The sequence below is a fragment of the Scardinius erythrophthalmus genome, assembly GCF_964197995.2.
Source record: "Scardinius erythrophthalmus genome assembly, chromosome: 1".
Lineage (NCBI taxonomy): Eukaryota > Metazoa > Chordata > Actinopteri > Cypriniformes > Leuciscidae > Scardinius > Scardinius erythrophthalmus.
In genome coordinates, this window is record NC_138221.1 from 30,548,919 (window position 1) to 30,693,097 (window position 144,179).

Genomic DNA, 144,179 nt, shown 5'->3' on the forward strand with positions numbered 1-144,179 from the left:
ATCGAGATCGGGGGGAACGCATACAGCGGAACGCTGGGCCATGTCTGGGCCAGCGCGTCCTCGTGTTTCGAGAAAAACCTCTGGCACTGAGCGTTCTCGCTCGCGGCGAAGAGGTCGATCTCCGCTTTGCCAAAGCGATGCCAAAGCGCTTGGACCGTCTGGCGGTGCAGAGACCATTCCCCTGGGGGAACGTTGTCCCTGGACAGTCTGTCCGGGCCGTCGTTGAGGCGACCGGGTACATGAGCTGCCCTTAGGGAGCGCAGCGGGCCCTGAGCCCAGGATAGGAGGCGCTCTGTGAGAGCGCGCAGGGCTCTGGATCTGATTCCGCCCTGGCGGTTCACGTAAGACACTACTGACATGTTGTCCGAGCGGACTAGCACATGGTGTCCCCGTAGGAGTGGTAGAAAATGCTTCAGCGCTTTCTCGACCGCCAGCATCTCTAGACAGTTTATGTGAAGGCTTTTCTCCGTATTCGACCACCGGCCGCAAATCGGACTGCCCTCGTGAGTCGCTCCCCAACCCATGTTGGACGCATCTGTCGAGACCACTTTGCGGTGTGCGATGACCCCCATCGACACTCCCCGCTGAAACCATTCGGCCGCCAGCCAGGGCTGCAGGGCTGAGACGCAGCGCTGAGTCACTCTGACTGGTGCACGGCCCGAAATCCATGCAGGGGAGACGGGGGCTCGCTGATAGCGGCAGCCGGCTGAATGACGCTGTGAGAGAGCGTTTTGAGCAACGGCTCGCGGCGCGGAAGCGGGGCGGGCTCGTGAGTGTGTACATGAGAGCGTGCGTGCTGTATAGCGGGCACAGGACTCTTTATTAACGCACAGCCGGCGGTGGAGTGCTTTCGTCCCCGAATGTGTGAGGCAGAGCGGGCACTGTGTAGGTGTGAGCACTGGGTTGTGGGCACGTGACCTACAGCTAACACTCGAGCGGCCGTAGCGCGCTTTATGTGAGTGCACTCTGTGGGGTACACAGGGGGGATTGTGCTTGTGTGTAGTGATGAGCACTGGGGTGTGGGCATGTTTACTACACTCATAGCACTGACGGCGTGAGCCGGATGACCAGATTTTACACTCTTTATTCGATTTATCTGGGTCGCCGTAAAAACGGCGTTTGTGTGCAGGCGAGAGAGTTGAGAAACTGGCTCGTTGGCTGCGGTGGACACTACTGCAGTAGCCTTTGTCAAGGGGACTGGCAGAGGGATACAGGTTAGCTTCGACGGCGGTCCGGCCGCGGCGGGACTCAACCGTCTTTTCCTCCTTGCGAGTGCTAGGAGGATTTCGCAGGCTCGGTTTTCAGCGAAACTCTAGGCCGGGGACCCCGCGGGGGTGGCGGCCTGTGTTGGCTGGTGGAGCGGGACCTGGGTCGGCCGCGCTGACGCTGCTGCGATGCTGGAGGTCGGGAGGGGCGCCGCGTGGGGCTGCGTGCAGGAGGCTGAGTTTTAGAGCGGCCTGCAGCGGAGCTCGAGCGGCGGGGCAGGAAGAGGTTCATGGCCTGTGACGCCTTCTGAACTTCCGAGAAGCTGTCCACGAGGCCACTTACCGCGGGGCCGAAGAGGCCGGCGGGTGAGAGCGGGGCGTTGAGAAAAACGGACCGCTCTTGCTCTCCCATGTCGGCTAGCGTTAGCCAGAGGTGGCGCTCAATGACAGTCAGCGAAGCCATAGATCGTCCGATCGCTTGGGCTGCTGTTTTCGTCGTGCGAAGAGAGAGATCCGTCGCACTGCGCAGGTCGGTCAAAGCAGATTTATCAAGTTTTCCCTCGTCGAGCTGGCTGAGGAGGTCGGCTTGAAAAACTTGTAAAACCGCCATTGTGTGCAGGGCTGAGGCGGCTTGCCCAGCGGCGGAGAAAGCGCGGCTGGCAAACGCCGAAGTAGTCCTGCAGGCCTTGGACGGGAGGGCAGTCTTTGAGCGCCATCTCGCGGATGGGGGGCAAAGATGCGCTGCAACCGCTGGTTCGACCGGTGGGATCCGGTCATACCCTTTCTCCTTGGCTCCGTCTACGCGAGAGAGAGTAGATGAGGCCGGAGAACGGAGTCTGGCCGAAACTGGAGCGTCCCAGGATTTGGTAAGCTCCTCGTGAAGCTCCGGCAGAAAAGGCGCTGGCCTGGACACTGGAGCTCGTCGACTGGCGGGCAAGAAGCACCCGTCGAGTCTGTTGGGCGGAGTCACCGCTGGCGGGGACCATTCGAGGCCCAGGTGTTCGACTGCTGCCGTGAGGAGGCGGAGAAGCTCGGCGTCCACACTGGCGTGAGTCCTGCTGGACGCTCTGGTGGAGGAGGCGGAGCGGACAGAACCGGACCATTCCTCGCTGTCCGACGCCATTAGTGAGCACGTGTCCAGTAGCGCGTCATCATCCGCTTCATCCCCTGAGGCGACGGCATCGAGGGCGTGAGCCGTCGGCTGCGCGTCGGGAAGCGGGGGCGGAGAAGGAGAGAGCGAGGCTCGCGGGAGAGGCTCCGGCGAGGCCTTGGCTCGAGTCTCGGGCTCCGGTGGTCGCTGCGAGCGGCGTTTCTTCTTACGCGGCCCGAGGACAGTTGGAGCAGGTTCCGCGAAGAGGGCGAGTCGAGCCCGCAGGGTCGACATCGGCAGCTCTTCACAGAAAGCGCAGCCGCCCGTGGAAAGCGCGACGGCTGCGTGGTCCCGGCCCAGGCAGAGAGCGCAGAGAAGATGGCGGTCTCCGTCGCTGAGCGCGGAGCGGCATGAGCCGCACGTGGTGCGAGGCATTTGCAACAACGCCTCTGCTCTTTTAGAAAGTGCTGCGGAAGCAAGAACACACACAAAAGAGCTTGCAAAGGATATTCGCCGGATAGCTGAGCTGGCACGGCAGGCTGAAGGCGGCGAAGATCGTCCGGCTTCCTCAGGCTGACCTAAGCTGGCTCGTTAGCTGGGCCTTGAAGGACAACGGCGACGGCTTCCTCTCCGAGATCAGCGATGCGAGTGCTTCGCTGAAAAGACAGAAATCAGAGAATATAGCCTACGAGCCTTCCTTATATATGCTCTGACGCCGCCCATTCTGGCGGGCTGTGACGCGCTAGGGCGCGCGCGCCCTCATTGGGCGTGACGTCACGCCAGGCTCACTGGTAGGCTTAAGCAGTTGCCGCGCGGCAGCCAATGAGCGCGCAGTATGCCGCTCTAGCTCAGCTGCCCGCAGCTGCACTGCGTTGACAAAAAATGAAATTAAGGATAATTTTTGGCTTCAGTATCTCGAGAAAAGAAGACTTTCCCGCAGCGTAAGCAAGCTTACGCAATACGAGAGAACCTCTCGTAAGAGAACTGTAGACATGCTGAGGAATCAAATGACTTCTATTATGAATTAAACAATTTTAAATATTAAGCCCTATATAATCACAACATTAAACACTGAATAAGATCAGAGATTCAGGCATTTACATGATGATATCATCATCATAAATAAAAAGCCATCACCTGATCTCATTTTCTCATGGCTTTTTTAGCTACAACACATGTGCTTTATAAACACACAGTTAGAGCAGACAGAGAAAATTTTATAATTAAGTGTTAAGGGTCAAGAGCAAAACTAAAGCAAACGCTAACCACCATCATGGTGACTTTAAAATCCAAAATATGATTTCATTAAACGGGAAATTAAATAAAGTAAATATGGTTAGTTTTAAGTGAAGCTGGTAATAAGTGTACGGCCATGCATTTCACCTTTTTGTTTGGCAAAATGACATCAGCAGAGGTCAAAATCTTGACATCAAATTGACATCGACACTCTGATGTAACCCCTCTCACCCGGGTCCTTCACACCCCGCTCCGTGCGGGTCTCGAACCCGGGTCTCCGGCATGAGAGTCAGACGCTCTAACAAGGAGGCTAAAGACTGCAGCCTCTAGCGTCTGTCGCTAGAGCGCCTTATGAGATCAGAGGAGTGAGGTTTACTCACACAGCAACTACTAGCTGGCCTCTGTTACACTCACCCCCCTAAACCTCACTCCCATCCGGGTCACGGCACCAATGTAACCCCTCTCACCCGGGTCCTTCACACCCCGCTCCGTGCGGGTCTCGAACCCGGGTCTCTGGCATGAGAGTCAGACGCTCTAACAAGGAGGCTAAAGACTGCAGCCTCTAGCGTCTGTCGCTAGAGCGCCTTATGAGATCAGAGGAGTGAGGTTTACTCGCACAGCAACTACTAGCTGGCCTCTGTTACACTGACGTCAATATGACTTTCATTTTTGACCTATTTCGTGACGTAATTTTGACATCAATGTTGATGTCATATTGATGTTAAATTGACGTCAAGGTGCCCGCTGGGAAGGAGATGGTAAATGCAAAGTTTTCAAAACCTTGCACTTTGAAACCCGTTTTCAAAATCTTGCGTTTTCAGACTCCCAAAACGTTGTTGTCGTGTAAATGCCCTAATGCAGGGTAAAATACCCTTTAATAACCCTAAAGAAGCTGCCGTTTGTGCCTGTGGATCCACATGTGATGCGCTTGATTGAACTGATTGCTGTTGAATTCAGTAAAAGATCAATATTTAATTATCACACCTATCTCTCTCAAGATACAGTATACCAGGAACAGATCCAAATTCAAACTTTTATTCAAAGATATGTATCCTTTTTCCAGAGGTGGAAAGTAACGAATTACATTTACTCGCGTTACTGTAATTGAGTAGTTTTTTTGTGTATTTCTACTTTTTTAAGTAGTTTTTAAAATCTGTAATTTTACTTTTACTTAAGTATGTTTTGTTTAAAGTATTGTAATTCGCTACATTTAAAAACATATCCGTTACTGAGTAAAAAAAAAAAAAAAACATTAAAAAAATGAACTAGCCTACTATGGGTAAAACAGCGCGCGCGCTCGTGCTCAGCATTGATTGATTGAAGGGCGGGAGAACAGACACGCAAAAAAACACAAAAAATATGGAGACGGACAACACAGATTCTTTACACACACACGTGAGGCGAACCCCTGGTAAGTATGGGGATACTTTGGATATAGAAAAACGAACGCGTGGTTGTCCTCGAGGCTCGAGCATAGCCTATTCATTTTGCAAAAATTGTGGACGCAAATTGGCTGCAAAAGAAGGAAACACATAGAACGTGTTCGGGAACACCATCCCTCCGTGCAGATTAAGATATGTCCCGTTTATAATTTAAGGTCGAAGGATTTCTGTGATGCAGAGGGAATCCCGGAGTTTCATTATCATGAAAATGGAATTTAGCCTACAGTAACGCAGATCACGTAAAACACATGAAAGTAAAGCTGTACAATAAATCAAATTGCGACATGGTCTGTAGTCTATATATTAAAGCACAAGAGACTGCTATATAAATGTATAATATGCGTGTCTGTGTGAATCAGTGCGAATGAGACGAACCGTTTCGTCTACTACATACTCAAGTACGCGACGCGCTAATAGTGTTTTCAGCATCTCACAAACAATATGAGAACATGAAAACATGAACATCTCCAGAGCTGCTCTGAGAGAATGACCTTTGAGAAAAACCTTGTCAAATAGCCTACACTCTGAAACAGGACTTCATTACAACCCATCAAAATAAAAGTTTGGTTTAACTACGAAGAAATGATGACATAACTGTTGTGGGCCTACAATAGAATGTACTTCTCATAATAATATTAACAACAACAATAATAATACAGATTATTTAAACATTATTTAAGGATTTTTGTCCATGGTTGAATTGAGTAAATCTGTTTTGCAGCACTTTGCCAAAAAATAAAAGGATAAAAAAATGTGTTAAACTTTGATTTGATTACCACCGTTTTGGATAATATATTTGTTTTAAATCATAAAAACAAAAAGGATTTTTCTGAATTAAATACATTTCATAGAAGTCTATTGTTCTTGAACATTTTAATAAATTATTAATGATAAAAAATAAGTTGTTAAATGAGTAGTTAAAATGAAAATGAAAATTACTCCATGATTTATCAGCCCTGAAACCATCCTAGGTGTAGGCTATATTACTTTCTTCTTTGTTCTTTCAGACGAATACAATCGGAGTTATATTAATAAACACTCTGATGCTTCTGAGCTTTATAATGGCAGTGGATTGCAACCATCAGTTTAAAGCTCAAAAAAGTACACCATACACAGTCTACTTACACTTTAAACGCAACTTATGCAACTCATGACGTCAGAAGTAGTGTCGTGCAAATGAACGGCCAGAACACATTAAAGTTTTCTGTTTTCTGTTAAAGCGGTGTCGTGTTAGCGGCCCCTAAGTTAATAACTAATGTGCTTTTCGCAACGAATGAATCAATCAAAAATGAATGAATCAAAAACTAACTTTAGCTGGACAATAACTTTATTCTAGAGCGGCTGTAAAGCCAAAACACTCTCTGTTACTGTAATCTCTTATTATCTTTGTAAAGCTGCTTTGAAACAATCTATATTGTTAAAGCGCTGTATAAATGAAGGAGACTTGACTTAATATAATTATGATTGTATTCGTCTGAAAGAAGAATGTCATATACATGGCTTGAGGGTGAGTAAATCATGGGCTGGTTTCATTTTAAAGTGAACTACTCCTTTAATCAAATTCATAATCATTTATTGAAATTAGTTGATTAGACATGTTTTATTGAAATTTTAATAAACAAAACAAATGTTTCCAAAAATACTGTTTTCATCCCATTTACTGTAACTGTCAACCGCCTAGCAACATCATAGCAACCACCCAGAACACCCTAGCAACCGCCTAGCAACACCATAGCAACCACCCAGAACACCCTAGCAACCGCCTAGCAACCACCCAAAACACCCTAGCAACCGCCTAACAACCACCCAGAATACCCTAGCAACCGCCTAGCAACAACATAGAAACCACCCAGAACACCCTAGCAACCGCCTAGCAACACCATAGCAACACCCTAGCAACTGCCCAAAACTCATAAACTCTGAGTGTGTGTGTCTGAGTGAGTGAGTGTGTGAGTGAGTTAGTGTGTGTGTGTGTGTGTGTGTGTGTGTGTGTGTGTGTGTGTTAGTGAGCGTGTCTGCGTGTGTCTGCGTGTGTGTGTGTGTGTGTGTGTGTGTGTGAGAGAAAGTGTGTGTATGTGTGAGTTAGTGAGCGTGTGTGTTTGTCCGTGTGTGTTAGTGAGCGTGTCTGTGTGCGCGCGTGTGTGTGTGTGTGAGTGTGTGTGTGCGTGTGTGTGAGACAGAGTTAGTGAGCATGTCTGTGTGTGAAATTTAAACTAACAAACTCATCTATCTATCTATCTACTTCAAACTAATTTAAACTTTAAACTACTTTAAACTTCAAACTACTTTAAACTTTAAACTACTTTAAACTTCAAACTACTTTAAACTAATTTAAACTTCAAACTACTTTAAACTACTTTAAACTTTAAACTAATTTAAACTTTAAACTACTTTATACTTCAAACTAATTTAAACTTTAAACTACTTTAAACTTCAAACTTCTTCAAACTTTCTGGTCCGGCTTTCTCAAGCCAACTTAAAGTTTGTCTCGACGAACTTTTTAATCTAGTTGTTTAATACCATTATATTAGTCGGTTATCATACTGTGAAAATCTCATACCTTTACAACCCTACTCGGGGGACTCCCCAACCCACCCCCGCTGTTAAAAAAGTAACTCAGTTACTTTTACTCGGAGTACATTTTAAATGAGCTACTTTTTACTTTTACTTGAGTAGATTTTTCGACCGGTACTTTTACTTGTACTTAAGTAAAAAAAAATTGTAGTAATAGTACTTTTACTTGAGTAGAATATTTTATTACTCTTTCCACCTCTGCCTTTTTCTCAGTACTGGCATGAGAAATGAACAATTTAATTAAACAATTTAATCAGATAATAGACTCTAGGAACATTTAATCAGACTAGTACATGATGATGATGATAAGTGCAAAAGAGTGAACATAATCATCTAAGCAGAGTTTCTCTTACATTTTTTTTGTTATGACAAACCTGTATCAGAGACACAAAAAAGGGGCGGAGTTGGGCCAGAAAAAAATTGCCATGTGGGTGTTGACCTTGTACTTTAACTCACCTGCAAATACTGTTGTCTCTTTTTGTCAGGTTCTGTGTCTGTTTCTTTTCATTGTTTTTCAGAAGCAGCGACGAGAGAAGATCAGAAAAGTCATTGTCATTCAGACGACAACGACTCAGCAGATGAAGAGGGTGCCTTTTTATTTTGCTGATAATGTGTGTGTTTGTGATGCATCTTGGTCATTTAAATGGTTTAGATCACCTGATTGTCACTTGTGGCCTGTGGTTTCATGCACTATAGAGATAAAATAATCATGAAGCATCTGGCTCATCTGATAATAATGCAACACTTTTGAAGACCTGTGTTTTCATGCACAAACTCAGTTTCTCTCTACTTAAGATGAGTCATAATCTTGCATATATTTCACAAGCTTATTATTATTATTATTTTATTCAGTGAACTTAATTAAATTGAGGAAAACATTTCCACCCATTTAATGTATATAAAATGAATAGAATAATTCCATTCAACCAAATTATATTTTGTTGAAAGAAATGCAATAGCTTTTTTTTTTTTTTTTTTTAGTAAGTTAGCAACTTAATTTTTGACTGAATGTAAAGGGATGAACACTTAAGAAGAGACTCGTCATTTCTCAGGTTTTAGCAGCTATTGCTCATTTCATAAATCGTCATGGTGTTAGTAAAGCCAAACACAACAAAACCACAAGCGTCACTCTTCTGCACAATGAAAACCACAAACATCACTAAGGTAAAAAATATTAACTTAACTTTAAATAATAATAAATAAAAAAATCTAAGTTAATTGAAACCAATTAAATTAAACTTTTTAGCATATTGATAATATTGAAATATAGAAAATATTGCTGGAAGCTGCATTTCACTTAGAAAGTCATTCAGTCAATAAGCTATTGCTGACAGTATGTTCAGTAATGTGATGCAAAAAGATGCAAGCATGAATGAAGAAATGAATTCAAGACACATATAAAATCACTTTGAGGCCACTGAACTGGGTCACTTAAAAATAACTTTATTTTATTTTGTTGAAATTATGTTAATTGTGTTTTCTGACAAAGTATAAATGAACTAAACCGAAAGCGAACAGTGTTTGAGCTGATGTGCTGATGATTCTTATTGTTATGGTTTATTAAATGCCACTGCACAGTTCAGGTCACTTCTTGTTCCAGAGCTTTTCAACGTGAACACAGTGCCATGAGGAAGCTTAGAATATTTTGTCAGATCAGCACCTTTACAAGTTTTGATTTCAAAACAAGATTTATTTCCAAAAAAACTTGTTCTGTTACGATTAAAAGAGGAAGAAGCAAATTAACCGAAATGGACCTCTTTGTTAAGAACATTCCTATTAAATTCAATATTTGTACCACGATAAGTTGAATAGCATCCTTTTTGTGTTTTCTTCAGAATCTATTTCTTTTCAGCAAATTTCCAAGCTATTGCAAATTCAGATTCTGAGTCAGACATTTCCTCCTCCAGATATTTTGTCTTCACCAGATTCGCCATGTTGTCTCTACAACCATCATATTTGTCATCAACAGAATCCAGTGCCATATCCAATGGATATATCTTTCCTTCAACAACAGCAGCAGCAGCTCTGTGATCCTGCAGAAACAGGAGTCATAATGATCACATCATCAGTATTCATGTCTGTAATATTCATACTAGAACACAAGCTTACCTGTCCTAGAGCAGCTAAAATGAGAAGAAGAGCTTCAATGATCAACAGCATCTTGATTCAGTCAAATCCCTCTGATGATCTAGTATATCTAGTGAAGAACAGATGATGAAAGACAAAAGCGTTTCACTAAATCCATTACTCCAATGGCAAAATGTCCCCTAAAATTACCTGAGAATATAGTAGTTTATTCTTCTTCTCTTTTTTTAGGAGCTCATAAGGAGAGGAGAGGATCAGAAAAGTCAGTCCCTCACAGCCAGACAACAACGACTCTTCAAACCAAGAGATGAGGAAGATGGCTTTTTTATATCACTGAAAATGTCTGTGCTTGAGTACTGGAACATATAGCAACTGTGCAACAGGTCATCTGAATAGTTTAACTCTCCATAATGCAACACCTGTGAAAGTCTGGTGTATTTGTGGTTTACAAAGGACAAACTCGTTCCTGTCCTGTCAGTGCCAGCAGAAAGATGGTTGACACCAGATTATGATCATGGAAATGTGCATCATCATTCATATTAAGCACAAAACTAAATAATGTTGTTGTTATTTTAAAGTAGGGCTGGGCGATTTAAATCGCGATATTGTTATGCCCATCTCGTCAGTAAAGCCGGTTCCTTGATTAGTAGTAAATCACCATCACCTGCTTTCAGATGAAGCGGCATTTAGGGCTGAGATAATTAAGTGATTAATTTAGTGATGATTGAGCATTATTGAAGACACCTGATGTTAACAAGCAGAATCACTGAAGAAGAAAATCACAAATTGTAAGTTACCATTAAGGTGATGGGTGTTTGCTTTAGTTGGGCTCTAGACCATTATATGTTTACTTTAATATTTACTGTTGTTTGTCTGCTGTTATTGATTGATAACAGTTAAATGAGCAAAGTAAATTATTATCATATAGTGTTGGTTATGTTTTGACATAATCATGCTGTGATCTGAAAATGAAACATATCAAGATATTTTGGTTTAACGTTTTAGCAGCAGTTTAGTGATTCTTCAGCCTATAATTATTAGTACTTTACTTATAATTCAAAATATTTAATTAACATTGTTCTGATCAAAAAGACGTTCAGACATATTCATTAGTGATGTTACGTTCGTGAACGAATCGTTCTTTTGGAACGAATCTTTTAGGTGAACGAATCGTTCTCGTTCACGTAATCCATTGACTCATATTTCTCGTTCACTGAAATTCCTCCCTCCACCGGCCGCCGCGCGGCGCTATTGCAGCGCATGCGCAGCTCAGTGAACCGGATAGCTTGTGTTTTCAACCTGTCAAGAATGACTAAACCTCAAGCCAATAGCGTTCGAGTATGAGATGTGACGGAGCATGTGATTTGTTGGATGTAGTGAACGAATACGCCCTTCACTGACTGTGACCGAGTTGCTTTTGTTTTGAGTCTGAACGAGAGAGAGATGTTCTCGTGAACGAACTGGTACATGTCGTTCGTGAACGAAAAGAACCAGTTGTTTGAACGATAATGGTGGCGAACCGATAGAGCTGGGTTTGTGTAGTCAGCATATTTGCATCAAAGAAGGAAATTAACACTTTACCAATCATGAAAACAGTTTAATAACGCAAGCATGGTTAAATATAACAAAGACAAATTAACATTGTCATTTTGTACTTGACGGTTCACTTGATTTAAATTTACACTTCTCTTTACCTGCTTTTCTTTTCTTTTGTTTGTGTGTTTTAGACTTAGTTTTGTGGTATTTTGCACTTTGAAAAATGTACTTTACTACTTGTGTTCATTTTGTATGATCAAAAATGAATTAATTACGTTTTATTCATGTCATATGCACTTCTCTAAAAACTAAAACAAACCAAAAAATATGACAGTATTGGTTAGGTCTTATTTGCGTAACGTCAGCAAATAACATTTCAGATAGGGCTGTGAAGGGGCATGTAATTGGTTGGATCTACTGAACGAATACGCCCGTCACTGACCGAGATCGTTCTGTTTCAAGTCTGAACGAGAGAGAGATCTCGTTCGTGAACGAATTGATCAAACTGGTACTTTCGTTCGTGAATAAGAGTACTGGGTAGATCGGTCATTTAGCATGTGATTCAATCTCATTCAAAGCGCAGTTATAGGTGTGCATATAATTGTTTATCATATTTAACATACATAACATAACTCAACGTTTAATATAATCCCAGATTTATGAATGTGTATGTCTGACCAAACAATTAAAATGTTAATTATGCAAGAAAACCTTGGTTTGGTCATCTGAACCTCTTATTTAGACTTATTTTATTAATTTATTAAATAAGGCACAAATTTTAACAAAGCCAAATCAGTTTTTTTAACAAGTAAATACGTTCGTTAAAACATATCATAAAATACACTCTTTTTTGCCACCTGCTGCAGTATTTATGAAGAAATTGTTACTGAACGAATCAGTGAACGAGTCTGAACGAATCATTTTGGTGAACGAACTGAAAATGAACGAGTCTCTGGAAAGAATCAAAATTTCCACCACTAATATTCATTTAAAACACAGACATCAATAATCAGCCTGTGAATCTCAACAATGGTGACAATAATAAAGCATGTTGCAGTGGCTGCCACCAATCACAACTCATTAATGGCTCCCATCATGCATTGCGGTATGAATAAATTATGATCTGAATTGTCTATGTAATTTACTTTTCCTCATTGACTATTCTGCTCCTCACCATTGTTGAGATGCATAGACTGAATCTTGATATCTGTGTGTGCCTAAAAGAATGAATTTTGTTTTAAAACAACTTTTAAGAAATCCTTTATATTATATCAAAAATTCTTTTTATTTATTCAGATTCACAGTTATGCTGTAATCAACAACATAAATCAAAGTCAGAAAGGAGGATTTTATTGAGTTTAGTGATCAAGTTCAATTGATGATTGTCATAATATAACCAACACCATCAGATCACTATTTATTCTTTGTGCAACTGGCAGTTTTAGCTCAGACACAACAGCCAAAACAAAATGTAAAGTATTTACAAAAGGGTCAGACCACAACTAAAGCAACTACCCATCACAATAATGGTAACTTACAATTTGCGATTTTCTCCTTCAGCGATTCTACTTGTTAACATCAGGTACGTGTCTTCAATAATGCTCAATCATCACTAAATCAATCACTTAGTTATCTCATTAACTTAAACACTCTTGAGTGTGGACTCATACACTCCCAGGAGTGTTAATTTAATACTGGAGGTTTTGCTGTGTACAAAGAGCCATAGTTAACTGACAAGCTGAGCCATATCGCATTAAATATCGCTGGCGATACATCCGCGATATTGATGCGATTTGGCTCAGCTTGTCAGTTAACTACGGCTCTTTGTAGTAAATGCCGCTCCATCTGAAAGCAGGTGATGGTGATTTACTACTAATCAAGGAACCGGATTTACTGATAAGATGCGCATAACAATATCGCGATTTAAATCGCCCAGCCCTATTTTAAAGATACATCTACTGATGTAGAAATTAAGATCTGAAGAGTAAGTACAGCTGCTTGCACACAGCAAAATCCCCAGAGTTAAATTAACTCTGTTCAGAGAACATTTGGTCCCTCTCTAAAGAGAGTTAAAATAACTCTAAACCGAGTTAAAGTTAATGAGATATTTAAGTGATTAATTAAGTGATGATTGGGCATTAATGATGAACACCTGCTGTTAACAAGTTCTCAGCAGAGGAGGATTAAACAACTCCATAAACAGCATTACCAGCTTCACTTATTACTAACCAGGGGTGCGTTTCCCGAAAGCATCGTTGGCCAACTATGGTCGCAAGTTCATCGCAATGTCCATTGAACTCTATTGGTAACGACGGAACTTGCGACCATAGTTGGCCAACGATGCTTTCGGGAAACGCACCCCAGACTGACTTTATTTCTGTCAGACGTCTACAGAAGGTCTTATTGAGAATTAACAGAGGTTTAGATGTTGATGACAGAGGTGGAAAGTCCAGGGGTCAGAAAGTAAAAGTCCTGCCATATATTTACTCCACCCATGAACTCACGCAGCAAAAACTCCCATGTTAAATGAACTCTCCTGGGAGTTTATTTGGCTCCACACTCAAGAGTGTTAAAGTTAATGAGATAATTTAGTGATTGATTGAGTGATGATTGAGCATTATTGAAGACACCTGATGTTAACAAGCAGAATCGCTAAAGGAAAAAATCTCTTTTTTCAAGTTGCCATTATGGTGATTAGCGTTGGCTTTAGTTGGGCACTTGACACTTACACTGTTAACTTTAGGTTTTATTTGGCTGATGTATCTGAATTATAACTCTCAGATGAACATCAAGAAAAGCTAATCAGGTGGTGTTGGTTATGTTTTGACATAATCATCATTTGACCTGACTCACAAAACTCATTTAGAGAGTTAGGTTTGCCTTGTTGATTACAGGAGTCTGTGATTCTACAGTATACTATTTTCAGCATTTTTTATATAATCAAAAAGATTTCTTAAAAGTTGTTCTGATCAAAAGACTTTTAAAGAAGTATTGTATTTGGACACACAGACATCAATAATCAGCCTGTGATTCTCAACAATGGTGACAATAATAAAGCATGTTGCAGTGCATTCTGGGTGCCACCAATCAAAACTCATTAATGGCTCCCATCATGCATTGCGGTATGAATAAATTATGATCTGAATTGTCTTAGTAATTTCCTTTCCCTAATTGAATATTCTTTTTGTCACCATTGTTGAGATTCATACACTCATTCTTGATGTCTGTGTGTGCCTTAATGAAAGATTTTTTTATTTTATTTATATCAGAACAACTTTTAAGAAATCATTTGGATTAAATTGAAAAATCTGGATCTTATTCCGTGGAATCACTGTGATGCTGTAATGATCAATATTCATTTAAGTCAGAGATTAGGCTCTAAATGAGTTCAGTGATTCAGATAAAACAATGATCATGTCAAATCATAACCAACACCACCTGTTCAGCTTTTCTCTTTGTTCATCTGAGAGTTATAACTCAAATACAACAGCCAAACAACATTTAATGTTAACAGTGTAAGTGTCAAGAGCCCAACTAAAGCCAACGCTAATCACCATAATGGCAACTTGAAAAAAGAGATTTTCTCCTTTGGTGATTCTGCTTGTTAACATCATGTGTCTTCAATAATGTTCAATCATCACTCAATCAATCACTAAATTATCTCATTAACTTTAACACTCTTGAGTGTGGAGCCAAATAAACTCCCAGGAGAGTTCATTTAACACGGGAGTTTTTGCTGTGTGAGTTCATGGGTGGAATAAATATATGGCAGGACTTTTACTTTCTGACCCCTGGACTTTCCACCTCTGCTAATTATCTCCTTAGGAATGTCTGAAACCAGTGCATACATACTGTAATAGACGTGCCAGGCGCAAAAGCTTGACAGGCATAGCAACAGTAACTAAGGAGGGCGGGGCTTAGCGAAGGGTCAATTGAACTAAACCCTAATCCTGGCTTAATCTAAGCGTTGTCTGTGAAAACTGGCCTGAATTATAGATCTTAAAGGGATAGTTCACACAAGAAAAGAAAATTCTGTCATTAATTACTCACCCTCATGTCAATCCAAACCTGATGAGACCTTCATTCATCTTCGGAACACAAATGAAGATCTTTTTGAGGAAACCTGAGAGCTTTCTGTCCTTCCATTGACAGCTATGCAACTGACACATTGAGGCATTAAAAAGTTCATAAAGAGATTGTAAATATAATCTATATGAATTGAGCGCTTTAGTCCAAATTTTCTGAAGAGACACGATCGCTTTATACAATAAACGTCTAGGTTACTAATGTAACCCCTGTTCCCTGAAGGAGGGAACGAGAATGAACCTCATTGGTTCTTGCTGAAGCTCAAACGTGCTTGGTAACAAGAGAATGAACCTCATTTGTTCTTGCAGAAGCTCAAACTGAACACACATCTGTTTACTGTATCCAGTGTAGACAGCGTCAGTGATTTTAATGAGTTTATTTGCTTTAGACGTGACGCTCACATCCAGTGTAGGCAAATGTCAGTCGTTAAGCATCTGAACTCCAGTGGGCGGGGCCTGTGATGAAATGATGTTGAACTATTTATCGAAGTCTTGGAGGCAGTTATATGCAAATGTATTTGCCCGTGTGACCTCACAGATCCCACAAAAGACAAACAAGACATTTTTGGAGCTTGATTAAATAAATGCTTTGTTTATAATGAGGAGGATGTTTTAAGCTATAAAACTTGCAGCATGTTTTAATGGTCTTTGACCTCTTATATGTCAAAAGATCAAGGCAAATTTAAATTATCATTTCATGAGCCCTTTAAATGTCTCCAAAACATGCTTAAATTGATAAAGTATGTAGAACACTTTCCATTAATACAAAATGTGTTGCTATTTAGCTTTAAGAGCACTTCAGACTACAGTGCCATCAACTATAGACAAAAAAAAATGAACTATTGATTTATAATGCAAAAGTCATTATTCATTCCTTACAGATAACACATTAAGAAACACACCTTTTTTGCATATTTAAACTGAATCACATACAGAGGTGGAAAGTCCAGGGGTCAGAAAGTAAAAGTCCTGCCATATATTTACTCCACCCATGAACTCACGCAGCAAAAACTCCCGTGTTAAATGAACTCTCCTGGGAGTTTATTTGGCTCCACACTCAAGATTGTTAAAGTTAATGAGATAATTTAGTGATTGATTGAGTGATGATTGAGCATTATTGAAGACACCTGATGTTAACAAGCAGAATCGCTAAAGGAAAAAATCTCTTTTTTCAAGTTGCCATTATGGTGATTAGCGTTGGCTTTAGTTGGGCTCTTGACACTTACACTGTTAACTTTAGATTTTATTTGGCTGATGTATCTGAGTTATAACTCTCAGATGAACATCAAGAAAAGCTAATCAGGTGGTGTTGGTTATGTTTTGACATAATCATCATTTGACCTGACTCACAATACTCATTTAGAGAGGTAGGTTTGCCTTGTTGATTACAGGAGTCTGTGATTCTACAGTATACTATTTGCAGCATTTTTTATATAATCAAAAAGATTTCTTAAAGTTGTTCTGATCAAAAGACTTTAAAAAAAAAGTATTGTATTTGGACACACAGACATCAATAATCAGCCTGTGATTCTCAACAATGGTGACAATAATAAAGCATGTTGCAGTGCATTCTGGGTGCCACCAATCAAAACTCATTAATGCCTCCCATCATGCATTGCGGTATGAATAAATTATGATCTGAATTGTCTTAGTAATTTCCTTTCCCTAATTGAATATTCTTTTTGTCACCATTGTTGAGATTCATACACTCATTCTTGATGTCTGTGTGTGCCTTAATGAAAGATTTTTTTATTTTATTTATATCAGAACAACTTTTAAGAAATCATTTGGATTAAATTGAAAAATCTGGATCTTATTCCGTGGAATCACTGTGATGCTGTAATGATCAATATACATTTAAGTCAGAGATTAGGCTCTAAATGAGTTCAGTGATTCAGATAAAACAATGATCATGTCAAATCATAACCAACACCACCTGTTCAGCTTTTCTCTTTGTTCATCTGAGAGTTATAACTCAAATACAACAGCCAAACAACATTTAATGTTAACAGTGTAAGTGTCAAGAGCCCAACTAAAGCCAACGCTAATCACCATAATGGCAACTTGAAAAAAGAGATTTTCTCCTTTGGTGATTCTGCTTGTTAACATCATGTGTCTTCAATAATGTTCAATCATCACTCAATCAATCACTAAATTATCTCATTAACTTTAACACTCTTGAGTGTGGAGCCAAATAAACTCCCAGGAGAGTTCATTTAACACGGGAGTTTTTGCTGTGTGAGTTCATGGGTGGAATAAATATATGGCAGGACTTTTACTTTCTGACCCCTGGACTTTCCACCTCTGATCACATACCATTTTTCACTTTAACTCTGACAAAGCTTCAACACCGTTCTCACAAAAAAACCCATTGTAAGTGTCATTGCCACAGTGAACAGAGAAACAAAACCACAAAAGTTTGGTTATCACGCCATCAAAACCTACTGGAAGTGTTGTGTCTTTTCTTCTCAGCATGCAATTATGACGACTGACAACTTGAATTAAAATAAAACTGTTTGCTGAAGTTTTGAGCAGTATTAAACAGGGATTCAATTGTTTCTGCAGCACACACATATTGAATCACATTCTTAGTTCTCTGCCCTGTTCCTCACAGCTCTAACTCTCTCCAAAGCATTATGGTAAGTGCATTTTTAAAGATGAACAACCTAATATAAAGGCAGTTTACCCGGGTTCTGTTATTATTCAGCACTATTATGAACATTCAAAACTATTATTATTCTAAATGATTCACAACAGGGGTGCATGTCATGTGTTTGTCTCTGTAATTGCTGCACAGCAAAATCCCCAGAGTTAAATTAACTCTGTTCAGAGAACATTTGGTCCCTCTCTACAGAGAGTTAAAATAACTCTGAATCAGAGTTAAAGTTAATGAGATACTTAAGTGATTAATTAAGTGATGATTGGGCATTAATGATTAACACCTGCTGTTAACAAGTTCTCAGCAGAGGAGGATTCAACAACTCCACAAACAGCATTACCAGCTTCACTTATTACTAACCAGACTGACTTTATTTCTGTCAGACGTTTACAGAAGTTCGTATTGAGAATTAACAGAGGTTTAGATGTTGACGATTTATTGAAAATGGTTGGTCACCATTATCGTGATGAGTGTTTCCTTTAGTTGGGCAGTTTGACTCTGGCTTATTTTTTGAGTGTTTGTGGTTTATGTAACAGCTTTTACCAAAACATGTAATTTGTTGCAAAGAATGCCAGATGCAAAGATGTTCAGGTGATCTAGTTTTCAACAACAAAAAGTAGAATGACGTAGTTATATCATCACTGTCCAAAAGTGGTCATTTGATGTTAATAGATTATATTCACTAACAATACTTTCTTGCCACGGATTGGACATTTTGAAATTTTTAAATACTTAATAGGGGATTTTTTTTTTCTAAGACACAGACATCAAGAATCAGCTTATGAATCTCAACAATAGTGACATGTTTCATGCCGCAATGCATCCTGGGAGCCATGAGTTTTATACTCTTGTGGCTCTCAGCATGCATTGCAGCATGAAGCATGTCACCATTGTTGAGATTCATAAGCTGATTCTTGATGTCTTTGTTTTAAAAAAAAAAAAAAAATCCCCTATTATGTATTTAAAAAATTCAAATTGTCCAATCTCTGGCAAGAGAGTATTGTTAGTGAATATATTCTATTAACATCAAATGACCACTTTTGGACAGTGATGATATAAGTGCATTTTTTTACTAACTGCTGTTAAAAACTATATCATCTGATCAGCTTTTTTTGGCTTTCTTTATAACAAATTACGTGTTTTAGTAAAAGCTGTTACAAAAACCACAATCTTGCAAGAAGAGTCAAACTGCCCAACTGAAGAAAACACTCATCACTATAATGGTGATCATACATTTTGAATAAATCATCAACCAGAGGTGGAAAGTCCAGGGGTCAGAAAGTAAAAGTCCTGCCATATATTTATTCCACCCATGAACTCACACAGCAAAAACTCCCGTGTTAAATGAACTCTCCTGGGAGTTTATTTGGCTCCACACTCAAGAGTGTTAAAGTTAATGAGATAATTTAGTGATTGATTGAGTGATGATTGAACATTATTGAAGACACATGATGTTAACAAGCAGAATCACCAAAGGAGAAAATCTCTTTTTTCAAGTTGCCATTATGGTGATTAGCGTTTGCTTTAGTTGGGCTCTTGACACTTAAACTGCTAACATTAAATGTTGTTTGGCTGTTGTATCTGAGTTATAACTCTCAGATGAACAAAGAGAAAAGCTGAACAGGTGGTGTTGGTTATGATTTGACATGATCATTGTTTTATCTGAATCACTGAACTCATTTAGAGCCTAATCTCTGACTTAAATGAATATTGATCATTACAGCATCACAGTGGTTCTACAGAATAAGATCCAGATTTTTCAATTTAATCCAAATGATTTCTTAAAAGTTGTTCTGATATAAATAAAATAAAAGAATCTTTCATTAAGGCACACACAGACATCAAGAATGAGTGTATGAATCTCAACAATGGTGACAAAAAGAATATTCAATTAGGGAAAGGAAATTACTAAGACAATTCAGATCATAATTTATTCATACCGCAATGCATGATGGGAGCCATGAATGAGTTTTGATTGGTGGCACCCAGAATGCACTGCAACATGCTTTATTATTGTCACCATTGTTGAGAATCACAGGCTGATTATTGATGTCTGTGTGTCCAAATACAATACTTCTTTAAAGTCTTTTGATCAGAACAACTTTTAAGAAAGCTTTTTGATTATATAAAAAATGCTGAAAATAGTATACTGTAGAATCACAGGCTTCTGTAATCAACAAGGCAAACCTAACTCTCTAAATGAGTTTTGTGAGTCAGGTCAAATGATGATTATGTCAAAACATAACCAACACCACCTGTTCAGCTTTTCTCTTTGTTCATCTGAGAGTTATAACTCAGATACAACAGCCAAACAACATTTAATGTTAACAGTTTAAGTGTCAAGAGCCCAACTAAAGCAAACGCTAATCACCATAATGGCAACTTGAAAAAAGAGATTTTCTCCTTTGGTGATTCTGCTTGTTAACATCATGTGTCTTCAATAATGTTCAATCATCACTCAATCAATCACTAAATTATCTCATTAACTTTAACAATCTTGAGTGTGGAGCCAAATAAACTCCCAGGAGAGTTCATTTAACACGGGAGTTTTTGCTGTGTGAGTTCATGGGTGGAGTAAATATATGGCAGGACTTTTACTTTCTGACCCCTGGACTTTCCACCTCTGATAATTAGTCATTTTTGGCGAACAGGTGAAAATATGAGAGAGCAAGACTGCAGTATGCATTCAAGGGCTATATCCACGAAATAATATGCAAACGATTAGAGAATAATTTCATCAAAATTGAAGCTAAAGTCTATAACGTTAGGTCCCAGCGCAAGCAGCAGCCGCCTCATACGCTGACCATTCAAATGGGAAACACAAATTTGAGGAACAGCTTTGTGCATGCACAGCAGGGTAAGTGAAATTTGAAAATATTCTAATATTTATAAATCAAACAGCTTATCCATAAGTATTGTGGAATAAACACAAGACATTAGCCTGACCACTTTGCAATGATAACATTCTCCTGCTTAGCTGCTATATTTGTAGTGCGCCAGGTTACTGCTCACACGTCGTGGGTCACATAAGTGACTAACTTACTGTTATGAACTGATTAAGTTTGCATACCAACCTTTTCCTTGGAGATCTCCGGCAAGCCCCCTCCCACATAGCAACATTGTGTCGGCCCAGATCCGGCCCACATCTGGCACACGTGGAAAGATGATCTGGCCCACATGCAGCGTGGAATTACGGCACTTGGGTGGCCCGCTCCTGTTTGCCAGATCTGGGCCACAAGCTGGCCATAGCAATGCCACATCTCAGCCAAGAGCAAAGAAATAAACCAGAACTGGACCTTATCTGAGCCACAAAGTCTGTATATATTAAATATGGAGTCATTTGAGCCTGTCAATAAGCCTGTTAACAAAAATAATCACTGAAAGAAAGAAGAGAACAGAAAAAGAGATGAGCAGAAACACAAGAACTGCAACTGACTTCAGACACATCCTCAGATAAAATCAACTGAAGAGAAAAGAAGACATTAAATCTGTGAAGATGTCAGCAGAGGAGGATTAAACAACTCCACAAACAGCATTACCAGCTTCACTTATTACTAACCAGACTTTATTTCTGTCAGACGTCTACACAAGTTTTTATTGAGAATTAACAGAGGTTTAACTCTAATGTGAAAATCTTAAGTATATCAAGCGGCGAGAATACTTTTTGTGCGCAAAAACAAACAAAAATAACGACTTTATTCCACTTTTCATTTCCTTCTCTCTGGGCCTCGTAGTGTTTTTGCGCTGCGTGTCTGTGTTGCACGTCATTACGCATCACACACATGACCGGCGTCGGCCAATAGTGAGCCTACGTGGTGACGTGTAACACAGACGCGCTGCGCAAAAAGACTACGCGAACCAACTAGAGGTATCTATGCAACATATAAAGATAAATATTAAAAAGCAAATGTTAGTGTTGCAATGGCACACGGAGCAGGGTTAATCACTGGCACACAAGCAAATGTGAGTGGTGTATGTATTTCATTCAGGTAAATTAACATGCACACAGATCTACATTTTGAACTTAAAAATTGCACTTTGTGACAAAAAGGTTTGCAGACCCCTGTGCTATATCACCATACCATCCTTTTTTTTCCTTCTGGGCCCTCAAGTTTTAATATTAAAGCTTGCAGCTCCTGCACTGTTTTGCAGGGCCTCTCAATGGTCTCCTGTGGTGGTGTTGTGATGGTTGCCGGACCAGGACGATTCTGTTGAATAGCCTGGACCAGACGCTCAATAGAATTTGAAATATCTGTCGACATTCTCTCTATTGCAAGGAGCATCCGCTGCTCAGATTGCTCGATGAGATGCTGGAAATCTGAAAAATTGAGATAGGTGAGATGATGGGGGGGGGGGGGGGTTGTTTAGATTGTAGATTGTTTCAAAGCAGCTTTACAGAGATAAACATATAATTTAAGGTAACAGAGATTGAGATTAGTAGACAGTAATAACAAAAATTCAGCCATAATCTTAATTTACTGAAGATTTAAAAAAAAAAAACATTTATCTTAACAGATGAATAGAAGACCAACATTAAACATACACAGCAAAAACTCCAGTGTTAAATTAACACTCCTGGGAGTGTATATGAGTCCACACTCAAAAGTGTAAAGTGTTAAAATATGAGTGTTAAATTAACACTCAAGAGTGTTAAAGTTAATGAGATAATTAAGTGATTAATTTAGTGATGATTGAGCATTATTGAAGACACCTGATGTTAACAAGCAGAATCACTGAAGGAGGAAATCACTAATTGTAAGTTACCATTAAGGTGATGGGTGTTTGCTTTAGTTGGGCTCTTGACACTTATATGTTTACTTTAAATTTTGCTTGTCTGCTGTTATTGATTTATAACAGTCAGATGAACAAAGAGACAATGTGATCTGATGGTGTTGGTTATGTTTTGACATAATCATGTTGTGATCTGTAAAACAAAACTTATTGAGATGGCTTAACTTGTTAGTTACAGCAGCTCTGTGATTCTACAGCACATGATTTTCAGTATTTTTCATATAATCAAAAAATATTTCATAACCATTGTTCTGATCAAAAGACTTTCAAATGCATTTATTTAGAAACACAGACATCAATAATCAGCCTGTGAATCTCAACAATGGTGACAATAATAAAGCATGTTGCAGTCGCTGCCACCAATCACAACTCATTAATGGCTCCCATCATGCATTGCGGTATGAATAAATTATGATCTGCATTGTCTGTGTAATTTACTTTTCCTAATTGAATATTCTGCTCGTCACCATTGTTGAGATGCATAGACTGAATCTTGACGTCTGTGTGTGCCTAAAAGAAAGATTTTTTTTTTTAAACAACTTTTAAGAAATCCTTTGTATTATATCTAAAATTCTGGATATTTATGCAGATTCACAGTTATGCTGTAATCAACAACATAAATCTAAGTCAGAAATAAGGATCTTAATGAGTTCAGTGATCAAGTTCAAATGATGATTGTCATAATATAACCAACACCAGCAGATCACTTTTTCTCTTTGTTCATCGGGCAGTTATAAGATACAACAGCCAAACAAAATCTAAAGTAAATGTATAAGTGTCAAGAGCCCGACTAAAGCAAACACCCATCACCATAACGGTGGCTTACAATTTGTGATTTTCTCCTTCAGTGATTCTGCTTGTTAACACCAGGTGTCTTCAATAATGATCAATCATTACTAAATTAATCACTTAATTAGCTCATTAACTTTAACACTCTTGAGTGTTAATTTAACACTCATATTTTAACACTTTACACTCTTGAGTGTGGACTCATATACACTCCCAGGAGTGTTAATTTAACACTGGAGTTTTTGCTGTGTACATACCATGGACAGTATTATTAGCTGAAAGATTTGGCAGGGATGGCTCATCTTCCTCAGGTGAGTGAGCTGTGATTGTGATGTCAGTAGGTGGTTTGTCTAAGAACAGACATTGAAAGCATGGGATAAACTCATAGTTCAGGGGAGTTGAGTACTTTGACAAGGAATTGTAACTTACACAAAATGCCATGACAAGAAATACCAACCTACAACTCGCACAATATAAGACACTCCAACCAAATTCAGAAATTTTTTAAAATAGGATTTTCATCAGAAATCTGTTTGTATTTCACACAAATAGCCTGTTTGTCAGCTGGCAATGCACTTATTTTGCCTGTTCACTAATTGACACTGGACACACCACCATCAAATCAACACAACACAAGAAATGACATCAAAATTTAAATCTGTTACTTACAACTCGGAGGCTTTGGGAGGCTTGGTGGCTTTTGAAAGGATGTGGACATTTTTCTCCTTTTTTTGGAAGGAATCTCACAGTCTCCTATTAATTCAGGATGAAACAGTTTATATATAGTTTAGTTTTATACAGTAGTTATCTCTGTAATCATGCATGGCATATGGCAGGATTTTTATACATAAACAGCGGAGTAATGCATGAAAAAGCAATCACGTGTGTTTACCTTCACTCTCTGTCCAGTATTTTGATGGTACTTTTTTCCACACCCGGAACTGTGGTCCCTTCATGTGTGGTCGCTCAACGGATACCCATTGGTCTCGCAGAGGGAGTCATGAATACCATCACTCAGGCTAGAGCGCCGTCGACTCGGCGGCTTTATGCTTCGAAGTGGTCGGTTTTCTCCGGCTGGTGTACAGCTCGGAGCCTTTCACCCCTCGAATGTGAGGTAACGGAGGTTATCTCCTTCCTACAAGAGCTATTGGATAAGGGCAGATCCCCTTCCACGCTCAAAGTGTATGTGGCGGCTATTTCAGCGTTCTCCGGTTCAACGCTGGGTCAGTCACTGGGAAGGAATGATTTAGTCATCCGCTTCCTCAGGGGAGCTAGGAGACTGAATCCACCCAGACCTCCTTCAGTCCCTATGTGGGACCTTTCTACACTGTAAAAACTAAAGAAGCCTCAAGTATCCTGTTGGATACTCAAGGAACTTCAAAATGTAATTTAGGTGCCTCAAAGCTCTTTTTCCTATAGAAGGGTAACTGGAGGAGCATTGACAATCTTTGAGGTTCTTGCTGGAACTTATGGGATCCTTCACAGCAAAAACTCCAGTGTTAAATTAACATTCCTGGGAGTGTATATGAGTCCACACTCAAGAGTGTAAAGTGTTAAAATATGAGTGTTAAATTAACACTCAAGAGTGTTAAAGTTAATGAGCTAATTAAGTGATTAATTTAGTAATGACTGATCATTATTGAAGACACCTTATGTTAACAAGCCGAATCACTGAAGGAGAAAATCACAAATTGTAAGCCACCGTTATGGTGATGGGTGTTTGCTTTAGTCGGGCTCTTGACCCTTATACATTTACTTTAGATTTTGTTTGGCTGTTGTATCTTATAACTGCCAGATGAACAAAGAGAAAAAGTGATCTGATGGTATTGTGACAATCATCATTTGAAATTGATCACTGAACTCGTTAAGATCCTTTTTTCTGACTTAGATTTATGTTGTTGATTACAGCATAACTGTGAATCTGCATAAATATCCAGAATTTTAGATATAATACAAAGGATTTCTTAAAAGTTGTTTTGAAAAAAGAAAAAAAAAGAAAAAAAGATCTTTCTTTTAGGCACACACAGACGTCAAGATTCACTCTATGCATCTCAACAATGGTGACGAGCAGAATATTCAATTAGGAAAAGTAAATTACATAGACAATTCAGATCATAATTTATTCATACCGCAATGCATGATGGGAGCCATTAATGAGTTGTGATTGGTGGCAGACACTGCAACATGCTTTATTATTGTCACCATTGTTGAGATTCACAGGCTGATTATTGATGTCTGTGTTTCTAAATAAATTCATTTGAAAGTCTTTTGATCAGAACAATGGTTATGAAATATTTTTGGATTATATGAAAAATACTGAAAATCATGTGCTGTAGAATCACAGAGCTGCTGTAATTAACAAGTTAAGCCATCTCACTAAGTTTGGTTTTACGGATCACAACATGATTATGTCTTAACATAACCAACACCATCAGATCACATTGTCTCTTTGTTCATCTGACTGTTATAAATCAATAACAGCAGACAAGCAAAATTTAAAGTAAAATTATAAGTGTCAAGAGCCCAACTAAAGCAAACACCCATCACCTTAATGGTAACTTACAATTAGTGATTTCCTCCTTCAGTTATTCTGCTTGTTAACATCAGGTGTCTTCAATAATGCTCAATCATCACTAAACTAATCACTTAATTATCTCATTAACTTTAACACTCTTGAGTGTTAATTTAACACTCATATTTTAACACTTTACACTTTTGAGTGTGGACTCATATACACTCCCACGAGTGTTAATTTAACACTGGAGTTTTTGCTGTGTTTAAGCACTTTGTATTTACTTCAGAGGTTCTGGAGTCACCTTTTCATTACTATGAGACCTCGAAGTGCTTTGGGGGAAAATAGAGGAACTTGAATGCGATAGAAGGGTTATTGGAAGATCTTTTAACATTTAAGTGGTTCCCACTGGAACCCAATGGAGGAACCCAATGGTTCAATGAGGCCTGAATTAGATTATTATTCTATTATTATTATTATTAGGCCTATCCTATTATTATTATTATAGGCTACTTAAGTTTGATTAAGTATACATACCCAGGTGAAAAAGACGTACTATTAAATGTATTAAAAATGTACTTGAGTGTGTTTTTAGTAGACCTACAATACAAATATACTTTAATGCATTTTTAATACATTTAACAGTAACCTAGTCTTTTTCACTTGGGTAGCTTACATATATTTAGTATATGGCTATTTTATTAAGTAATTTAAACCTTAAACAACAACACTAAATAATAATAATATTATATGAAGAAGAAGAAGCAGGAGGAGAGAAGTTTTATTCAGTCACGAAACTGCTGCTATTCCTCTGCTGTCGTCGCTTCAGTGATGCTCGCGCTGCTCGCGCGCAACAAAGATCAGCTGATCGACGTCATCGGTTTGAAAGTAACGGCTCCTCTCATCAAAGCTTCCGCCGTTTGTTCGGCTCTCCATTACAAGGTTTGTAAACTCGCCAAATAAATATAAATACAGAGTCTACTCACTATATATTTAAACACACATATATATATATAAACTAAATTTATTATACATTACTACGTTTTTACAGTGTTTACCACTCGTTTATTGCACAGTATCTGGTTTTAGCCGCGATGCTAACTACGTTGATCTAATGAACAAATGGAAATGATTGACTTATTGTCTTAGATTGATTTAGTCATTCAATTCAACATATGTTGTACAACTGTGTCTTCAAATTGCTGATATAGCCTAACTAATTTAGAAAATTCTCTGATTCTTGGCGTTTGTTATGAATAACAAAAACAGGTTATAGTTTGCTCTGTTTTTGTTTAGCCTAACGTTAACTTTACTTACTACAGGTGCCCTCATTCTCTCAAATACCATTTTAAAGCCATTTACTGGTCAATAAACATTATGTTGTGAATAATCAGCTTTGTTCTTTTGTTTCCCCAGAACAACCATTACATTTCTAAAATAATCTGAACATTTCAGTGGCAACATTGAATTAAGTCAAGTCAAGTCAAGTCAAGTTTATTTATATAGCTCTTTTCACAACACAGGTTGTATCAAAGCAGCTTCACAGTAATAAATTAGAACAATACATCAATGTTTGTTTCTAGTGGAACGTCTACGTTCGGTAATGCTGATCAATAGTATCGTTGATTGATTAATTAAATTAAATATCCCCAAATATCCCCAACTGAGCAAGCCAAAGGCAACAGTGGCAAGGAACCGAAAAACTCCATCAGGTGACCTAATGGAGAAAAAAAAACCTTGGGAGAACCCGGGCTCAGTCGGGGGCCAGTTCTCCTCTGGCGTTTATGAACTAGAGGTCGGATTTAACTGTAGAATTAAAAGTATTATATGAATGCCTGGCTGAAAAGATGCGTCTTTAATCTAGTTTTAAACTGGGAGAGCGAGTCTGAGCAACGAACAGTATCCGGAAGACTATTCCAGAGTTTTGGTGCTAAATGTGAAAATGCTTTCCCTCCTTTGGTGGACCTAGATATCCTAGGTATGACCAAAAGCCTCGAATTTAGTGACCTTAAAGAGCGCGATGGATTATAGGGCGATAGAAGATCCGTTAAATAGACTGGAGCTAAGCCGTTTAGGGCTTTATAAGTCAGTAGCAATACCTTGTAATTAATACGGGACTTTATAGGTAACCAATGTAGGGATGATAAAATCGGTGTTATATGATCATATTTTCTTGATCTAGTTAGAACTCTAGCGGCGGCATTTTGGACTAACTGTAGCTTGTTTATTGAGGATGCAGGACAACCGGCTAATAACGCATTACAGTAATCTAGTCTCGAGGTCATGAATGCATGAACTAACTTTTCTGCGTCAGAAACTGATAGCATATTACGTAGCTTAGCAATGTTTCTAAGGTGGAAAAAGGCTGTTCTTGTAACATATGAAATATGATTTTCAAAAGACAGGTTGCAGTCTAATATAACACCCAGGTCTTTTACTGTAGAGGATGAAGTAACAGGACATCCTACTATGTTAAAGTTGTATTGTGAGAGGTTTTGTGGGTGGTTTTTTGAACCGATAAGTAGTACCTCTGTCTTGTCTGGATTTAATAAAAGAAAATTATGCGTCATCCAATCTTTTATATCTTTAACACACTCTGTCAATTTGGATAATTTAGCGTTTTCATCTGGCCGTGATGAAATATAGATTTGAGTGTCATCAGCATAACAATGGAAACTAATTCCATGTTTCCTTATAATATTTCCAAGTGGTAGCATATATATTGAGAATAATAGAGGGCCTAACACAGATCCCTGCGGCACTCCATAGTTTACTGGAGTTATGATAGATTTTTCTCCATTTAAATAAACAAAATGGTAGCGGTCAGATAAATACGATCTAAACCAGCTTAATGCTTGTCCTTGAACACCAGTATAATTTTGTAGTCGATCTAAGAGTATTGTATGATCTATAGTATCGAACGCAGCACTAAGATCAAGTAAAACTAATATTGAGATACAGCCTTGGTCAGAAGCTAAAAGTAAATCATTTGTGATTTTAACGAGCGCAGTTTCAGTGCTATGATGCGGCCTGAATCCAGACTGAAACTTTGCATAGGTGTCATTTTCTTGTAAGAAAGAGCCCAGTTGAGCGGACACAACTTTTTCTAGTATTTTAGACATAAAAGGTAGATTTGAAATGGGTCTATAATTTACTAGATTATTCGGATCTAATTGTGGTTTCTTAATGAGAGGTTTTATAACTGCCAGTTTAAATGTTTTTGGAACATAACCTAAAGATAAAGACGAGTTAATAATATTGAGGAGAGGCTCTTCCACTACAGGTAACACTTCTTTCAATAGTTTAGTTGGTATGGGATCTAATAAACATGTTGTTGTTTTAGATGAAGTAAAAAGTTTATTTAACTCTTTTTGTTCTATAGTTGTGAAGCACTGTAATTGTTCTTGCGGCGTGATAATTGAGGCTGAATTATAAGGCGCGATTGAGGATTGAACGTTTACAATTGTGGTTCTGATGTTTTCTATTTTCTCAGTGAAGAACTTCATGAAATCATTACTACTAAACTGTAATGGAATACTTTGTTCAGGAGACATCTGTTTATTTGTTAGTCTCGCCACGGTGTTAAATAAGAACTTAGGATTGTTATGGTTGTTTTCTATTAGTTTGCGTAGATGCTCAGCCCTGGCCGCTTTTAGGGCCTTTTTATAACGTGACATACTGTCTTTCCATGCGATTCTAAAGACCTCTAAGTTGGTTTGTTTCCATTTACGCTCTAAATTACGGGTTTCTCTCTTTAGAACACGCGTAGTATTGTTGTACCATGGTGCTTTACTTTTCTCTCTGACCTTTTTTAATCTAATGGGCGCAACAATATCCAATGATCCAGAGAGAATGGTGCTCATAGTGCTAGTTAATTCCTCAAGTTCATCTGTTTGTTTGGGTTCACTGAGCAGCTGAGACAGATCCGATAAGCTGTTTGAAAAATTATCTATGGTGGATGGAAGGATTGTTCTGCCTAATCGATAACGCGGCGCAGCATGATATATTACAGGAGTACGTAATATGCAAGTTACCATGTAATGGTCAGTGACATCGTCACTTTGTGGAATGATATCTATATCGGTTGGATCGGTTCCATGTGATATAATTAAATCGAGTGTATGATTAAATCGATGAGTCGGTCCGGTAATGTTTTGCTTGACCCCAAAGGAGTTTAATAAATCTGTAAACGCAGCCCCTAACGCATCATTTTGATTATCTACATGGATATTAAAGTCTCCAACAATTAATGCTTTATCGAAGTTAACTAATAGGTCTGAGAGAAAATCTGCAAACTCTTTTAGGAAATCAGCGTAAGGCCCAGGCGGTCTATATACGGTAGCCAAGGCTAGAGATAATAGGGATGTTTTTCGAACATCTAAGAGCGTAACATTTAGTACAAGTACTTCAAATGAAATAAACTTATAACCCGTTTTCTGAGTAACATTGAGAAAATCTCTATAGATTGTTGCAACACCGCCGCCACGACCATTCAGACGGGGCTCGTGCTTATAGGAGTATCCTGCTGGAGTAGACTCATTTAAACCAAAATAATCATTTGGTTTAAGCCATGTTTCAGTAAGGCAAAGTACATCGAAGCTATTATCTGTGACTATTTCATTTACAATAACTGCCTTAGGTGTGAGTGATCTAATGTTTAGAAGACCTAGCTTTAAAAATTGTTTTTGATTACCAATAGCAACATTTTCTGGTTTAATAACAATTAGATTTTTTCTAGATCCTGCAGTAGATTTATGATTTGATCTCACTAAACGAGGAATAGACACAGTTTCTATGCAATGTTCTACACTATTTATATCAGTTAAATTGGTGCAGCAGAGACTATGATTTGGACTTTTGTTTACTAGTCAAAAGGTATTTAACATTTTGGAGATGTTATCTGACAGAAGATCCGATCCGAATCTGCTTGGGTGTAAGCCATCAGCACGGTAAAGCCTAGGACGCTCCCAAAACAGATTCCAATTATTTACAAAGAGAAGTTTCTGCTCATTGCACCATGACATTAACCATTCATTAAGCGCAAATAATCTACTAAACTTTTCATGACCTAGTCGATACGTGGGAAGCGGTCCTGACACAATAATCGTTATATCAGGCGATGTGCTGCGTACCGTATCGATCAGATTCCTGAAGTCTTTCTTCAAAACCTCCGTTTGGCGCAGTCTGATGTCGGCCCCTCCCGCGTGCAGGACAACGGTTCCGACGCGCTCGTTCAGAATCTCGGGAACGTGAGCAGCGATTTCAGAAACACGAGCACCAGGAAAGCAGTGACTATGCACCTTACTTTTATTTAACGTAACGTGTACGTGTCGAACGATGGAATCGCCGATGATCACAGCATCGCGTTCTGTTTCGCGAAGAGGGGAGAAGCGGTTTTGTGTGGATATCTCGAAAACCGGGAGGGTCGGAGAGAGTTTTCTTGGTCTAGACCTGACTCGCGACTTCCGCTGCGGAAAAATCCAGGCTTCGTGATGGCATGTTGGAGCCGGAGTGAACGAGACCATGGCTGATCGCGACCTCGACGTTCGGGACCGATGTTGAGGAACGCACGGAGTAGACGAGGTCGGAGTCAGCGGGTTAGTAACATTAATCTCTGATTTGTGTGCCTCGGCACGTGATGTTTCGAGAGCCAAACGCCGGTCTATCAGCTCGGCTTTTCTTACTAAAAGGTCGTGGATCTGTTTCTCAACAGCTTCCAGCTCAGACTGCACCGCGTGCAGCTCAAATGTGTCCTCACCTGCACCAAAAGGTAGACTACTTACATTTGATATATTCGCCATTTTAACAGATGGACAGTAAGTTAAGTTAGCAACGACGCTACCAGTGGTGCTATCAATATTAATACTAATTTATGGCTTAAGTCTTGGATATAATCCGTCTTTTCAGTGGTACGGGTGTAGAGTAGACGCACGATAGGCGAAAAAATGTTTGTTTGTAACTTAAATGATTGCGGAGAAGACGCGTTCAGCCGTGATCCACGGACGTAACCTATAAGAGTATCCAGCGTTGGATCACAAGGCTTGAGACGCGTCTGCTCAACAATCCGCGTTATAACTATGAGGTGAGGAAAAGTAGAAAATGTTCGTTGTAAGTGAGTTTAAAGAGAAATCAAGAATTATAAATCAATCGATGGAGCTCCAAAGACAACAACGCGCTCAGACGCGACGCATGCGCATTCGAAACAGGAAGTGAGATGGCGAAAACTCTCAGTAATCAATTACAGTAAGTTACCTGCACCACATGCTGTACTTTATTACTATGAACATTCTCTGTGTGGAATTGTATTGTTTGACTGTGTACTTGTGTTTTTTAATCAGTTACTCTCTGAAAATATTTTCTCATGATCTCAAATCTCATTCATGTTACTCAGAAAAATATTATCACAGGTTTGATTCACAAAAAATGCTATAGACATTTTAACTCTGAATTATAACTTCAAGTTTAGTCTTTTTCGACAAAAAAAAAAAAAAAAAGGAAAAAGCTATTAGGCTTCAGAAGACTTGCAACACAACCCATAACACATGAGTTGTGAACTCATTGATTATTTTTAGGATCTTTTCTGGGACATTTTTGGAGCTTAACAATTTTACATAAATTGTTGCATTGAATTGAACTAGACAAGTGTACATAAGAATGGTTTCATGAATGATTTACACAATTGTTTTCTGCTTGTGTTTCATGCAGTGTCAGCGATCGGTGACTGGGGTTGCATTATGCCTGAGATCTGCTTTTGGGTTCCACAGACAGAAAGTCAAACAGGTTTGGAACGTCACAAGGCTGAGGAAATTATTTAAATTTCACAACTATCACTTTAATAACATTACTAACAGTAAATTTTGTACTTTGCAGGGATCTCAGTAAGCTGAAATACAAGTGTGATCAAGAATAAAAATCCTCCTGTAGACCTGAAAATCATTGAAGTGCCTGGACCATCCACCAGAAAAGAGGCAAAACAAATGGAAAACGATGCTGTACCTTTTCACTTTTCTAACTCGTTAAGTACCTCACACCAACTTGGTCCCATAGTGACATTTTTGACCACAAACGAAATTGCTGATCGTGTGGATTCTTAGTGAAATGACTGGAATTCACCAGTGAACATTCACAGAACAACAGATCATTTTACTGCACCTTAACTCTGTTTCCAGGTCGAAGCCTCTACTTCCTCTATCTTGTTTCATGAGAATACTCAACAACCATTTATGAACACTGTTGATTCAAGTCACACATTTAAGATTTTCAAAAGCCATAGTGTACATTACAGTCTCCAGTCTAACGGCATCCCAGACTTAAACATTTTTGATTCAAAATAGCTGAATAACTAACCATCAGAGATTTCAGTATAGAGATAAAGGTTACAGCACAATGAGTGTATATTAGCACTGTTGTTTGTTTTTGGCATCTGATAGAGCTTTTGGACTTGGAAACAGTGATGTCAGACTTACCATCGGACTGAAACACAAATGTTTTAAAGTTAAGTATGATGGACATTTTTAATTAGTTCAAATGTAATTTTATTTACATTGATTTATTTCGTGGAACATATGTGTTTCCATGCATTTTGTTGAGATGTCTTTTCTTGTTTATCTATTGTATATACATGGTTGATTATTCATGTTGCTTATGTATTATACTATTTTTTTGTGTATTCATTGATATTAATCTGTAGTTAGCTTTTTTCCCCATGTGCATGGAAGTGTATGTATAAAAATGAATATCAAATATGTAATAAACAATTCTTATTTTGTATTTGGTTCAATTTGTTTATTATAATAGATGTCAAAGGTAACCATAGTAACAACATGAAATTAAATATTTAAAAAAAAATGAAATTTGGTTCCTGGAGGCACCCACAGTGGTTCCACACAGTGCTTCATATAAGAGTTCCTCAGGAAACCTGTGTGGTTCCTCAGAGAACCGGCCCTTTTTAAAGGGTGCCTAGAGGATCTACAGACGGTTCCGCCGGTGTGGCGAAGTGAAGAACCCCAAAAGGTTCCTCCAGGCACCTTTTATTTTTACAGTGTACGGTCCTGGCGGCCATGAAAGGTGCCCCTTTCGAGCCTATCCAGTCTATTAGCCTCAAACATTTGTCTTTCAAAACCGTGTTTTTGATGGCTCTCGCTTCAGTGAAGCGCATAGGCGATCTGCACATGCTCTCTGTGAGCCCGGCGTGCTTGGAGTTTGGTCCTAATGACTCTAAAGTCATACTCAAACCTAAGCACGGCTATGTGCCGAAATCCCTCAACACGCCTTTTCGGGCTCAGGTTATTTCCCTGGCTGCCCTGCCGGCATCGAGTGAGGAAGGGGACTCGAGTTTTCTTTGCCCTGTTAGGGCTTTAAGAGCTTATATGTCCCGCTCTGCTGTCTTCAGACAGGCAGAGCAGCTCTTTGTCTCGTTCAGCGGACGTTCCAAAGGAATGGCTGTTTCGAAACAAAGTCTATCCAGATAGATAGTTGACGCCATAGCGCTGGCTTATACTGCTAAGGGCATTCCATGCCCGTTGGGAGTTAGAGCGCACTCTACGAGAGGCGTTGCTTCTTCGTGGGCTTGGTCCAGCGGGATTTCCCTACAGGATATATGTACGGCGGCAGGCTGGGCCTCTCCGTCTACATTTAAAAGGTTTTATAACCTAGAGGTTCCCGCCTTACAGGCTAAGCTTTTGTCGGTGTAATCTGTTCAGCTGTCTAGTCAGACCGCTGAAACCCATGCGCAATGCGCTACCGACTATCTTGGGCAGAACTGTGTAAGACCCACATTTCCCACATTAGTTCAGGTTCCCTACCCTGTCTATGTGATGTTATACTCGCGTCTGTGGATATGTCTATTCTACGACGCTACAGTATAGGGAATTAAAGCTTCCACCCTTATTCCCTGACTCTGTGTGAGTCAATCTGGTGATTATGCACTGTATGCCTGAAATAGCTTCCGGTGATCAGTGTTTTTATCCCAGCACGCACAGCGTTTTGCAAGGGGTTCCCGTAGCGTTTTAGTTAAAACACAGTACGAGAGAACTCTCGTAAGAGAACGTACTCGGTTACTAACGTAACCTCGGTTCTCTCTAGAAGAGGGAACGAGTACTGCGTTCTCTGCCGTGCGTATGGTTCACTCTGGTTCGCTTCGGCGATCAAAATCAAGTGAATCAGCCTTCTCGAGCTCCTTTTATAGAGGTAAGCCACGCCCGTTTCGGCGGGAAGTGGCGAGGAGGGCGCGAAGCGCCCTCATTGGCCTGACGTCACCTCAGGCCTCGCTCGATAGGCTTAAGCAGTTGCCGCAGAGCAGCCAATGAGCGAGCAAGCCGTCTCGCCAGAGCTGACTGCTGCTGCCGCAATGCGTTTCACATATATGAAAATTAAAGAATAATTTTTTGCTTCAGTGTTTCGTGAAAAGAGACTTTTCCCGTAGCGTTTTAGTTAAAACGCAGTACGAGAGAACTCTCGTAAGAGAACACACTTGTGCACACAGTTTATGAATGATGGTGGTTATGTTGATTATGGTGATAAAATCATCATATAGCCTGTTCATTCACTAAGGAATTCATCCCAAAAGTGTTACATTATCACCACTGTGAAACCACAGCAATACATTACAATTACTTTTTTTTTAACACATCATGCATAAACCAAAAAAAAAAAAAAAAAAAACAGAGCTGTGCTTTCTTTCAGAAACACAGAGATATCACAATTTAGCACATGAATCTCAACAATGGTGGCAATATTTTTTTATTATTCATGCAGCAGTGCATGCTGGGAGTTTTATATTATCCTGGAACCCAGCATGCATTGCGACATGAAACTTTTGATTGTCACCATTGTTGAGATTCATGTGCTGATTGTTGATGTCTGTGTGTGTCAAACAGGAGTTCAAAATGTTTTTATACACTCTATGATTATGATATTCTTCAGTAGACCTGATTACAGAAATGTTGATATCATGTTGGAGATTCACAGATAAATATGCTAAATATGAATTACCCTTAAATTCAAAGAATAGATACAGGAAAGATCTGAAAATCAGACATGTCCAAGATGAATGTTAAATCATCACAAAAGCCGAAAACAACTAATCATCTTCCTCTTGACTTTTTCTTGCCATAACAAATATGCATTATAGACTCACTGTTACAGCAGTCAGAGAGAGATGAAAGGTAAAAAGTCAAGGGACAAGAGACCAACTAAAGCAAATACTGATCTCAATCATGGTGACAACAAACTTTATTATTAACTAAATCTCTGTTAATTCTCAACAAGAACTTTTGTACACGTACGAAATAAATAATCGTAAACTGGTTTGTAAACTGGTTTCACACTCAGCGTTGCTGGAAGTCAGTTGTAGTTTTTGTGTTTCTCTTTTTTCTGTTCTTGTTTCATTCAAGGGGACTATATTAGTGAACTAATGTAGGGAATAGTGAATGAGGGTATAGGGTGTGATTGGGAAAGCAGCCTCTGATTGTCGATTTTGAGCACTGTTAATTCACAGTATATTCCTGTAGGCTAGTTTTATTTTCTAAGGTATATTACTGTTTTAATGGAAAATGGTATGATATTGTCAGAATTTGGCCTTTTTTTTACAGCAAGGGCTAACAGTGCATGAAATCTAATAAGGCACCGGGAAATGATGGATTCCCTATAGAATGGTACAGCATGTTTAAAAAAAGAGTTGAATCCAACACTGCTAGCTTCATTTAATCAAACACTTAAAACTGGTGTACTCCCTCCATCATGGAAAGAAGCCATAATAACTGTTATACATAAAGAGGGTAAGGAAAAGGAATTCTGTGGACATTATAGACCTATATCAATACTGAACTGTGATTACAAGATACACTGAAAAAAGTGAAACAGTGCAATTCATTCAAAATATATATTTACATTGGTCCAATGGAAAATTGTGATTTTCAGTTTATACCTTCTGTTTTCACTTTGCCTCAAAGTAAGTTACACCCTCTATACAAAGGATTTCTTAAAATTTGTTTTGAAAAAAAACCCAAAAACTTTCTTTTAGGCACACACAGACGTCAAGATTCAGTCTATGCATCTCAACAAAGGTGACGAGCAGATTATTCAATTAGGAAAAGTAAATTACATAGTCAATTCAGATCATAATTTATTCATACCGCAATGCATGATGGGAGCCATTAATGAGTTGTGATTGGTGGCAGCCACTGCAACATGCTTTATTATTTATTATTGCAATTCACTCTCGTCAGCCGTCGAATCGTCTGAGAGGTTCACACCCCTCTCAAGACGATCTACGAGCTCCATCTGGGAACCCCATGATGCAAGTCGCTGCTCTGCCTCAGCACGAGGTCCAGATGTGGAAGCCCTCTTCCCTCGAGAAGAGGGCTAGACGAGAGCGGAGCGTTTTCATAAAAAAATGCTCGCAGTGTGCACATGAGGCTCCCTCGAGAACCTCCCATCCATGCTCTTCACCCAGGCAAAAAAAAAAACCCCGCACAGTTTGTGTGTGTCACCCAGCATCAAAAACCTTGGGCACAGGTTGGCACACTTCAGAAAACTGTTAGTCTTCGCCGTGCGTTTCATCATTTTCTTACCGTAATCCTCTTTAGCGTTACAGACAGAACAGTCCCTAAAGACGAAAAGTAGGGCTGGGCGATTTAAATCGCGATATTGTTATGCGCATCTCATCAGTAAAGCCGGTTCCTTGATTAGTAGTAAATCACCATCACCTGCTTTCAGATGGAGCGGCATTTACTACAAAAGAGCCGTTAACTGACAAGCTGAGCCAAATCACATGAATATCGCGGACGTATCGCCAGCGATATTTAATGCGATATGGCTCAGCTTGTCAGTTAACTACGGCTCTTTGTACACAGCAAAACCTCCAGTAAATTAGCGGTGTGAAATTAACACTCCTGGGAATGTATGAGTCCACACTCAAGAGTGTTTAAGTTAATGAGATAACTAAGTGATCAATTGAGTGATGATTGAGCATTATTAAAGACACCTGATGTTAACAAGCAGAATCACTGAAGGAGAAAATCGCAAATTGTAAGCCACCGTTATGGTGATGGGTGTTTGCTTTGGTTGGGCTCTTGACCCTTATTGTATATTATTAACTTTAGACTTTGTTTGTCTGCTGTTATTGATTTATAACAGTCAAATGAACAAAGAAAAAAATGTGATCTGATAGTGTTGGTTATGTTTTGACATAATCATGCTGTGATCTGAAAATTAAACTTATTGAGATAGTTTGGTTTAACTTGTTAGCAGGTCTGTGATTCTACAGCATATGATTATCAGCAATTTTCTTATAATCCAATATATTTAATAAACATTGTTCTGATCAAAACACTTTCAAATGTATTTATTTAGAAACACAGACATCAATAATCAGCCTGTGAATCTCAACAATGGTGACAATAATAAAGCATGTTGCAGTGGCTGCCACCAATCACAACTCATTAATGGCTCCCATCCTGCATTGCGGTATGAATAAATTATGATCTGAATTGTCTATGTAATTTACTTTTCTCAATTGTCACCATTGTTGAGATGCATAGACTGAATCTTTATGTCTGTGTGTGCCTAAAAGAAAGCTTAAAAAAAAAAAGGAAATCCTTTATATTATATCTAAAATTCTGGATATTTATGCAGAATCACAGTTATGCTGTAAGCAACAGCATAAATCAAAAACATAGTTCAAATGATGATTGTCATAACATAACCAACACCATCAGATCACTTTTTTCTTTGTTCATCTGGCAGTTATAACTCAGATACAGCAGCCAAACAAAAATTAAAGTTAATAATTTAAGGGTCAAGAGCCCAACTAAAGCAAACATCCATCACCATAACGGTGGCTTACAATTTGAGATTTTCTCTTTCTGTGATTCTGCTTGTTAACATCAGGTGTCTTCAATAATGCTCAGTCATCACTCAATTAATCACATAATTGTCTCATTAACTTTAACACTGCTTCAGTGTTACTTTAACACCATGTAGAGTGGGACCATATGTGCTCTGAGCAGTGTTAATTTAACACTGGGGAATTTACTGTGTATATATTAAAGCAACACCATGTAAGTTTTGCTCTCAGGGTCCCCCTACAGTTGGAAAACAGTATTGTCTTCTACTACTGTCGTTAAAACTGTCATGGTTACACCAGGGGATACACGTGCATTTGTTGACAAGCCAATACCCCCGAACTCTGCAGAAGGAGTTCTCACGTCTTGGGCAGACTGCCTGTGTTGCGTGTGAAATGTCTTCATCCCAGGTACAGTGGCATATTTCAACATGTCATATGAAGATAAATGGAGGACCAGATAGCTTCCGTAACATAGCCAGGCAGACAACAAATTCGAAAAACTAGAGATAGTATGCAAGCGATATACTTACTAGTCCAACAGCATGACGGCCAAGTCAGCATTGGTCGGGCACCCCTCCTCCTCCTTTAGCTCATGCCAGCGATAGAACGCTGGACCAACATTGATCCTTGTCTGGCCTTTGATTTTGTCCCTCTACCTTTTTCTCTTCCTAGTCTCCTCCACCAAAACCTTTGCCTTATTCGGTTTCATTGCTGCTTTGGCCATGACAACAACATACACACGCTATACCAGCCGGCAAACAAACGCTAGTAGGGCTCTCACGTCTGAATTTGAGGAAATGGGGGTGGTGGGGGAAGTGAGGTATGCCGTAACGCAGTCCAATTTTGTAGTTCTTTTTGTGCTCGGGTTACTACCCGAATCCCGAAGTTCTGTAGTGCCAGTAAAAGCGATACAGACCCTGTCAGACTATGGCAGACGTGTCATTCAACCTATTGTAAGTCGATGTACCATCATAAGGGTCTAGGAAATATATTATGAAGGTTGAAAAACTACATGGTATTGCTTTAATACATATAAAATATGTATAAATGAAGACAAAAATAGCATTAGATGCAATATTCACAAAGTTTTATCCTTTATTGTGTACATATATTGCACATTCAATTTCCCATATAAATGTGATTGTATGTTCTATCTATGTATCTATGTATCTATCTATGTATCTATCTATCTATCTATCTATCTATCTATCTATCTATCTATCTATCTATCTATCGCCAAAAAAAATCTATATGTTGCTCCACTGTGGTTTTTGATTTATTTTCAAGAAAAAAAAAACACTTTTCAAAGCATATATATCTATATCTATATATATAATATTAGCCTACATGTTTTGCCCTTTTGGAAATGACAACAGCTTGAGTTGACAGTATCTGGCCCCCAGGCGTGTCCACAACATCAAATCTGGCCCCCCTTTAAAAAAAAGTGAGAGTTGTGGTTTATAGAGAAGTGGACATTGTATTAAATGTCGAATGGATCATTTGATTTAGTCAATCACACTTTTATATACAGTATATTGTCATCAACCCATCTGTCTTGCTTAAAAACTTTTACATTAATATTTGATTTTAATGAACAATACAGTTCTGGGAGAAAAACAACGCTCTGGAACCAAATTCGGGAACATTTTAACTACAGCAACTTACTTGCTAATTGCTGAAAGCAAGTTACTGTACATTTCACAGTTTTCTGTTTACAGTGCAGCAACAAGTATTTCATGATCACAGCAGAGAGAGACGAGATGAAGAGTAACAAGAACACAGCTGAAGAGTTTGATCAAACTAAATACTGCAAATGTGGTTTCTCCACTGTATGGATCTTCATGTGTATCTTCAGGTGACTTTTAAAAGAGAAACTCTTTCCACACTGATCACACATGTGCGGTTTCTCTCCGGTGTGGATCCTCTCATGTGTTTTCAGATGTGCTGACTGACTGAATCTCTTGTCACAGTGTGAACACTTGAAAGGTTTTTCTCCCGTGTGGATCCTCTCATGTCTTTTCAGATGTTGCGACAGACTGAATCTTTTGTCACAGTGTGAACACTTGTAAGGTTTTTCTCCAGTGTGGATCCTCTCATGTCTTTTCAGATGTCCTGACTGATTGAATCTCTTGTCACAGTGTGAACACTTGTAAGGTTTTTCTCCAGTGTGAATTATCTGGTGCAGTTTTAAACAGTTCACTGAAATAAAAGTCTTCTCACACTCAAAGCACACGTACTCTCTTACACCAGAATGAATTTTCTGATGTCTTTGTAAAGATTTCAGCACTGAAAAACTCTTTCCACATACAGAACATGAATGTGGCTTCTCCTTTGTATGAACTGTCAAGTGTGTCTTCAGGTTTGATGCCAAAAGAAATGTTTTGCCACATTGATCACATGTGAACAGCTTCTCTCCGGTGTGGATCCTCATGTGAACCTTAAGACTTTGTTTGTATGGGAAACTCTTCCTACATTGATCACATGTAAATGACTTTTCTCCAGTGTGAACTCTCATGTGAATCTCAAGACTTTGTTTGTATGGGAAACTCTTCCCACATTGATCACATGTAAATGGCTTTTCTCCAGTGTGAACTCTCATGTGAATCTCCCGATTTTGTTTGCATGTGAAACTCTTTTTACATTGATTACATGAGAACGACTTCTCTCCAGTGTGAACTCTCATGTGAATCTCAAGATTTTGTTTGCATGTGAAACTCTTTCCACATTGATCACATGAGAACGCCTTCTCTCCAGTGTGAACTCTCATGTGACGCTCAAGATTTTGTTTGTTTGATAAACTCTTTCCACATTGATCACATGTGACCGGCTTCTCACCAGTGTGGATCTTCATGTGTTCTTTAAGGGATGATGATTGCATGAAACTCTTCCCACATTGATCACATGTGAACGGCTTCTCTCCAGTGTGAACTCTCATGTGAGTCTCATGATTATGTTTGTTTGTTAAACTCTTTCCACACTGAGTGCAGGTTGTAGATTTCTTGGCTCTTCTTTTCTTTAAAAATGTGCTTTTAGTCTTTGAGTGACTCAAAGGTTTTTCTCCAGGTTTGACATGATGTTTCTCCTCTTTTACTTCACTCAGTTCTCCACTCTCCTCCTTCACTTCACTCAGTTCTCCACTCTCCTCCTTCACGTCACTCAGTTCTCCACTCTCCTCCTTCACTTCACTCAGTTCTCCACTCTCCTCCTTTACTTCCATCAGGTCTGAAATGAAAGAAAAAAGTTTGATTCCATTTTCAGCAAATCAAAAAAATCAAAAAGAGAAATATGAAGTGAAAGGCCATGAGCCCTGATGTAATCACTTTCCAAATTTTGTATTTTTGCCTTTTTGTAAATTAATTATACGTCCCTGAAACTTTTCATGAATGAGGTACATTGATATTCCAGTTATTATTTTTAAACATTATAGACACACATCCTATCCCTCTGTAGTGAAAACTATTAAATAAATGTGATCAATAACAAGATAATATAACGTGATATTTGTTATATCTTTGTCTTTTATATAACACAATGATATGCGGAGACGATTGCCGTGTTAACTCATTTCTGTTTACTGGGAACTCAGTCTTCTTTTACATTCAACACAACATACAAGGGGGTGAACTAGAGCGCCCTCTAGTGCACAGACATATTAAATGCATATATCACATATTCCTGCCCACATAGTAACATTGTTACATACACTTAATAAGAACATGAACAGTGTATCTTTTTCTCTCTGTTTTTTTTTTACTTCTCTCTCTCTCTATATATATCTATATAGCATGCTTGACACAATTATACTCCTGTCTAATACAGTACTTATAGTAATGCCAAAAATACAGAACATCTGTGATTAAAAACTATAATCATTCAGTGAACTGTGTTGTGCTTATTCTTTTAAACTAACCTTAGTGCCATGACTGTCAAAATGTATACAAAAGAATCAACTTAAACCACCAAGGTAAACCTTAAGGGCTAAACCATATTGGGGGCTTAATGGCACGTTCCGGGAATCTCTTAGACTCTTTGTGTGGAGTGCGTAACACCTCCCCTGTTTCACTTGGGAATGAATCCACAGGTTGTGCTGACCCAGTCCGGATTGGATTGAGACTAGGCAGTGATGTTTCTTCTGACCTGGAATATTCACAAAGATCTGTCAGATTCCCCTCAGGAACCTCAATGACCCCTGGTCCAATCTCATCTCCATTGTTAGTTAGACATGCCAACATCTGATCAACGTGACGTCTCCAGTGAACTGAAAGTGTTTCGATACGCCAGTAGAAAGGTGTCCAGCCTTTGTTGAATTGGAGTTGGCCCCTTAGAACAACGTGGTGCCCGCTTAAATGTCTGAACCAAGTGTTCAGCCAAGCCGTTCGTACCTGGATGAAAAGGTGCAGAACGTGTGTGTGTCACTCCATTAGTCTTGAGAAATGTCTGGAACTCCTCCGAGGTGAACTGAGGCCCGTTAACACTAACCAGCACTTCTGGGAGTCCATAACGACTAAATAATCCCCTCAGCACCTGAATGGCCTTGGTAGACGTAGTTGACTCCATTACACACACCTCTGGCCACTTGGAGTGAGCATCCACCACTATCAAGTACATATGTCCTTCAAATGGACCTGCAAAGTCCACATGTATCCGTTGCCAAGGTGATTCTGGCCACTTCCAAGGGTGTAATGATGATGGACCAGGAGCTTTTTGCGTCTGCTGGCATGAGTGACAGGTTTTTGACAATTGTTCAATTTTAGCATCAATACCAGGCCACCAGACATAGCTACGAGCAACTGCCTTCATCCTTACGACACCCGGATGTCCAGTGTGCAACTCTGCCAGTACCCTGGATCTCAGCTTTGGAGGGATGACCACTCTCCAACCCCACATGAGGCAACCCTGTTGGGTAGTCAACTCATCTTTCCTGTTCACGTACGGGGTGAGCCACCATCTCTATTACTTGTGACATAGTGGAGTCAGACCTTGTTTCTTTACAAACATCTGAACACAGCACTGGCAAATAGTCAAGATGCTTTACTTGAAGCAACTCCACTGTGTCCCGCTTCACTTGAGGTGCGGTTGGCAGAGGTATATGTGATAACCCATCCACATTACAGTGGTGTGCACCGACTCTATACTGGAAATCATAATCATAAGCTGCCAACAGCAAAGCCCAGCGCTGCATACGAGCCACAGCCATGGATGGAATAGCTTTTGTTGGACTGAAAATTGTAGTCAGCGGATGGTGGTCCATAAGCAATGTAAACTTCCGCCCGCAAAGATATTGGTAGACTTTTCGTGCTCAATGTTCTTGAGGCAAAGGCTATTGGTTTTTCCAGCCCGTCTGGTAGGATGTGTGAGATGACAGCGCCCACAACGTATGGCGATGCATCACAGGCCAGTCTGATTGGTAACTGTGGATTATAATGTGTCAATACGCTCTGCGATAGCAAAAATTTTTTTACCTTGTTGAACGCATCCTCACACTCAAGAGACCACAGCCACTGCTTTCCTTTACACAGAAGAGCATTGAGGGGAGCTAATACTGATGCAAGATTAGGGATAAATCGACTGTAATAGTTTATAAGTCCATGAATCATCCATGATTGCAATGAACATTGGGAAGGCCTTGTAAGATCTGATCCATCGCCCTTTGAAAAATTGCAGGAGCTAAAGCAATACCAAATGGTAAACGACTGTAACAGAACAGCCCCTTTGACGTGGTGATAGTGAGACATTTGCGTGAGCTTTCTGCCAAGGGCATTTGTAAGTAAGCATTTGAGAGGTCCAGTTTGGTGAAACGTTGGCCCCCTGCCAATGATGAGAATAAGTCCTCTATTCGTGGAATTGGGTAACGTTCAACACAAAGGGCCGGATTCACTGTTACCTTAAAATCTCCACAAATCCTCACATCCCCATTCCTTTTAACAACTGGTACAATAGGGATAGCCCATTCGCTGCATGTCACAGGGGAGATGACCCCCAGCTCCAATAGGCAATTTATTTCTGCCTCCACTTTCGGCTTCAGTGCATAAGGGACAATGCGTGCTTGACAAAATCGTGGCTGAAACTGTGGTTTGAGTGACACTGTAGCCTCAATACCTTTTAGCAAGCTCAGTCCTTTCCTGAAGACATGTTTGTGCTTTGCTAGCACCGTTTAAATTGACCCTTTACCCACACTCTTAATTTCACGCCAGTTCGGCTTAATTTTCTTGAGCCACTCTCTCCCGAATAGTGGTAGGGCATCTCCTTCCACGCCATAGAGTGATAATTTTGTCTTCTGTTTGTTCATTGTCACTTTGACTACGATGACCCCTACTGGAGACACAGCCTCACCTATATAGGTTTTTTAGAATCACATCTGTCATGCCCAATGGTTTATGGGCTAGTCGTACGTTGTAAAGTTCTCTTGAAATCAAAGAAACTACAGCTCCAGTGTCTAATTCCATTTCCAAGATTTCTCCCTCTACATTTGGCTTTAGGCTTTTAGATGTGCGACAATTCCTTCTTTCTAGACATCACATGCAGTGCCAGTTCCGTATCAGTAGTGTCATCAGTAGTTCACATTCATCTGATGCACTCTCTTTTTCTGTTGGGCACTTTTCATTCTCACTGACTTTAACTTTTTATATTCAGTCATGTGTTTTGCTTTAATTCTACAAACTCTGGAAATGTGGCCTTTTTTTACCACAGTTGTGGCACTGTTGCTCTTTGAAATAACAATCTTTCTCATTGTGGTTCGTTCTTCCACAACGGTAGCACTTGCTGACCCCATGCTCTTGCAAGGACAGTGCATTCACTTTCAAAGAGCCACTTATCTGTTAAGATTCCCTCATGGCCGTTTCCATAGACACTGCATGCAGTCTCCACCGCCTTTTGAAATGTGAGAGCTGCTTCCGTCAGTAGCCGTTTCTGTATAGACTCCGTTTTCAGCCCGCACACAAAGCAATATCTTAATGCATCTTGCAAATGTGTCCCAAATTCGCAGTGTTCACTCATCTTTTTCAAAACTGCGACATACTGTGCTACTGTTTCTGTCTCCTGTTGACTGCAGTTATGAAACCTAAATCTTTCTGCAATCACGATCGGTTTCGGCGAGAAATGTTCTTTCAAAACACGCACAATGTCTTCATATGACTTCACACCCGGGTTTATCCGGAGCAATTAAACTTCGCAGCAGTCCGTATGAAGATGCACCCATTACAATCAGTAACACCGCGACTTGTCTCTCATCTGCAATGTCATTTGCAGCAACAAATTGTTCAAACCTATGTAAGGTAGCCCACTGTTCGGCTGACTCATCAAAGGCATCCATGTGACCGATAAACACAGCCATTTCGTCGGGTGTTCTTCTACGAGTCCACATCATCAGATCTGCAGTATTCAGTAGCCAGCTCTCCACATCGCACTAAACATGGGTTCAACAAAGATTATCCTCATCGCCAATATGTTATTTCTTTGTCTTTTATATAACACAATGATACGCTTAGACGATTGCCGTGTTAAGTAATTTCTGTTTACTAGGAACTCAGTCTTCTTTTACATTCAACACAACATACAAGGGGGTGAACTAGAGCGCCCTCTAGTGCACAGACATATTAAGTGCATATATCACAATATTATCATTAAAATATACAATACTGCCATATTTTGACACCAACTTGTACACTGATATTTAATTTGTTACTAGGGATGTTAACCAATGACCGTTTGACCGATGGTTGACCGTATCAACGTTAACCAATCAAAGTTGTCGGTAATCGGTTAAAAAAAAAATCTCTAAATTAGGCTATTATAGACAGTGGACTAAACACTACTAAAGTTAGTCATCTCATTCCAAGATCTTTTTGTGTGAAGTGAACAAATCCCTCACACTCAATTTTTCATAACTCGCCTATTTGTACTTAATAAACCAATAAAAACATTTGGCGCGGGGTCACAGCGTTTGGGTTCGCGCAATCACAAGGTTTGTGAAAAGTAAAGGCTATATACAGGCTAAAACACTCGAGGTTAGAGCCAGGGCAGACGACAGGATGAAGCGTGCAAAGAAAAGTAGTGTGTGAGACCATTTCACCAAAAAGAATGACACAGATGTAAGTTGCAACTTGTGTGATACAGTGCTTAAATACAGTAGTAGCACATCATCTATGATGTAAGGTGATGATGATCATCATCTTTCTTTATTATTGTTAGCACTGCCTCAAACTAAAGCGGCGTTAGCAGCTCTTCGGAGCTGTCATTTTCTTAAATGAAGCCGCGGCAATGTTTCAAATGAGCTTCTAACGCTAGACAAACGCCTTTATTTTCAACGCGATCACCTTGTACCCAAACCATTTCGAAACTAAGGAGCCATTTGTCCTCCGATTACATACAAGCTCCTCGGCGCCGCATTTGCGGGACTCATGTTTCACGCTGTAGGGGATTTTAAAAAAGTGACGTGAGTGGAAGGGCGTGTGTGTGAGCGGGAGGCAGAGCGGCAGAGAGATGCGACAGAGTTGCGAAATTGCAGGCGGGGCTTGAAATGGCTGTTATTTCAAATAGTGTAGCATATTTTAAACTAATCGGTTAACCGGTTTCAACCGGCTAATGAAGCTCGGTGGTCGGTCAAGAAAATTTTTAGTTTTCGCCATCCCAATTGTGGCACCCAGGAAGTGACATCATCTGAGCTCTTTCTACACATGATGGGAGGACAAGAAAATAATCTCAATCCATTGTCTCAGTTTTTACACAAACTGTACAGTGGTGACCGGATACCAAAGTTATTATAAGAAGAAGAATCAATACATATGAATCACTTCTATAATTTATGAGAAATACAAAATTAGTAACTATTAATCAGAGTTTGCTCAAGTTATGATTACAACTATGTCAGCTATTCTGGAAAGTTCATAATACTTGATACAGTTTGGTGTTAACTGTTTATTGCTAAAATAATTATAATAATAACTATATTGAAAAATGTCTAAAATATTGGCAACATTGTTGCAAAAAATTGTTGAACCATATATAAATATAAAAAAAGTGCTAAAATAATATTTATGACTTTTACTGACCATGTGTTGAAAACAAACAAGAACATTTTGTACCATTTCATAGTTCAACTGTTTGTCTAAATGTGAATAAGTGCTTGAATGTTTCTAACATCAATGTTCTTCAGCATCATGAATGAATGAAGAATAAAAACCAACCTCTTTGTTCTTCAGGATCTTCAGTGTGTTTCATTCTGCAGGGTTCTGGATCACTCATGTCCTCACTTTCCTCTTTAATAAACTCAGTCTTTACAGATTTCAACTCTTCCTGATGCATTGCTGCTCGTCTTCACTTGTAGCCGATGGCGATGGGAATATTCCAGCATTTATTGGTGAATCTACGTGGGAGAAGCTTCACTGATGATGTGATCGTTGTGGGAGGAGCTTCACTGATGATGAATTGCAGTGGGAGGAGCTTCATTGATGATGTGATTGTTGTGGGAGGAGCTTCACTGATGATGAATTGCAGTGGGAGGAGCTTCACTGATGATGTGACTGCTGTGGGAGGAGCTGATCTGCAAAAATCAAAAATATATCAGTTACTGAGTTTGTTTTTGTACTAAATATCACATCTAAGCATTTATGCCTGTTTGTCTATTGTGAAGTAACTGATGCTAATCCACAACTCCTTTTATTACTAACCTGCACATTATCCTGCTTCTTCATTACAATTAAGTGTGGGGGAAAAATTGATACTCAGATGCATCGCGATTCTCTCTCCAACTATTCTGGATCGATTCTGAACTTAGTTTTTAACCTCAGACTCACTCACACACACACACACACACACACACACACACACACACACACACACACACACACACACACACACACACACACACACACACAAACCATCCATAGAATAATCTTTCATGAAGGTTGGAAAGGTTGAAGTGAATTACAAGGACATCCACAGGCTTGATTGCACAGGATATGAGCTGTGAGAAACGTGCGCTTTGCTTGATGTTACGCTTGTAGTGATGCTTGTAATATGTGTCTTTGTTTCTCTTTATTATTTACTTGCTTTAATGCTTTCAAGCTATATTAGTTTAAAACATCAGCATAATAAATGAAGTGAAAACAGGAACTATTGACGTGAAATGGGTAGAACTATTTACTGCCCAAGTATGACAGTTATCAGTTTAAAAGTATACATGTGAATTTAATGTGGGACAATGGTCTTCACCATCACAGTATGCTAATGCATGCATAGAATTGTTATTATGAAGATTGAGGACTGATGTGTCTCTTACACCTCTAACACACATCTGTCATCTGTGCCATTTGCTTCATAGGACACACTTATTCTCACAACATAAGTACTGATCTACTAGTGTTTTGTCTCATCTGAATTGTGCTGAACTTATAAGATTTTAAGATATTAAAATATCCTAATGTACAACCAAGATACGGAAACATATGTTAAAGGAGAATTTAAACATTGAGCTCATTTTTTTGTACATTTTGAGTGCTGTCAATACAGAGAACAACGACAAAAATCGGTGTTGCCTACACCGAGTTATTCTATTTTTAAAATTTGCACCCTGTTGACTTCAATGGGGCAAGTACTAAACCTGCTTTTAGCCTCTTAACATCCTTGTGGTGTCATTACAAGTGCACAGAAAATGTGAGTGATTCCTTCTGAGTGAACACGAGTGAATCTGACTGCAGTAGATGTGAAAGATTTTTTAAAAATTATGTTTTTTAAACCAGCGCAAATACCTGTTTACATCCTGTTTTCGGCTGAAGTCATAATATTGATTGTGTTTATGGGGTGCTGTCTAACATGTTCATGCTTCATAAAAAAAAAAAAAAAAAAAAAAAAAAAACGCATTATTTTTCATATCATTTACCTTTATTCTACACCGCTGTGTCCCTTCCATGTTCCCCTCCGGTCCCCTCTCGTAAACCGGTCTGATGATTTCCTGGTTAAGCCTCTCCCTCAGAAATACACGATGGGCTCTGAATGGTCAGCTTGGCCCGGTGTGTGTGATTCGCTAACCGCCTAGTTCACGCTGTCCGGAAACGTCACGCCCGTTACCAGAACCATAACAGTTGCATGTGCTCCGGTGTATTGTAAACACAGGCGTCAATATTGCCCTATGGATTTCAACCAGCATCAGACTTATAACGTTAGAATATAAGTGGAGAGGAATCGAGCAGAACTTGTACACGAACGGCAGTTACAGGACGTTTCAGAACGGTATGTTTTTTTGTAGACGTCCCATTATTTTGATGTAAGTTAGCCTACGCTGTTATTTGTAAATGCTAATATGCTAAATGTTAAAACACGCTTTAACTCAATATTACAATCCTCGAAGGGATTATTTGATTGGCACTCAAACATTCTACAAAACAAATGTAGCCAAATATCTGTCGTCAGAGCTATGAGCACAACATTACGAGACTAACCACCATGGTTTAAACGCAATAAATAAAATGTTTACACAGAACCATGTTTAATGTAACGTTACCTGTCGCCATGATATAATTATATTATGCCGTGTTTTCAGACTTATCCCTTGATAAAACATGAACAAATACATACAGTGAACTAGAGTGTTTGTATTACTTTTGTATATACTAAAGTGTTTGTATTACAAATGACATACATTTGACAGTAATATTTGGGTCAAAAACACCATAAAGTGCCTTTGAGACTTCACAATTTCCCCCCAAAAATCTGAGATTTTCCATTTAACTTCATATGTGTTGTATTAAGGAGACATTAGGCTGTTAGAAATGCATATTGGTCAAGCTCCAGCACTTTTTATAAATTAACTGCAAGCTGACAATATACGAGCAAACCATAAAATATGTCCACCCTGTCATGGACAAATTCAGAATAAATAAATTTTCATTGCATAGTGATTATAAAATGTAGATCTGTGGAAAGATAATGTGTCCCTTTCCCAACAAAACATTTTAGTTAATATTAAAAGTATTTTGATAATAATAAAGTTACTGCTTAAATATGTATTGCCCAATAAAATATGCAATAGTTGCACATTCTATTCTAAATAAAATCTGACAACAAAGATATTTAGTCAAACTTTAAAACAATACTAACCTGCCCTCATTTGTTTATTAAGAAATCACACACAAGGTTTTTTTAACTTGTTAAAATAATTAGATTATTTTCATCATAAAAGTTGAAAATGACAGGGTGGACAACAAAGTGACAGGGTGGAACTTGGCATGACAGGGTGGACAAATGCTTTAATGAGTGAAATAGAACGGGGGAACATTAGAAAAACAACAGGAACTTCAAAAAACCCTTAACCAATATAGAAGAAGGAGGGGCCTGGCTCAGGCTGATTTTCAGGAGTTGCAAATGTCCACCCTGTCATGAACCATGTCCACCCTGTCATGGAACAGGGTGGACATTTTTTGGCTAAAGTTAGCATTTAATGAGCACATGGTGTACAGCAGTTAGCAAAGTGATTCACTGTTGAAGCTGACTGTGCACTGTTTAAAATGTATATTTAGAATTTCTGAAAAGTTTTTATATTAACTAATATTTCACAATGACAGGGTGGACATGTTAAGCTTGACAACACGCAACTACAAACACAATATGATGAAAATTAGGAAATATAAGTGTAGATACTTATTGTGCGTGTTGCAGATGTTTTAACATCCACTGAAGAAAGACCAAATGGGGGAGGGGATGTCACTGAGTACATCAGTTGGTTTCTTAAAGGGGCGTTTACCCCATAATGACAGGGTGGACAGCAATTTCAGGGACACATGCAAACTGCTTAATATTATTATGAACATAAAATATAAATAATCAAAATGACTTGTTTTATTAAATAGCTTGCTATAAGTACATTAAAAAAGTATTTTAATTTTATGTAATTTAACCACTTTTTACACTCACTGAATTTAGCTGAGCAGCGTGTGGGACATGCCAAAATCGCACACATCCAATCAAAGAAAATGGTATAAAATCAGAAAAACACATTTCAAGAGACGTATCATTGTTCTTGTATGTGTGTAAGTGTTTGGCCATTTATAATGCAACCACAGAATTTCATTATTTTGCATTATGTTCATGATGACTGAGCGATTCTGATGAGGACACCAAAGCCACTTTATAGTGATATTGACCCATATTATTTAGCCACAGCCACAAATCTAACATTAAACTGAAAATGGTATTTTAGTTTTGCAATATAACTGTATAAGAAACAGTGCAGCAAATAAATCTAGGAATATAAAACAATTATATAAAATAATCTCTTTAAAAAACTTAATGTCCAGAAACAATTTTGTTTGATAAAAGGCATGCATTTTAAATAAGTGCAACAGTAACTTGTAACAGTAACTAATTGAAACTTGCCGGCCCAGAAAGTTAGTAAAGACAAAGTTTAAAATAGTCCAAGTGACTACAGTGGCTCAACCATAAGTTTATCAAGCGGCGAGAATAGTTGTTGTGCGAAGAAAACAAAAAAAATGTATTCAACTATTGATTTTCTTCTGTTTAGGCCTCTGAGTGAGTTCACGTAGTGTAGTGTCAGAGCGTAGGCTCACTATTGGCCGACGCTGGTCATGTGTGTGATGCGTGTGACTAGGGCTGGGCGATTTAAATCATGAGATTGTTATGCACATCTCGTCAGTAAAGCCGGTTCCTTGATTTAGTAGTAAATCGCCATCACCTGCTTTCAGATGGAGCGGCATTTACTACACAGCAAAAACTCCAGTGTTAAATTAATTCTTCTGGGAGTGTATATGAGTCCACATTCAAGAGTGTTGAAGTTAATGAGATAATTAAGTGATTAATTTAGTGATGATTGAGCATTATTGAAGACACCTGATGATAACAAGCAGAATCACTGAAGGAGAAAATCTCAATTTGTAAGCCACTGTTATGGTGATCATTGTTTGCTTTAGTTGGGCTCTTGACCCTTATTTTATTAACTTTAGATTTTGTTTTGCTGCTGTATCTGAGTTATAACTGCCAGATGAACAAAGAAAAGTGGGATCTGATAGTGTTGGTTATGTTTTCATGTGATCTGAAAAATGAAACTTTTTGTGATAGTTTGGTTTAACTTGTTAGCAGGAGCTCTGTAATACAGCATATGATTATCAGTGTTTTTCTTATAATCAAAAATATTTCATAAACATTGTTCTGATCAAAAAAAACTTTAAAAATAATTTATTTAGAAACACAGACATCAATAATCATCCTGTGAATCTCAACAATGGTGACAGTAATAAAGCATGTTGCAGTGGCTGCCACCAATCACAACTCATTAATGGCTCCCATCATGCATTGCGGTATGAATAAATTATGATCTGAATTGTCTATGTAATTTACTTTTCCTAATTGAATATTCTGCTCGTCACCATTGTTGAGATGCATACACTGAATCTTGACGTCTGTGTGTGCCTACAAGAAATAATAAAAAAAAAACTCTTAAGAAATCCTTTAAATTATATCTAAAATTCTGATATTTATGCGGAATCACAGTTATGCTGTAGTCAACAACATAAATCAAAAACACAAAGTTCAAATGATGATTGTCATAATATAACCAACACCATAAGATCACTTTTTTCTTTGTTCATCTGGCAGTTATAACTCAGATACAGCAGCAAAACAAAATCTAAAGTAAATAATATAAGGGTCAAGAGCCCAACTAAAGCAAACACCCATCACCATAACGGTAACTTACAATTTGAGATTTTCTCCTTCAGCGATTCTACTTGTTATCATCAGGTGTCTTCAATAATGCTCAATCATCACTAAATTAATCACTTAATTATCTCATTAACTTAAACACTCTTAAATGTGGACTCATACACTCCCAGGAGTGTTAATTTAACACTGGAGTTTTTGCTGTGTACAAAGAGCCGTAGTTAACTGACAAGCTGAGCCATATCGCATTAATTATCGCTGGCGATACGTCCGCGATATGAATGCGATATGGCTCAGCTTGTCAGTTAACTACGGCTCTTTGTAGTAAATGCTGCTCCGTCTGAAAGCAGGTGATGGCGATTTACTACTAATCAAGGAACCGGGTTTACTGACGAGATGCGCATAACAATATCGTGAGATAAATCGCCCAGCCCTACTCCAAGCTAAACTCAAAAGTTGGCAGCCCTGACAGTATCATCTTTCAATAGAGCAGTTTAATAGTCTTTTGTCATACATCCTGACTCAAATGATGTGTTTTTTACAGCAAACACTCAGAATAAAGTGAGATGATCTGCTGATGATCCTGAATGGCTTGTTGAATGAGTGTTGATAGTCTGAGGCTCATCAATTAACAGATCTACTGAAAACACTCTTTATTTCATGACAGTAGTTCCTGTTTTCACCTCATTTTTGATTTTTGATCTGAAGTCGGACACTTTCTGGTTCCCGTAGTGACTGCTCATGTGGTGTTTGCATACATACTTAACCACAGCTGAAGTGAAATAAATGCAATATTTGCCAAATAATACACAGATGTTTCAGAGACATTTTCATTCAATACTTTATGTACTGCTTCATACAGCGTCTGTTTGAACAAGAATAAAGTTCAACATAAGCTACTATCAATGAAGTGGAGTCTACGTTTTTTAATCAGATTTAATTTGATAAACATGACACAATATAACATCGCAACTACATGAAAAGAGTGTTTACTGTTATAAAAAAAAAAAAAAAAAACACGAAACACACGTGATCGTTGTCATGCGGTGAAACTGGCCAATCGTGGAACAGCTGTGTCATCATCACAGCTCGTGCAGCCGCTCTTGAGAAGCTGCGCTGGCTGAGTTCTCCGGCTACTCTCGAATCACTCTTGCGGTACTTTGATGGTATACGTCACAGTCATGTGGCGTCGGCACTGTATCAAGTTGGACAAAATTTCTAACCGGCATGCACTGCTTCAAGTCAGCCGCCGATCGGTCTGCGCAGAGCTGCATGAAGTCGAACAAGCCTATAAACTTCGATGTGTCATATAATTTTAAAACAAACTCAGTAAACTTTGATTTTTGCAGATCAGCTCCTCCCACATCAGTCACATCATCAGTGAAGCTCCTCCCACATCAGTCACATCATCAGTGAAGCTCCTCTCACTGTAATTCTCCATTAAATGCTGGGATATTCCCATCGGCTACAAGTGAAGACGAGCAGCAATGTATCAGGAAGAGCTGATATCTGTAAAGACTGAGTTTATTAAAGAGGAAAGTGAGGACATGAGTGATCCAGAACCCTGCAGAATGAAACACACTGAAGATACTGAAGAACAAAGAGGTTGGTGTTTATTCTTCATTCATTCATGATGCTGAAGAACATTCATGTTAGAAACATTCAAGCACTTCTTCACATTTAGACAAACAGTTGAACTATGAAATGGTACAAAACGTTCTTGTTTGTTTACAACAATTAATTGTTATATTGATTGTCAACATCAGGTCCAACTAAATATTTAGCTGTTTTATTTTACATTTATAACTGGCTCACATTTTTTTTGCAACCATGGTACCAAACATTTTGACATTTCTCAATATAGTTTGCTGGGTATTGACACAATTTTCAATATGATTTCTATTCACAAGCCTGTGATTCGATATCGATTGTTTTTGATATACTGTATATATCAGATTAAGTACATGGCACATGTTCTTAAGGAAAAAATCTCTCAAATAATGCTGTAAACTACACATGGGAATCAGTTGGTAATACACTACTATAATAGTGAAGGCTAAAATTTACTGATTTGTATACAAACACTTAAATTACATTCAAGGATGTTTTTATAATAATAAAGTCATACTAACTTTACAATTACATAATATTTTTACACATTTAAAAATGGCTGTCAAAAACTTTACAGATTCATTCAAACATGCATTAAATATTGAACATTAAAAATTATAATGCATATGTAATGTGGTGCATATGTTTATCAACATGCTCCTCTCTAGAATTGATTTTTCTAGCTGACTAACGAGTTATGGTCACTGAATGTGTTTTTTTTGTATGATTTATTTATTATTTTTATGGTACATACAGGGTGTAAAGAAAATAAGTAAACAACCAAACAAATAAATAAACAGGTGTAAATAAGTAATAATAATAACAAAAAAGGTAAAGGACAAAAAGTGGAAAAAAAGGGTGTAGAAAAATAAATATAAATACATTCTAATCATAGACAGTATATAAACTGGACACAGCGACCCCATAGGTTTCAATGGAGACAAGTGAAGTCAGTTAGAAGCACTAACTGCCTGATGGTCGAGCGTACTGCGCAGACTCAAACTGAGCTTGACGACATAGATGTGACGTGAGCAACCCGTCTGTCTTCTAGTAGCTGTGCCGAGAGAAATCTGAATCATTCCCTTCAGAAACTTGCAGAGACGGAGAGTGTGAGTAGGAACTGTCCATGAGCTAGGAGCAGGAGCAACCCTTGCTAAGTATTCTGATTAATTACTTTGACATTTTGTCTCCACGTCCCCCCGATTGTTCGCGAGCTTCTCCTCTCCTCCATATGGTAATTCTCTACTGTGTGACAGAGAGTCGCATGGTTATGACGCAATTGTTAACCTATTTTTTACAAAAACTACATCTACGGGGCCATAGTGTAAGATACAAGGTAATGGAGCCTTTTATACATTGTCGTGTTTCTTTAGAAATAAATAATGTCTTTAAACGCCTCAGATGTAAAGTTATTCGCTGTCAAAGTGACGCCAAAATGAATGGGAGTCAATGGGATGCTAACAGCAGGTGGGGGTCCGCTAATCAATGGCGGCACCCGGGGAACCTTCAATACTTTATGAAAGCTTCCCCCCTGATTCTAATCAGCAGATAACAATGGAAAACTGAGAAATGCAAAGACAGACCAACAAAGTATTACTACTACTACTATGGCCGAGTGCAACGAACTGCTTCTCGTTTTGAGCGTCTCTCTTCCAGAAATGATTTGTAGGCCACCTGAGAGTCACTGCGGCCATTGTTAATTGCTGTGCGCCAGTTGGGTCTGTCATTTGCAAGTGCCTCCCAGTTGTCCAGGTTGATGGAGAAGGCCTGAAGACCCCTCTTACTGACGTCTTTAAAACGTAGATGGGGCGACCATGTTTGCGGGGGGCATTTGCCAGATCGCCATATAGCAAGATTTTTGGGAGGCGAGTGTCCTTCATTGGATAAATTTGCACAATCCAACGGAGGTGGCGTTTACAAAGGATGGTGTACAGGTCACTGGAACCAGTTCTCTCACAGAGTTTGGCACATGATCCTTCCAGCATACCCCTAGTATGGAACGAAGGCAGCGAAAATGGAAGGCATTGAGACGATGTTCGTGTCTCCTGTATGTTGTCCATGCCTCACTTGCATATAGAAAGGTGCTAAGTACACATGCATGGTATACAGACTTTGAGGAGCAATGAGAGGTTCTTGTTCTGCCAGACACGCTTGCTCAATTTTCCAAACATTGATGATGCCTTCCGCATGTCAAGCTTTGCATCAAGGTTATTGTTGTTTGATACTATGGAACCCAGTTAGGTGAATTTGTCTACCACAGATAGACATGTGTTGTTAATGTATGCTGTAGGGTTGAGGGTTGGACAAGTCTTTTTAAGACTAATCTGCAAACCAAACTCTAGACATGCAGCGGCAAAAGATGAGCAGAGTAGTTGTAGATCTGCCTCTGAGTGGGCACGTACCAGAACATAGCATACTTTACTCTTCGCCCGCAGTCTGGCTAGATTGAACAGTTTTCCTGAGCTGCGGGTATGTAGTAGAAGGATACCCGAGTCATCAGGGAAGGCATGGCATAGTAGGGCAGAGAAGAAAATTCAGAAGAGGGTAGGAGCAAGGACACATCCCTGCTTTACCCCACACCTTATCTGGAACTTGTCAGAGCGAGTGTCTTCAGACTGTACAGTTGCCTTCATGCCCCTCATGAAACTCAGTGATCACCTTCAGTAACTTTGGAGGGCAGCCAAGTCTTTGTAGGATGAGGAAAAGTCCAGATCGACTAACGTAGTCAAAGGTCTTGGTCAAGTCTACAAATGCCAAGAACAGAGGTTTATGCCGTTCAATACACTTTTCCTGTAGTTGACGGACACAAAACACCATCTCTGCGTCTGAAATTGCGTACTATGTGAGTAGGTACATTTAAATTAGAACGTACTTTGCGACCATTAAAAAAGTACGTTCTATATAGTATGAATACGGGTAGTATGAATGGAGTCCGGACGTACTACATGCGCCATGTTGGAATTGTCACGTGACATACGCTGTCATAACAGCGCGAAAATTTAAAGAGCCCATTCCAATGACTGCACCAACTGCGAGCAATGTTTTTAGTTCTGATTTCTGCTTTCATCTGCGTTTTTACGTTGTTCGAGCTCACAATCCAGAGGAGGGGTTGTTCAGCTACTCGCAGATCATGCCTTCGTCGAGAGCTTTTCCGGAATTTCTCAAATAATGCAAGTATCATAATTTATTTAGCTAATAAATTTTACCTCCAGAAAAAAAACAAGTAATAAAAACTCGGTGAGTGTTTTAGCGCAATTTTCTCACCTCATGGGATCACAACACTAAGAGATAGTAAATCTTTCCCTGGATTTTTTTTCTGTGTTCCCGAGATTAGACCTTCCTTAACATAATGCCAAAAACCCGAAGTCTGTAGGTGGTCTGGTTGAGGAGTAGATAGAAGTGCAAGATTGGTGCGCACAGACACACAGAACAGAAATCATGAGTTAACAAGCGCAATTTTGTCCGGTGGAAAATGGCACTAAAAACACACACACACACACAATGACAGATGTTGATTTTTGGCAAGGAAAAGGTCATTAATTTGCTTATGCTATTACCATCGATGAATAAACATGGATGAATCAATAGAGATACATATAACGTTATATGTGTGTGTGTGTGTGTGTGTGTGTGTGTAACTTATCTCTATTGATTTATTCATTGATGGTAATAGCACAAGCAGTGTGCCTGTATGCATGTGTATGTATACAGCTTGTGATATTACCATTAGGGATGGGCATTCAATTAAATTTTCTTAGACGATCGTCGGGAGAATTAACGATTGACTATCGATTAATCATTAATATTTTTATAATAAAATTAATTATTTAACTTCTATAATTCAAAAATGCAATGAATACAAAAATACAACGTGTTTTTCCTCAATGAGACCTTTATTACAAGATTAATTTGTGGCAGACAGTTGAACTACGTTCAGTTAGGCAAACCGAACATATATGCGGTGCTCTAAAGCAGCGGAACCTGCAGCTGCGAGCCGGCGTTCTTAAACAGAGACCTAATTTGTTCCAAAATAATAATAATAATAAAGAATCATGTTTAACAATAACTTAAACAAAAAAACATAATAATACTTGACAGATTTTGTCAAAATGTAACTCAAAAGTATCCACGCCAGAAGAAAGAGGGTGAGAGATAGGCTATTAGCCTTCCTAACAAGTAGGCTAACTTAACAAATTAACGTTAGGCTAGTGAAAAATAACTAACTTTAGTAACTCGCAATCGCATACAACTTATGCACCAGTCTACTGATTTTTATTGAGAAACAAGAGCATGTTGACATGATCTGGGGTCAGACGCGACCGCAACCTGGTGACCGTCAGTCTAGCCGCCGAAAAAACATGCTCTGAGGGGATTGACGTTGCCGGGATGCAGAGGTACCTCCGCGCTAACTTGGCCAGCGCGGGGAACCTTATTCCGTTCACTTTCCACCAGTCTGTAGGTGTGCAATTCAGGAGTGGGAGATTCTCCCTCAGAAAGTTCTGAAGTTCTGCTTCAATACCAGCCTCACATTGAGTGGTATAGTGATCCCCAAGGAGTTGTGCCATAGCAGATGACTGGGAGGTCGCGAATTCAGTGTTTGCGCTCACCTCGCCCGTGTCAGACAACGCAGCCTCGACTCCCCCAGCCTGTTGGATAGCCGCCCTATCGGTCCCCACCGCCTCTCCCAGTTCAACCAGTTTCACATCAGCAGCCAGTCTCTGTGTTGGTGTAAGAAAGCCCAGGTGTTTGTGACGAGGGTCCAGCATTGATGAGATCATGGAGGCGAATGACACAAACTCACTAGCCTCAATCTGTATAAATACATGATGGGGAATCAATAATCAGAAAACGTTGTATTTTTTTTGTTGTTTATTTTATTCATAAAATAAATATTAAAATTAATATTTTTATGGAGTAAGAGTAACAGTTTTATTCTTTGCGGGGCTTATTGCTTACATCTAAATAGGTAACGAACTAACGAATAAATGTGTAATAATAACGTTATATTTTTTGTTGTGAATAAAATAAATAGTAAAACAAATATTTTATGGAGTAACAGTTTTATTCTTCGAGGGGCTTATTGCTTAAATCTAAAAAGGTAACACGCAGATAACAGGAAAGTATCCATGTAATTATGTATATGTAATCGAAGATAAAAAGTTTAGCTTACATTCATTCGTTGGATGTGAGAGGAACGCACTTTTGTCTTGAATTCGATGAGTCTGGGCCCGTCTGCGCACACAGCAAAATCCCCAGAGTAAAATTAACTCTGTTCAGAGAACATTTGGTCCCTCTCTACAGAGAGTTAAAATAACTCTGAATCAGAGTTAAAGTTAATGAGATACTTAAGTGATTAATTAAGTGATGATTGGGCATTAATGATGAACATCTGCTGTTAACAAGTTCTCAGCAGAGGAGGATTCAACAACTCCATAAACAGCATTACCAGCTTCACTTATTACTAACCAGGGGTGCGTTTCCCGAAAGCATCGTTGGCCAACTATGGTCGCAAGTTCATCGCAATGTCCATTGAACTCTATTGGTAACGACGGAACTTGCGACCATAGTTGGCCAACGATGCTTTCGGGAAACGCACCCCAGACTGACTTTATTTCTGTCAGACATCTACAGAAGGTCTTATTAAGAATTAACAGAGGTTTAGATGTTGATGATTTATTGAAAATGTATGATTACCATTATAGTGATGAGTGTTTCCTTCAGTTGGGCAGTTTGACTCTTCTTGCGAGTTTGTGGTTTTTGTAACAGCTTTTAACAAAACATGTAATTTGTTACAAAGAAAACCAAAAACAAAGATGAACAGGTGATATAGTGTTTAACAGCAGATAGTAAAAAAAATGCGCTTATATCGTCACTGTCCAAAAGTGGTCATTTGATGTTAATAGATTATATTCACTAACAATACTATCTTGCTACAGATTGGACATTTTGAATTTTTAAAATACATAACAGGGTTTTTCTTTTTTTTAAACAAAGACATCAATAATCAGCTTATGAATCTCAACAATGGTGACATGCTTCATGCTGCAATGCATGCTGGGAGCCACAATAGTATAAAACTCATGGCTCCCAGGATGCATTGCGGCATGAAACATGTTACCATTGTTGAGATTCATAAGCTGATTCTTGATGTCTGTGTCTTAGAAAAAAAAAATCCCCTATTATGTATTTAAAAAAATTCAAAATGTCCAATTTGTGGCAAGAGAGTATTGTTAGTGAACATAATCTATTAACATCAAATGACCACTTTTGGACAGTGATGATATAAGCGCATCATTCTACTTTTTGTTGTTGAAAACTAGATCACCTGAACATCTTTGCATCTGGCATTCTTTGCAACAAATTACATGTTTTGGTAAAAGCTGTTACAAAAACCATAAACACTCAAAAATATAAGCTAGAGTCAAACTGCCCAACTAAAGGAAACATTCATCACGATAATGGTGATCATACATTTTCAATAAATCGTCAACATCTAAACCTCAATTCTCAATACGAACTTCTGTAGACGTGTGACAGAAATAAAGTCAGTCTGGTTAGTAATAAGTGAAGCTGGTAATGCTGTTTATGGAGTTGTTGAATCCTCCTCTGCTGAGAACTTGTTAACACCAGGTGTTCATCATTAATGCCCAATCATCACTTAATTAATCACTTAATTATCTCATTAACTTTTACTCTGTTTCAGAGTTATTTTAACTCTCTGTAGAGAGGGACCAAATGTTCTCTGAACAGAGTTAATTTTACTCTGGGGATTTTGCTGTGCATGAGGTGGATATTGATGAGGCCGAAGATGACGGGATAAGTGTTCGAGATGGAGACGTCTTTCTCTGCAGACATAACCGTGGTGGCACATTTAAGTGCTGACAAGCACGGGCTGTGTGTCCTCCATCAGCTGCCAGTACTCATCCTTCAACTCCAGGATCCTGGCATCTTGAAGCTTGGTCACGGTTCGGTCCGACAGCACAGCAACAACAGCCCACCGCTGCTCCACCAGCCGATCAAACATCTCGCACACGGAGTTCCACCGTGTTTTACACGACTGGATAAGCCGGTGAGTTGCGAGGCCCATTTGCTCCTGTTTCTTTTGCAGCGCTTTGGTTGCTGTAGTGCTGTGATTAAAGTGGCTAACGAGTTTACTAGCCGCTGATATTACCCGATAAAGATACAGTGCAAATCCGTCATTTATGGCCAACTGGAGGGTGTGTGCAAAGCATGCAACGGAAATCAAGGGCACTCTGGTGGGACTGTTGGCAGCTACAATATTGGCCGCATTGTCATGAACGCATGCAATAACTCGGCCTTCAAGTCCCCACTGCTCTACAGCTCCATTCATTTTCTCAGCGAGGTGGTCAGCTGTATGCCGGCCTGGCAGACTTTCTGTGAGCAGGACCGCTGAGTTCATTTGCCAGTCATCACTGATGTAGTGGCAGGTTATGGTGATGTAGCTCTCAGCTGTTAAAGGAGAAGTTCACTTTTAAAAAAACTTTATGCTGATAATTTACTCACCCCCATGTCATCCAAGTTGTCCATGTCTTTCTTTCTTCAGTCGAAAAGAAATTAAGGTTTTTGATGAAAACATTCCAGGATTTTCCCACATATTATGGATTCTAGGGCTGGGCGATTTAAATCGCGATATTGTTATGCGCATCTCATCAGTAAAGCCGGTTCCTTGATTAGTAGTAAATCACCATCACCTGCTTTCAGATGGAGCGGCATTTACTACAAAGAGCCGTAGTTAACTGACAAGCTGAGCCAAATCACATGAATATCGCGGACGTATCGCCAGCGATATTTAATGCGATATGGCTCAGCTTGTCAGTTAACTACGGCTCTTTGTACACAGCAAAACCTCCAGTAAATTAGCGGTGTTAAATTAACACTCCTGGGAGTGTATGAGTCCACACTCAAGAGTGTTTAAGTTAATGAGATAACTAAGTGATTAATTTAGTGATGATTGAACATTATTGAAGACACCTGATGTTAACAAGTAGAATCGCTGAAGGAGAAAATCGCAAATTGTAAGTTACCATTATTGTGATGGGTAGTTGCTTTAGTTGGGCTCTGACCCTTTTTTTATGTACTTTAGATTTTGATTGGTGGTTGTATCTGAGTTAAAACTACCCGTTGAACAAATAATAAAAAGTGATCTGATGGTGTTGGTTATATTATGACAATCATCATTTGAACTTGATCACTGAACTCATTAAAATCCTTCTTTCTGACTTCGATTTATGTTGTTGGTTACTGCATAACTGTGAATCTGAATAAATGGCCAGAATTTTTGTTATAATATAAAGGATTTCTTAAAAGTTTAAAAAAAAAATCATTCTTTTAGGCACACACAGATGTCAAGATTCAGTCTATGCATCTCAACAATGGTGAGGAGCAGAATATTCAATGAGGAAAAGTAAATTACATAGACAATTCAGATCATAATGTATTCATACCGCAATGCATGATGGGAGCCATTAATGAGTTGTGATTGGTGGCAGCCACTGCAACATGCTTTATTATTGTCACCATAGTTGAGATTCACAGGCTGACTATTGATATCTGTGTTTTAAATGAATATGTCTGAATGTCTTTTTGATCAGAACAATGTTTATTAAATATTTTGAATTATAAGTAAAGTACTGATAATCATAGGCTGAAGAATCACTAAACTGCAGCTAACAAGTTAAACCAAACTATTTTAATATGTTTCATTTTTCAGATCACAGCATGATTATGTCAAAACATAACCAACAGTATATGATAACACTTTACTTTGTTCAGTTAATTGTTATAAAACATTAACAGCAGACAAACAACAGTAAGTATTTAATTAATCATATAATGGTCTAGAGCCCAACTAAAGCAAACACCCATCACCACAATGGTAACTTACAATTTGTGATTTTCTTCTTCAGTGATTCTGCTTGTTAACATCAGGTGTCTTCAATAATGCTCAATCATCACTAAATTAATCACTTAATTATCTCCTCAGCCCTAAATGCCGCTTCATCTGAAAGCAGGTGATGGTGATTTACTACTAATCAAGGAACCGGCTTTACTGACGAGATGCGCATAACAATATCGCGATTTAAATCGCCCAGCCCTAATGGATTCCAATGGGACCCAAACGGTTCAAGGTCCAAATGACAGTTTCAGTGCAGCTTCAAAGAGCTTTAAACAATACCAGACGATGAATAAGGGTCTTATCTAGCAAAACGATCGGTCATTTCAAAAATAAATAAAAAAGTTTAAGTTTTATAAGCACAAATGTTCTCCTTGCTCTAATGCCCATTTCGTGAAAAATAACATTTTCTTCAGGACAGAAATTTTTCAAGCGTGACCTTATCAACGTAATTGCGTATTACGTGACGTCACGAACGCGCATCACAGAACAGAGCAAGGCGAACATTTGTGCTTATAAAACTTAATATTTTTTATTTATTTTTAAAATGACTGATCGTTTTGCTAGATAAGACCCTTATTGATCGTCTGGTATCGTTTAAAGCCCTTTGAAGTTGCACTGAAACTGTCATTTGGACCTTGAACCGTTTGGGTCCCATTGGAATCCATAATATGTGGAAAAATCCTGGAATGTTTTCATCAAAAACCTTAATTTCTTTTCGACTGAAGAAAGAAAGACATGGACATCTTGGATGACATGGGGGTGAGTAAATTATCAGCAAAAGTTTTTTTAAAAGTGAACTTCTCCTTTAAAGCGGTCCAGCAGTCTGTAGTTAGAGCAACTCTCTCAGCTTTGCTCAATTATTTTAACAGCTGCTGCTTTCGTTCTTCGTAGTGAGTTTTTACCAGTCTAGTCTACTAATTTGATATGCTGGTTCCAATAAATGTATCAGTTCTCGAAAACCATTGCCCTCAACAATACTTAAGGGCAGAATATCCATCTCAATGAACTTGCAGATCCCTTGGGTAATTTTCTCTGCTCGTTGTGCATCACAGCTCCGAGTCCGTGCTAACGCCGACTTGATGCTAGGTTGAACTTGAGATGCACCGCCACCGACCAGGGACGGATGCACTTTATTTAAGTGGTACATCATCTGAGTCGTGGCCGTGTTGTACTTATAGCTTGCATCGCAATGTTTGCAGTGAACTATTTCGCTTTTTAAATCAAAATGGTCCCAAGCCACACTTCGCCGTGACCTCTTCATGATTATTTTGAAATCAAAACGGAAGATCACAGATAACCGAGTATGGTTTCAAATATTGCCCCCGGGTGGTAAAATGTTTAATTGCTGCCACACAGTGAAATTCATTTAATTGCTTCAAGACTCACACTACGCAATGCAACCTGCATTAGATAAAAAATGCATTAGATTAATCGATAACAAATTAACGTGATCGACAAAATTCTTAACGATCAATTATCGATCGTCGATTAATCATGCCCATCCCTAATTACCATCAATGAATTAATCAATATAGATACATTTTTATTGAATTTTAATGCCAATTGTACATTTAATTTTAATGGCAATAGCTCCTTTTCATTACCATTAGTGAAATAACTGAACATAAATATACAAGCCTGATAAAAATTATAATTCTAGAAGAAAATTTCAGTTGGCACTTAGAGGCTTTTACATCTGAAGTCTTCATTATATTTATATTTATAATATATATATATACACACATACATACTGTACATTAAAATGGATCATGCATAAGAAATGGATTCTATACATGTAAATACAAACATATTGTATTTATAAATAAGCCAACACAGGGAACAAGTATCTTGTTAATTCAAATTGTATTCTAAAATAAAACTATATACACGTTTACAGATTGTGAGCCCTACAACCTACTGCCACCTGAATGCTGCTGTGCCAATTCTGATTTACGAGGTGAGACGCAGTCCGTGTCAGAACTAACACCAAGAGAACGCACATTCCAGCATGTGATGGAGGTGTATATGACAGTTGCAGGATGACGACCAGGTCGCATCTGCCGTACACGCAAACCTTGAGAGCAACAACAGCACTCTTAAGGACAGAGTGCTCCCGAGTTGCCAGTCGAGGAGGCTGAATGTTAGACGTCATAATGGAGAGATGAGATGAGTAGAAAGCGCCCGGGCAAAAAAATTAAGTGAAAGGATGTGTGCCCTTGTCAAACTTCCACCTCTGCACTCAATGCTACAGATTCCTACGGAACACAGGTGTGTGACGGTTGGTGTAGTTGCCCCACAGTGAGCAGCTGATTAGGTGGATTGCCCCGTGACCATTGGTGAGGTGCTCTTCTGCTCATCGGGCGGCTGAGACAGACTGACTCAGGTGCCGTGACACAAAGCGTACCAGCATACCAGACCCTGCTGCCGGGCTAGCAGGGTGGACTGGGTTTCGTCTGGTCTCTCGCCTTTGACCTGGCTGGCTTACTTGAAGCTACCAGGGGTACAAGGTCCCGCATCAGCTTAACTCTCAGTGTCATTGGGACTCACAAGCTGTTCCGCCACGACAAGGCACCAGGCCATGGAACAGAACAAAGTATTAAGTGCACTTAAAACTGAATTCTAAACATCAATGTAAAATTACAAAGTACTAGCTGGAATGGGAAATGTTAATCAGACATATTAAAGATTGCAGAGTCTGTATGTATGCTAAAAAGGGCTTCCAAATTGTAGAGAATCATGTAATCATGTTCGGTGAAGAGTTTTTTTTTTTTTTTTTTTTAAGTTTGATGAAATACAAGGTGTCTTCAATCCACCTAGAGTGTGATGGGGGATGGAATATGTTTTTTTTCTGAGGTAAATGTGATGTTACATGACATTGTTTACAAGACGTCTTTCTGTGGTTGAAACACTAATTAAGCGATTACATCAGACATGTTACGTGTTTAGATGAGTTTTACTGTATGTTTTAACATACCTTCAGATGTCCATTCATGTTTATTTTGTGCTGCCACTGATATTAAAGAGGAGATGATCGGTTCGACTGTGTGCTTCTGTCACACCACATTAAACAGCCCCAAAACAGTATTTATTTTTTGAATTTCGTAATAAAATGGACATAATTTCAAACCTTAGACTTTGTTTCATATCAAAAGTAACAAAGCATAAAGATCATTGCGATTTATTGGATGGATCTGCGCTACAATGTTCTGTTCATTCATCAACTGAAAACAGGATAGACTAATCGATTCTTGGGATTTAGGAATCGATATCGGTTCGTAAAAATGAGAATTGATTAAAATCGAAAATCAATATTTTTTACCTAGCCCTAAAAAAACATTAAACTGTATTAAGTAAATAAGCTTTCCAGAATTCCAAAATGGCTGACAGGGATGTAAACCTAACCTATTTATCAGTTTTCCTGTAACCAAAGAACACTAACCAGAAGAGTCCTAAACTTAAACTTAAACGCTAAAAAAAAAAACGACCTTACTTACTATTAATAAGCAGTAAATTAGGAGTTTGAGGCAAAGGTTGTAGTTAATAGTGAATGTGTTCCCCATACTGAGGTGTTCCCCATATTTCATCAAATTAAAAAATTGTATTTATGAGCATTTTTCATAACAATACACACAATTATTTCATTCACTTTTTTAAAACCTTTTTTTGTACAGTACAAAATATTATTCAGTTTAAAATAATTATTTTGTATGTAGCCTATTAAATCTCCTGCTGTTTATGATGTCATCTGTTATAATAAACAACAGTTAAGCTAAAAAAGAAAAACAGTTCTTAAACTGAAAACGTCTTGGCACTGTAGGCCCTATCTTGCACCCAGCGCAATTGATTTTGTACACTGACGCATGTATCATTCCTATTTTGCACCCGCGCACAACAGACTTTTCCCTCCACAGAAGCACGTCGGTTAACTAAGAAATACACTTTCGCTCCCCGCCGGGGCGGTTCAGCGCAAAGAGGAGGCGTGTTCCGGCGCAAACGTTCCCTCATGCTATTTTGCAGGTTTAGAAAACAATTCTGCCACTTGCCGAAAAAACCTAGTTTAAAGTCAGTGGCATGTTGCACGTTATTCATATGCTAATTTAAGGGCGCATGCTTGGCCATAATCAATGTAGCGTGTGCACAACGCGCATACACTTTGATTCTCTCATCTACACAGAAGCAGCAGTTTTCATTTTTGCAAATCATACATTACGATAGATAGGATCTGCTTAACCGAAGTTAATTTAGGCGTGTTCTCCGTCCCCAATGTCACTTCTTCGTCTTCTACGGCCCTGACAAGAACGTCGGTCTCCTTGGCTGTGAACCGCTCCTGGCGTGCGTCTGGCAAATCCGCCGTTATAATAGGAATCCTTTATAGAACAAGCGCACCTGCTCTTAAAGGGAATGTGAGATGACGCTCTGATTGGTTTATTTCACATTACGAAAAGATTGAAATGGCCGCAACACTGCTTACTCCCATATTTTAATAAAAAAGCAACGTTTCGACCCTACTGGGTCTTCTTCAGGCAAATGGTAAAACACATTTGATACAGAGATATATAGGCCTTACAATCAACTGACCCACCCTGTGATTACAATTAGCTTAATTGGGTCTGAACAAGCCTAATAACCCCACTCATTACTTAATTAAGAGAACACTTGCATGGAAAAAACAATCAACATACACAGGAAAACAATTCCATATATACAAGTTAACCCCAAAAATACAAATTAACACCCAAAAAAGATTTTTGGAGAAAAAGACCCACATATGCATATAATTTAGTCAGAAACAGGAAAATACCTACAAAAGATCAGTAAATACTCACATACATGTCATGTGTGTATATATATATATATATATATATATATATATATATATATATATATAAACCCACAATCACATACATAGGCTACATAAATACAAATTATATTATGACATATACATGACAAAGCCATACATTATAAGAATGGCTTTATGTCAAAATCTTCATTAAGACCATAAGGAGACATTGTGTTTAATTAGTAAATCCAAAAAGTTTCCAGTTGGAGAAGCCTTTTACCTTGATCTCCTCCTCTAAATGGTTTATTGACCCGCTCCACCCCGATGTATCTAAGGGCGCTGACATTATGGCCAGCTAGTTTAAAATGAGTGCGTTCATCTCCTTTTCTGATGGTGCTTCTGTGCTCACTGATTCTAGTTGTAGCGCTCTCGTTGTTTTACCAACATATGATAAGCCACATGGGCAACTGATTAAATAAATAACATGTGTGGTGCTACATGTAATAGTGCCGCGAATAGATAATGTCTTACCAGTGTGTGGATGATTAAAATGTTTACACTTATACGTGTACGTGTACGAGCACTGGGCACAACTGCCACATCTATAATTACAATCTGGCATGCTAGGAAAAGGCGTTGTAAGTTGTGGACGTATATCATTCTTAACTAGATGATCTTTTAAGTTAGAAGCACGCTTAAAAATAAGCTTAGGTTTTTCTGGGAAGACTTTGATTAGTTTAGGGTCCGAATCAATAATGTGCCAATGTTTGTAAACGGATCTTCTAAATTCTGACACAAGTGGAGAATATTTTACACAACATAAAGGAGACTTGTTTGGGTTTTTTGTGCGTTTATTTGATCGAAGGCACTCGTCTTGCGTTATCTGATCAAAACGTTCTTTGGCTGAATCAACCCAATCTTGGTTGTACCCTCTGTTGAGGAATCTTTTTGTCAAGTCCGCAGCTTGCTTTGAGTAAGATGTGTTATCGCTGCATATTCTGCGTACACGATTAAACTGACTGATTGGGAAGCTTTTGACCAACGGCCTGGGATGAAAACTATCCTCATGCAATATAGTGTTGCGATCTGTAGGCTTGCGAAAAAGATCCGTTTTAAGATCGTACCATCTTTATATATCTGAATATCCAGAAAACTGATGCATTGTTTATCATTAGTTCTACCAGAAAGACTCGGGAGACTAAATACTGTGACAATTAACCATTTATTAGCAACCCAGCAAGCAATAAAGTTCTTTGGCGTAGGCCCCGTCCGTAGCTCGTAATCTGAGGGTCCGGACTCTGCATATCCTGCCTGAAGATCAAGGCAGGGGCGCAGCCGACCCCCGTGAGGTATGGAAGGGACCATCCTGGTGGTGGTGGTGAGGAGGATGAGGGAAGGATTCAATTTGGAGGAGGTGGGGAGGATGGTGGTGAATTGAAGCGTCAGCATCTGCGAACTCAAACATGAGTAAGTACCGATCTTATATACCACAAGTGTTGGAATGTGATTGGATAGATAAAAAGTAGAGTGACGTAACAATTAAGTCTTCCTGGCAGAACTTAATGCTAGAGCTTTCATTTCTACCAGAAAGACTCGGGAGACTAAATACTGTGACAATTAACCATTTATTAGCAACCCAGCAAGCAATAAAGTTCTTTGGCGTAGGCCCCGTCCGTAGCTCGTAATCTGAGGGTCCGGACTCTGCATATCCTGCCTGAAGATCAAGGCAGGGGCGCAGCCGACCCCCAAAGAATAAGTGGAAGAATGCTTCCACCTGGACGGAGCCTACCAAACCCCCAAAACGAAAAATAAAGTATACCCACCAGTCTTGAGTCCTGAAGTTCCTAGAAAATAAAAGAACAAGAGTTAACTTGATAACCGTGAACATGGAACGCCATGTGGCTGATAGCTATTTATAAAACAGAGACAAAGCCGCAGGGCTACATGGCCTACTAGACCACAGGGACAAGGCCGCAGGGCCACACGGTCTGCTAGACCACAGAGACAAGGCCGCAGGGCCACACGGTCTGTTAGACCACAGAGAGAAGGCCGCAGGGCCACACGGACTGCTAGACCACAGAGACAAGGCCGCAGGGCCACACGGTCTGTTAGACCACAGAGACGAGGCCGCAGGGCCACACGGTCTGCTAGACCACAGAGACAAGGCCGCAGGGCCACACGGTCTGCTAGACCACAGAGACAAGGCCGCAGGGCCACACGGTCTGCTAGACCACAGAGACGAGGCCGCAGGGCCACACGGTCTGCTAGACCACAGAGACAAGGCCGCAGGGCCACACGGTCTGCTAGACCACAGAGACAAGGCCGCAGGGCCACACGGTCAGCTAGACCACAGAGACGAGGCCGCAGGGCCACACAGTTTGCTAGACCACAGAGACAAGGCCGCAGGGCCACACAGATTGAAAGACCACATATATAATTTTATTTATTTATTTTTTAAAACCACCACCAGTAGTTGCGTAGGAATTTACCTGGTCCATCATTGGAGAGCTTGCTGAGCTTCGAGGATGATTCTTGGATCAGGTCTAATATATGACTCGAATGCAGAGGAAGACCATCTGCCCAGGATCTTGATGGCTGCAGTAGATATGCCACGTTCAGCTGCTGTAGTTGCTGCCCCGATTCTGAAGGAATGCCCAGTATACTGGGAGGGAGATAGGCTGCAGCTTTTGAGGACAGAAACTAGGTGATTCCTAAACCAGGCTTTAGAAAGGGGTGCTCCGTTAAGTAGGATAAATAGAGGGGAAAGTTCTGAAGATCTCTGGCGAATTTTAAGAAATTTAAGCATAGATGAGAAGGGGCAGAAATTGTTGTTAATTTTAGAAATTGTTAGAGTAACACCAAAACCTTCAGAATCACTCTTAGAGTGCTTGAGAAAAAGTGTAAAGAAATCAGGTGAAAAGCGTAAATCAGAAAAAGAAAGACCATGGGCAGGATTGAAATGATTGGTTGCTGAAGTAAATTCCCCCGGACGCATAAATCCGTAAAAAGCAGTTAGAAACACGGCTTCTAATAAAATATTAGTATATGTAGAAAAAAGTCCGTTACGTAATGAAGTGATTAATCTTTGCAATAAGGGCAAAGTAATTGGCAATCGTTTGTCTGGAGAATTACTAGAGGATTTACTTATACCTTTGAGCAAAAGCCGAATAGAAGTAGCAGAAAAAAGACTTGGATAATAGGGATTAAAATATTTTGCGTAGAATTGAATGCCTGCGAGTAATCTGCGAATAGAAGAAGGTTTAAGATTGCGTTTTTCGAAATTAAAAACGAGAAAGGAACAGACAGTTGTTAGCAAGATGGGAAATAAAGGAATCTGAAAAGAAAAGCAAAACATTAAAAAAGAAGACCAAGCGGAAGTATAAGCTTTAAAGGTAGAAGGAGCTACTCCTTTAGACATATATTGTCTCGCTGAAGTAACTAAGTCGTTTAATTTAACATTACTGCCGATAGGTGAGGGCAAGGTGTGGGGTCCGTATTGGCTGAAGGGCAAAGCCGTCTGAAGGTCTGAAAACGAAAACGAGAAAGTGCGTCAGCAACAACATTGGAATGTCCGGGTATATGAACAGCCTTAATGATGAAATTGAAAGCGACTGATTGCCAGATAAGGCGTCTCACAAAAGGCATAATCGTCTGGCAAGATGATCTGCCTTTATTAATGATGGCAACAACGGCTTCGTTATCGCAGAACATCATAATACGTTTCCTTGACCACGCTGGACCCCAAATTACGCTTGCTATAACGAGTGGATAAAGCTCGTAGAGCGCGGAAGATACTGAGCCAGAAGTAGATGCGGGAAATGCGATTGGCCATTTCTCTGCGAACCACTGACCTTGAAAGAAACCCCCGAATCCGATGGACGGGGCAGCGTCAGTAAATAGATGTAAATCTGCTGATGATTCGAAAGCATCATTATAAAAAAAAGAAATGCCGTTCCAATCATTTATCAAGCGAGTCCAAAATTTTATATCGGACAAACATCCTTCATCTAACTGAATCGAATCACTTAGGTTTTGCGTAGAATGAGCCAGTGTTAGCAAGCGAGAAATAAAAGCCCTTCCTTGTGGAATTATACTCATGGCGAAATTTAAATGGCCGAGCAGGGAAAGTATGTCACGTTTCGAAACGACACGTAAGGAGGAAAAAAGTTCCAGAAAAGATCTGATCCTTAGGAGTTTTTCGTGAGGAAGAGAAGCTTGCATTTTGACCGTATCGAGAGAAATGCCTAGAAATTTGAGCAAAGTAGAGGGGCCCAGTGTTTTTTCTGCAGAGAGGGGAACGCCAACATCACTAAATACTTGTTTAAGAATGTCGAGAGTGGGAGATTGAGAGTTTGGAAAATCGATCAACAAAAAATCGTCCAGTAAATGCAAAACGAAGGGAAGTTTACAGACGTTCAGTAGGATCCAGCACAAAGCTTCGGAGAGACTGTTAAATATGTGAGGGCTACTTCTACACCCGAACGTGAGTCTTACAGCGAAATAGAATTTTGAAGCCCATTTAACTCCAAAAAGATGCCAGTCAGAAGGGTGGATTGGCATGGTTTTGAAAGCGTCTGTAATGTCAGCCTTAGCTAACCAAGCACCTTGGCCAGCTAACTTGATTAACTGAATTGCATTGTCAACCGAAGCATAGTGTAGAGAGAAAGGAGTTAAAGGAATACATTCATTAACGCTTGCAACGTTAGAGGAATGAGGAGATGACATGTCAAATATGAGCCGTTTTTTGCCAGAATATTTACGCGTTGCTATCCCGATAGAATTGATCCGAAAAGGAGAGAAAGGAGGAGAAGCGAAAGGGCCAATAACATATCTTTTATTAACCTCTTTCTCTAATAGTGCTGAAACCACGTCGGGTTCATTTCTGGCTGATTGCAAATTTTTTGCAACAAAAGAGGCAGAGAGGTGTGAAAGAACTCCCACCCGAAACCCTTGGGACAAGCCGGTGATTAAATAATCCACAAAAACCGGATCAGGGTGAGAAGAAAGGTAACTTGAAAGGTTCGGGATATTGATAGGAGTAGATGGGTGACTATTCAGAATTTTTTCTGTATTGGGGCTTTCCCTTTGGATGCAGGTCTGTACCGGCGTGGACAGACAGATTTCGGGTGCGGATCCTTGCAAGAACTACAAATGTGAGCAAATTTACAATTAGGATATGTACAAACAGATTCATTAAATCGAGAACATATAGGAACACCATTGAAAAGTGGAATATGGGGCCCTCTGCTGCTTGAAGGGGTTCTTACGTTTTCAGCACCACGGACAGTGGCCGGATCATTGTTTGCGAATGCTTTGGGGCAAAATGAAGCCGAATGACCGTGCGCGCTGCAAATAGCACAAGCCAAGATTTTTTGGCCGCCGAAGTGCCGGACGAGCAGTTCAGTGTCTGTAACTGACCAGTCTAGTCTTGAATTAAAGAGTGCGATGAAGGAAGCTGATTTAGCAGAAAAGGACTTGTGATATTCGTAAAACAACGTGCCCCCATATCTTTGGCTAAAATCAGCAATCATTGACAAGTATAGATCTACACAGCAAAATCCCCAGAGTAAAATTAACTCTGTTCAGAGAACATTTGGTCCCTCTCTACAGAGAGTTAAAATAACTCTGAAACAGAGTAAAAGTTAATGAGATAATTAAGTGATTAATTAAGTGATGATTGGGCATTAATGATGAACACCTGGTGTTAACAAATTCTCAGCAGAGGAGGATTCAACAACTCCATAAACAGCATTACCAGCTTCACTTATTACTAACCAGACTGACTTTATTTCTGTCACACGTCTACAGAAGTTCGTATTGAGAATTGAGGTTTAGATGTTGACGATTTATTGAAAATGTATGATCACCATTATCGTGATGAATGTTTCCTTTAGTTGGGCAGTTTGACTCTAGCTTATATTTTTGAGTGTTTATGGTTTTTGTAACAGCTTTTACCAAAACATGTAATTTGTTGCAAAGAATGCCAGATGCAAAGATGTTCAGGTGATCTAGTTTTCAACAACAAAAAGTAGAATGATGCGCTTATATCATCACTGTCCAAAAGTGGTCATTTGATGTTAATAGATTATGTTCACTAACAATACTCTCTTGCCACAAATTGGACATTTTGAATTTTTTTAAATACATAATAGGGGATTTTTTTTTTCTAAGACACAGACATCAAGAATCAGCTTATGAATCTCAACAATGGTAACATGTTTCATGCCGCAATGCATCCTGGGAGCCATGAGTTTTATACTATTGTGGCTCCCAGCATGCATTGCAGCATGAAGCATGTCACCATTGTTGAGATTCATAAGCTGATTATTGAAGTCTTTGTTTAAAAAAGAAAAACCCTGTTATGTATTTTAAAAATTCAAAATGTCCAATCTGTAGCAAGATAGTATTGTTAGTGAATATAATCTATTAACATCAAATGACCACTTTTGGACAGTGACGATATAAGCGCATTTTTTTTACTATCTGCTGTTAAACACTATATCACCTGTTCATCTTTGTTTTTGGTTTTCTTTGTAACAAATTACATGTTTTGTTAAAAGCTGTTACAAAAACCACAAACTCGCAAGAAGAGTCAAACTGCCCAACTGAAGGAAACACTCATCACTATAATGGTAATCATACATTTTCAATAAATCATCAACATCTAAACCTCTGTTAATTCTTAATAAGACCTTCTGTAGATGTCTGACAGAAATAAAGTCAGTCTGGGGTGCGTTTCCCGAAAGCATCGTTGGCCAACTATGGTCGCAAGTTCCGTCGTTACCAATAGAGTTCAATGGACATTGCGATGAACTTGCGACCATAGTTGGCCAACGATGCTTTCGGGAAACGCACCCCTGGTTAGTAATAAGTGAAGCTGGTAATGCTGTTTATGGAGTTGTTGAATCCTCCTCTGCTGAGAACTTGTTAACAGCAGATGTTCATCATTAATGCCCAATCATCACTTAATTAATCACTTAAGTATCTCATTAACTTTAACTCTGATTCAGAGTTATTTTAACTCTCTGTAGAGAGGGACCAAATGTTCTCTGAACAGAGTTAATTTTACTCTGGGGATTTTGCTGTGTAGCTCTTCCCTTCTCTCTGGATAACTCTGGCACAAAATGTCTCTGTAGATGCTGAAAGCGATTACAAATTCTCCAAATGAGAGATTGCGTTGAAGGCGAGGATCAGAGGTTTTAAGAAGAACTGCCACGTCACCACAGTCAACTATTTTCCTGTCGGCAGCGGGTGAAGGAAGCAGTAAAGTAGCCAAATTAACATCCTTACCTTGGATAATGTTGTTTCTTAGGTGAGGAGACACCGTAACGGCGGCTGGTGAAACAAAACGCCTACCAAAATTTTGAGCAGGAGCTGATGTGGATAAGTTGAAGTTTGAGGAAACCGTTGGTGCAGAAACGTCTTGAAAAGGCGTCTGAGTAGGCAAAGTAGAAGATGTAGAAGGCTCGTTCGAGGGGTTGCTTAATCCTGAAGAGAGAGAATAGAACTGTGGAATCACTGGAGGAATCGTGGCCGGGTTTGTGCTGAGGTTAGAAACCGTGAAAGAATGTTCAAGAGATGACACTTTGGATTCCAATCCTTTGACCGTTTGAGCAAGGCTTTGCACTGCAGAAATGAGCTGATAATTCGTGTCTGAAGTTTCAACGATCTGCGGAGAAGATGGTAGCCGAGCAGGTATTGCTGATCTTTTTGCTGGATGAGGTGAGGATGATTTAGCTGATCTTTTCTTGCCGGTTGGTTTAGGTTGAGCTGCCGAAGTTGAAGCTTTTGATGAAAAGGAGGCAGGTGGTGTGCCCAAGGTGTTCTGGGCCAAAAGGTGTAGATCTTCTTTAGAGAGACCTTGGCTAGTTGGTATGCCAGCTTCCTCGAGGGCTTTAATTGTATCCTCAGAAGACCATTGTGCCCACGGAGAAATACGGCTCTGAATGCGTGAGCTGCGGCGTGCAGCGGGGGGAGATGGTGCGACGAATTCATCGTCAGAGTCAGAGTAGTCGCAAACAAATTGCGTGTCTTTAGACATATTTTTTTGGTCGGCAACTGACGCGAGCAACTGAATTGAAGCGTCAGCATCTGCGAACTCAAACATGAGTAAGTACCGATCTTATATACCACAAGTGTTGGAATGTGATTGGATAGATAAAAAGTAGAGTGACGTAACAATTAAGTCTTCCTGGCAGAACTTAATGCTAGAGCTTTCATGGGTGTAACGATACATTGATATGGATCGATGCATCGATATAACGTCTAACGATACGATGCATCGATTCCACACTTAAAATATCGATATACACCTTTATTTTGACACTCTCCACATTCTCATGTAACATCCTTACGCCAAAGCGCACATTTTCGTTTACTCACCAACCGCCTGCCGGTGTGTCTTTATAACGTTAATCTCCTCAGCTGACATAGACGCCAGACAAGACTGACTAAACCATAAACACGGTTTTTCACAAAAGCCGGTATTGTCGCTATCAAGGCATCGCGAGTTCATGTTTTACAGCAGAAACAGACAAGCACTTGCACCCTTGTTGGTGAACACAACACGATAAGTCCGTTTTAGTGAGTCAGTGCCGTCTATGCTCAGTGTGCAGTATTCAGGTCAGATCAGGGGTCAGTTGCATAAACATAGCCATTATGTTAAGACTGTGTCTTAAGAACTAGTCTGATCAACTAGAAGTTAGTTACGGGTAATCAGTCTTACTGTTCGGTGTCAAATTAGACCAATCTACGTTTTTATGTTACTGACTTTAAAAAGTTATTAACAGTTTTAAAGAATAAAATTGGATGACTAACTTGTAAGACTAGTCTTAACAGTTTATGCAACTGGCCACAGATGTCACTTTGAAAAGACGCGCTGGCTAAGAGGAGTTTCGTCAAAACTGACTAAAAGTGATCGAGGATGGATAATTTCAATGAACCCGTGATATCCTCTTCAGGGCGTAAAAGGAAAATAAAACCTGAAACATTTTCACGGAACCTACTAAAGCAGCTCGTTTAGTGCTGATTTAAAGGTATAAAGGAGGATTTTTTTGCTTCCGGGTGGATCACCTATACTATTGGTCCTCCTAATTGTCAATCATTCTGGTGAATCAATCAAACTTATTCAAAAAGTGGAGAGGGTGGGTCTTATCTAAATTCGGAAAGATCCTCCACTATACCTTTAAAAGCTCTCTGTACTGCGTGTACGTTATCACAACAACAAAGTTTGTCAAGCGTCTATGTCAGCTGAGGAGATTAACGTTACGAAGATTAACCGAGGGTTGTATTGTCATAGCAATTACTTGGTTTTGTTTGACTCAGAAAGATGAAATGTGAATGTATCTGCTCTGCTAAAAAACAAACAAGCAAAAAAAAACCTTTTAACATATTAAAGCACTTTCAATTAACTTTAATTTTGTAATTTACCAGTATTTTTTTAAGTTATTATTATTATTGATCAAAACAACCTAGCTGCAGCAGTTTGATTGATACTACTTGGAATGCACAATAATAATAAAAGACATGATTTATGAAAATGAACAAGAACGGAGTACTTGCAAATGACCACTTCTGTTATAAATGTCCCAATTGGGAGAGGGTGTGCAATTTTCAAATAGTTTAATTAAACGTTCATGTTATATATTTTGGTTGCATTTGTGAGTTAATAAAAACGTAACTGGCTGTGTGAACATAATCTAAATTTCGATTAATCGATCGATTTAGCCCTGAATTGAATCGAATCGTATCGTAGGATTTTTTGAAGTATCGGCAAATATCGTATTGCTGGCTGAGAGAATCGAGATCGTATCGTATCGTGATGAACTGTCCGATTTACACCCCTATTTATCATATTCCAAAGTAAATTTCAAATGTTCATTACAAGAGTTCAAATACTCATGAAAACCATTTAATTCATCTACTGTGCAGTCAATAATCAGAAAAATATCTTCAAGAAATCTCTTGTAGAATAAGATCTTAGAATAGTATGTATTTCTCTGATGCAGCACAAATTGATTCTCAAAAAGACCCATATATAAACAGGCATACTTAGGGGCCATTTTGCTTCCCATAGCAGTGCCTTTCTTTTGAATATAAAACTCATTTTGGAAGCGAAAGAAGTTATTAGTAAGAACTATGTTAGCCAAGTCTAATATGCACTCAGTGCTAGGTTTTGGCTCAACCTTACTTGAAGAGAGAAAATACTGAAGTGCTTCTAGGCCACCATCATGTGGAATATTTGTGTATAAACTCTGAACATCAAAAGTGGCCAATAAACAATCATCAGAAATAAGATCAAAGGTTTTTAGTGAATTGATAAATAACCACTTACATAGTAACCACTTCTGATTTAATAAAATAATCAACGAAGGCAGATATATTTTCAGTTAGGCTACCAATCCCACTGACAATAGGTATTCCCTTCAGAGGGGCATCTAAGCCCTTGTGGATTTTAGGGAGTGTATAAATTACAGGGATCACTGGATGTTCAACCTTAAAGGAGAACTCCGGTCAATTTTAACATTGAGTTAATTTTTTTGTCAATTTGGAGTGCTGTCAATACAGAGAACAACGACAAAAATCGGTGTTGCCTACACCGTGTTATCCTCTTTTTAAAATTTGCACCCTGTTGACTTCATTGGGGCAATATTTAAACCTGCTTTTAGCCTCTTAACATCCTTGATGTGTCATTACAAGTGCACAGGTCATGTGAGTGATTCCTTCAGAGTGAACATGAGTGAATCTGACTGCAGTAGATGTGAAAGAAATGGATAAAAATGATGTTATTTAAGCCAGAGCAAATACCTGTATTTACATCCTGTTTTCGGTTGAAGTCCAAAGTAGTCAATTATCGAGTTCACGCGCATAGGTTTAGTTACCTATGATCACGCGCGTGAACTCGGCAATCGAGTACTTTGACCAGAGTTCTCCTTTAAGAAACTCAAAGGCACTTTTTTCAAACTCTCCATTATTAAAGTTATGTTCTAACTGGGAGTATACCACATTCTTCAACCTGTTAGTGGGATCAAATGATAATCTCTCATAGAATGTACAATCACTTAATTGTCTTTTAATTTCCTTTTCATAATCCACAACATTTGGCAAAACAACTGCTCCCCCCTTATCAGCAGGCCGTACCACAATACTATTGTCCTTACTCAAATCCATTATAGCTTCTCTTTCCTCTTTAGTCAGGTTATTGTACACTTTATATTCTTTTTTATTTTTTTAGTAGACCCTTAACATTATTCTCAACCAAACGACAGTACGTATCAAGAGAGGCATTACGGTGCTTAGGAGGAATCTTTTCTTAAAACGACTATGGGACAAGTCACTAGTGGCAGAGGTAACAGGCGACAGGACTTGGTCCAGAGCGGAAACACTCCTGGTTGAATTGTCCTTCATATCAGAATGGAAAAACTGCCTCAATCTAAGATTACGAAAGAACTTCTGGAAATCAATAATAGTCTCAAAGTCATTAGTATGAGTAGTTGGAACAAAACTCAGTCCTTTACTTAAGGCTGACATACAAGCCTCAGACAAAGTTTTTTCAGAAAGATTAATTACCGTACTCTCCTGCTGGTCTGAATACGGGGTTGCCTGTGACCTTTTTCGCTGACTTCTTCGGCATCGTTTTTTCTTGGAAACGGGTCTGCTCTCCAGGGCCGTGCACAGACCTTTTGAGGGGCATGTGCTGAAACTGAAAAAGGGCACCCCCCCCCCTTTTTTTATATGAAAATGATTTAGTAAGCCTACATAAAAGGAAGAAATGGTCACATCTTCATGACAAATTCAATAACACAAAATAATAGTCTCAAAAGCTTTAGATTTATTTGATTAATAACAACCATAATAATAATGAAATTAAACGGTTTTAAGGGCTTCTTTAAACCTAATTACAACAGCAACCTTCTGTTGCTCTTGTGTACTCACTCTTTTTTAAATTGCTTTTATAGAAATATATGTCAAAAATACTTGACTCATACATAAACATGTTAACCAAATAATACAAATTAGCTTATAAAACCAAACAGAATAGCACAAAAAAATTATTATTTGTTTTATTGAACTTTATGCACTTTTTTATGAACTTTGCAGAGAAAAAAGGAAATATATATATATATATATATATATATATATATATATATATATATATATATATATATTCTTTTTAGCTATTCTGTTTGGTTTTATAAGTTAATTTGTATGACATTGAGAAGAGGGGAAGGTAGAGCAATGAGTCAAGTATTTTTGAAAAACTATTTTGAAATATAATTTAAGTAATTATGTCCAACTCAATTCCAGATTATAAGTAACTATAGCCATACCTTTACTAGCATATCCAACATGTATCCGCCTACCTGGCAAAAATGTGATACTGTGGAGGACCAGGGATGTTGGTCTCTTGAAGGTCACTTATTCACTAAAAATATTTCACAATATTACTGTTTTTGTTGTATTTTGGATCAAATAAATGAAAACCATTTTTACTACATTTTATACATGTGAGGACAAGGGGAGAGTATGGAATAATATAGATAAAAAAATTAGCTAGATAGCAAATACGTGCATATTAACAGCCTTGAACTAACCATAATTAAATATTATTACCATAACATGGATTAGTTTAAATGTTAATAAATTATGCGTATCAGCAATCATAAATCTAAGAAGAAATTTCTTAGAAATATATGTTACCTAGGTGACGAGGATCACTTGTCGCTTTGTGTAAGTTCCAGTACGAAACAGCGCGGGGGCGCACCTGTTATGATTTTCCAATGGTAAAAACAAATTATATTTTGTTGTATTACTTATCAATATATAGTTTTTGACCAGCGAATGTGTGCAAATGTGCATTTTTTGTCCGTCATTAAAACGTCATTGGCGCCTGCGGTATCACATTACATTTTCATCAACAGGTTACAAAACTAACTTAGCTAAAGTAGCTATATAGCCTAACTTAGGCGGGGCGCTCAGTTTTTCCTGTTGTAAAATACATTTGGCCAAAATCGCATTTTATAAAAGATGAAATGCTACTGTATGCACAGGTTATTTAAGTGTAACGTTAGGCTATGGCAAATGCTAGCCTACACAGCAAAAACTCCAGTGTTAAATTAACACTCCTGGGAGTGTATATGAGTCCACACTCAAAAGTGTAAAGTGTTAAAATATGAGTGTTAAATTAACACTCAAGAGTGTTAAAGTTAATGAGATAATTAAGTGATTAATTTAGTGATGATTGAGCATTATTGAAGACACCTGATGTTAACAAGCAGAATCACTGAAGGAGGAAATCACTAATTGTAAGTTACCATTAAGGTGATGGGTGTTTGCTTTAGTCGGGCTCTTGACACTTATATGTTTACTTTAAATTTTGCTTGTCTGCTGTTATTGATTTATAACAGTCAGATGAACAAAGAGACAATGTGATCTGATGGTGTTGGTTATGTTTTGACATAATCATGTTGTGATCTGTAAAACAAAACTTATTGAGATGGCTTAACTTGTTAGTTACAGCAGCTCTGTGATTCTACAGCACATGATTTTCAGTATTTTTCATATAATCCAAAAATATTTCATAACCATTGTTCTGATCAAAAGACTTTCAAATGAATTTATTTAGAAACACAGACATCAATAATCAGCCTGTGAATCTCAACAATGGTGACAATAATAAAGCATGTTGCAGTCGCTGCCACCAATCACAACTCATTAATGGCTCCCATCATGCATTGCGGTATGAATAAATTATGATCTGAATTGTCTGTGTAATTTACTTTTCCTAATTAAATATTCTGCTCGTCACCATTGTTGAGATGCATAGACTGAATCTTGACGTCTGTGTGTGCCTAAAAGAAAGATTTTTTTTTTAAACAACTTTTAAGAAATCCTTTGTATTATATCTAAAATTCTGGATATTTATGCAGATTCACAGTTATGCTGTAATCAACAACATAAATCTAAGTCAGAAATAAGGATCTTAATGAGTTAAGTGATCAAGTTCAAATGATGATTGTCATAATATAACCAACACCAGCAGATCACTTTTTCTCTTTGTTCATCGGGCAGTTATAAGATACATAAGCCAAACAAAATCAAAAGTAAATGTATAAGTGTCAAGAGCCCGACTAAAGCAAACACCCATCACCATATCGGTGGCTTACAATTTGTGATTTTCTCCTTCAGTGATTCTGCTTGTTAACATCAGGTGTCTTCAATAATGATCAATCATTACTAAATTAATCACTTAATTAGCTCATTAACTTTAACACTCTTGAGTGTTAATTTAACACTCATATTTTAACACTTTACACTCTTGAGTGTGGACTCATATACACTCCCAGGAGTGTTAATTTAACACTGGAGTTTTTGCTGTGTAGACCTCTCTCTCAGGTGACGTCCCACATGTCTCAGTCAGTGAGTCAGACTTCAAATAAATAAAATATGAGCCTTTATAGACATAGTGTTTAGTAGTACTTATTCAAACAACAATATTTTTATTTACCCTTCGCTAGGGATGTGACGATAACCGCATCACCGCAATATCGCGTTGATGAGATGCCTACCGCGGTGTGAGGTCATCACCGCACGTTTTTTTTTTTTGTTTTTTTTTTGTTTTTTTTGCTGAAAGTTACAGGAGTGCATATGGTGTGTGATATGAACTATAAACACATTAATATTTTGCTTATAATTTACTGTATTCTGCGAGTCCCATGTTCAAGGGCTTCTGGAGAAAAAAAAAACGCTTCCTGTGCAAGGGAGGGAGTCGAGGGACAGTCCGTTAAACATAGCCCATATGGGGGATTTTTTTTTGTGTGTGTGTCTGATTATTATTAAATAACTGCTAAGTTTAGTGATGTTTACAGATAATGTTCAATTAAATACAAACAAACACAGGAATAAAAGACAAGCATAACGTAAACAGTTGGAGTTAGATTGTAATTGCAAGTAGCGATCTCTCTTATATGGTATAGGAAATAACAGTTGACGGCGCTAGCCGAATGATTCAAAAAATAGCCATGAATCTAGTGTCTAAGCCAAATACTGTGTCGCCTTTGAGGCAGGTGACAATTAAGGGGAAGCCGGTGAATTTGGACAAGGCGCACAAAAGTATCCGTCTCGTGAGGAAATACCACTAACCAATAACTAGACCACATCTTAGAAAAATTAACCATCCTGTGGCGTTTGCAGGACTTAAGTGCAGCACACCTACCTTAGGTCGGCGACACACTGCTGCGTGGCGTGTCCGTTTTTATTTCGGCTCCCATGTTAACAGGTTAGAGCTTGAGAGCGTGAGACGCGCTTCTCAGTTGCGGCACGAGCCGCGCTGAAAACGCGTGCATGCCAGAAATAGAACCAACGCCTATTTTTCACGCGACACGCAAGCCTGTTGGAAGGTTTCCTGGCAAAATATAATAGGAAAAGATGTTTGTATGTCATTTTGACATGAATAAATATTAATAAATTACATTTTGATGTTTGAAAGTTAAGGTTTTGACATAAATGTAGATATAAATGTAATTTAAAAAAAATATCGATTTTCAAATATTGCACCTGTCAATACAGAACGAAATATACTGTAGCCTATTTTGCCGTCAATACTGCCGAGTGCCGACGCTGTCTTTGCTGCTATATATTTATAACATTAAGTAGCCTAGGCCTTCCACAACTCTCTCCCCATATGTCGAATATATCACCAATGAGGCGTATATGTCAGCTGTTTCTGGTGTGCAAAGACATAGAAAAAGACACGCAACAGAAACGCCACACTCACACCACACAGCCAGTGTGTTGCCGGCCTTAAGACTACCTAATTAATAGTTAATTATTAATATTTACAATTTAATATAAATGTTAATTTGTTTATTTTTTTAATAAAGAATAATGCTTTATGATTATTCATTTCCATTGTCATTAAGCTACATGCGGTCTTGATCGCGTCTGCAGTGTGTGATGCGGCCGCGGGTGATTTTTTTTGGGGGGTGGGGGGGGGGGGTCGGTTAACCGCCAAACCGCTATATTTGTTGCTTCTTCACCGCGGTAAGAAAAAATCCCATACCGTCACAGCCCTACACAGCAAAAACTCCAGTGTTAAATTAACACTCCTGGGAGTGTATATGAGTCCACACTCAAGAGTGTAAAGTGTTAAAATATGAGTGTTAAATTAACACTCAAGAGTGTTAAAGTTAATGAGCTAATTAAGTGATTAATTTAGTAATGATTGATAATTATTGAAGACACCTGATGTTAACAAGCAGAATCACTGAAGGAGAAAATCACAAATTGTAAGCCACCGTTATGGTGATGGGTGTTTGCTTTAGTCGGGCTCTTGACCCTTATACATTTACTTTAGATTTTGTTTGGCTGTTGTATCTTATAACTGACCGATGAACAAAGAGAAAAAGTGATCTGCTGGTGTTGGTTATATTATGACAATCATCATTTGAACTTGATCACTGAACTCATTAAGATCCTTATTTCTGACTTAGATTTATGTTGTTGATTACAGCATAACTGTGAATCTGCATAAATATCCAGAATTTTAGATATAATACAAAGGATTTCTTAAAAGTTGTTTAAAAAAAAAAATCTTTCTTTTAGGCACACACAGACGTCAAGATTCAGTCTATGCATCTCAACAATGGTGACGAGCAGAATATTTAATTAGGAAAAGTAAATTACACAGACAATTCAGATCATAATTTATTCATACCGCAATGCATGATGGGAGCCATTAATGAGTTGTGATTGGTGGCAGCGACTGCAACATGCTTTATTATTGTCACCATTGTTGAGATTCACAGGCTGATTATTGATGTCTGTGTTTCTAAATAAATTCATTTGAAAGTCTTTTGATCAGAACAATGGTTATGAAATATTTTTGGATTATATGAAAAATACTGAAAATCATGTGCTGTAGAATCACAGAGCTGCTGTAACTAACAAGTTAAGCCATCTCAATAAGTTTTGTTTTACAGATCACAACATGATTATGTCAAAACATAACCAACACCATCAGATCACATTGTCTCTTTGTTCATCTGACTGTTATAAATCAATAACAGCAGACAAGCAAAATTTAAAGTAAACATATAAGTGTCAAGAGCCCGACTAAAGCAAACACCCATCACCTTAATGGTAACTTACAATTAGTGATTTCCTCCTTCAGTGATTCTGCTTGTTAACATCAGGTGTCTTCAATAATGCTCAATCATCACTAAATTAATCACTTAATTATCTCATTAACTTTAACACTCTTGAGTGTTAATTTAACACTCATATTTTAACACTTTACACTTTTGAGTGTGGACTCATATACACTCCCAGGAGTGTTAATTTAACACTGGAGTTTTTGCTGTGTACCCTTCGCAAAACTTCGTTCAGCTGTGTAGGATTATCCTTGAACAGTCCATGTCATATGAAACCAACACCACATTCCACAGTTCGGAACGATTCCCTAGTGAACCATTAGTAAGTCATAAAACACAGTCATGGTGGCGAGATGGCTAAAGGAGATGTCACCCCCCTTCCCCTTTTTGTGTGTGTCTAATCTCAAACCAGCGATGCCAGGACAGCAGGAAAAGATTCCTCTTTGTTCCACAAACTTAAGACCAAATGGCCAAGAACCCTGTGGTGACCCCAATGCATAAATCCACAGCCTTATCAGGAAACGAAGGATGCTAAAGCATTCTTATGGCCCAGAATCACCAGAAACCCTCAACCAGGGGACACCCCCCTTTCTGCAGTTGTAAATTCCAGAGACTTTTTGTCTCCAAAACCAATAGACTGAAATTAACCCACTCGTTGTTTAATACAAACAACGGTCTCAAAATTGCTTCCAATAAGCTGAACTGATCACCAGTATTTACCTCACATATATCTTAAGTATCATGTATATTTTATGTAACCTGTGGAGTTATTTCTGTGTGTTTAACTTTCATTACAGCCTATTTGTAAGGTTTTCTACCTCAGCTATAGGAACTAATCACCAGAAGTTGCCTCATACATGTGTATTCTCTGTAGTCTGTATGCTTTATATTACTCAAGTTAATTTTGTGTGTTAAACACTTATCACAGCTAAATCCTTATTTACTCCCACCTCAACTATGGGAAGTATATGTATTTTGGTACCTACTTGATGGGTAAATGATTTCTAGAATTTTGATATAAAGTAGATGTGTGTAGGATGCACCATATTTAAACTATTAAGTTTACTTATTAAAGCGTTTAACTAAACTCTCAGGAGTTTGGGCACACGTGATCATGTGGACTTTACGCTAATTACATGCAAGAACCGGAGAACGGGGCGTAGGTCCCGCCCAAGACAATATCTGATTGGCTGTCGCACTAGGAAGGACGGGTCAGATGGACACGCTTATAACCCAATGACAAGCAGCTATGAGTTGCTTTTTGCCTTGCTTGCCTGCCTTGTGCCTCGCTTTTGCAGTGACTTTTGCTCTTGCTGACCTTTCCATCGTCCAGCGTGTATGCTTACATACTCCTCAAACCACCAAGAGCTCACGCAAAACTCATCAACTCTTCCGTAAGATCCTTCGTTGAACTTCGTCAAAGAAACCCCTCTCAGAGTCGCTCCAGACTCAGAGGAAACTCCGTTGCATAGCAACCCGCAATCCAGGAAATCCCGCGAACGAAGCGCCACCCGGCAAAGCCAACCAACCACTCACCATCGAGTGCTGTCCCTCAGAACGCACATCGACCGACTGCCAGCCAATCAGCGCCGAAGAGATTCCCTCTCCAGCAACTTCGTCACAGGGAACGCACGCGCTCAGGAGCATCTAAACGCAAGTACACAATTCTCCTAATTCTGGCTGAAGTGAACTGGTGCAAATCTTATTAAGAAAACGAACTAAGATTGAAGTGCTAGTAGTTTGATTCTCTCAGGTTGCGGTCAAGAAATGGTGTCTAACGCTAGACATTTGGGACTCCATTCACCCTCCGTTAATCACTCTCTGTCACTGTTTGAATGAATGTTTGTGTGTTTTCGTGTTAGTTTAGTTTGTGTGTATTAGAGTAGTTCAATAAAGTCTTGGTTGATTTTACATACAAGCGTCTTGTGCTGTGTGCTTACAAGTTACTGCCTTAAACTAAAAAGATTTTGCTACCTTGCTCATATTAATCAGTTATCATAACTTTATGATATTATTACCGTAGGCCACGGGATAATATTCTGTCCAGAATTGATAAAATACCCTAATCTCAACTTATCGGTGGACGAATAGTTGATAAAGTGTTAAATATTAATTCTGAATAATTTGCATAATAATTCGGTTCTTCCCTGTAATTCAATCCCCTTTGAGTTATATTGATCTTAATTCCCTTATTAATCTTACATATTTATGGTGGAGAAAAATGCTGGCAGTTTAAACTAAATTGTAAGCACAAAACAAGTCATTTGTGATTGTATCTAATCTATTGGTCCGGAAAGATAGATTAGAGACACAGGAAAACGATTTTTTTATTGTTGATGTGTAACGTTAAGAGCGCATAACAGGGCGTTGTGTGAATGAATGGAAATCTAAACTCACGTTTAGTTTGTATAAGTGTTTTGTTGTTATTGTTGAAACTGCAGTAAACGAATTTAAGATTGTCTGTTGAGACAAAAGAAAGTCGCCTTACAGCGCACCAGGACAGAAGTAAGCGTGTTCCTTACTTTCTTCCTAAAAGGCCTTGTTATAGCTAGATTGATTAATTATTGCGTGTTCCAATATTAAATCAACTAAGCTGTCTCCCTAGGTTGACATTAGAGTAGCTAACTAATGTACCTGTTTGTATTGACTCACTTGGTGAAGTAGATACTGTTACTCGTGAAACACTACGTGTCCGAGTCTGATTTGAATGGGAGTTTTGTTAATCTTGATCAAGTAAATTGATGCAGTAAACCCTGCATGCTGTGTTGCGTGTCCACAGAAACTGACACGAAGAATTCCGATCCGCCGAGATCGCAATAACGTTATTGTTTTAACAGTGCATCTGCAGTGCACGAAATATTTTGCCTCACTCACAAAGAGCTGAGATTTATTGAGCGCTATATCGTAAAGAATAAGCGCCCAGTGTTTGTGTAATACTGAAATGCGCCGCCATTTCATGTAATGTTTTAAACTTTGTCTGCACGCAGACATACCCACGTGCGTCTTGAACTGTATGGCTGTGCGTCACCATAGTAACAGCCGTGACACGGAAGTCTTAAAAGATTTTCGGGTTGACCCTCAAGTGCGCATGCGCGCACTGTTGTAAACAACTCAGGTGTTCACGGAAGTCTATGCTTAAGCCATTAGCCTCGTAGGTTAGCACAAGCATTGGTGTGGCTCGCTGAAGCTGGATGCAGTGTGTTGTGTAGCAGTGTTGAAATGATTTAACCTTTTCACATCTCCACTCTAACAATCTGTGAACATTCCCATTTTATGTTTTACTCTTTTTCACCTCCCTCTCCCCATTAAAGGAATATTGACTCAGAAGTATTTTATTTGTGACGAATATAGGCTACAATTAACTAGAGTTAAATCTAGGCTAATCGTAATCACCAATACCCTAAGCATTACATTGGCAATAGCTCTTCAATTGTGTAATAGGAAATCTTGACCTTCAAAGTTTAAGTAAACCAGTTACCAATTAGATCAGCCATTTTATTTTTCTTTATTTTTGTATTATTTTATTATTATTCATTTTTTTTCTTCTTTTTTTTTATTCCTTTATTTTGCTTTATTTATTCACTCTGTTTTATTGTTTATTTCCCATTTTCATTTGTTTTCTCTCTCATTCTATACCGTCATAAGCGGTTCCTTTGCATGTTAATTATTATTAACGCTTGGATTACACTGTTAGTCTCATTTCTTTTAAATAAATAACGAGGAACTTCATCGTTCATTTGTTTTAAATAAAGAGACGACAATAATTAAAATTTTGTTTATTTACTTTTAATTTTACATTAATTTTCTTTTATTTTTATTTTCTTTTATTTTTATTTTATTTTTGATTAATTTTGTTTTCAAAATCTCCTATTGCCAGTATTGTTTTCCCTTCCGCTCCATTTTCCCTTCTCCTCTCTTCAGTGGGAGCAGTAATGTATATATTTATTGACATAAATGTATAGATAAAACACTCTGCGAGTTTAATGATAAAGTGGAAACAACTCCTTTTTACATTGTTTTATTTAGGTGTGCACCAAATAAAAGCAGCCTTTAATCGCAGTAAGGTTTAGTGGATTAGCATATTACCATAGCATAACTATTGGTCAACTAGATCCACATGCTAATTGAGTCAGTATCCCTTCCCTCACTTGCATTTAACTCCTTCCTTGTCTTTTCTGCTCTTCTCTCTTCTACCCATGATATTTCTGGAACTGAACCTGTGAGAATCAATCAGTAATTACAGGAAGTTTTCAAAAGAAATTGTTTGCAAACATTCTGTTCAGTTTTAACAGTCGTGTGAATTCACCCTCCTTGCACCGCACGCTACCCTACATTTTTGGCATCCTACACAGTCGAATAAATTGCCGAATAAGTAAATAAATTAATAAATAAATTGATAGGAGGAACAATAAATGACTACCGCTCACTTAACGCATTCCAAAAAAAAAAAGAGCACGTAACAGGTGTATGGTGTCGATCCTATAAGAAGGAGCACGATTATTGTCGTTAACACTTTCTTTCTACCAAGAGGAAGTTATAACAACAATAATACACAGAATTAAGAGATTCCAGGTACCTTTCAATTTGACCTTCATTGAAGTATCTCTATTGAATTATTTACAAAAAAAAAAATCTTCCCTTCCTTGAGAATATTACTATTATTTTAGTTTTAGTTCTTTGTTTCACAGCCCTGATTGCTATCTACTGTCTTTGAGTACTACCTTGCTTTGTCTGGTCTTTGCTCACTCTCCCTCCGCTCAGCTGTATCCTCCAAAGCTGTATGCACTCTTTTCTCCCACAGAGACTACAAGTAGCAGTACACGTCAACGGAGGCCCACAGTTCCAGCAAACCACACTTAACCACCCATCACATACTTAGCTCACACACACTTTCACAGATCTGTGCCAGTCTCTTTTCCAGGTTTCCCTACCTTGTGCCAACATGTCTCGCACTGATGATCACACCACCCACTGGGAAGACTTAGAGAACTGGTTAAGTATCATGACATGCAACTTCTTGCCCCAGGCTGCCAACAACCTACGACAGCACACGCAAGAACAACTGGATGCCAACATCTCTGACATCACAGCACAGGATCCAACTCGCAGCTACAACCACAAAGAGATAGCAAAGATCACTGGCTCCCTGAGTCACACACTGATAGCCTCACTCAAGCTGAGCGATGAGCAAGAAGCTCACCTCCAGGAGCAGCTGATTTGCGCAAAACAACGCATCAAGCAGTTAGAACTGGAAGCACAGGACCAACAGGAAGGGTCCGATGAGGTGGAGCCAGGCGCCAAAGAGGAAATCGAAAGGCTTCAAGAAACATTGACAACCACCAACAGAGAATTAGAACAAGCTAAGGCTGCCCAAGATGATCTGGCCAACAAGTTACAGTATGCAGAGCAGCTACTGGAAAAAGCCAAGACTGACTTCAGAGACAAGAACAGCCGAATAAAGGCCCTTGAAAACCATCTTGAAAGGTCACGAAATCAGATCAGCGACTTGACTCAACAGCTCGACTATGTAAAAGAAGAATCCGACTCAATCAGAGAGGAACTCAAGCATGCGTATGAGCTGCACCCTGAGCCAACCAGGACAAGGCGTCCTCTGGTCTCACCCCTGCCCAGCAGAGCTGCGTCCCCTATCCTGGGACTGCCACATCAAAGAAAAGGTGAGGAATCACCACCAAAGCCCTATCCAGCTGTCATGGAGGAGCGCTACCCTGCTGACAAGAGAAGGGGGCCTCTCCGAACCGACTACGAAGCTGCACATGGCCTGGAACTAAAGGACCTTGACAAACTGGCCAGGAACATCAACAAATTCACCCCAAATGTGGCAGGAAGTCAAGATGTCCAGGCCTACCTGCAAGATATTGAATTCCACTTGGAAATGAGATCCAATGTGACAGACAGAGACAGACTTTATTTGCTTCGAACAACATCCAGTCCTAAGGTGCGAAGTTTCTTGGATAGACAGCCTACCCACACCAAGTCAGACTTCCACCTCCTCCGAGAAGCCCTAATTAAAGAATTTGCAGACCCAGAGGCAGACCAAGGACTGGTGGCCGCCCTAGAAACCAAACAAGGCCGGCATGAGACACCCCAAGCCTTTTACAACAGACTCAGACGAGCGTATTTTGGTGCACGTAATGAACCTGACATGGAAGAGGACTTGAACTTCAAAACCCTCTTTCTGAGAAACCTCCACCCTGGAGTAAGCCACCACCTAGGCGTCATGGCCTGTCCTCGCACAATGACTACACAACAGTTGAGGGATTTGGCCCACAAAGCCTATGGCAAACAAAAGATGGCCTCAGAAAAGGGAACCAAACCACCAGCAGTTTGTGATTTCAACACTCAACATCAAGGATTAGCCCTAGAGGGCACCCAGCATCACGAAAGCACCAAGCTGCCATCTAAAGAACAGAGACAATCCTCTTTCAGAAAAGAACGGGACTCTCATGACAGTGTCAGACACAAACAACCAAACAATCACTGGCACAAGCAACGAGACACGCCACACACGTCTGGACACCACTGGGAGAAATCATGGGACCAGTCATGGCCACACGAAAACCGCTGGGATAATTCATGGAACCAGACACGGTCGTATGGAAACTCAAGAGGTAAAGGTTCATGGGAGGCTAACTGGACGTCTAAAGGAAAGCGACACACGCCCCCAGGAACAACTAGCCCAAGGGGTCGACCATGAAATCCACCCAGGCATCAATCAGACCAACCCCACACTGAGTCCACACAAGAACAACAGACTGCACCAGGTATCAGTTCACAAGAAATGATGCAGATGTTCATGAAAGAATTCTTCAAACGCAATGAAGAGGACAGGAAATGGGAAAAGAAAGACAAGTCAGACTCAGCGTGACTAGAGGCGAAGCAAGGGAACAGCGACCACCTGGTACACATCAGCCAGAGCAATAACCACCTCTCTCACATTCACCACCCTCAAAACACGACAAGTAACGCTGCCATAACACCATTGTCAAGGAAACAAGAGACTGGACCTGAATGCCTAGCAACAGATTCAGAACCTGATCCGACACATGTCAACTCATACCACGGAAACCTCCAACAACCAGAGGAGGATGGACCCACTCAAGTACCAGAAAGCGCCATCTTGGTTGTCTGTCACCCCTGCGAGCAACAGCAAACAAACCACAACACTCTACCTGTCTCAACCCAAACTCCAGTTCCTCAACTTCTGGGTGACCTCATCGAGAAAGGTGTGGCAAGGAAGTTCTATCTCTCCATCACACTAGAACACCATGTCAAACTAGAGGCCCTGGTAGACACGGGAGCCGACATCACCCTAATGTCCACTCAGCTCTTAGAAGAAATTCAAGAAAGAACCAAAAGAACCAGTGGAACCCTCAGACTTCAAAAGTGTGCACTCAACGTTCAAGCCTATTCCCACACGGGACTGCGGTTGGAGCAGGTGGCCCCAATCCACCTGACCGTAGGACCAATGAGCCTTATACACCCTGTGTACATCTCGCCGTTGGACACATACCCTCTTCTCATCGGCAAAGACCTGCTGAATCGCTTTGAGCCCTTAATAGACTTTAAGCAACTAAAGATATGGGCCCAAGTTCGGGAGCCCCTTCCCTTTCACTCACAATGCTCCACAGAAGCGCAGTGTCAAGTCACAGACACTGGCTCCAGCTCATTGAGCGAAAACTCAAGCCCAAGACAAAAGCAAGTCTCAAACTTGGTGCCACATGGCAAGAGTCAAACTTCTCTTCTGTGCGCATTCAAAACCACAGAACCAGGCTCAAATGGCTTTCAACTGATGACAGCTATAGACATTCAAGGCATGACAGCACCTGACTCTGTGCTAGCCCTATGGGCCGAAAACTCAGCCATCAGCCTGAAGCTCTTCAGAGCCTTAAAGAAAGACAAACCTGAACTGCCACATGCCACCAAGCATAACCGCTTCCCTTTGAATCCATGCTCCTTAACCATGATTACCTCTAAGACTGTCTGTGCCTTAGACATGTGCTGGAACGACAGACACCTAAGTCACTACTTCCTCGTTGTCCCCGACCTGCCACACGATATCTACATCGGAGCAGACATTATGGTCAGACTCAATGCCTACGTGGACACTTTGAACGAAGCTATATGGGCTCCCTTGTCTCGCCAAATAAGCACTTCAGTCAACCTCAAGAATCTCCAATCTGGGCAAACCATACCAGAAGTATGTGCCACGACCAATGAACAGGAGGTCACAATACCTGCCTACACCAAGAGTGTCAGTGTCCGCCTTAACATGCGACCTGGCCAAAACCTCAACCACAATCTGGGCTTCTTCGAGCCTTCCCGTAACTGCTTAAAACTGGGACTGACTCTAGAAGCCACACCTCTCATGGAAGTGTCATCTCGTGCTGTGTATGTACTGTTCAACAACTGTACCGCCAACGACATCAAGATCCCCAGAGCAAGTCACCTCGGATGGCTCATCAGCCAAACATTCCATGACTTTGAGCTCTCTGTACCTGTCATAGGCCCCATACCAGCCCACTTACTGCCAGAAGAAAGCATTGACCACAGAGTTTTCACAGCACCCCTCAAAACCATTGCCATCACCTCCATCCTGCCAGTGTCCCAAGAAAACGTCTGCAGATCAGAACTTACGGATGACGCACACCTCGCTGTGTACACCATCTCAACACAACCTGTGACAGAACCAAACGAACTGGTAATCCCCACAGTCAAGGGCCTCTCCGACGACCCTACGGTGGAAGAGCCGTATGCAGGGTTCAACGCTCAGCTCCAACAAATTCTGAACGAGGCAGACGCCCTCCACAATGACACTGACCGACAGGGACTTCACAAAGTCCTGTATAAGTACAAAGACTCCTTTGCAAAAGACTCTTTGGACTGTGGACTCACCAACATCCACACGGTACGCATACCGACGCACCCAAGTGCGCCACCAACTTTTGTACGGCAGTACAAAATTCCCATTGCATCATATGAGCCCGTGCAGGAAATCATTGACTCAATGTTGAAAAACGGAGTCATCCGTCATTGCAACAGCACCTACTCAGCCCCCATCTGGCCAGTCCTGAAACCCAACGGCAAATGGAGGCCCACCATAGACTATCGTAAGTTGAACCAACAGGTGCCCTTATCACGATGGCCCATGACACAGCTAGACCAAGAAATTCCAAAAATCAAAGGTGCAACAATTCTTTCAACTCTGGACGTCGCTTCAGGATTCTGGACAATTCCTGTACACCCAGAGGACCAACACAAACTGGCATTCACCTTTGGGAACCGACAATACACCTTCACCCGGTGCCCCTTCGGGTATGCCAATTCACCAGCAGAATTCAATATCTTCCTCAACAAAGCATGCCCTGATGCACGAACCAGAGGCAACCTTATCTACGTGGATGATGTACTCATGAAGAGTACCAATGTCGCTGATCATCTGAAGGAGATAGATCATGTTCTGAACCAACTAACAAATGCAGGTGCGAAGATTGCTCTCCACAAAGGACAGTGGTGTAAAACCAAAGTAAACTATGTGGGCTTGCGCATCGGACCTCAAGGTATCGAGCCACAGTCGAGCCGCACCCAAGCAATTCAGAACATCAAAACGCCCACTAATGTGTCAGAACTTCGCAGCTTCTTAGGCGTATGCAATTACTCACGACAATTCATAGAGAACTACTCAGACATTGCACGTCCACTCACTTCCCTTCTCAAGAAGGACCAACCATTTGTGTGGTCAGAAGCTCAAGACCAGGCCATGAGTGAGCTAAAACAACGCCTCTGCTCTGCCCCATGTCTGGCCTACCCTGACCCAGGGAAAGAATTTTACCTGGAAGCTGGATTCTCCAGCCAATGTCTCAGTGCGGGCCTATACCAGCTCCACGACAGAGATAAGCGAGTGGTCGCCTATGCTAGCAAGACGCTGCTTCCACCAGAGTCCAAATACTCAGACTGTGAAAAGGCTTTGCTCTGCACGGTGTGGGCCATTCAACGTTTCTCAAACTACATTGGTGCCCAAAAGGTCATCATAGAGACATGCCACCAACCTGTAACTTTCCTTAACAGCCAGCGAATCAGAGACGGGGTGGTCACCAACGCTCGCATAGCCACATGGCTGATGACACTCCAAGGACGTGACGTCGAAGCACGCTATGCCCAAAACCACAAATCATCCTTAGGCAATGGACTGGCAGCCTGTCAAAACTGCTCCGACGACACCCCAAACGCATTACAGCCATCCAAACTATTGTTAATCACCTCTCTGACCCACAATCAAACCCCATAACCACCTCTGACCTTGCTGCTTCCTCTGACCTCCGGCATCTTAATGCACTCCTGCACATGCTACATCTAAAACATGGCATACTTGTATATGCCCCTGATGAACTCACTACGCCCAAGCTTGTTGTCCCTCAGTGCCAAAGGGGGGTTATGCTCACACATTCCCATGATGCACCATGTGCCGGACACCACGGCGCCAAAGCCACTTATGAAACGCTAAGACAAGTGGCATACTGGCCTGGCATGCAGCAAGATGTAGCAGAGTATGTAAAAGGGTGCCTGGTGTGTTGCCAATTCCAACCTGCGAACCCGAACCACAGAGCACCACTACAGCGAAAAGGAATGTCCTTCCCATGGTCGGACCTCCAAATCGACTGGGTCGGACCCCTACCAAGGTCAACAAGGGGTAACAAATATTTCCTTACCGTCGTCTGTGAATTCACAAAATGGGTAGAGTGCCTTCCCGCTCCCAATGATACAGCTCAAACCACGGCCTGCCTCCTAATGAACCATATCTTTTCAAGATTTGGACTGCCGCTGAGAGTGAACTCTGACCGCGGAACACATTTCACTGCCGAAATCATGCAGGAAGTCTGGAAACTCCTGGGCATACAGGCCAAGCTTCATATCAGCCACCACCCTATCGCCTCTGGGCAAGTGGAGCGTTCCAACCGAACCGTGGTCAGCATGCTAAAGAAGTATGTGTCTGCGAACCAAAAGGATTGGGATATCCAATCCTCCCGCTAGTGCTAATGGCTATCAGAGCAACTCCTAACAAGTCCACTGGGGTGCCACCCTTTGAGCTAATGACGGGACGGCAAATGACACTGCCGCTCCACCTGCTCTACCAGCCAGGTGACATGAGCCTTGTCACGGCATATACCACCCACCAGTATCTTGAAGAGTTGCATCACCATCTAAGAACCGCCTTTGCTTTTACGCAACAACAACTACAGAAAAGTGCAGAAGGTCGCAAAGCCTATTACGACCAGAAGGCCTCTCACCAAGAATTCAACATCGGAGACAAAGTGTGGTACTACAGTTTTGTGCAGTCACAACAATCGGGTCCCCATCGCCTGTCAAAGAAGTTCCTGCCTCGCTGGACAGGACCCCATGAAATCGTGGACAAGCTCTCACCTGTCGCATACCGAATCAAGATGAGCCAAAAGCGCAATGAGCCAGTCCTACGTTGGGTCCACCGAAACCAGATAAAAGGGCACTTGGGCTCCAACAGACAAGAAAAGGGGGAAACCAAAAGTGACTGACACAGATCAATTACACCACACACTACACCCTATTTCATGAAACACTCAATTGTCTTCATAAACACCTTACTCAGAGTTGTTCAACTGATATGCACCCACTCTTTTGAGATTGCCCCACTAACAAGAAGTAATTACTAGAAGTCATTACTAATGCTCACTTTCTTTATTCCCTTCCTTCTCTTCCACTCTCCACTCCTCTCACCTAAACAATCTTAAACCTACAGAAACTTGGTATAGGGCCTGACGATAGGATTGACTCACTACGTCCATCTGTGCAAAAACGTGGATTGCAGAGTCCCGTGAGCTACCCGTCATGGCACTCTCGCAACCGATTAAATAATTATAACCATGCAGTTGTACGTAGATCCTCCATACCGATGATTTAGCTTCGATCACCTATCAGGCGACGAATCTCATACGGAACGCGAAATTCTAGGAAAAACGCTGGCAACCAAGAGCGAGCAGAACCAGATCCCGAATCTGAGAACTCGACCAATTTAATTGGGATTACGCCCCTACCCGTGCGTCGCACAACCAAAACTAGGGTAATCAAGAAAAGCCACCATCATCATCATAATTGTTAACCTGTCGCGCCATAGGCCCACAATATTCTCAAAAGCGAAATCTTGCACCAGAACTCAGCTAAGTGATGGAGTGTTGTGTTGTGTTTGTATGTGTTGTCTCTCTCTCTCTGCCTATTTTATCCAGCGCTCGCCGATGTCCTCACCTGGAACATCACCGACCGAAAGGGGGAATATGTAGGATTATCCTTGAACAGTCCATGTCATATGAAACCAACATCACATTCCACAGTTCGGAACGATTCCCTAGTGAACCATTAGTAAGTCATAAAACACAGTCATGGTGGCGAGATGGCTAAAGGAGATGTCACCCCCCTTCCCCTTTTTGTGTGTGTCTAATCTCAAACCAGCGATGCCAGGACAGCAGGAAAAGATTCCTCTTTGTTCCACAAACTTAAGACCAAATGGCCAAGAACCCTGTGGTGACCCCAATGCATAAATCCACAGCCTTATCAGGAAACGAAGGATGCTAAAGCATTCTTATGGCCCAGAATCACCAGAAACCCTCAACCAGGGGACACCCCCCTTTCTGCAGTTGTAAATTCCAGAGACTTTTTGTCTCCAAAACCAATAGACTGAAATTAACCCACTCGTTGTTTAATACAAACAACGGTCTCAAAATTGCTTCCAATAAGCTGAACTGATCACCAGTATTTACCTCACATATATCTTAAGTATCATGTATATTTTATGTAACCTGTGGAGTTATTTCTGTGTGTTTAACTTTCATTACAGCCTATTTGTAAGGTTTTCTACCTCAGCTATAGGAACTAATCACCAGAAGTTGCCTCATACATGTGTATTCTCTGTAGTCTGTATGCTTTATATTACTCAAGTTAATTTTGTGTGTTAAACACTTATCACAGCTAAATCCTTATTTACTCCCCCCTCAACTATGGGAAGTATATGTATTTTGGTACCTACTTGATGGGTAAATGATTTCTAGAATTTTGATATAAAGTAGATGTGTGTAGGATGCACCATATTTAAACTATTAAGTTTACTTATTAAAGCGTTTAACTAAACTCTCAGGAGTTTGGGCACACGTGATCATGTGGACTTTACGCTAATTACATGCAAGAACCGGAGAACGGGGCGTAGGTCCCGCCCAAGACAATATCTGATTGGCTGTCGCACTAGGAAGGACGGGTCAGATGGACACGCTTATAACCCAATGAAAAGCAGCTATGAGTTGCTTTTTGCCTTGCTTGCCTGCCTTGTGCCTCGCTTTTGCAGTGACTTTTGCTCTTGCTGACCTTTCCATCGTCCAGCGTGTATGCTTACATACTCCTCAAACCACCAAGAGCTCACGCAAAACTCATCAACTCTTCCGTAAGATCCTTCGTTGAACTTCGTCAAAGAAACCCCTCTCAGAGTCGCTCCAGACTCAGAGGAAACTCCGTTGCATAGCAACCCGCAATCCAGGAAATCCCGCGAACGAAGCGCCACCCGGCAAAGCCAACCAACCACTCACCATCGAGTGCTGTCCCTCAGAACGCACATCGACCGACTGCCAGCCAATCAGCGCCGAAGAGATTCCCTCTCCAGCAACTTCGTCACAGGGAACGCACGCGCTCAGGAGCATCTAAACGCAAGTACACAATTCTCCTAATTCTGGCTGAAGTGAACTGGTGCAAATCTTATTAAGAAAACGAACTAAGATTGAAGTGCTAGTAGTTTGATTCTCTCAGGTTGCGGTCAAGAAATGGTGTCTAACGCTAGACATTTGGGACTCCATTCACCCTCCGTTAATCACTCTCTGTCACTGTTTGAATGAATGTTTGTGTGTTTTCGTGTTAGTTTAGTTTGTGTGTATTAGAGTAGTTCAATAAAGTCTTGGTTGATTTTACATACAAGCGTCTTGTGCTGTGTGCTTACAAGTTACTGCCTTAAACTAAAAAGATTTTGCTACCTTGCTCATATTAATCAGTTATCATAACTTTATGATATTATTACCGTAGGCCACGGGATAATATTCTGTCCAGAATTGATAAAATACCCTAATCTCAACTTATCGGTGGACGAATAGTTGATAAAGTGTTAAATATTAATTCTGAATAATTTGCATAATAATTCGGTTCTTCCCTGTAATTCAATCCCCTTTGAGTTATATTGATCTTAATTCCCTTATTAATCTTACAGCTGCCTGCTGTCTACTGAGTGCGGCTGCTGTGGAACTTCAGTTAATTCAGTGATTAGAGGGGGCGGAGTTATCAGCTTACTGACAGCTTGAGGATCGAATAAGATTTACACAAGCTCGTTTTAAGAACTTTCATTGGCTAAATGTTTGTAAAACAGACAGACAGACGTAAAGGGTGACCAATAGCATTGATTTAAAAAAAACACCCAAAAAAGGGCACTTCGGAGTGTAAGGGCAAAAAGGGCATGTGCTCTGCACAGGTTGAGCCCTACCTGTGCACGTGCCTCTCCGCCATCGTTGTAGATTTTGAGGTTTTCTCAGGCTGTATCCTAAAAAAGAGACTCCGCGCTCAGATTGACCGCTCACATCTGAGCCTGAATCATACGATGAGGAAGACAACCATGGTTTTCTGTTTCCTTGTTGTCGTTGGCGTACAGGTCATGTTCGTTGTCCCTGGTTGTGCTGCGATTTGGCTAGAGATTCTGGTTTTCCATCCCTCCAAAAGTAGATTTTGCTCTGCTTGTAATCCTCAGCATCCTATGCAAACTTGGTCCTCTTGACACTCCTGGTTATTAGGCTTGTTCAGACCCAATTAAGCTAATTGTAATCACAGGGTGGGTCAGTTGATTGTAAGGCCTATATATCTCTGTATCAAATGTGTTTTACCATTTGCCTGAAGAAGACCCAGTAGGGTCGAAATGTTGCTTTTTTATTAAAATATGGGAGTAAGACATTTCAGTCTTTTCTATTCAGTAGTCTTTTTTGTCCAGCACCTGCCAGATGGTGGGATGTGCACACAATAACTTTTTTAACATATATTATTTCACATTACGCCCAAACCACACCTATGAATAATAAAGCTTCTTCAGACCAACCCATTTTAGATTTGCGTCGGGCGCAAGAGTTATTTATCCCGCCGGTATAATAGCAACAGCGCCCAAGACCCGCCCACAAAGTTACTTGCGTTTCGCGCTTGATACTTGCGTTTCAGACCGTTAAAGTAGGGCCCTGTATGTTTAATGTGTTTATTACATTAGAAAAGTGTGTCAGTGATCTGTTCTCGTGACAGAAACATGGGATTTGTACCTATAATGTTTTAAAAGTAATAATTGGAAGAGCTATGTTCCTCATTCATGGAGATTTTCAGGGACATGCGTAATTAATTTATAAAAACTCATCAAAAATGATGGGAATATTTTAGGGCTCACTTTATGTCCTTTCACTTTATAATCATATTTCTCTCTTTGAATTTTGATGTACTGAACATGCAATTAAACTTTTTTTTTTTCAGAGCTGATGGAAGTGAAGGAGAAGAGTGAAGAACTGAGTGAAGTGAAGGAGCAGAGTGAAGAACTGAGTGAAGTGAAGGAGGAGAGTGGAGAACTGAGTGAAGTGAAGGAGGAGAGTGAAGAACTGAATGAAGTGAAGGAGATGAAACATCATGTCAAACCTTTTTTAAAGAAAAGAAGAGCCAAGAAATCATTCACCTGCACTCAGTGTGGAAAGAATTTCCCAACCAAACAAAAACTTGAGCGTCATATGAGAGTTCACACTGGAGAGAAGCCGTTCACATGTGATCAATGTGGAAAAAGTTTAACAAACAAACAAAATCTTGAGCGTCACATGAGAGTTCACACTGGAGAGAAGTCGTTCTCATGTGATCAATGTGGAAAGAGTTTTACATGGAAACAAAATCTTGAGATTCACATGAGAGTTCACACTGGAGAGAAGTCGTTCTCATGTAATCAATGTGGAAAGAGTTTCACATGCAAACAAAATCGGGAGATTCACATGAGAGTTCACACTGGAGAAAAGCCATTTACATGTGATCAATGTGGGAAGAGTTTCTCATACAGACAAGGTCTTGAGGTTCACATGAGGATCCACACCGGAGAGAAGCTGTTCACATGTGATCAATGTGGCAAAACATTTCTTTTGGCATCAAACCTGAAGACACACTTGACAGTTCATACAAAGGAGAAGCCACATTCATGTTCTGTATGTGGAAAGAGTTTTTCAGTGCTGAAATCTTTACAAAGACATGAGAAAACTCATTCTGGTGTAAGAGAGTATGTGTGCTTTGAGTGTGAGAAGACTTTTACTATAGCCATATGTTTAAAACGGCACCAGAGAATTCACACTGGAGAAAAACCTTTTGAGTGTTTACTCTGTAACAAGAGATTCAATCGGTCAGAACATCTGAAAAGACATGAGAGGATCCACACTGGAGAAAAACCTTACAAGTGTTCACACTGTGACAAGAGATTCAGTCACTCACAACATCTGAAAACACATGAGAGGATCCACACTGGAGAGAAGCCGCACACGTGTGATTAGTGTGGAACGAGTTTCACTATTAAAAGTCACCTGAAGATACACATGAAGATCCATACATTGGAGAAACCACATCAACACAGCCTGAGATCACACTGAGAATCAAGTCTGAAGATTTACATGAGAGTTCACACTGGGAAGAAGCGGCTCAGGCTTTCACTCTGAAATCACATCTGCTTCTCATTCTGAAGAAAGACCATTTAACTGTGATCAGTGCGGAAAACAGTTTCATTGGGCATCAGTCCTGTAGGAACACCTGAAGATTCACACAAAGGAGAAGATTCATTCGGATTATTACAGCAGAAAAGACACGCGATGTGTGTTTCAGTGCAGGAAGTCCTTTACTACAGACGATGAACTGAAAGACCATCAGAAAATCCACACTGGAAAAACAACACCGCATCAAGAGATTCAGTCTTTCTGAAACACATGGAAGGATTCACTGGAGAGAAACACATCAGAGTTTTATTGTTGATGAATTTGTATCACATCAGTTCCCTTTTATAAAGGATAAACAGAAACAGACGCAAACTAAGTGTGTCGTCTTTCTTTTGTGAAATAGACCTAACGGTAATTTATTTCTGAGTGACTAATGTGCAATTTTGACATAAATTAATTCATTATGATCAATGTATCACTTTTTATTGTAAACCTGTGGTAAAACATCGATGCTTGGGTTTTAAATATTCAAGTAAACAACAAAAATGCCAGCAAACGGCCACTTTTATCATGTTTGTTTCAACGCTGTTTCCAGTGATTTCTGATTAGTTTTCTGATTAAACTTCCATTTGTTGGTGAAATGATGGGTTAGTGTGACGTTGTTCCAGAGAGGCGTGTTACGGGGCGTGTTTTAGTGAAGCGCTGTGGAGCTTCTGGCCTGACAGTGGAAATGCAGGCCCGGTGCTATTAGCCCGAGGCTATTAGCCCGGCACGGCCCGTTTAAAGCTCTGGCTCGCACTGGCCCGACAGTGGAAACGCGGCTATTGTGTTATATAGCACAGGGCGTATAGCTTCTTTGTGGACGGAGCTCTGGAGTTGAGTATGGTCTCTACAACCTCAGTTAAGAGCCTCTCAGAGGCCAGATCCACAGGTTGAGTGTTTCTGGACGGGGATGGAGGATTGCTACCCCCGCCTAAGATAGAAGGTCCCTCCTGTCCGGCAGCTCCAATGGAGAGCCATCGAGAAGTGATACTAGGTTTGAATCAGAGCAATCAGGGGAAATGCATACACCATTGCACCATTGCGTCCAGTCCCAGTGGGGCTAGATGTGTGAGAGAGAACCAAAGTGGACAGTGCGTCATATCTTGAGACGCGAACAGATCCACCTGTACCATAAACTCCCCAAATGTGCTCCAGGCTCCCAAATTCAGCAGGCTGGACGTTACCCAGACAGCATTTACATCTGTGCCAGATCCGTTTTTGAATCAGCAGATTCAGTAGTCAGCAGTAGTCACACTCACTATGCAGATCTGCACCAACCTTGCGCCAGACTTGCCTGTAGCTTCCACAGTGACAGTCCGTCCGGCGTGGATCCGGGGCAGCTGCGCAGACCAGACGTGCCACAACTGAATCGAGTCCACCCAGCGGGTGTGGGCCGGATACCCGACCGGAAGCGCCACAACTAACGGAACACTTTTTTCACGCATAAACCCGCAACTCTATCTGACAGGCATAAGAGTGGAAGACTGCAGGCTGCACCATCTTTGTGATTATTGGTAATTGCATTATACAAGTAAAATTTAGTAAGTGCATTATAAAAGTAAAAAGTAAAGCTGGGTAGTATAGCCTAGGCTACAGTTAGCTGGTAGTATAGGTTATTTTAAATATCCATAACTATTGTGAATGTGAACATAGGCTTTAAGGCTCAATCGGTGATCTTTGCTTAATATTCACTAAAATTGCTGAATATCGTGTGTTAGCTGCAAAATCGTAGCCATGTTAGCGCTACCCACCACCTACCAGTGGTGACCGCTGCTAGCTGCTGCTAGCGCCTTGCAACAATAACAAATTGATTACTTCCCACATCCAAATACATTAACTAGTTCGACATCAGTACCATATCAAGTCTCACTATTATACCGGCTGTATAGTGCAACACATAAATATATCACTGTAGCACATGGGCGATACAGTTTTGTAATCAACTCCATTGTGTGTGTTTGTTTTCAAGCATGATAACAGTCGTGTTGTACTTGTGCTTAGGAGTATGCAATTTCACCATTTTTGATTGTGGATTAAAATGTCTCCACGATCTGCTTTTGAAGAAATATGGTAGTATTGTGCTACAGTGCATTACATCAGCTGCATTCCTGGCACCTCCGTCCAAATACTGTACAACTCATTGTACATTCACATGTTAACGTAGCGGGAGAGTTACACTCATAGGACACTGCACTTATTCGCAATCACAAAAGTTCATTGTTTCGTTATTTCATGCATTTTACTATAATGTCATGTAATAAAGCACCTTTGAATGTCGAATCTAATATTTACACTTTGTTTCTTTACTTTGTGTGCTTTTTGTACATCTTACAGGAGCAGTGAGGAAGAATCGCATGTCTGACAAAGCCACCGACACAGAGATAAATCAATAAGCCATCGGATGGTTTAAAGGATAACTGTCGCCAAATTGCAACCTAGGGTCTTTTTGTTAATCTACCAGAGGCAAACTTTCTTTAAAAGCATAATAAAAATGGAAACGTCACTTTTAAGTTTGACCGTATTTTAGTTTTCGGTCAAATTGCCTTTTAAATGGGAGAACTAGGGGCACTACTATGATAGCATAAACAATTGTTATTTTTAAAACACTAAGAAGGCTCGACACAACATGAAACTTTGCTTTAAGTATCACCAGGGGCTCTACACATGAACTCGAGCATTGAGAACATTACAGAGTTTACTAAAAAGAAAGATTTTGAACTACTCACTGTTGCTGTGTCCGCCGGCATTTTAACATTCAAAAATAGTCGATCCCGGGCAGTGGTGGAAATAGTACTAAAAAACTGTACTTAAGTAAAAGTATTGCTACTTAAGTAATAATTTACTTGAGTAGCCTACAAGTAGAAGTACTGAAAAATAATATGACTCAAGTAAGAGTAAATAAGTAGTTTGCTTAAAAACTACTCAAGTAACTACATTACAAAGTACTTTAGTATTATTTTTCTATTTGTACCCAAAATGGGGAGATGATAGCGATATAGAGCGCTAAACACTCTAATGTCAATTATGTTTCATTCATACTGGAAGCCGAGTACAAACTGATTAATACCTCGTGCAGAAAGTCCACAAGTGAGATTCATAGAAGAGATTCACTTATGACGTTTCAGGAAATGCCAATATGGATATAATAACATGCAAATAGAGATGAAACTGAAGACAAACACATGATAGCGATAATAACCTGTGTTCATCAAGCTATCTCAGGTATTTTCATAAGAATGATGTATGTCTTTAAAGGGATAGTTCACCCAAAAAGGAAAATTATCCCCAGATTTATTCACCCTCAATTCATCCTAGGTGTTGGCCTATATGACATTCTTCTTTCAGACGAACACAGAGTTATATCAAAAAATGTCCTGGCTCTTCCAAGCTTTATAATGGCAGTGAATGGCTGGAGAAAATTTGAAGCCCAAAAAAATACATCCATCCATGATAAATGTGCTCCACTTTTACTCCAGGGGGTTAATAAAGGCCTTCTGAAGTGAAGCCATGTGTTTGTGTAAGGAAAATAGCCATATTTAAAACCAGACGACCATACGCATCGATTTACGGGGGAAGACTAAAGGCCCGTTCACACCAAGCACGATAACTATAAAGATAACGATAAAGATAATTATATGCGTCCACACCAATGACCAATAACGGTCTTTTTATTCTAAGCACGCGCGCGCCTGGATGATCCCGATCCATTTTAAATGTGCGAGACCTTTAAATTAGAATGGATTCTGATTGGCTGTCAGTGTTTTATCATTCGACAGCTGGAAAAAAATCGTTCTGAAAGTGATCCCAACGATATCGTTCCTCATATCTTTATCGTTATAGTTGTGGTGTGAACTCTGTTATTCTTTAATATGGATCTATAATAAGAACGATTTTTAGAATTATATCTTTATCGTTATCTTTATAGTTATCGTCCTTGGTGTGAACGGGCCTTAACTCCTGACACGACACACGATGTATATTATAGAAGAGCAGCTTCAGTTTGTTGCACAGCCCTATTTGTTTGAGCCGTGAGAGCAGTCTAAGTTCACGATACTCCTACAGTACATCCTACGTCATACATGTGTCACAGTATGTGTCACATTTATTCACCCTCAATTCATCCTAGGTGTTGGCCTATATGACATTCTTCTTTCAGACGAACACAGAGTTATATCAAAAAATGTCCTGGCTCTTCCAAGCTTTATAATGGCAGTGAATGGCTGGAGAAAATTTGAAGCCCAAAAAAATACATCCATCCATGATAAATGTGCTCCACTTTTACTCCAGGGGGTTAATAAAGGCCTTCTGAAGTGAAGCCATGTGTTTGTGTAAGGAAAATAGCCATATTTAAAACCAGACGACCATACGCATCGATTTACGGGGGAAGACTAAAGGCCCGTTCACACCAAGCACGATAACTATAAAGATAACGATAAAGATAATTATATGCGTCCACACCAATGACCAATAACGGTCTTTTTATTCTAAAAACCGCACTCTTGTGGCGCAAGTCAATTTGCGTAGGATGCCTCTAGCAGAAGCTAGTTATTTCAGATTATAAAGTTAGAAATATGGGTATTTTTCAAAAACCCATGGCTTCGCTTCCGAAGGCCTAACCCATTAATGCAATGCTAATCAACATAGCCTGTATTATATAATTTAATAAAATAATATATTCTCCTACATGAAACCACAGAAGTGATTTTAAGTAATTTTGATTTCGAAGCAAAACATGATATTAAACTCATAAATTGTAGTTTTTGACGGTATGTTATGCAAACATACTAGCTTTCCCTGTTGTCAAGACAAGAACAAATGTTTTATTACTAATCTTTAAAAGTAAGTCCAGGTAAGATCATTTGAATCATTTCATAATTGAAAGCAAAGAAGGTTAAGTGAAAGGTCTGATAAAAAAAGAGAGAGATGTAGTATGAATAAAAAAGTACCATTAAAAGATCAAATAAAAAATAAGTGGGGTATGATTAACGTAAAATTAAATGCTCTTTTTTCCCCATTCTACCGAAAATGTGCTGGGAGCCGACTATTGCTATAGTAACGAGTACATTTTTACATGCATCTGATTGACAGATAAATCATGCAATGTCATTTCACAGTTGTTGAGGGTTTTCAGCTTTGTACAAAGTTTGCTTCGTATATTTAGTTTAATTGTATTGTTAAAGAGGGCGAGCTTTACCTTTCAAATGAACTGTGTTAATGTTTTCAAGACACTTACATTGTTCTTGCTCCGTCCATGCAATAACGGTGCCATGTTATGAGCCGAGTTTTTTATTTACTTCAAATGCTCATTGCTCTGGTAATATCAATGGAATGACCCATTTCAGGATTTGCCATAATTACATTTTAAAATCAGAATATGAGCAAAGTTTACATTGACTAAAATATGGAAACGTAAGCGATACAGATTCTAAACACGAGCGCCAGTGATTGAATGTCAAAGCACGGTTTGAACTCCCCGCCCCCCAGCTGAACTGGAAGTTTTGATTGGTTTTGCACCCGAGTCAGACCTGTCTGTTATTGGCTGAAGCGCTTTCAGAACTGTCTGTTATTGGCTGAAGCGCAGGGCCTCAGCCTCAGCTTCCACCACACCAGAGCCCGTCTACGGAGAGCCTTGGCACTCCCTATTAGCCCCATTGTATCGATCTTGGTTGCAGTTCCATTAGAATTCCACTGGAGGTGATCGCGGGCGAGTGCAGACTGAATGGGAGTCTATGGGGCTAGACGGCTAAATGTGTCAAGTCAAGTCAAGTCAAGTCAAGTCAACTTTATTTATATAGCGCTTTTCACAATACAGATTGTATCAAAGCAGCTTCACAGTATTAAATAAAATAGTACATCAGTGTTTGTTTCTGGTGTAAAACATCCACGTTTGGTAATGCAGATCAATAGCACTGTTGAATCGATTAATCAAATTAAGTATCCCCAACTGAGCAAGCCAAAGGCAACAGTGGCAAGGAACCGAAAAAACTCCATTAGGTGACCTAATGGAGAAAAAAAAACCTTGGGAGAACCCAGGCTCAGTCGGGGGCCAGTTCTCCTCTGGCGTTTATGAAGTAGAGACCGGATTTAACTGTAAGATTAAAATATTATATGAATGCCTGGCTGAAGAGATGCGTCTTTAATCTAGTTTTAAACTGGGAGAGCGAATCTGAGCAACGAACAGTATCAGGAAGGCTATTCCAGAGTTTCGGTGCTAAATGTGAAAATGCTCTCCCTCCTTTGGTGGATCTGGATATCCTAGGTCCTAAATGTGTCTCTTTCACCCGATTGCCGTTGAGAAATCTCAGATTTTATTGTAGGTTTTGCAAGTTCAACATGGGTTATAGGTCGAAAGTTGAATGAACGAGTACTTATGTCCTTTCGATTTCTTACAGGTTGAGTTGTTGATGGGGGTACAGCCAAACACTACTAATACATATAAGCTATAATGTATAAATGTCAGTAGCCTAGTTTATCTTTTTTGACTCATTCTTTTTATAATAATAATATAATCCTAGATAGATAGATAGATAGATAGATAGATAGATAGATAGATACTTTAATGATCCAGAGGTAAACACATTTTTTCGAAGGCTTGATCGTGTTTGTGGGGTGCACTGTAACATGTGTTCATGCTTCGTTTTTTAAAATTCGCATTATTTTTCACATATTTAACCATTATTCTACACTGCTCTGTCCCTCCTTGTGAAAACGGTCGGATGATTTCCTGGTTCTAAGAAGCCCCGCCCTCAAAAATACGCAATGGGCTCAGATTGGTTTGCTGGACCACTGTGTTGTGATTCGCTAACCGCCAAGTGCACGTTGTTTCGGAAACGCCCCTTACCCTCACCGGTAGTTTGTGCTTCAGTAAACAACGGCGTTAATATTCCCATACCAGTTTGAGCCCGAATCAGACCCAGAGAATGTTAGTTGAGAGGATCGAGCAGAACCTGTTCAAGAACGGCTGTTAAAGGACGTTTCAGAAAGGTATGTTTTTTTTTTTAAGACTGCAGATCTATTGTGGTCGCTATATGACACTGTTACTTTTGTATATTTAAAACGATTGTAGCTAAATATCTGTCGCCGGAACTATTAACCCAATACGAACACTAAACATCGGCTTTATAACAGTAGCCAAATCAAACACAAACCATGTTTAGCATGCCTGTAGATAAACAATACATAAAAGCTATAATCAAAGAATAATTTACAGTGATCACATAAACGACAACAACCACGAACATTCAAAGTTCGCTGCGCTGGTGATATTAAACAGAAGTTTGTATGTGTTTGTCGGATAAGTATGAATTAACGTTAGCATTTAACAAACTGGTTTGTGGAGACAAACAGCGTTGTCCTTCGTTTACTTGCTCGCTACGATGTACAATTAACAATACAAACTATTACAGGAAAACTCATCAACGAAAAAATAATACTTACATGTTGTGGCTCGTAAACAACAGCTTCTGTTTTTAAAGTTGGAACTGCTCGATCTTTCAGGACAAGCCGTTGTGTGAATCCTGCATTGTAACTCGTGTAGATTGAGGAAGCTTTCCTCCAGAAAATGTGCAGCACAGAGAGCGACATTTGGATTATAATTATGAGGGACCGAGTTAAAAATAAATTGTAACCGTCCTTAGGAAGACTGAACAAAGTGGACCTGCAATCTGGGTGAAAATAACAGCGTTTCGACGGCATAGCGGCAACGGCACTCTACTACCACAACAACTCTTCTCCAAAGCAACATAAAATGGCATCGCCCCCTCTATGTATTGTGTTCCCAGAGGAGGGGTTTATGTAAATATTGGGCTTAGTGATGTCAGCAAGCCCACAGGAATGTCGTGTAGTCCCTATTGGCCGTTTCTGTAGTTCTTAGAAATTGAATTCTTTAAAAGCAAATATCTCCCTTTGCTTTAAACTTTGAACGTTGTAACTTTGCAGATGTTGTTTATGCTCAAACAGCAACATTACACACTAACTAAAGTTAGAAAAGTGAAATCGTGTTTTACCACCCCTTTAACCCTCTGGGCTTCTTCGCCCGAAAACGGGCGAAAACTTGAACGTTTCGAATTGTTTAATTTTTTTGCTTCATCGGATGGGGGTGAAACTTGGTGACTTTTGTTTTATTACCTATATGAACACAAAAAAATCAAGGAGATGATTCTGATATGTTAAAGGGTCGTAAAAAAAAGTCACACTTAGCTTCCTCCCGCCCGAAAACGGGCGACATAGGAAATGAATGGGAAATGGGAAAATAGGAAAACTCAGAGAAACTTTTGGTGGTACAAGCTACAGATCAGCCACTGTGCTGAAAAAAAGTGTACAGCAATGAAGGGGTGACACTCTAAAACATCAAGAGTGCAAATAAGACACCCTCCCCCCCCCACACACACACACCCACTCACCCACCCACACACACAAACACACAGAGAGAAATGAACTGGTAAGACTGAAACAGCAAATTTTGCCCCAAACTATATAAAAATGATATAATCATAATAACTCCAAAACTATAGCAAGGAGAGTAAAAAGGTAGGTATCGTTTGAAAGAACTCTTTTTAAATTTTTTGAAAATATAAATTACATTACATTTGGAAATTGTCCTGCCAAGAAACAGCGGATAAAAGACAATATATATATATATTTATTATGATTTTGCATATCTTTCTTATTTGTCATGGAATAACTCAGGAAGGAAATAAGGTAGGAGGAAAATCTTTTTTAATGAAGTCCCCCTACATGTTAGCTTCATCTGGATAAAAAAAAATAATAATAATTTTTGGATAAAGGAATCAAAAGTTACAGCATTTGGAAAAGAGACAGCCTTTTTGTACAGTCTTTGACACCCCCTCATGGGCAATTTTTTCTCCATGAAGAATATCTTGTCATAAAAGCAATAGATTATGTTAATTTTGGGCTCATTTTAATTGTAATAATATGCTGTAAAAAATTAAGTGCCATTTTCAATTATCTGAGAATGTTTCATAAGCTGTATGATGTTTTTGACACATTGCAGTACATTATTTTATAGATTATGAAAAAAAAGAAATTCTATTTATCAGCAAATAACTCAGCAATACTTAAGAGTTTTTCAAAGTGGATACATTCACTGTAATTAAAGTTCAGACTCTAAGCTTTCAAATGACATAAACTTTGTGTTAATCAAGGCAAGATTTTTTTAAAAATATGGTAAAGAATATTTTCGCAGCTAGGTGGCGCCTTCTGGTGGTACACTCGGTTTGAGAGGGATTACTCAGCACTCGTTAGGAGTTAATAAATGATAATTAGATGCTTTAAAAAGCTAATCCTAAGATTTAAAATTATATATAATTTGTTTATATATAATTTTTCTTTCCGAATGGGAATAAATCAAATAAATAAACAAAAAGGCTATAGGCCGCCTATAGGCGGTTATAGGACATGACACAAATTAATACATTTTGAAGCCACTAGATGGCGCTCTTCTCACTTGAAAAAATGTATTTTTTTAGGCCTGCACTCTATTTTGATGTGAAATGTTGCATTTATTGAAAAATAAAATAAAATAAATAAAACAAAAAAATATATATATTAAAAATATATTAATATATTAAAAAATAGCTCATAAAAATTATATAATTAATGCAAACAAAGTATCATAAAAAAATCAAAACATTCTAAATAATAATCAGAAAACATTATAGAACAAAAATATATTTGATTGGTTATCCTGGGAAAAAGTAAAGTAAAATTTTAAGGCTTCACCCGTTTTCGGGTGGGAGGAAGAGTGTGACTATTTTACGAAGAAGCACAGAGGGTTAAAAAGGTCTTAAATTTGACTTACTGAAATCAGCAGAAACCCTGAATGTTTACTTTGTTAATAAATAAAGCTCTTTAAAAATATCCATTGGTCTGTCATTCTTTAATATATATTGTGTAGTTATAAACTCTTTAGACTGTTAATGATTAGTGCTTTTTTTAAAAGTTTGTGGGTAAGAATCATGTAAAAAAAAAATCCCTTATTTTGGGGATGGATTCCGGGAAATCTCCCTTATTTTCAATGTTCAATGTTGACAGCTATGAAGTTTGTCCCAATGAACTTTACTCATCTAGTTCTTACTCTAGTTATTAATTTAACAAAATTATTTTTAGATATCATTTACTTTCATTAAAGAAAAATAATTAAAATATATATTTTGTAATTTATCTTGTGTAGCGTGTTGGAGATTATCCACCACAAGGTTTCATCAGCAATATGAGAGAAATTAAGGTGCGTTGAGAGATTTATTTAGCTGAGTATTTCATTTTCTAATGTTTACCTTATGAAATCGTACAATCAGACAAATGCCATGATTCAATAAACAAGACAATCAATTGTGTGTTGTTTTAATAACAACAAGAAAAATACAGTAAACAGATTAACTGTGGTAAGCAGGTTAACAAATTACAAAATAATGTTAAAATTAGTAAACTTTGAAGAAAGCATCTTGATTTCCACTGTTGGATGCTACTGAAGAGTTCAGGTAACTTCCAGATATGTTTTTTTCCCCCAGATATGTTTATTCCAGAGGTGTTTATATTAGGTGACAAAAAACGGATGTACATAATATCGTGCAAATTCAAAGTATGTTGTTGAGCGCATAGTACTTTGTTTTGGTCTTGGATGATTTCTTGAATAGAGCACAGTTCAGGTAACTTCTTGTTCCAGAGCTTTTCAACTTGAACACAGTGTCACACCAAGCACCTTCCTGACCTTCTGTCTTGACAGCAGTGACTTTAAACGTCTCATATGGAGGAATCAGCACCTCTTTCTCATAAGGAAGCCTTGAGTATTTTGTCACATTAGCGCCTTCACAAGTGTGGATTTCAAAACAAGATTTATTTCCAAATGCTTTTGCTCTGAAACTATCAAGAGAGGAGGATGTAAATGAGCCAAAACGAATGTCAGTAGAAACATCCCAATTAAATTCAACATTTGTACCACGGAAAGTATCAAAACATCCATTTTGTTTTTTCTTTAGAATCTGTGTTGCATCTGTTAACAAAAATTGTAGTGAATACCATTTGTATGTTTGTCTGTGTAGTTTTGTTTGCCATTGCGAGTGTCATTGTTGAATTTAAGATATATATTAAAAGTTGGGTGAGTGTACACATAGATGGCAATTTTATGTTCTCTTTTTAATTTGCTGAACATGTTCCAAAATGAAACATTCTTTTTACACAATTTCCAAGCATTTCTAAAATCATTTGAGTTAGCAAGTTCCTCCTTCAGATATTTGGTCTTCACCAAACGTTCCATTTGTCCTGTGCAGCTATTATATTGATCATCGACAGAATTCAGAGCCATATCCAATGGAAATATCTGTCCTTCAACAGCAGCAGCTCTGTGATCCTGAAGCAACAGGAATCATAATGATCACATCATCAGTATTCATGTCTGTAATACGCCCAATTCACACATACTCAGGACAGTGCGTATGCGGTGCAGGAGCAGAACGAGCTAATTGCTTTCACATATGCTAACTTTTATTAAAACAAAGTTTTGTCATCATTGCGATCCTCTTTGTAGGCTACACATACACTCTTTAATGGACATAGGGGGAGACAGGGGATGGTTGTAACAATTGTGACCTTTCTGTCTATATCTTGTAGTACTTTGAAGTCAGTGTGTTCAAAATGTGATCCAAACTAGTAACAAGTGTCTGCTATTAAATGACATAGCTATTATCTTTGCAACACAAACAGAAAATGCATGGTTTAGTTTCAAACACGAGGAGTGAAATGTTACAATTCACCCCATAGTCTGGGTTAGTTGTAACATACCCTGGGGCGAGATGTAACATTATGATATCCACCGGGGTGATATGTAACATAATGAAATAAGTATTTTGACAAAAAAAAAATTTTGAAAGGTTTTTATTCAACACTGACTTTTCAATATAACTGATGTGTGTGTGTCACTCTTAGTCTCAGTTTGTGTGTCACTCTTAGTCTCAGTTTGTTTGTCACTCTCAGTCATAGTAAATGACCATTATAGAACTTGAACACAAACATGTTTGTTACTGCCAGTGTTAGTATTGGCCATAATAAAACTGAACACTTGAACATTGTGTGTGTGTGTGTGTGTGTGTGTGTGTGTGTGTGTGTGTGTGTGTGTGTGTGTGTGTGTGTGTGTGTGTGTGTGACCCTGTTGTTTCTCTGTCATAGTAATTGACCATAATAAATTGAACTTGAACACTTGAACATTCTATTTGTGTAAGCATGGTTGTTACTGTCAGTCTATTGGCCATAATAAAATGTTATGTTTCATTGTTGTTACAACTAACCCAGAGTCATGTAGCCATGAACTAGCTCACCTTACAGCTAACAGGCAAAACATTAGCACTAACAACTTGCATGTAAAATATCTACACAGACACACAATAAACATAATAAAAGTTTGAGGAGTTTAACTACACAGCAAAATCCCCAGAGTAAAATTAACTCTGTTCAGAGAACATTTGGTCCCTCTCTACAGAGAGTTAAAATAACTCTGAAACAGAGTAAAAGTTAATGAGATAATTAAGTGATTAATTAAGTGATGATTGGGCATTAATGATGAACACCTGGTGTTAACAAATTCTCAGCAGAGGAGGATTCAACAACTCCATAAACAGCATTACCAGCTTCACTTATTACTAACCAGACTGACTTTATTTCTGTCACACGTCTACAGAAGTTCGTATTGAGAATTGAGGTTTAGATGTTGACGATTTATTGAAAATGTATGATCACCATTATCGTGATGAATGTTTCCTTTAGTTGGGCAGTTTGACTCTAGCTTATATTTTTGAGTGTTTATGGTTTTTGTAACAGCTTTTACCAAAACATGTAATTTGTTGCAAAGAATGCCAGATGCAAAGATGTTCAGGTGATCTAGTTTTCAACAACAAAAAGTAGAATGATGCGCTTATATCATCACTGTCCAAAAGTGGTCATTTGATGTTAATAGATTATGTTCACTAACAATACTCTCTTGCCACAAATTGGACATTTTGAATTTTTTTAAATACATAATAGGGGATTTTTTTTTTTCTAAGACACAGACATCAAGAATCAGCTTATGAATCTCAACAATGGTAACATGTTTCATGCCGCAATGCATCCTGGGAGCCATGAGTTTTATACTATTGTGGCTCCCAGCATGCATTGCAGCATGAAGCATGTCACCATTGTTGAGATTCATAAGCTGATTATTGAAGTCTTTGTTTAAAAAAAAAAAACCCTGTTATGTATTTTAAAAATTCAAAATGTCCAATCTGTAGCAAGATAGTATTGTTAGTGAATATAATCTATTAACATCAAATGACCACTTTTGGACAGTGACGATATAAGTGCATTTTTTTTACTATCTGCTGTTAAACACTATATCACCTGTTCATCTTTGTTTTTGGTTTTCTTTGTAACAAATTACATGTTTTGTTAAAAGCTGTTACAAAAACCACAAACTCGCAAGAAGAGTCAAACTGCCCAACTGAAGGAAACACTCATCACTATAATGGTAATCATACATTTTCAATAAATCATCAACATCTAAACCTCTGTTAATTCTTAATAAGACCTTCTGTAGATGTCTGACAGAAATAAAGTCAGTCTGGGGTGCGTTTCCCGAAAGCATCGTTGGCCAACTATGGTCGCAAGTTCCGTCGTTACCAATAGAGTTCAATGGACATTGCGATGAACTTGCGACCATAGTTGGCCAACGATGCTTTCGGGAAACGCACCCCTGGTTAGTAATAAGTGAAGCTGGTAATGCTGTTTATGGAGTTGTTGAATCCTCCTCTGCTGAGAACTTGTTAACAGCAGATGTTCATCATTAATGCCCAATCATCACTTAATTAATCACTTAAGTATCTCATTAACTTTAACTCTGATTCAGAGTTATTTTAACTCTCTGTAGAGAGGGACCAAATGTTCTCTGAACAGAGTTAATTTTACTCTGGGGATTTTGCTGTGTACAAAGCAGAAATTCCCATAACAAAAACAAAAAAAGTAAAAAAAAAGTAACTTTCTTATCTCAAAATTGTTTTTTCCACTCTAACATGTGCTGTGTCTGCCACAGGGCTCTACTTTATCACATGTGGAATAGGAAATAAACTGAGCATGTGCGAAGTGAATCAGGTGATTTGTAACTAGTTCCTGAATGGACAGATTGGAATTGTTACAACTGACCCGTGTTACAACCATCCCCGGTCTCCCCTATATGCACGTTTAAACACAATTTAAACAACGTAGGCCTATTATTCCATGCATTACTTCTACTAGTTGCTCAAGCACGTGGTCAAATATTTAACCACTTATATTAAAATCACAAACATTTTAAATTAAAACTTAAAATTGACAAAAAACACTGACTCTCATGCCTTTTCTTTGCATTTAAATTTGAATACAGTAAATCTTGCATGTCACAAAGAATTAGTTTTTCCACCTCCACGAATGAGACGAGTGTTGTTCATTATGTCGCCTTGTTGAGGTAACTTGTAGTTTTCCTTGCTCTACCCCGGTCTTAAAGTAAAAAGATGACAGTGAAAAAGTAGTATTTAATTAAATACATATGGTGAGATTACTACATTTTATTAAATGCATTTATGGTGAAATTACTACATTTCATGTCAATCTGTGTTCATTTTGACCACGAAACATGCACTGTCAGCACAGCAAAAACAGACTCGCGCGGAAACGATAGCTGTACTGCTGTATACGCACCGCAACTGGAACGGATCGACGGACCGCATCCGCGTGCTGTGTGAAAGCTCTAACCTGTTAACATGGGTACGGAAAAAAATACGCACCGCATACGCACTGCAAACGGAGTATGTGTGATACGGGCGATATTCGTACTAGAACACAAGCTTACCTGTCCTAGCGCAGCAAAAATGAGAAGAGCTTCAATAATCAGCAGCATCTTGATTCAGTCAAATCCCTCAGATGATCTAGTGAAGAACAGGTGCTGAAATACATCCAGAAGCACCACAACCTTTCACAAACACTGAATTTATATACCTTGACCTTGTACTTTACCCCCAAACTTACCTTAAAATACTGTTGTCTGGTTTTGTCAAATTCTGAGTTTTCTTTTTGTTGTTTTTCAGGAACTCGATGAGAGGAGAAGATCAGAAAAGTCACTCACAGCCAGACGACAACGACTCTTTAAACAAACAGATGAGGTGGTTGAAGTTGCTTTTTATATTGCTTATAATGTGTGTGTGTGTGTGTGTGTGTGTGTGTGTGTGTGTGTGTGTGTGTGTGTGTGTGTGCGTGCGTGCGTGCGTGCGTGCGTGCGTGTGTGTGTGTGTGTGTGTGTGTGTGTGTGTGTGTGTCTTTTATGAGAATAATAGCTGAGGTGTGATCTTGATGCATTTAGCTCAACTAAACTGTTGAGCTCATTATAATGCAACACTTGTGAAGGTCTACGTGTGGTTTCACACTGGACAAAGGCTAAGTTGTACTTCGAGAAGTTCTGACTCTATGAAATTAGACATTCTGAATTAAAAAAAGAAAAAGAAATATAAAAGAAATAATTCCCAGTTCCATCCTCCAACTCATCTCCCCTGTCAATTCGGTTTCATCTCCACTGTCTCTATCTCATAAAAAAGGCCTTTCAAATAATATTTAAAAAGTTGAATAAGATCATGAATTTCCTGCAAAAACCCATGTAAACACTTAAACCGAGGTCTTCAGTCCTGCTACTGGGGACCCACTGTCATGCAGAGTTCAGCTCCAACCCTATCAAACACACTGAACCACACACAAACACACTGAACCACACACAAACACTCTGAACCAAGACTGCTGGAAACAGGGTGAGCTAAAGCCGGTTGTAACTCGTGAAATACACCCGCTGGCCACTTTATTACCTTGCTAGTACCAGGTTGGACCCCTTTCTGCCTTCAGAACTTCTTTAATTCTTTGTGGCATAAATTAAAGTGCTGGAAACATTCCTCAGAGATTTTGATTCATATTGACATGATAGCATCTCGCAGTTTCTGCAGATTTATCCTCTGCTCGTCCATGATGCGAATCTCCTGTTCCAGCACATCCCAAAGCTGCTCTACTGGATTGAGATCTGGTCACTTTGGAGGCCGTTTGAGTTTAGTAGACTCACTGTCATGTTCAAGAAACCAGTCTGAGGTGATTTGAGCTTTGTGATGTCATGTGTGTGTTATCCTGCTGGAAGTAGCCATCAGAAGATGGGCACTGTGGTCGTCAAGAGATAGACATGGTCAGCAACAATACTATAATACTTTATGCTTTGTGGATAAGGAAGGAGTCAATGAATCCTCTGTCTGCATTCAAATGGGGTCAAAGTCTGCTGTATGTTCATCATCCTCATTTTTTTTCTCCTGTTGCTTTCCATGTTTTTTCTGCAGAAATCTCTACGTCTTCATCAGGGGTTAAGATCTATAATTCAGGCCCGGGTTCACAAACAGGGTTTAGATTGAACCAGGATTAGACCTTAGTTCAGTTAGGACATTTAAGTAGCTTTTATAAAGATGCCTCAGGCAACACAACAACAACAACAACAACAACAACAACAACAAATAACTTACTAGTGTGAATCTTGAGACAACACAATGACAGTGACATATTTTAAGATATGCCAGTGCAAGTTGCTTTTGGTCAATGCAGCTCAAACATGCATTTTAGTCTGGAACTAGCTTAAACTAGCTTGTCTATGAAACCAGGGGAAAGATTATTAGGTCGATCACAGGGGGTTTAGCATATTCAAGGTTCATTGGTATCAAACGTTTAAAAACATGTGCTCTAAGAGGTTGAGTGGTGAAACAGACAATAGAAATAGCAGACATAATGCATATGTTCAGAACATCCTTATCGAAATTCAAATGTGTTACGATGAAGCAAATATTAATTCTCAGGTATTTGCTGTGAGGAATCTATATATAGCTAAAGTGTGATGTGCTTAATATGAATGACCTGAATGATGCACATTTCCATGATCATAATGAGTTCCATGAGTTTGTCCTTTGTAAACCACACATACACCAGACTTTCACAGGTGTTGCATTATGGAGAGTTAAACTATTCAGATGAACTGTTGCACAGTTGCTATATGTCCCAGCACTCAAGCACAGACGTTTTCAGCGATATAAAAAAGCCACCTTCCTCATCTCTTGGTTTGAAGATTCGTTGTCGTCTGGCTATGAGGGACTGACTTTTCTGATCTTCTCCTCTCCTCATTGCGCTCCTATAAAAAGAGAAGAAGAATAGACCACTATATTCTCAGGTAATTTTAGGGGACATTTTGCCATTGGAGTAATGGATTTAGTGAAACGCTGTTGTCTTTCATCATCTGTTCTTCACTAGATCTACTAGATCATCAGAGGGATTTGACTGAATCAAGATGCTGCTGATCATTGAAGCTCTTCTTCTCATTTTAGCTGCTCTAGGACAGGTAAGCTTGTGTTCTAGTATGAATATTACAGACATTAATACTGATGATGTGATCATTATGACTCCTGTTGCTGCAGGATCACAGAGCTGCTGCTGCAGCTGTTGAAGAACAGATATATCCATTGGATATGGCACTGGATTCTGTTGATGACCAGTACACAGTAAATTCCCCAGTGTTAAATCAACACTGCTCAGAGCACATAGGGTCCCACTCTACATGGTGTTAAAGTAACACTGAAGCAGTGTTAAAGTTAATGAGACAATTAAGTGATCAATTGAGTGATGATTGAGCATTATTGAAGACACCTGATGATAACAAGCAGAATCACTGAAGGAGAAAATCTCAAATTGTAAGCCACCGTAATGGTGATGGGTGTTTGCTTTAGTTGGGCTATTGACCCTTACTGTATATTATTAACTTTAGACTTTATTTGTCTGCTGTTATTAATTTATAACAGTCAAATGAACAAAGAAAAAGTGTGATCTGATAGTGTTGGTTATGTTTTGACAATCATGCTGTGATCTGAAAAATGAAACTTGTTGAGATAGTTTGGTTTATCTTATTAGCAGAAACTCTGTGATTCTACAGCATATGATTATCAGTATTTTTCATATAATCCAAAATATTTAATAAACATTGTTCTGATCAAAACACTTTTCAAATGTATTTATTTAGAAACACAGACATCAATAATCAGCTTGTGAATCTCAACAATGGTGACAATAATAAAGCATGTTGCATTGGCTGCCACCAATCACAACTCATTAATGGCTCCCATCATGCATTGCAGTATGAATAAATTATGATCTGAATGGTCTATATAATTTACTTTTCCTAATTGAATATTCTGCTCATCACCATTGTTGAGATGCATAGACTGAATCTTTATGTCTGTGTGTGCCTAAAAGAACTATTTAAAAAAATAAAAATAAAAACTTTTAAGAAATCCTTATATCTAAAATTCTGGATATTTATGCAGAATTGCAGTTATGCTGTAATCAACAACATAAATCAAAGACATAAAGTTCAAACGATGATTGTCATAACATAACCAACACCATCAGATCACTTTTTTTCATTGTTCATCTGGCAGTTGTAAGTCATGTACAGCAGCCAAACAAAAACTAAAGTTAATAATTTAAGGGTCAAGAGCCCAACTAAAGCAAACACCCATCACCATAACGGTGGCTTACAATTTGAGATTTTCTCCTTCAGTGATTCTGCTTGTTATCATCAGGTGTCTTCAATAATGCTCACTCATCACTCAATTGATCACTTAATTGTCTCATTAACTTCAACACTGCATCAGTGTTACTTTAACACCATGTAGAGTGGGACCATATGTGCTCTGAGCAGTGTTGATTTAACACTGGGGAATTTACTGTGTATATGGGCTGTAGAGAGAAAATGGCAGAACGGGTGGAAAAGAACTTCTAACGCATGACCTCAATAACTTGAATATTTTTAAAACGGCTTGGGAAAAAGCAGAAAAGACTGTCAAGATCCAAAATAAAGATTTGAAAGAGAATCATGAAATCGCCATTTATGTGTACAGTGATGCTCTTGTATTTGATAAATTCACGTCTGCCACTCGTCATGATAAAAAACAGAACACAAGACATACGAATGGTATTCACTTCACTTTCTGTTAACAGATGCAATACAGATTCTGAAGAAAACTCAAAATCAATGCTATACAACTTATCGTGGCACTACAGCTGAGTTTAAGTATGTTTGGAACACAGAGGTTCGATTCGGCTCCTTTGCATCCTCCTCTCTTGATCGTAAAGTAGCACAAGGTTTTGGAAAAGTATCTTGTTTTGAAATCTACACTTGTGAAGGCGCTGATGTGACAGAATATTCTAAGCTTCCTCGTGAGAAAGAGGTGCTGATTCCTCCATATGAGAAGTTTAAAGTCACTGCCATCATGACAAGAGGTGAGCAGAAAGATCTCTGGTGTGAGACTGTGTTCACTTTGAAAAGCTCTGGAACAAGAAGTGACCTGAACTGTGGTCTATTCAGGAAACCATCCAAGACCAAAACAAAGTCGTATGCGCTGAACAATGTGCTTTGAATTTACATGATATAATTCTGTACATCATCCCCAACATTTGTCTCTCTTGGTTTAGTTAAATAATTATTTGTCTGAAAAAACAATTTGTTTGATTTCAACAAAATTAAATAAAGTTAATTTTAAGTGACCCAATTCAGTGGCCTCAAAATTGATTTTGTGTCTCTAATTCATTTCTTCATTTATACTTGCATCGTTTGCACCACATTACTGAACAATTGTAGTGCTTTCCATCTGTCAGCAATAACATATTGACTGAATGACTTTCTAAGTGCAATGTAGCGATATTTTCAATATTTCAATATTCAATATTTTCAATATAGGACTAAAGCAACGGGACTTAGTTGCCTTAGTCCTTTTTTATACTTTTTAATTCAAGGCATTATCTCCTAGCGCTCCTCAACCTTCAAAACGAATGAAGCTGCTGAATTATTGCAGTTATTTCAATATCCCTCGGCTCAATGGACGAGGTGGAGGATTGCTGACCATATTTAATAAGAATTTTAACATTCACGCCTTGCATCTGATCACTGTAAAAAATTGTGCTGTAAAATAACAGTAATCTACTGGCAGCTGTGGTTGCCAGCAATCTACTGGTAATTTACAGCTCTCCTTTTTTTACAGTATGTTACCACAAAAATACCATGGAAAGTAACTCATATTATTTGGGAAACCGATTGTTTCAAACAGTTCGAGTTTAAAAACTAGTATTTATACTGATACTACTGTGAACTTACTTCATTTGAGTCCACTGAAAATGAACATCTCTTAAAAACAAAACTGTGAACACCTAATGTGTAATAGTGAATTCATTAAAAACATGACTTAAACTAAAATCTTTGCAGTTATTTAGTGGACAAAAGTACATGTATATGTACTTAGCAAGGAGATAGTCACTGCATCAGCAATTACACAGTTACTGCTTTTAAATAAAGCAACCGGCAGCATAACATCAGTATTTCTCTGCTCATCTTTGACTGAAAGGTTTATAGTTCAGAGATCAGAAAGTAGAAGTCCTGCCATATGTTTATTCCACCCATGAACTCAGAGCCAGCTGATTTCTATCTCCTGGCTGAAAAACTGTGCTAATTAGCAAATCCAGGTGATTGGAACAAAATACTGAGAAGGACTTAAACTTATCTGAGCCTGGACTTTACACCTCTGCATAGCAATGCCTCATGTCACTTTCACTTAGGAGCAAAAATCTGCCTTTAAACTTGAAAGAAATTAAGATTTGACATTTATCGTGATAATTATCGATATCGACTGATATAAAACAATCATCGTGATAATTTTTTTCGGCCACATCGCCCAGCCCTACGTAAATGCAAGTCCAAAGTAAGGTTGCTACCATATTTTTTACGATAAAATACTGGCAACCAAGCTGATGTTTTTTGAATGTAAAATTTCACAGGTTTTTTTTTTTAACATTTTTGCCCGTAAATTTAAGTCCCGTAAAACATAATAGGTTGCCACTATATTTTTTATGGTAAATACTGGCAACCACAGCTGCCGTTTTTTTACCGTAAATTTCACAGTTTTGATGTATAGAGTTCTTGCATCTGTTTTGTGTTACTCGACATTATCTCAGTGTTTCTTGCTATGTTTATTTTATTTTGTTTATCCAGTTTTCCCACCTCAAAGAATATGTATGTTACAGAAGTAATAATGGTTTATTCAGTCTGCTCTCATTTTAAAGAAGACCCTTGGCAGAATATTGTTGAAGAGAACATTTTTTATTAAAAAAAATTTAACAAAAAAAGTTATAGAAGTTTAAGTAATGAAAATTACATGAAACATGTTGACCTCTAAGCTCCTAAAAAAAAAGAGCTTTCAGTAAGTTTTTGTTTGGGCGCAATACCAGATTTTCCCCATTAGATGCCAGCAAAGCTCCACTGGTTCACACAAATCTGCAGTAGTTTGTCGCTCTCAAATATTAGGCACACACACACACACATTTTTTTATTATTATTATTACACACATACAAAACACACTCTGACATCCATACCAACACACCCATACAATTATAACTGCATAATCTATCCAATTCACACATGTAAATTACTCAATATACTATACAGAAGCAGAATAAAGCAAGTATTTACTTTATAGGCCTAACCTGAGAAATTGGCACCATTTAGTAAAAAATAGTAAAACATTTAATGAAAGAATGAAAGCTTTTTAACAAAGATTGCATTATTTTGTAGTCAGATGGCCCTGGATTTAAAATGGAGGCATTTTTGTCCTTAATAACCTGAGTGAAACTACTTTGTGTACCTAGTGTAAAATTGATTTAATAAAGGGAAACTGGGGTGAAATAGTAAAAAAAAAAAAAAAACTGATGAGGGCTACATGTGCACGGGCTGTATGACTCATCTTAAGCAGAGAGAAACTCAGTTTTTCCTGCATGAAACCACAGGTCTTCTTCACAAGGGTCGCATTATCAAAAGAGATGAACGAAGACAGCGGGAAGAAGATGAGAAGATTTGTTCTTCTTTCCTTAAAATAAGGGCAGAAGTTGATATATCAACTATTATGATTGAAAATATTCCTGAGCATGTCCTGGATTGTGTTTTCCCTGTCCATTTGTTAATTTTATTATCAAGGTAAATAAAGCCAGTGAATGTGCCTCATGCATCCCTCCTGTATCTTCACCTGATACAATGATGACAATAAAGTACTATTATTGAGAAAAAAATGAAGTACGGAGAAAAGTCATGCAGCTCACCTTACTGTCTGCATGCATAATAATGATTTCAGCCCTTATTTCATAATTGTTGGGCAGCATGACTGTGCTGCTATGGATTTCACAGTGTTTTTTTTTCTTTTCTTTTTTTCTACAGTGTATTTTAAAGGTGTTGTGTGTGATTTTTAGCGGCATTGAGGTGAGTTTACAAATTGCAACAAAAGTTAGGCTGCGTCTCTTTTTCTGTTCTCTTCTTTCCTTCAGTGATTCTGCTTGTTAACAGGCTCGCCACACATGGGAAGGAAGGAGTCAATGAATCCTCTGTCTGCAGTCAAATGGGGGTCAAAGTCTACTGTATGTTCATCATCTCCTGCATTTTTTCTCCTGTTGCTTTCCATGTTTTTTGATGCAGAAACCTCTACGTCTTCATCAGGGCTTAAAATCTATAATTCAGTCCCGGGTTCACAAACAGGGCTTAGATTAAACCAGGATTAGACCTTAGATTTTTGTGGTTTCACACACACACGCACAAATTCTTCCAGCCAGTGTCATTAAACATATATAGTTTGAGTAACAAGACTAGAACAAGTACATTAAAAAAATATTTTTTTTTAGTGAACTGCCAGCCTGTATTGATGTATAGGTAAAAAACTGAAACAGAATGTTAATGTATGAGATGAAAGTATAAACCTGTGGCTTACCATGATGGTAGTTGATCAAACTCAGGGCTATATCCTGACCAGAAAGAGTTGCTGATTCCTCCATATGAGAAGTTTATGGTCACTGATATCAAGACAAAAGGTCAGAAAGGTGCCTGGTGTGACACTGTGCAAGTTGAAAAGCACTGGAATAAGAAGTGACCTGAAATGTGGTTGTTCAGGAAAATAACCAAGACCAAAACAAAGTACTGAGAATAATACTGAAATTACTGAAAAAAGTAATTGAATTTTGAATTTATGATATAATCATGTACATCATCTCCAACATTCTTTTCTCTTGGTTTAGTTCAATAATTATTTGTTAGAAAACACAATTTGTTTAATTTCAACAACATGAAATAAAGTTATTTTAAGTGACCCAATTCAGTGGCCTCAGACTGATTTTATATGCATCTCATTTCTTAATTTATATTTATATCTTTTTGCATCATATTACTGAACAATTTTAGTGCTTTCTATCTAACAAACTGTCAGCGATAGCATATTGACTGCTAAATGACCTTCTGAGTGCAATGCAGCTGTGTGAAATAAACTTTATTTATTTATTTGTTTGTGGTTTTCATTGTGCAGAAGAGTGACTCTTGTGGTTTTGTTGTGTTTGGCTTTACTAACACCATGACGCTTTATGAAATGAGCAATAGCTGCTAAAACCTGTGAAATGACGAGTCTCTTCTTAAGTGTTCATCCCTTTACATTCAGTCAAAAATAATGTTGCTAGTACGTAGATAAAAGAAAATAATTGAAAACTTTGATTAATTAAATTATTACAAAATGTCCATTTGTTTAAATTCTAGTCTTCTTATATGAACTTTAATAGTGTGGAAAAGCTTTCCTCAATTGAATAAACCCAATTTAAAACAGTTACTCTGAGGGCCTTATAGAGGACAGAAATGTCTGTGTCAAAAAGTGTCATTAAAAAGTTTGAAGCTTGTGAGTACAGACTTAAGTCTGGTCTCATTTTAAAGAAAGACCCTTGGCAGAATATTTTTGAAGAGATTTTTTTTTTAAATAAAAAAATGAAACAAAAAAAGTTATAGAGGTTTAAGGTATGCAAATAACTTATGAATATTATTTTACATACAATATATATTATATGAAACATGTTGACCTCTAAAGCTCCTAGAAATTTTCGTTTGGGCGCAATACCAGATTTTCCCCATTAGATGCCAGTAAAGCTCCACTGGTCCACACAGATTTGCAGTAGTTGTTCGCTCTCAAATATTACACACACTTTTTTTTTTTATTGCACACATACAAACCACACTCTGACATCCATACCAACACACCCATACAATTATAATCTATCCAATTTACCCATGTAAATTACTCAATTTACTATGCAAAAGCAGAATAAAGCAAGTATTTACTTTATAGGCCTAACCTGAGAAATTGGCATCATCTAGTAAAAAATAGTAAAACATTTAATGAAAGAATGAAAGCTTTTTAACAAAGATTGCAAAGAATGAAAGCTTTTTAACGAAGGTTTCAATGGGGACATTTCTGTCCTTAAGAACCTGAGTGGAACTACTGTGTGTACCTAGTGTAAAATTGATTTCATAAAGGAAACTGGGGTGAAATAGTTTTGTCTAATAAAATACAAACTTAAGCCAAAATACAGTTGGCATTAAAAATCAAAAAACAAAACTGATGAGAGCTACTTGTGGGCTGTATGACTCATCTTAAAGGGTTAGTTCACCCAAAAATGAAAATTCTGTCAGTAATTACTCACCCTCATGTTGTTCCAACCGCGTAAGACGAGAATACTTTTTGTGCGCAAAAACAAACAAAAATAACGACTTTATTCCACTTTTCATTTCCTTCTCTCTGGGCCTCGTAGTGTTTTTGCGCTGCGCGTCTGTGTTGCACGTCATCGCGCATCACACACATGACCAGCGTCGGCCAATAGTGAGCCTACGTGGTGACGTGTAACACAGACGCGCTGCGCAAAAACACTACGCGAACCAACTAGAGGTCCAGAGAGAAGGAAATGAATAGTGGAATAAAGTCGTTATTTTTGTTTGTTTTTGCGCACAAAAAGTATTCTCGTCGCTTGATATACTTAAGATTGAGCTACTGGAGTCACTTGGACTATATTAACGATCTCTTTAATAACTTTTCTGGGCCAGCAAGTTTCGGTCACATAGCAGCCTATGGAGGAGTGAGACATGGCTCAGATTTCATCAAAAATATCTTAATTTGTGTTCCGAAGATGAACGAAGGTCTTACGCAGTTGGAACAACATGAGGGTGAGTAATTACTGACAGAATTTTCATTTTTGGGTGAACTAACCCTTTAAGCAGAGAGAAACTCAGAGTTTGTCCTTCATGAAACCACAGATCTTCTTCACAAGGTCGCATTATCAGATGAGATGAATGAAGACAGCAGGAAGAAGATGAGAAGATTTGTTCTTCTTTCCTTCAAATAAGGGCAGAAGTTGATATATCAACTATTATGATTGAAAATATTCCTGAGCATGTCTTGGATTGTGTTTTCCCTGTCCATTTGTTAATTTTAACATTAGCAACATTATTTCGGCCCAGATCCGGCCTACATCTGGCATTTGTGGAATACTGCTCTGGCCCACATCCCAGCTATAAATGTTTTGTTCTAAAAACGTTCTGAGAACATTACCATGAAGTTCTAATAATGTTTTCATTGGGTAGTTTTATTCTGGTTCACAGAATGTTCTGCAAAAAGGTACACAGCAAAAACTCCAGTGATAAAAGTTAATGAGATAATTAAGTGAGTAATTGAGCAATGAGTGACCATTATTGAAGACACTTGATGTTAAGCAGACGCTTTTATTCAAAGCGACTTACAGCGGACTAAGGTTTAGACAGAGAGTTAGGTTTGCCTTGTTGATTACAGCAGCCCAGTGATTTTATAGCATACGATTTTTATCACTTTCTATAGAATCAAAAATTTTTCTTAAAAGCTCTGTTAAAAACATTTTGCAAAAAAGTCTTATTTAGACACAAAGACATCAAGATTGAGTGTATGTATCTCAACAATGGTGACAATAAAAAAGCATGTTGCAGTGGCTGCCACCAATCACAACTCATTCATGGCTCCCATCATGCATTGCAGTATGAATAAATTATGATCTGGATTGTCTTATTTGTTTCCGGTTCCTAATTAAGTATTTCGTTTGTCACCATTGTTGAGATTCATACACTCAATCTTTACGCGTGTTTGTGCCTAAACGTTATTGTTTTTAATCAAAACAACTTTTAAGAAATATTTTGTATTATATTGAAAATTTTGTATCTCATTTTAAGAATCACAGTCATGCTGTAATCAACTATTTAAATCAGTCAGAGATTAAACACTGTTTTGAGATTTAGGTCAATTTATTGATAGGCTATAACCAATAACATCTAAGAGTGTCCTTACAACAGCCAAACACATTCATAAGTAAAAACACGTATGGGTCAAGAACCCAACTAAGGGCGTTTTTCCACTGGGTTCGTTTGCTGCGGTCCGAACCCGAGTGCGCTAGTTCCCGGCGCCCCCCGCAGCGTTGGTCTGGTTTCACTCTCAATTAGTTGTATCGAACCCAGGTGCGTTTGCAGTGATCTTACGTCATCGCAAACGCACACGGAAAACGCATGGAGAATACAACTCGACTGAGCATAGCTGTAATTTGTCGGGTTTTTTTGGTGCTATTATGCACAACATAGTGAGAGACAACTGGGCCATTCCACCGAATGGGTGACATTTGCTTGTTGTAACTCTTAAAAATTAAACTTAATTTTTTTTATTTTTTTCAACACTGAATCTAATACTCAAATATTTACCTATTCAAAATGTGTATTGGTCAATCTCAGGCAACTTTATTTAATTTTTTACAAGGTTTCTAAGCAGAAGATGGATGCAAGTTTTCACAGTCCTGTTACCGAAACGCATGTGACATTTAAAAAGCATGTTTAAAAGCATGTCAATTATTCCTTTGTTTTCCCCACAAGAAAGTGTTTATTTTAAAGATATTGTTGGTTATATGTTCAAATAACTGATATTTTTGACAAAAAATCACTATATATTAAGGCAAAGTGTATTATAATAAAAAACACAAAGCCATTTTTTCATTTTAAAGAAGACCAAAGCCTCAAGTTTATATATTTTTTTTTATAATTTAATTTATTAAACAATTGTATAAATGATGGACCAAACAAAACTGATAAAAACAGTGGTTTAACTTTATTTTTTTAGAAAATAAATAAATAATAGTAACAGGAATGAACACTTGGTAACAGGAATGAACTATTTCATAACAGGAATGAGGAACAGGAAACAGGAATGAGTGTCCATATGTGTGTGCACGAGAGAGAGTGTACATGACTGTGTGTGCATAAGATTTCTATGTTGAAGTGATGTACTATATGCTAGTAGTACTTCACAGCAAAGGAGGTGGAAAGAGAAATAATATTTACAGAATTAAATCAACAAAACAGAGGACTTTATTCACTCCTGTTACTTTAATTCACTCCTGTTATTTTTCATATAAGTAACAGGACTGAAAGTAACAGGATTGAGTTTTTAAGCAAAAAGTTATCAAATACATGACATATGGCCACATAGCATACATGCTAATAGCATGAGGACACTGAGCAAATTCTAGTAATTTAACAAAAGTTAATATCTTTAAAATAAACAAATACATTCTAAGAAATTATTTAGGTAACAGGATAGTATGTTGAGATTGACCTTCTCAGTCATAGTTACAATTTCATCAAATATACAGAAATTAAAATAAGAGGACTAACTTATGGTCTTCCCATTGCCTTTAGAAGATCAAGATGATGCAACTTCCTGTTGAAAATGTGTCTTGTGGAATATTCCAAGTTTTTCAGAGGGGGGAATGTGTTAGGGTAACAGGACTGAGTGAAAACCCGGGGACATGACTAAAATCTGTATTTTATCTAAAATATTAGATAAAATATTTTTTTCTCATAAAAACAAACAAACATTTTAAATACATTGTATATAAAGTCACACAACAATCCCCAAAACTTAAGATTTCTGAAGGATTTTAATCATTATATTTCATGGCAAAGTTTAGAGACAGAGAGTGGGGACATGCAGAAAGTGCTATTTTTTTTGTGTTCTATGTAGTTTTTATTAATGTTTTTAATTATAAATTTTATAATTTGTAGTTAGCTTAATATGCAGGACATTTTGCTTAATAATAAAATGTATTTTAGAGTTAATTTTCATGCAATTTTATACATATGTTGTTCTGGGGACATAAATGTCACCCATTCGGTGGAATGGCTCAACTACGTTTATGTGCATTACATGGTGTAATTCAGCACATATCCAGGGGACGCCGTGTTTCTGCTGCTCGTAGAAGATTTTTTTGAATGAGGAATGTTTTTTGAATGAGATTTGTATGAATTTGAATGAGGCACCTCACCTCTTCAGTGTCCCACAACGTTCCCCTGCCACTCATTTAAAAAATAAAAACATGACTGTGATAGCCTTTAAGATTGGTCTGATTTCTTCAAGCGTTCGCTATGTTTTTTTTTTAATATGCGTATCTTCAAGCGTTTACTATGTTTACTATGGAAACGGTTAGCGCGCATAGTCTTTTGCATTACAAACAGAAGGCATTCAAACATGAACGCGATTTAAATTATTTTATTTTGGTTGTCTTGCGTGAGGAAACAATGATATCGACAGTGATACGCATGCGCGGGATACTATACTTCCTGAACAAGCGCGCACCCGAGTCCGTGTTGCTTGCACATTAACGCGAACCACACCACGGTTCGGGAGCAACCGAGCTCAGACCACCTCCTCCAGGTAGTCTCGGGTTCGGTACTCTAGTGCGCACCCAGGGCCGATGACAGCGTTTACATTAGCGATTTTTCATGCGAACCGTTCCCCGGTCCGCACTAAACTGCCAGTGTGAAAGCGCCCTAAAACAAACATAATGGTGACTTAAAAATAGTGATTTTCTCCTTCAGTGATTCTGCTTGTTAACATCAGGTGTCTTCAATAATGATCAATTATCACTTAATTCATCACTTAATTATCTTTTTTTATGACTTGAGTTTTTGCTTTGTACGTTTTAGGAGAACATTGTGGGAACCAAAATAAAACTACCCGCTGAAAACATTATTAGAACTTCATGTTCTCAGAACGTTTTTAGAACATCTTGCTGGGATAACACACAGAGTTACATGTGAAAACAGAAACTAGATTAAAAGTTAACAAAGCAGAAGAATTCATTGTTGATTTACTTAAAACTTGTAAAGACGATTATAATTCGGAATTAATGAAGCCATCAAACATTATAATGAAAGCAACGTCTGACTTGAAGAGACACAATGAGTGAAGATTTAAAGTTTGGCCTTGTCCTGTACCAGTTTTGCATCAACACCACAGTTCACGTAACTTATTTTCCCAGAGCTTTTCAACTTGAACACAGTGTCACACCAGGCACCATCCTGACCTTTTGTCTTGATATCAGTGACCATAAACTTCTCATATGGAGGAATCATCACCTCTTTCTGGTCAGGATGTTTGAAATATTTGGTCACATCACAAGTGTAGATTTCAAAACAAGATTTTGGTCCAAAATCATTTGCTACCTTACGATCAAGAGAGGAGGATGTAAATGAGCCGAAACGAACCTCTTTGTTCAGAACATCCTTATCAAACTCAACTGTAGTGCCACGATAAGTTGAATAGCATTTGCTTTGTGTTTTGTTCAGAATCTGTATTGCATCTGTTACCAGAAAGTGAAGTGAATACCATTTGAATGTCTTGTCTGTGTAATTTTGTTTCTCACTACGGACAGCATTATTGAAATCACGATATACTTTCGAATTGTTGTTAGTGTACACATAAATGGCGACTGAATGAATCTGTTCCAAATTATCCTGTGGTTTCTTGGCTTTCTTTTCACCGTCGTTCCAAGTATCATTAAATTCAGAAGACTTATTGATTTCCTCCTTCAGATATTTTGTCTTCACCAGGTCTGTCATGTTCTTTCTACAGCCCATATATTGGTCATCAACAGAATTCGGTGCCATATCCAATGGATATATCTTTCCTTCAACAGCAGCAGCTCTGTGATCCTGCAGAAACAGGAATCATAATGATCACATCATCAGTATTCATGTCTGTAACAATCTTATCAGCTGTCCTGTAGCTCAAGCAATAGAGCGCTGGCGCTTGCAACGCCAAGGTCAAGGGTTTGATTCCCAGGGAAAGCAAGAACTGATAAGAATGTAATTGTTCACCTTGAAATGCAATGTAAGTTGTTATGGATAAAAGCGTCTGCCAAATGCATAAATGAAAATGTAAATGTAGAACACAAGCTTACCTGTCCTAGAGCAGCTAAAATGAGAAGAAGAACTTCAATGATCAGCAGCATCTTGATTCAGTCAAATCCCTCTGATGATCTAGTGAAGAACTGATGCTGAAACACAACAGTGTCTCACATTTATTAAATCTATCACTGCAATAGCAGTACTTATTTTAAACTGTTTGAAAGAGATGAGGAACGTGGCTTTTTTATATCGCTGATAATGTGTGTGTTGTGGGATATAACAGCTGACGTAGGATCGCGATGTTGAGCTCATCATGATGCAGCACATGTGAAGCCTGTGTGGTTTCACACTGGACACACCGAGTTCCTGCAGACGTGCAAATAAAGCTTGACTCTCCTTATCACTTCGAGCAGTTCTGACTCTGTGAAAGTTACGAATACAGTAACTTTAAACAAACTAAATAAATATAAATTAAATTATTGTGATTCAAAAGATGAATAAGAAAAGGGTACTCTAAACAAAGAGGTTCATTTGCATAAACTTTTCTTGATTTAGAGTAGCCAAGGAATTTAGAATGTTTGTAATCTATTTGTGTGCTGATGTGAAAAAAATATTCAATGCTTTCTTGTGCAAAAGAGGTGCTGATTCGACACATTTATGGTCACTGATGTCAAGACAAGAGGAGATCAGAGAGAGCTTTACTCTGACACTGTGTTCACTTTGATGCTGATGGCCAATAATCCATATATTTGCCTAGAAGATGTCTAAACTTCATGGACTTCACAGTTCAGGTCACTTCTTTTTCTAAAAAAAATTTTGAGTGTTGTGCCGGTCGTGTCATTACCGCAAGCAAATAGGTTTGACATCATGATAACCAGATTCTGATCATGGAAATGTGAATCTTTTTCTCCAGATTTCTGCTAGAAGAGACACAACACATCAATCATGGGTTCAGTTCACATCACAACACTAAATGAGATGTAAATTAACAGTCTCATAGCTCTTTTTGTTTTGGATAGGATCTATCGTTCCAAGTAGCAATTATGAGGCCAAGCACACAAATGATCTCAATGAGTCAATTTTGGTGAGGATTGGACAAATTTTGGTGGAGTAAAAGTAAAAAAAAAAAAAAAAAAAAAAAAAAAAACAGGATGTTAATTCGATCAAAATTCTTTGAAACTCTGTAAGACAGTCACATTTCACATTTATACAGTTCATGAAATGGACAACAAAGCATTTTGAAACTTATATCACAGGGTATTATGACATATCAGGACACATTTTGACCAGTAGGTGGTGCTGTGACTAAACTGAACAAGTGCACTCAGGGCTGTATTGCAATTACAAAGGCCTTTTTAATTTTTTATGCTTATAATGTATATGGCTAGGGGAAAAACTGGGTTCTAAACTGTTTTGGTTGTTTCAAATTTTGGGTTGCAAAATTGTCAAATTGGTTTGGTGGTCCCGTAAGTAACCTTGTTTCAAGAACTGTCTGTGGCAGTTAGTGCAGCAAGATTCTTGAACCAGACATTGGCATTTTCTCTTATCCTTGTAGGCAGTTGTGTTTTCCTTTCCCGGAATGTAAGCTGGTCGGGTAAAAGAATTTTACCAAAATTCAAAGAACCAAACTTTGTCGTATGAGCACTGTGCTGATTTGCTGAAGTTAAAATTAGGTGATAAAGGGAAATAAAATATAAAAATATAGGAGATAAAATGTAAAAGCGATAGAGCAAAGCGCGGAGCAGTAAGCAAGAGCGTCCGAACAGTAGCTGAGCAGGAAGTAGTCTATATTTATATAAATAAATATAAATTCATACATAAATAAATATAAATAAATATAAATTCATTTCTAACAGCTGAAGTGTGATCTTGATGTGTTTGGCTCAACTAAACTGCTGAGCTCATCATTGTGGAGAACTTATGAAGGTCTTTGTGTGGTTTCACACTGGACAAAGGCTAAAAAAACTTTGCACGCCTAAGTTGTATTTTGAGCTGTTCTGACTCTATGTGTCACGGATAGGTGGCTGTAATCAAGTCCCAGACAACGGAGAAGATAAAAAAAACTTTACGTACAAGCACATATCACACAGAACTCTAAACATTACAAGACAAGGAACAGACAGAAACAGAGGGTTTCTGTCTGTACAAGTGAAGCTGGTAATGCTGTTTGAGGAGTTGTTTAATCCTCCTCTGCTGAGATCTTCACAGATTTAATGTCTTCTTTTCTCTTTAGTTGATTTCATCTAAGGCTGCGTCTGAAGTCATTTGTAGTTCTTGTGTTTCTGCTTGTCTCTTTTTCTGTTCTCTTCTTTCCTTAAGTGATTCTGCTTAACTTATTAAGGCTGATATGACTCCATATTTAATATACACAGACTTTGTGGCTCAGATAAGGTCCAGTTCTGGTTTATTTCTTTGCTCTTGGCTGACATGTGGCATTTTTAGGAATGGCACAAAGGTCTCTGTCTTAGGATCATTGTTTTCAATAAGTGCTTTTTTGGCATTTGTTGTGTATCTTTGGATTATGTTGTGTTGTAAATAAATCCAAACAATTTAAAAGCCATTCTTTTTTAAATCTCCTCATTTACAGTATTGTGCAAGGTTGCTCAGAATGACAGGGCCTGATAGCTCCTAATAGGGCCGTTAGGGGAGGGTCTTTGTCTTTCTCAGGTGTGAAAAGCTTATATATTAATGAGCTCCCGCATAAAGCTTTTTCAAACAAAACACGTCGTAAAAATTTTAAATCAATATATTGTCTTATCTGAATGAGCAGTCCTAGTCTTAGAGCAAATATTCTAGGCTACGTCATACAATTTTCAAAAGTCTTGTGAAGAAATAATCAGTATGGGTTTCATGGCCTTATTTCAGTGAGAATTTTTTTTTTTGTATTTTCACAAACCACACATAAATGCCATTATCTCAAAACTACAAACTTTTACATACATGCTGCTGATATATTATTGTAGCAGAGTTTGTGCTGAATACAGTGTAATTAGACTTTAGCCATGAAAATGTCACAAGTAACAGAAATAACCAGAAATGTCAGAGCATGTCAGAACACCTCCAGGGCCCAGAAAACAGCTCAGACCTCAGAGGGTTAACAAGCAGAATCAGTGAAAGAGAAAATCAATATTTTTAAGTCACCATTATGGTGATCAGTGTCTATTTTAGTTGGGCTCTTGACCCTTAAATTTTTTTACTTTAAATTATGTTTGGCTGTTGTAACTGAATTAAAACTCCCAGATGAACAAATAGAAAAGATGATCAGACAATGCTGATTATGTTTTGATATAATCATCATTTGACCTGAATCACAAAACTTATTTAGAGCCTCTCTGACTTATATTTATATTAGGGGTGTGACGAGACGCTTACTCCACGAGACAAGACGAGACACGAGATTGGGTTCACGAGAACGAGACAAGTCGAGATTTTTACACAATTTTTAAGAAATCCTCAATGATGAAATATATGAATGGAAAATAGTCTTTTATTCAACTGAAATTCAAAAAATGCAAAACAATTTAAGTTCATTTTGAAATCAACTTGTAATGAATGTTATTTTACTTCTATTTTAATGAATTCTATGCAGTAAAGGACATGCAAACACTGCAAAATGTTTTGCTATAAACTCTACTGTCTGGCTTCTCCCCTGTACGATTTCACATGAGAAATCTAACTCCTTTCCACAAATCGAGCATAAAGAAAAATAAAACAGTATAAATAAAATAAATATAAATAACTGAAATAACACTTTAAATGCAAACAGTAAGTGTGTATCCATAATCAAAGTACTGCTCTCTCAAAACTACAAGTTCAAACAGAAATTTTTTTTTTCAAGCTTGAAAAAGAGAAAAAATTAACTACACAGAACAGACTAAGATTATATGTTCTTTTTCAAGAATATAAGCATGTCGACGATTTCTGGCAGCAGTTGAGACCTTTGGGCAGTAGCTAACTAGGGCTGCACGATATGAAGCAAAGCTGCGATGTGCGATAACATTGTTTAATATTGCGATCTCGATATGACTTGTGATATGTGAATGTTAGCTATACTGTTCCCATGTCTTAGTGCTTTAATAGGTTCTTTGCGCGATAGGTCAAATGTTTATTACCTGCCTGGTTCAGATTACACTATTTTAGCGCGATTTTGGCACGATCCGTTTCGTGGAGGTTCGTAAAGGACAACGGGCGTCGGGACGCAAGATTTGATCGTTTCATTTCGAATAGTGTGTCATAGTGGGCGACAACCTACGCGTCTTTGATGCTTCAGGACATCACGACAGAAAGACTAGCATGTTTAACTTTAACGGTCCTCCACGACGGGTTGAGTGTGAGCGAGAGTGAGTGTGCGTGAGTGAGCCCGCCAGTGAGCGCGTGTGTGTCTGTGTGTGTGTGTGTTCGCGTGCGAGTGAGTGAGCGAGGGACAGTGAGTGTGTGTGTGTGCGCGGAGTGTGTGTGTGATTGGCCCGGCACACAAATTATTTAAAAGTGGCAGGGGCTACTAATTTCACCCTCACGCTCCATCACACTGACATCACAACAACTCACGAGACAAAGTTTTACCTCAACGAGAAATCTCGTCGCGTTTTAATCTCGCGAGATCTCGTAACACGAGATCTCGTCACACCCCTAATTTATATTGTTGATTATATCATCATGTGATTCTACAACATAAGATCCAGAAAAAAAAAATAAATAAATCACCATTTGTTTAGGCGAGATAGGTCTGACTGCAGAACCGCAAACCATCCGTCATATAGCAGTGTGAGGACGACAGCGCCAGCCTGACAGTCTGATGCCGGAAGTGGGCGCAGCAAGGCATTTAAACGATTTAATTGAAAATGTAATATCTCAAATATGATAAAATATAAGAATTATGTTTTGTCCTATTAACAAAATACAATATACTACTATAAACAAATGTTAATAGTTTTTTAAAAGGTAAAATGATACTTTATCCATTTGTTTTGTTGAGTCAAATGATTAACAATATAAATTGAACAAAGCTTAAAACAAAAAAATAATGATATGAAAACAAAGGTTGAGCGTTTGAACATTTGATTTAATTGCTCCAAATAAATAATAGTAATTAAATAAAAATACAAAATCGAACTAAATAATAAATAAGTTATACAAAATAAACTACCTACTCAAACTTATCCTATGTGTTTGCATGTTTAATGGGATGCATTCATAGATATGAAATATTATTATAACAAAATATAAATGCAGAAATATATAATGTTTGTGTTAACCACACACAGACATTTGAAGCAGTTTGTCTATGAGTTTTACTCACCGCCTGCGGTTCCAACGCACAACTGTGAACCTTTATCGTTGGGACTGCTATATCCGGCGTCGAACTTGGCCTTGTTTATAAAACAATCATCGTCGAAATGCAGGGAACAAACAAAGTTCTGTGACTGCAGCGAGCACAGCGCTTTGATTGGCGCGTACTGCTTTCGCTCTCTCGCTCTGGTCTACGGATGCGCACGCGCCCTTCCGGGAGAAGAGCCCTTAGGACCGTATAAGGAAATTCCTCCCCATCTGACATCACACAGACCCATACTCTTTCCGAAACTTGTGACAAACCGGAAGGAGTATTTTTGGTACAGAAATACTCCATCAAAAGTACAACTTAATTTTTTGAAACTTTGTCCATGTTTAGAATGGGAATCCAACTCTTTAACAGTGTAAAAAACTCAGTATGCATGAAATAGCATTTCACCCCCCCTTTAGCCTAGTGTTGATACATTTCTGTTGTAAAAAAGATATTCATTCAGTTAATTAATCTATAACGTTATGTTAGCCATTCTGGAGAAAACTGTGATGTTATCATCCAGCTCAGTTCAGTTCTCTTATAATGGTGTCAATGACAGAATATTAACTTACAAACTACTTAAAGCCGTTTTGTATAAGCGTAACGCTAAGTATGTTGTATCCAACAAAGGTATAACTTATTTTTAGCTTCTTCTCTTCCTTGTTCTACCATATTAAACATGAACTCCGTCCACTTCCGGCATCAGACTTTGACCCCACCCACTGTCAGCATCAGACTGTCAGGCTGGAGCTGTTGTTCTCATACTGTTATGACGTATGGTTCTGCAGTTGGTTATTATTGGTTAAGGCGGCCATTCCCAAACTGTGGTCCGCGGACCACTAGTGGTCCGTGAGGGTACTGCAGGAGGTCCGTGGAAAGGCAAAATAATATATAAAATAATATTTTTTTACCTTCATTTTACCAGGAAATTCCCATAAAAGAAATAAAAAGTAAAAAGAATATGTAGGCCTATATTGATATAAAATTGAAATTAAATTGTCAAGTTATTATAAAATATATAAAATAGGCTAGTGGCACTCGGCCGTGACGTTCAAGTCCACACAGTAAATTCCCCGGTGTTAAATTTAACACCGCTCGGTGTTTATATGGGAACCACCAGCAGGGTGTTAAAAGTAACACTGAAGCAGTGTTAGAGTAAATGAGATAATTAAGTTATTAATTGAGTGATGATTGAGCATTGAAGACACCTGATGATAACAAGCAGAATCACTGAAGAAAAGAGAAACACAAGAACTACAACTGACTTCCGGAGATGAAATCAACTGAAGAAAAAAGACGAAATTAAATCTGTGAAGATCTCAGCAGAGGAGGATTAAACAACTCCACAAACAGCATTACCAGCTTCACTTATTACTAACTAGTTATTGAGAATTAATAGAGGTGTAGATGTTGATGTTTTATTGGAAATAATACATTTTAGTAAAATCACCATTATGGTGATCAGTGTTTACTTTAGTTGGCTAGTTTGAATCTTGGCTTTGTTATGCAAGTTTGTGGACTTTGTAACAGTGTTTCACAAAACACATAATTTTGTAACAAAGGATGCCAGAAACAAAGATGATCAAGTGATGTAGTTTTAACCATCATGAAGCAGAATTAATCACTAATCACATAGATTAGCAAAACTTATTATTTGTTATTAAGAGGTTTTTTTTTTTTCACCAATGATAATTTTTTGTCACAGAACAGACATTCTGAATTATGATTTTATTTTTGCACATTGTAGAGGAAATTATTTAAGACACACACAGACATCAAGAATCAGCTTATGAATCACTACAATGGTGACATGCTTCGTGCAGCAATGCATGCTGGAAACCACCATATTATAAAACTAATGGCTCCCAGCATGTATTGCAGCATAAAGCATGTCACCACTGTAGTGATTCATAAGCTGATTCTTGATGTTAGTGTGTGTTTGTTTCCCTACAGATAATTTTTCTCAATGTATTTAGAAGTAAAAAATTCAGAATGTTTGATCTTTGGCAAAAAAAAAGAAAAAAGTATTGATTGTAAAAATCTGTTAATAGCAAGTTATCTCTTTTGGTCAGTTATGACATTTGTCAAACAATCATTTTTTTTTTCAAATTCTTTATGATGATGAAACATATATCATACCTTTGTGTTTGGTTTCCTTTGCAACATATTATGTGTTTTAGTAAACACTGTTACAAAGAGAACAAGTACCTTGTAATATATATAAATGGTCAATCCACCCAACTAGAGGAAACACTGATCACCATAATGGTAACCACACATTTTCAATACAACTTCAACATCTAAAAATCTGTTCATTCTCAAAAAGAACTTCTGTAGATGAATGACAGAAATAAGGTCAAACTGGTTTGTAATAAGAGAGATTTCATGTCTTTTCAGTTGATTTCATCTAAGGCTGTGTCTGGAAGTCAGTTGTAGTTCTTTTGTTTCTCTTCAGTGATTCGGCTTGTTATCATCAGGTGTCTTCAATAATCGAAAAATCAACACTCATTAAATTCCTTAATTATCTAATTAACTCTAACACTGCTTCAGTGTTACTTTTAACACCCTGCTGGTGGTTCCCATATAAACACCGAGCGGTGTTAATTTAACACCGGGGAATTTACTGTGCAGTGCCGTTAAAACCACAACATGGATCGGTGGATAGCAACAGGTTCTCAGAAGAGAAAAGGGCAGAGACAAATATGTTCTCATTATCACATCACACGCATGCCTTTATAGACAGTTAATATGAAACGCAATGTGTATAAATGGAATGAACTAGATGTACCGCATGGCGGTACAAAATATGACCGCCGCTCAGGCCAGCACTGGCTTTCCACAAAAAGAAATGACGTGGAGCAATTTGGCTGTATTGCGTGTATATGTATATACCAGGGCTGGGCGATTAAAATCGCGATATTGTTATGCACATCTCTTCAGTAAAGCCGGTTCCTTGATTAGTAGTAAATCGCCATCACCTGCTTTCAGATGAAGCGGCATTTACTACAAAGAGCCGTAGTTAACTGACAAGCTGAGCCAAATCGCATCAATATCGCGGACGTATCGCCAGCGATATTTAATGCGATATGGCTCAGCTTGTCAGTTAACTACGGCTCTTTGTACACAGCAAAAACTCCAGTGTTAAATTAACACTCCTGGGAGTGTATGAGTCCACACTCAAGAGTGTTTAAGTTAATGAGATAACTAAGTGATTAATTTAGTGATGATTGAGCATTATTGAAGACACCTGATGTTAACAAGTAGAATCGCTGAAGGAGAAAATCGCAAATTGTAAGTTACCATTATTGTGATGGTTAGTTGCTTTAGTTGGGCTCTGACCCTTTTATGTGTTCTTTAGATTTTCTTTGGTAGTTGTATCTGAGTTAAAACTGCCAGTTGAACAAAGAATAAAAAGTGCTCTGATGGTGTTGGTTATATTATGAAAATCATCATTTGAACTTGATCACTGAATTCATTAAAATCCTTCTTTCTGACTTTGATTTATGTTGTTGGTTACAGCATAACTGTGAATTTGAATAAATGGCCAGAATTTTTGGTTATAATATTAAAGATTTCTTAAAAGTTGTTTAAAAAAGATCTTTCTTTTAGGCACACACAGATGTCAAGATTCAGTCTATGCATCTCAACAATGGTGAGGAGCAGAATATTCAATTAGGAAAAGTAAATTACATAGACAATTCAGATCATAATTTATTCATACCGCAATGCATGATGGGAGCCATTAATGAGTTGTGATTGGTGGCAGCCACTGCAACATGCTTTATTATTGTCACCATTGTTGAGATTCACAGGCTGATTATTGATGTCTGTGTTTTAAATGATTATGTTTGAACGTCTTTTTGATCAGAACAATGATTATTAAATATTTTGAATTATAAGTAAAGTACTGATAATTATAGGCTGAAGAATCACAAAACTGCAGCTAACAAGTTAAACCAATCTATCTCAATAAGTTTCCTTTTTCAGATCACGCATGAATATGTCATAACATAACCAATACTATAAGATAACATTTTACTTTGTTCATTTAACTGTTATAAATCAATAACAGCAGACAAACAACAGTAAATATTAAAGTAAACATATAATGGTCTAGAGCCCAACTAAAGCAAACACCCATCACCTTAATGGTAACTTACAATTTGTGATTTTCTTCTTCAGTGATTCTGCTTGTTAACATCAGGTGTCTTCAATAATGCTCAATCATCACAAAATTAATCACTTAATTATCGCCTCAGCCCTAAATGCCGCTCCATCTGAAAGCAGGTGATGGTGATTTACTACTAATCAAGGAACCGGCTTTACTGACGAGATGCGCATAACAATATCGAGATTTAAATCGCCCAGCCCTAGTATATACCTAAAAAAAGTAGTAGTATGTGCATGTCTGTCTGTGTGTGTGTGTGTATGTGTGTGTGTGTGTGTGTTTGTGTATGTGTGTGTCTGTGTGTGTGTGTGTGTGTGTGTGTGTGTGTGTGTGTGTGTGTGTCTGTGCGTGTATGTATGCGTGCGTACATGTGTGTGCACGTGTGTGTTTGTGTGTGTGTCTGTGCATGTGGATTTGTATGTGTGTGTGTATGGGTGTGTGTCTGTGCGTGTGGATGTCAGTGTGTGTGCATGCTTGCGTTTGTTTGTATTCCTGCATGTGTGTGTGTGACAGTTAGGGTTGCCAACTTCAGAAAAGGAAAATGCGGGACAATCGTGGTTATTTATAGGAAAATGAGGGACACTCAAAATATGTGTACTGTATCACACAGTGTACGTCATTTCAGTGTTTGCAGTTAAGTTTGTGTTTAAAAGGTTATCAGACATAAACACATTTGTATTGCTTAACATATTTATGTATTTAATTCTAAAAATAATTTTAATGTCACACATGAAAAAAGTCACATTTCAAACAAACCATAGTTCAAAATAACAGCATTTATCTAAAATAAAAAGCTTTTTTAACATTATACACTAGGCTTACAGTTAAAAAGTTTGGGGTTAGTAAGATTATTTTTTGGGGAAAAAAATAAAGAAAGTAATTGCCTACTTTTATTCAGCAAGGATGCATTACATTAATCAAAAGTGACAGTTAAGATAATGTTACAAAAGCTTTCTACGTACTTTCTAAAAGCTTTAAAACATTAATAATAATCAGAAATGTTTTTTGAGCATATTATTCCCTCAGGTAGATTACATGTTTTCTTGCGTGGCTGAATGTTAGACTCAAGAACAATAATCACGTTGTTTGCATTCGCCATAATTGATTAGCCGAAATCAAAACGTGGACAGTGAAAGGAAATTACCGTTAGCACGAGACGAGTCCGGCTTGAAGCGGAAGCGACCAGACGGCAGAGGATGTTCGCAAATCAAACAATGATTTGCCTCAAAACAGTGATTAAAAAAAGCTGTGATTGGATGATGACAGGTGTCGGTGATCATTCTCAAGTGTCGTGGTCAGCACTGCTGCTGTTGCTGTTGTATCAGTCAGTGGTTTATCAGCTTGTCAAAAAACGGGACACGGGAGGTCACGCAAGGGACAAATAAATTAGGCCCAAAATGCGGGACGTCCCGCCTAATTCGGGACAGTTGGCAACCTTAGTGACAGTATCATCCTAAACCAGCAACCCTTCGCTCAACACCACCATCTACAGGCCGATGAGTGTACAGTCACTAAATGTGCACATAAATGAATTTATTTTATACCCCCCCATGGATGAAATTCTACGAAACTTAGCATACCCCCAGAGGATGTCAAGTTAATCATACACATGAAATATGGTGCAGTTCTGAACATCTCAACTGAAGATAGGGGCGATTAAAGCAGAATAATATTGCATTTTAATTTTTTATGGGAGGGGCGCAAATC

General features: G+C 38.8%; 3 protein-coding genes and 1 pseudogene across 5 annotated transcripts; 1 reads left to right on the forward strand and 3 right to left on the reverse strand.

Annotated features, from left to right (window-relative positions):
• Positions 1-39,922: 39,922 nt before the first annotated feature.
• LOC308700985 (uncharacterized protein) lies at positions 39,923-49,793 on the reverse strand. Its single transcript, XM_081382960.1, has 3 exons — positions 49,731-49,793; positions 48,037-48,392; positions 39,923-42,073 (listed from the first exon to the last, which is right to left on the reverse strand). Exons 2-3 carry the CDS (start codon positions 48,152-48,154, stop codon positions 40,647-40,649), a joined length of 1,545 nt encoding a protein of 514 aa, XP_081239086.1. The 5' UTR covers positions 48,155-48,392; positions 49,731-49,793; the 3' UTR covers positions 39,923-40,646.
• A 116-nt stretch (positions 49,794-49,909) lies between these two features.
• LOC308704634 (uncharacterized protein) lies at positions 49,910-103,312 on the forward strand. Of its 2 annotated transcripts, XM_081389076.1 has the most exons (4): positions 49,910-50,080; positions 54,871-55,126; positions 65,947-66,006; positions 101,559-103,312. In XM_081389076.1, exons 2-4 carry the CDS (start codon positions 55,009-55,011, stop codon positions 102,602-102,604), a joined length of 1,224 nt encoding a protein of 407 aa, XP_081245202.1. In that variant the 5' UTR covers positions 49,910-50,080; positions 54,871-55,008; the 3' UTR covers positions 102,605-103,312. The 2 variants fall into 2 exon arrangements, with proteins under 2 accessions (XP_081245202.1, XP_081245203.1); XM_081389077.1 differs by lacking the exon at positions 65,947-66,006 and having other exon boundaries at positions 49,917-50,080.
• A 10,085-nt stretch (positions 103,313-113,397) lies between these two features.
• LOC308695777 (ecto-ADP-ribosyltransferase 4-like) lies at positions 113,398-117,722 on the reverse strand (annotated as a pseudogene). The gene is made up of 2 exons: positions 117,675-117,722; positions 113,398-114,170 (listed from the first exon to the last, which is right to left on the reverse strand). The product of its transcript is annotated as an ecto-ADP-ribosyltransferase 4-like (transcript).
• Positions 117,723-132,048: 14,326 nt separating this feature from the next.
• On the reverse strand, positions 132,049-133,088 carry LOC308695784 (ecto-ADP-ribosyltransferase 4-like; the record flags this gene model as incomplete). Its single annotated transcript, XM_081373993.1, has 2 exons — positions 132,049-132,789; positions 133,038-133,088. 2 exons carry the CDS (start codon positions 133,086-133,088, stop codon positions 132,049-132,051), a joined length of 792 nt encoding a protein of 263 aa, XP_081230119.1.
• Between the last annotated feature and the right edge of the window lie 11,091 nt (positions 133,089-144,179).

Bases quoted from the DNA above. Each gene is read 5' to 3' on its own strand.
- LOC308700985 (XM_081382960.1), bottom strand. From the start codon at position 48,154: ATGCATCAGGAAGAGTTGAAATCTGTAAAGACTGAGTTTATTAAAGAG. The intron at 42,074-48,036 runs GTTGGTTTTTAT...CTTTCATTTCAG, and splicing joins AGATCCTGAAGAACAAAGAG to ACCTGATGGAAGTAAAGGAG.
- LOC308704634 (XM_081389076.1), top strand. From the start codon at position 55,009: ATGTATCAGGAAGAGCTGATATCTGTAAAGACTGAGTTTATTAAAGAG. The intron at 55,127-65,946 runs GTTGGTGTTTAT...ACACGTTTACAG, and splicing joins AGATACTGAAGAACAAAGAG to ATTGTGAGCCCTACAACCTA. The intron at 66,007-101,558 runs GTGAGACGCAGT...TTTTTTTTTCAG, and splicing joins TGCCAATTCTGATTTACGAG to AGCTGATGGAAGTGAAGGAG.